Source organism: Pleuronectes platessa, chromosome 6 (assembly GCF_947347685.1).
Source record: "Pleuronectes platessa chromosome 6, fPlePla1.1, whole genome shotgun sequence".
Taxonomy (NCBI): domain Eukaryota; kingdom Metazoa; phylum Chordata; class Actinopteri; order Pleuronectiformes; family Pleuronectidae; genus Pleuronectes; species Pleuronectes platessa.
Window position 1 is genome coordinate 8,662,993 of NC_070631.1, and position 130,652 is coordinate 8,793,644.

Genomic DNA, 130,652 nt, shown 5'->3' on the forward strand with positions numbered 1-130,652 from the left:
CATAAAAACAGGAAGTCAATTATGGCACAATGTGTTGTAGCTGCTGGGTTCATGCAATCCACAAACCCTGAACAAGATATTCCCTCTCTGTAACTGCTACTATTCAGCTGAGACCAAATACAATTCACACTACTGTTCAAAGGTGGAAGGATCTGCCATCCGCTTCGCAGAAAACATGACGCACACAAACATGAAAAAGGCTTATTTCCTATGGGTGAAAACACATTTTGCTTTAGATGCGTGGCCTGAGACACACACTGTGTTCGCTTTGATCGGCCCCGCTTTTTATAGGTGACCTTCCACATCTTAACAAACATCCCCATTTCCTGTATTTCATGCCACCAAAGTGTGACTATTTACAGGCAAACCAGGACTTTGATGGAGTGAATATGTCCCATAGTCCCTTTTCCAATTAGCATACCTGCTTTTAGCTTAGACAGGTCTGTGTTTTTCTCCTCAAAATACAATCTCAACCTCTTCCCTGAAATGTACGTCGACAAAGCTGCCTGTTAAATGTTACGCTCTTTGAAATCCAGTTGGAGATGTTCATTTTTCCGGTCTATCAAATATTCATTTATCTGAATGTATTTATTAGATGTAGCGAGCAAATGTGGAAACTGATGCCATCAATTGAACCTTTACACCCAGACTTCAGAGATGTGACTATTCAGTGTTTAAGGTTGCTGTTGATGTCAAGATTACGATTTTATCCCTGTATTCTGCATGTTTAAGTCAAGAGAAATATAATTTTTTACTATTTTACACATTGTTGCAGTTGTCTGGCGCTGAACTGGTTAATGCTCGGTTCTTACTACTCTCGCTTAAGACCACTAAGAGCTTTCAGGAGATGAGCCATTGATTCCCTCGTGGCTCAATGCACAACTGCACTGCCACAATACAGGAGGAGGAGAGTCACGTAGCAAAGATAATCCACTTTCATGGTCCGGAAAAAGGATTCCAACATACAATTCGAAAAGAAGATTTTCGTAGCATTAGATGTCTGTTTGTGCTAGAACCCTGCATGAAAAGTGCATCAACACAACTAAAAACTAACAAAAAGCCACCCAGAAACATGCTTTCTTCCTCTTCCTCTATAAATATCATTCACTCTCAATGCCTGTTCAACATCCATGTCCTTCACACTTCGATTTCATGTCCACCTGTTCCTTTTAAAAACCCCGACTGAGAAGCAGCCCTCCTTCAGATGGACTTAAAATGTCCTAAAGGAGGTGATGTCAACAGATATCTTGTTTACCATGTTACTGTTCTTTATCACAGCTCCCTGGGAAGTGAGCAGTCAACAAAACAGAAAACGAGGCTGAAAGACAGGCACACCGCGAGCCATGCAGGCACATCCACATTCGAATGGACACAATACTTTGCAGGAGCACTCTGGGTGAAAATACAGCTAAGGATGAGATACAAGAGTGCGGTAAATTACATACAAAGCACTGAGGAAGGGGTTCACACTCGGCCATTCTGTCTCTTTATTGACCTCAGCTGCATTTAGTAGTTGTTTTTGTGAGGCTTTTTATGGGAAAAAGGGAAAGCTTTATGTGGAGATCTCACATTCAAGGAAGATAAAATCAAAATGAATAGCACAGGGATGACAGGCAAGGTTCTGGCTGGTTTTGTCTTTAAGAAGCTATCCCTGCTTCATGCCGTGCTGCTTTCCATCTTTCACAATTCAACTAAATCTGTCTGACTGCAAAAATCCTTTACCTAAACTCCTCGGAGCTCAGCCACACAGCATATGATCTCCCTTTGCATATTACACCACGACATTATACCGTATCAATGGTGTGGAGCCTTGAGTGCAAACCCCTGCGGATCTGCCACATCCACTTTGGCCGCAAGTAATTTGATAAGACACATAATGACAGCATGTTCAATAGATGAGATGGGAGCCACATGGGCAGCGTGTGCGGCCGCCCCACTAACCCCACCTGTTGCAATGTTTTTTCAGGATGCCACCATCACCAGACACACACATGGGGCTCAGAAATGTTTCCTCCACCTTACCTCCCTGCCCACAAGTTCACTCATCTTATAAAAGCAGAACTACAAAGACCCAACTTTGAACCATAAATGCAAAAATTACACCAACAAACAGCAAAATCACATGGGCACTGAGTATAAACGTCTAAGTGATGCTGTGAAAATCCTCAGTGCTGCAAAGTACAGTGAGAGGAGAATCATGTCTGGTGATCAGATTGCTGATTCAATCATACAGCCATTTGTTCCGCGAGGGCAGTAAATCACCTTTTATTGGGTCTGATATGCAGCATGTGTTCAGAGACTGCAGCTCCAAACCATCCAATGCCCCCATAGCACCATATTGAATTTAAGAAAACATCCCATATACATTTGAGCGCTCAATATATCCTGTGTTTTGTAATAATCTATTTTCAGCTCTGAAACAAATGAAGAATGCTGAGCTGATAAAAAACCATGAAACTAAATGTGGATATGTTTTATACACTGCACTGTATTAAAGGATGCGGCACATAAAGGTAAACAGATCAGGATAATGATCTCCATACGAGGAGTTATGAAACTCTTACCATTTGCATTTCTATTTCTGTCCACTCTCCGGCATGTCTCCCCGTCATGGATTAACAGCTCCAGGAGGATGCTACCTCATCACACAGGGGCTGGAGGGTTTTTTGATAGCGGAGCAAGGGTCAATGGGGAAAAGCTCAGTCCAATTCCCTGCCAAGAAGGCCGTCTCCATCACAACCATCTCTGAATGTCATTACAATTTCATATTTTGGGAAGGACACAGAGAGCTGCAGTTTAAACAGGCAGGGATCTCGCCTGAGATACTCACGACCTCTATGAAGATTTCGGATGAGACAGTCTCCTGTGATGAGCTTTGAAGCAAATTATTATAAATATGAAGTGAACCAAAACGTTCTACAACTAGGGCTCGCCACTTCCAGAAATGGAAATAAGGAACACTACACAAACACAGACACACACACACACACACACGCAAATAAATACACACACATTCTATTTAGTTTCAGGATATTTCAATGAACAATACCAATTTTGCTTGGATATGAAATAAATTCTCAGAGAACTAAAGCTGTAAACTGAGTAAGGATTCCTCTAATTTGGTGCATTAAGAAATATATTAAGAAAATATTAAGGTAGGCCTGTAATGATATGTTGTCCCAGAAATGATTGTGATAAATATTATTGCCATCATTTTGAAAACCATTTCATACCACTGATATTGACAATGACCATAGCATGATAATAATTACCCTTACAAAGAGCAATTGACTTTGAATTCTTAAAAAATATACAGTCTGACATTTGAATTAGAACAATACCAGGAGACGTTGGCTGGTTTGTCCTCTGTGTAGTGAAGTGCTTTTTCGACAGCTCCTGAAGGCAGCACCAAAAAAGGAAACTTATTTCCCACGGGGGAACAAATCCTCATAGTCCTCATGAGGGGAAGAGGAGAAGGAGGACAAGGAAGAGAAGGAAGAGAAGGAAGAGGAGAAGAAGGAGGTCCCAGCAGGCCAGCTAGCAGTAAGTTCAATGCTAAAGCGCTAATGTTAGCTAACAGTGACAGATGCTAACCTCTATGTTCGCTATTACCGCTGTTTCCAGACATCTCTAGAATATTCTCTGCATAAAACATTTATATTTTTCTATGAGTAGCACAGTAACCTTATTTTTTCTTATCTGAGGCCCATTGTTTGTTAAACGATAAAGATGATACTTGTTATTATTTTCAAATTAGTTTTTTTCTGGTAATATTATGACTTTTTCCAACTTATTTATGGTTTTACCCTGGCAATGTTATGATAATTCAAATTAGGACTTGATTTTGTTAATATTGTGAAGTTTTTCCATTAAATCCTGAGTTTATTCTTGTAATAATATAAGTTAATTCTTATTAAAGTACATCTTCACTCTTGTCATATCAGCTCTTATATTACTGAGTTTTTTCTCTCCTTAAGTTACTTAATATTATGATTTTCCATCTCATTAAATTTACAAATATCCCCCCCCTAAGAGTCTAACATGCGGACAATTAGTAAATGCTACATTTGACTGATGCTGGCTTCAGATGCTGGCTAAACACTAGCTATTCACAGAGACGCTCCTCTGACGGGTGTGTGGCAAGTAGTGATTGTTTATAAAGAGTGAAATAAGTTGTGTGGGAAACACTTTTGCTGCGTCAAAAGGATTGTACTACCACACATGCCCAGCTGGCTGCCACCACAGGGAATGGTTTAAGTGGAGATAATCCTTTCAGATACTTTTCTAAAAACAAAGACGCACCAGAAACAGTGTAAATTATTCAATGAAAAGGGATAAACATGTAATTCTGAAATATCCACTGAATGTAATTAAGTATGTCATATGGATCTGATAGGCAGCGAAGATAGCTAGTATGAGAAAACAGTTTTAGGAACACAGAGATTGTTATGCGGTTTTTATGATTTATTACATTATTGCTGTGTTACTCTGCCAAACACTTTGGAGCCGCATGAGCCAGTAAAAATCTGTTGTTTTGTCTTTGGTTCTTGTTCAGTTAAATGAAAAGACTTTCATTCTTTGGACATAGCTCATAAACCCACTGTTGGTTGTTGCAGGCACCATGAAAGCCGGGATAAGGCCGGAACAAGGCCAGTGCCCAAGGCCGTGTTTCTGGTAAGCGCTCATATGTTGGGTGTGTGGAATATTAAACTGGGAGTCTGGGGCTGTAAGATACTGAGCTCAGCAGACATGAGGGCACTGTTTGACCATGATCTGTTAGAAACTGAGGAGCAGACAGTGAGGAGCTCCTGGATGAGCACAGAGATTTGGCGAGGTGTTGTGCCAACAGCGTCCTCGACAAGAATCAAACACATACAAAAGTGCGAAGATTAAAGTGTGTCGCAGCAGAAAGAACAAGAATGGAGAGCAATGTTAAGGGACAGCAGTAATCACTGGGTATACGCAAGTAGCAGCACTTACGCAACTGGTAAAATCACGTTTCCAATTGGGTTATTCAGTTCTATTCTAAGCTTGCTGGGATTACTGATGGGCCTTATATATTTTTGGAAACATTCTTTTACAGGAATTATCTAATATGGGCTGTGCCATTGAGTGAGTGAGTTGAGACATAAGCGGCACACGCGTGTGTTTGTACGTGAGGGAGTGAGAGTGAATGTGTATACTGCGTTGTTTTATGTATTGTGTCCAAAATAGCCGGCTTAAACCTTTTCACGGTGGTAATCATGACAGACATCACAAGATGCAGCTTTCATTTCAGACTATAGAGACATACTCTCACTTCACACACATCCACAAACACACAAGCAGATGCAAACACATAAACAATAAATATTCATCTGATCCAGCTTTTATGAGCCACCACTCACAAACATGTGAAGTGTTCTGTAAGGCATATTGTTTTTTCTGCAGCAGACAGAAGTTAAAGAAGAAATATACATCCATCCTTGTTGGAAATAATAAGCATCTTCAAAGGCGGGAGGGGGATTCAAGCACCTCTACGTGTGTGCGTTTGTTTGTGCAGCAGCTATTCCCTTTCATTGTCTGATGAAAACAGTTGGATATGTTAATCTGTCATGTGGCTAATGCAGGATTAGCGCCTCCTTTTCTCCTTTTCTCCTGTTCAAACCAGTTAACTAAATGTAAACATCCCTTCTCTGTTTTTATTCTTCGTCCGTCATATTTGGTTCTCTTGTTTCGCTGTGTCCGCTGTCAACACAAGGTAAGAATAAATAATTCAGAGCCATTTGCATCAAAGAAGACTGTACCATTCATATAGCGACAAATGGCTTTATATTTGTATCTGATGGAAAGAAAGTACACTCCACAGGATTCAAGCAGCAGAAAATGCACACGGTAACCGAACAGAACTCAGCAGACATGTTTCCCCGAGAGATTTTATATACATAATGCACAAGGTATGAAATGTATGATTAATAAGAAACCAAAATATGGAACAGGAGGTTGGCCTGTACACACAGGAGCAGTAATGACCAGCCAAGCTTGAGCCGACCGTTAAGCGTAGACCATTAAATTGCCTTAATTTAAGTGGCGCTGCAACTACTTGTTATTTTCATTATTATTGTTATAATTTTACAAGGGTTCAAGCCCCGAAGAGTAAGTCTTTCACCACGGCTCAAACTGACATCAGCTAGAATGAGCTGGAAACATGAACCACAGCTCAATGATTGGAAACAATGTAGAAACGCTTCCCAATAAAAATGAGTCCAATCAGCCAGATGGTAGCGCTGTAATTAAGGCTCAAATACACCATTTTGGAAAGGCCACAGCTCTTACACACAGGTCCAATTGACTTGAAAGTTGACAAACATGTCCAACTCAATCTTCTCTCCAAAACTCTCCATGATGGATTTTGACATTTTGAAAATCACATTTTTGGTAACTCCTCCTAAATGGTCTGTAGATCATCATTATACCAAGATTATTGATATCATGTTTCGCATGTATCAAGATATTCACCAAAAAAAGTGGCACAGCTTGGGAAACTGGCCATAAATGATTTGTCCAATCATTATAGATCTTGGCACATATTTTCAGTCTGTGTTTAGGAATAGACCTTCCAAAGCAAGCCCACTACCTCAAAAAGGTGAACTTAATCAGGGGGCAAGTATTAACCGAAACCTGAAGTGCCACATTGGTTTGCGTATGTTGGCGTGGCCAGCATTGCCACCACCTTTGCTAAATTTCCTGTGATCGTGTGCAAATGCTTTCCATAATATAGGATTGCAATGGGCCCAATGTTGGCACTATAATTTATTGTTAAAAAAAATAAAGGAATTTGAATGGCTGGCCTCCCTACACTCCAAGTCATATGTTCTTCATATTCAGATTGCATCAACAGCTTAATATATTCTACGAAAACCTGTTGGGCCACAAATGTCAGTAATAATAGATTTTCTGCCATTTCGATTTTTGACCAAAATCATTGCCGTGAGTTGGCAAAACAAAAAATCCTCTTGATGGGAAATGTGGGTTTGATCCTCTTTCGTGTTGCCTCTGCTGTTGAGAACAGTGACACACTTGATTTTCACTTATGACAACAGGAAAATGCTTCCTACTTATTCATAAACCAAGGTGATGGATTGCATGTCTGCTTTAAAGGAGTCAAATCAGGTTACCATGCAGAGGGGGTATATAGCCTGTGTGTATTCTTATTCCCAGTCACACCTGTCAGAGGCCCAATCCATCATCTGCTGATCCGTCCCCTTGTCTGCTCTAGTCCCTCCCTCTCATTAAGGAAATGAAAGCTATAATTGGAGATTGTGTTAATTCTCTGACATGTTTGAAACCCTATCTCCCCTTCTCTTCCTCTAAATTGGAGATACACTTGACAAATTTGGGGAGGCAGCTCCACTGATGCATATCATGGTTAAATGTTTTCATCTTCACCCACTTTCCACTATTCACGCTGCATTAATGATTAATGCCTTCAAAATGTACAAGCATGCTGGCTTGACAAAGCTAATTTAGGGGTGGAAAATTGAAACGAGTAGTGGCGAGCTGTTCGAACAGTCATGCATGAACATGAATTTTGTCTTGAATTTAAGATTAACTTGTCAATGCCGGTACGAGTAGGAAAAATGCATACTTTTTACTCTGGCTCATGTCCCATCCACTAACATGGAGGGATTTATGACCTGTCTTGCAGCTAGAACCATCTGTTGACTGATAATTAGCAGAATGCAGATCGATATATTTATGTCAACAGATAGGTAAAAGGGAAGTGTTTCAACCTTTTTCCATCTTTTTTCCATCATCTGCTATTTGTTTTTGCTATTATTTGTCGATTAAACATAAAGAAGTAGAAATGATGCCCATTATATTTCTCAGAGTTCAAAGTGAATTTTCAAATGTCTTGTTTTGTTAACCAACAAAGACTTTCATTTAATGGCAAAACTAAATATTCTTTTTTAGCTGAAGAAGAAACTAAATTATAGAATCACTGAAGCAATACATTGATTATAAAAATTGGTTTTCCATAAATTTTCTGTTGATCAAGCTGCTAATCATTCCCTATGAAAATGTTAATGTTTAAATGACAATTGGCTAATAAATCACTATTAAACTACTCTGAGTTGTCCATACAATAATTCTAATAATGATAAAACTCCAGTAGCAGTTGGTCTGTACTTTCTGGTTAAGATGGGACTTCTCTTAGCATTGGTGCACTCAGCTTTGTTCGACAGTTTAGCACCAAATGAGCGTTGGATATGTCGCAGATTTGGATATTTATATTTTGAGGTTGGTAGCAGGTTTCAGGGGTTGTGGACTCTGAATGATTTGGACTTAGAATTCAGTCCATTTAGTAGCTTTGGACTAGTCTCAGCCCAGCTGGGATGATTTTGGCACATTGATCATGACTAGTCTGGCATTAGTGCGGTCGTCAGACAAACTCGATGTTGGTCCCTGTTTGGCTACGTGTGCTCACCACTTTGCAAAAAGATTCACAATGAGCAGTGGCCCTTTGACAGCGCACAAAAAGCTTAGGAGAAAAACATTTGTCCTCACAAGCCCGACAGAACAACAAAAAACCAGGCATCAAGCCTAACACAGGTGTTTAACCTTACTAACCGCCAAAGTCTAGTTTACAAGCTCAAAGTCTATGTGGCTGTTTAGCATGAGAATGATGAGATCTGATAGAGGGAGTTTAGAGAGGACTAATGAATGTGTGGCTTTGAAGCGGTTGTTGTGTGATCATGTGCAGATGAGAACGTAGGAGGTGTTGTGTGTGTGTGTGTGTGTGTGTGTGTGTGTGTGTGTGTGTGTGTGTGTGTGTGTGCGTGTGCGTGTGTGCGTGTGTGCGTGTGCGCGTGCGTCTGCGCTGATGAGGGTGACATTTGTGCACAGAGTTATAACATCAAGCAACTGGGGCTTCTTTCTCCAAATCCTAAAACATCAAGCTCAGCCCGGTGGTTTAGTCCTGCTTCCACTGCATGTGTGTGTGTGTGTGTGTGTGTGTGTGTGTGTGTGTGTGTGTGTGTGTGTGAAACAGAGGACATCGCTCTCCACACACTCTGCATGAATTCACCACTCAGCACATACACCATGGATTCATCACCTTAGCAACCATTCGATTGAAAGATGATGAATCATGCCAAAAACTGCTAATTTCTTTGCAGTTGTCAAACATGAACAATGGGCAGTAAGAAGGAGTCATATAAAAAGTCAACACGGACAAAATGTTGTGTGGTGTTGTGTGTGTGTGTGTGTGAACTCAGAAGACATAAAGAGAGAGGGAAGAAGAGGAGGGGGGGAAATCAAGGTTAAATTGTCGGACAGTGGCAGAAAAAAAGAGACTTCTCACTGAACAGAAGGAAAAAATAAATCACCCCGTCAGCTGGCAGTGGAGGCTTTTGTTTTTGACTCACAATAAAAATATGAATTTAAAAGAAATTATTTAGGTCCAAGCACATATCGATTTCAGACGTACGGCGTACCACAGTCTGAAGATTGCTCCGATACCTGATCTATTCAGTTGAGAGTGGATGGTGTTGTGGATGCAGTATTCTCTGATACTGTGCAGGTGAATGAAGCTGTAACAACATATCTGACCTCATGTTCACTGCACCTTAAGGTGACTGAATGTGCTCGGATGCTACTTATTAATAGAGGTCTTTTGTTGTCACAGGGTGTGTGTCTGGTGTGAGAGGTCCACCTGATCTACAGTCTGAAAACGTTTGAGAAATTCCACTCTCACTTATATGGCCCTCTGTACGTGAATGAAGTGATGATATTATATTACTAATTCAGCAACACTAGGCAAATGTTGCTCCAGTCGATTGCTGGAAAATCAGTGATAATGGAGACTGCAGAATGTGGACGCTTCTGTCAAGCAGAAGGTTAACAGCTCCCACTGCTGGTGTAAACAATATGTGCAGCGTAAGAGATTTGTAGTGAAATGGCTTTTATGTGAAGCTTTGACTTATTTATAAAATTATGTTGCTTTTTTTAACTTTAAAGTGCAAGCAGTGATTCCTCATGTTGTGGGTAAATATGGGTCTCATTTTCTATTTTAAGTAGTGGTATGTTGATTGAGTATACCTAAACATGGGCCTATAAATTAACTAAATAAAGATCTGTATTTACTATCTGTGTACCAGTTGACTAAGGGGTAAATTAGCACTGAAATAATAAATGTAATTTTGACAAATGATTATTCATTTACGCCATTCAGCTGTCTCCCTTCTGTTCGGTATCTGTCATGCGACCTCTACTCCCCTTTATCCTTCACATGGGGTCCTCACCCATTAGAACGTCTACTCATTCTGTTGACTTAACTTAAAGCAAATAGTAAACTGATGGATTCATAAGTTCATATGCAAATAATCAACAGCCATTTTTTCATATTGTTTCTTTCCTTTAAAACAATAGACTTAATGCGAAAATGTGAAAAGTATCTGATTCCAGCCTCCTACTTTTGAAGATGCTGTGTTCAGAGCTGGAAAGTTGTGGTAAACTATTTTATACCTTTTGTTTTTATATTTTGTAGAACAACCGATTCATCAAAATAAAAATATTTTCAAATTAATCATGAATTAATCATAGGTGCAGATCTATACACTAAACACAAGGGAAACTATCTCACTCGCATATCTACACACCCAATAAAACAAAATGGTTTGTGTTTGCATCTTTACAAATGTGAGAATTGTTATGTTCCAGCTTCTAAACTATTGGACTTCCTTAACATACATGATAGTAAAGTGAATGTCTTTTGGTGTTTGTTGGTCGGACAAAACAAGAGCTTCCTTCAGCTGTGGAAAATCACAACAGGCGATATTTTCGGACATTTTATCAGCCACAACAAATAATTGATGTGTCGAAAACATGTTTACATTCTTCAAAGTGTATGTGACACAGTTTTGACTGTTTGGACACTGAAACTCTTAAGATCCTCAACAACAGCTGGACTTATTTTTCGCTCTTGCAGGCCTGATGAAATATAACCGTCTGTGTGAAATGTATGTGGGAGCTGGTGGTGTGGAAGGTGCCATGTCCTGGTCACAGCGTTCCCTCCTCTCTACCGGTCACTCAGCAAGAGACTTCCTGTGGGCAGAGTGAGAGAGCATCACACTCAGCCCACACATTTGTCCTCTAAACAGAGACATCTTCACATGAAAATAAAAAACTGATCAGACAGTGATGCCACGGCTTTTTGGAAAATAAAGTCACATCTTTTCAAAACACATGTTATAACCGATTGTACCCAATTGAGACTCATTACTCCGTCTAAAATTATCCAGGATTGGCAACCACGTACTACCCCAGCGATTTGAAAGCATTCTTACCCTTCCGATACCAGGGCTGAAGCATTAATGCTCCAATGCTAGAAAACGTCGGCGACATTGACAGTAAAATATACAGTCCTTTTTTGCTCGGTAAAATGTAAAGTCAGTATTCTTGTGTGAGGTTGATAAAATTTAGAATAGTTCTCCCTCCAGATTCTAGGCAGGAACAACATATCTCCTGTGCGTCTTTACATTTCTCGTAGGAGAAAGTCATACATTATTCATCTTGGTGTATTATTCATAAGTGAGGCCCTTGTTGGAGGCATCTATGAACTCAAGGTTGATTCTTTTAAGACACCACAATACTGTCGGTTTTTAGTTTGGTATTTAATGGAGAAAGGAACACAAAAATAACATTGGCTTCCTGCTTAGTCTAAGAAATGCACACTAAAATACCAGAAACCAACAAAAAAAACATGATTCATTACTTTAAGATGGGGTGGACTCTATACCCTGTTCTGCAACTGCCTCTGTGCTCGAGTTAACTTCCTCAGATACAGGGGGGCTTAGTCCAGTCTGACTGACTTGATTGACTTCTTAGAATGTACTGATCAATGCAAGATCCCTGCTCTCTTTCGATCAAGCACGTCTTCTTCATGGTGTATTTTTAGGCCCTTTGCCGATGTTATTTTCCTCCAGCCACAGGGACACACCTGGAGCTTCTTGGCAGATTATTTTGCTGTGTTAGCTTCTTGCGTTGTGCCTGCCCTCCTCTTTGTCATTCCATTCCAGGGTCATTAGCCGTGTGTTCTGTTAGTGAGTCGTCTTCGGCCCCCACTCTTGCCAATTTTAGGGGATTTTAGCATTTTATTGCTTTCCTGACCATTAGTGGTTATCTCCAAATACCAACCGATTGGATACTGCCTGCATGGGTAGCTAAACCATGCCAGCCCCAGTGGGGTCTATCCCCTCCAGTCAACTCTTTTCCCTCGCAGTCATAAAGTCTTTCCCTTGTCGTCAGCTATCCTGTTCATAGCGGACAAAAAAAAGTGCCAAAAAGGAAGAAAAAGCTCTATTGAACCAAGCAAATACATTTTCAAACTTTTCATTACATTTTAGGTCATTGACGTTTATGTAAATTAATCCCTGTGAAACGTTTGGAGGGTAAAGTAAGTGAAAACTAGAGCTGCCACATAAATGTAAAAAATAGATTTACTTCTCTGGTAAAGGAGCAAATAGCAGTAGAAAAAGGAAATACGCAAGTATACAGCGCAATTACAGTACAATATTTAAATACATGTTGCTTTGCACCTCTGTTTATAATTGTATTAATAGAATGATTAAATGTAAACTTTATTTACCAAATTCGTGTTGGATGGAGAACAGTCTTCCCTCAATCACATTTAGTTCAGGTATTACCGATTGTTCACCTGAGCTTATATGGAGGGTTTGTATGTGAGAAGGCAAATGTCACTGTTTTTTCCCTGCCGCCCTTGGTAAAAACTATGAGATCTCAAGTGGGATCGAGTGAGAATACAGCATGATATTGTCTAGAAATTCACAGCAATTGGGGAGCGTGATGATGATGATTCTTACATAGGACAAACGAAAAACTGTTAAAAACAAGGAGAACACAGATTTCTTCAGATGAAAAATAATTGTTTTACACAAGGATACGCTGAAAAAGATGCAACTTGGAAAGACGAGATTCTAGAGCTTTTGGAGATAATGGCCAACACCGGCATCGATAGGCTGTAATGATAAACATTCGATCCCTGCAGCAGAATCTATAGATCATATGCTGCCTTCTGTACGCTCAGAACAATGGAGTCCATGTAGTTCATGTCTGAAAACGTCTGTAATAAAAGATAAATTTAATCTACACTGACCTCCAGATCTGTACAAAAGTGTACTAACTTTAACTTCCTGAAGAGGGCAGCAAAACTCATCAGGTCTTGACATTCAGTTCTTCCCCTTATATACATTTAATGACAATTAAAGTAAGAAACCATAATGCTTTATTTCATTAATTCTTGAAAATAGTAGAATTTTATGCTTATGATACATCTGCTATTATGGTTCACATGCATCTATAAAATGCATTTACATCTTAAAAGGCAGTGTGAATGATGAGCTACTGAAATGCTTTGCTGAATCAAGCTAAACCGTATGGAGTATTGCAGAAAATAAATTGAATACAGCTGAATATGAACTGAATTAGGTACATGTACACAACTGAAGACATGTCCCTAACATCCGCTTACATCCAATAACACAAACTGATGGTAGGCATTAAATAGTGCGTTAGAAATCACAGGGGACATTCAGTGTTTAGCTTAAAAGGGAACAGAGGTAATGATGTCAGATCCACTGAGCAGGCCACATGGCTTTCATAGTGCTACCATACAAACCAGTAGCCAGTCAGATCTACCCTTAGCCTCAGCATACCCTAGCCCTAACCCTTCAAACGTATGTGGGCTATTCACCATCTCGTTCTCTATTCTAAAAAGTAGAATAGTTTGAAAAGAACTGTAAAACTGAAAGTTCAAATTAGTGGAAGTAGAAGGTTGAACCGAATTTATTAATGAAAAAAAAAACTGATTTGAATTGAAAAAAAAAAAAGAAACAGAGAGAGGAACTGAGAGAGACAGTTCATGGACACACAGTTCATGTGGAGGCGATCTTCCCATGCACACGGGCGATCTTCCCATGCACACGGAAGCGGTAAAGACAGGTATATTCAGCTTGTCCCCAGTTACTGAGGACATGCATCTCCACACCACGATAGATGTCGTCAGTTGGGTTCTGGTACCAGGGCAGAGGAGAAAAGAGGAGAATGGAGAGAAACAAAGAAGACAGATATCAATTGGGATGAGTGAGTAGGATAGAGTGGGATTGAGAGATAGAATCAAACAGACATAAACGTTACTGCATTCTAACATTTAAGACTTAACAAGAACAAGCCATGTGCTATGTTCAGGCCTAGACTTGTTATATAGAACAGAAGAAGTTAGGTCAGGTTCTACTATTCTTTTTCATGGTGTCGTTGTCTGTATAGATTTGATCAATTGCACTTACAGGCAGCTTAAACGTCTGCATGGACTCGCCACTCTGATTGTACGTGAATGTTCCAAGAAGAATTCTCTTCTCTGAGATGTCTCTCATTCCCTGGGAGAGAAATAATACATTAGAGATGCGACTATTGTGTGAGACTCACCATTTTCTCCAAGGTTTAAACACAGAGTGATACCTCTGCAGTGCCTATTATAATGGATTTCAACTAATAGTATTGGGAGCACTCACATAGAGTTCAAAGGTTTTGGGTGCGGCCTTGATGCTGCCACTGGGTGAAATGTAGCGTGAGATGTGGTCCACTGTCACGTGCGTTATCATCACAGGATGAGAAAGAGTGATGGCAAGAGTTCCCTCGGCACCAGGGAATGACCAACACCTCCCTGGGAGCAGTGGTGCCAGACCCTGTGGAGAGAGGAGATGCAATTAGGAAATAATTTCTCCTTGTATGAAACTAATAGTCACCGACTTGCAGTGAACAATACCCAGCCCCACAGAAGATACAAAGAATACAGGGCGGGCGGTGATCATTCATTATACCTGAATAACGGTCCGTGGGCTCACAGTGACAGTCAAAGTCGTGAAACCAAACAGGGTCAAAAACTCCCTACTACCACGATATGTCTCTGAACACCTGGAAGAGATCACCCTGGCACCTGAAAACAGAAACACAAAAATGGGTCATTTGTATGAATGCTGAGTCATCATTCTGCCTGAATGGTACAAGAAGGGTCATACTGAGCTTATAAAAGTGATAATTCTAACTGATATGTGTTGCTGATGACTAAATCTGAAATGCAGTATCATTCACGTAAGAAAGTAACAGTGACATGGATATATTCCTGACCTTGAACCTCGAGGGCAAAGTTAGCCATTTTGTCAGCTATCGAATGTCCACTTCCTTTGTCATCAAGCATGAATACGTCCTGCTCCTGATAGACATTCAAATGGTACATAATTAATTTGTATTGACCTTTGTGACTTTAACGAGTCGAAAAGTAATCTTGTAGATGATCATCTAGAGGATCTCTCCATCTACCTTGATGTGGTAAAATAGCCACTTCTCCATGGCCTGTTGGATCTCTGGGGTTAGTTGGTTGTTGGTCACTGAAGGAGCTGGTGGTTTGACCCCCTGGTAAAGGAACAAAAAAGTTGTAGTCACATTTCAGTCACACCCTCTCAGAGAAACACAACAGCAGCTTTGAAGTAAACAAGAACTAAAGATTAATGCCTGTGTGTGTCTGTCGTTTGCAGAGGTCTCTAGCAGCACTGTTACTGTATCTTTAATCATCGCTTTGATCCTGACACCAAGGCTTGATATCAACCCGATCAAATCCTGCTTGACGAGATTCATCCGCTCCTTGATCTGAGGGAGAAAGATATGGTCAGAGTGAATAGATGTCTCTGCATTTGGGCTACATTTTTGCTTCCTAACTAGTTTCTAAGCAAGAACTTAGATCCTGTATAATTTAATTCCTGTTAAATCACATGGACGCAACTAACTTGGGCCGAAGAATTTTTTTTCAATTTTTCAAGGGAAATTGGTTTTTAGGTGTAGAGTTGCAGAATTCGTCAGTACTGGCAGTGGTGTGTAATTGTAAAAATATACAGAAGATACAGGGATTATGTTTCACTAAGGATATTAGGCACAACCCAGAATCAGAGTCTCAAATCTGGATTAGGGACTACTCTACCAGAGCACTTCTATATTGTTCAAGAATATAGGAAAATCTAAATGAAGAAATGCATGATTTACACAAGGGTATAGTTTGAGAATCTGAATTCCTCAGAAGGTAAATAGAAATTATAAACACAAATACACAGTGAGACACATGTAGGTGATCTGCAGTTGAGTCCTACCTCCTCAGCAGCATCAAGATGGGTGTTGGGTTGATGAGGTAGAAACTTTGGCAGTTTGAATGCCACCAAATGGGTCAACACGGGAAAGAGTAACCAAACACCTGGAGAAAACAAGGGGGCACAGTTCTTAGAGCTCCAGAGGTCTGAGAGAATAGCAAGTAGTCTCCCTGCCAGATGACCTGCAAACTTGAAACTTGTAAAATGTCAATGCCACTTACATAGAGATATGAGGATGAGAACGAAAAGCAGACAACAGGTCTTCTTCATGCGACTGCTGACTGAATTGTTCACTTTAGGACAAAGAAGACACATTTATTTTTAGGTTTTGTTCATCTGGAGCCAAGGCATGCGGTGATTGTGAAAACACAAACTTATGTCAAGTGATAATTGTTCATGTGAACATGCAGCAATATGCCGGATCATTTTGACACTCACTCATCGGAAATAATAAGGCACTGCTGATTGCTCTGATATATTCAGAACTTCGAGCTGAACCCTTTTTGCTGGTACCCTTGATAATTGTGTAGGTGCAGGTATTGCGGTAACTCCTTATTGTGCTGGCAGTCCTGGTACTCCTGGCAGTACTGGCATTATTTTTAATGGGCGGCCTGCTGGATGGGCCCTCAGACATCAAGTACCTTGAGTGCAATCGCGTGGTGTCATATGGTACCAATGCAGGATAACTGACTAGATAGACAGAGACAAAATTGTCTTCATTTTTTCAGCCTTTGACTTTCTTTTTTTGAATTACAACATACATTTACCTCTTCAATCTTCTTAACAATACCTTAATTACAAAAAAGTACCAAAGGATTACTGGTTGAGCTAGATGCAAGACTGAACTTTACACTACTTTGTTGCAGGAAATTGTCACTTTTTAAATCTAGAAAATAACAAAAAAAACACTGCGCACAAGTTCGCAATTTATCTAACCATAAGACTGGGCTGCAAGGATGGGTGGCTGGGCTGCAGGGATAGGTGGAGTGTAGCTGATTGCTTGAGTAGCACTCTTGGCCCCGTGGGGCAGATTGAAGTAGTTCCCGTCCCTCTTCTTGAAAACCCTTTAAAAATTGACAACACACACACACACGCACAGTTGAAGAAATTTGCATTAGAGAATAGACAAATGTTGAATTCAAGCTTGACACACACACATATTGTTACGTACTTGACAGGGTTCTCACGGTAGGATACATTTGACGGACAATAGTCGCCACTGGCTCTCAGGCGGGCACTTGTACGACGCATGACTGAAAGACAGAGAGAAACAAGATATGAATTATCACAGAGTTTTACACCCTGTTAAACTGCACAGTACTGTATATGCTAGCAGGAGGTCAGTCTGCTACATAAATATGTACCTGACAATATTATTTGCTGAATGAAGCTGAAAATGTGTCCTAGTACTTCAGAAAACTCTATGATGATTCCCAAGTAAAGGATCTTGCCTTTTAAATGTGTAGCTGATGATTTGCTTTACTTTTCCTTCAGTGAACTTGCCTAACATTTCCTTTGAATAGTACACTGTGGAACTGCTTTGCTGTAAAGCTAAAATGTTTATCAAAGGAATGTGATGTCACCAGGCCCTTGTGTGATGTCACAGAGAGAGAGAGAGAGAGAGAGAGAGAGAGAGAGAGAGAGAGAGAGAGAGAGAGAGAGAGAGAGAGAGAGAGAGAGAGAGAGAGAGAGAGAGAGAGAGAGAGAGAGAGAGAGAGAGAGAGAGAGAGAGAGAGAGAGAGAGAGAGAGAGAGAGAGAGAATTAACTGTTATTTAAATAGGTTAAAAAGAATTGCATAACAATAACAAACAAAGTGTGAGTGTAAGTGTTATAGTAAAGGAGTTAACATTTTAATTCTGTACGTAAGTAAATCAAGACTGTAATGAATTCACAAAAACTGTTAAACAGCAGAATCAAAACTTGGAAAGTTTAAGTTCAAATTTAGTGGAATTTGATAGTTGATTTTAAGAATTGAAAGAAAAACTGCAGGTAGTTCATTATATAATACAGTTCACTGCTACATGTGGTAATCCCGGTCACCTACATGCACATCTGCGAGACGGAGGTGTTCAGCATGGGGGTGTTCCTGCTGAGGCCCCGCGCCTCCATACCGCTGCACGACCATCCCGACATGAACAGGAATCTACGGAGCTGCTAATCCGCAAGCTGCCCTTCCAGCGCATCCGCGGACCAAGAGCTTAAACTGCATCTGCTCCACTGACTATAACAACGCCGCATTCATACACTTATAAAATGCAATTCAATATGGAAGTAATCCAAGTATTCAGAATACGTTACTCAGATTAGTTAATGTAACAGAATACATTACAGATTACATTTTTGGGCATGTATTCTGTATGGAATACGTTTTGAAAGTATCCTTCCCAACACTGGAAATGTTCCTGACTTGAGAGTAGTAAGGCACCTATAATTAAAAAAATGTTTTTCTCAAGATGTTACATTTTGCACACAGGTTTTAAAAAGTGCATGCCTTGTGTTTAAACTTACAATGACTTTGATTAAACTACTTAAATGCACACCGACTTTTTGTTCTTGTTTCTGTAATTAGCAGTTAAATAAAAATGTGGGAAAGAATATTGTACAGTATCTAATATTGTGTTGGTCATATTTAAATCATTCATCACGTTTTTTTTGGGGGGAAGAGAGGATAAAATAAAAAAATCTAATATTAAATCTTAATCGCAATATTTAGTCATAATGACTGGTTTTGTTATTTTCACTTTACATTTACACTTACAGTTTAGTGCAGTGTAATTATTTCCCGTGATAATTAAATGCCAGTGTGATAATAAATGACAATTTAAAACCATACAAACTGTCATGTTTTACTGTATTTAATAGAGGTTTTCTTTAAAAAAGAATGTTATCATGGCAAACAATTACACTGCACTAAACTGTAAGTGAAAATGTAAAGTGAAAATAACAAAACCAGTCAGTATGACTTGTGAACGAATATCATTCACGTCTTTCTAAAACAGTGGTCACGCGAAAGGGAATGAGGTAATTGTTTCCTCTTCTGAGCCTATGGAGGTCACGTGGAAAATGATCCAAAGACTCGTACCCGGCAGATGAACGAATCGTTCACCTCCTGACCGTGCCTTCAGATCAGTGTCTTCAAAACTCCCCCCCCCCCCCCCCCCCCCCCACATTCCAGGCCGTGTACTGAGGGACTGCGCAGAGGAGCTTAAAGACATCTTCACGTATATCTTCAACACTTCTCTGAGTCAGGCTGTTGTTCCATCACATCTCAAGACCTCCATCATCATACCTGTGCCAAAGAAACCGGCTCCATCCTGCTTCAATGACTATCGCCCTGTGGCACTGACCCCCATCGTTATGAAGTGCTTTGAACGGCTAGTCATGTCTCACATCAAGTCCATCCTCCCCCCCACCCTGGACCCCTTTCAGTTCGCATATCGGGCCAAACGTTCCACAGAGGACGCAATCTGCTCTGCTCTCCACCTAGCCCTCACCCAACTGGAAAAAGCAGACTACATGTGAGAATGCTTTTCATAGACTTTAGTTCAGCGTTTAACACCATAATCCCACAACAACTCATCTGCAAACTGGACCAGCTGGGGCTCAACACCTCCCTCTGCAATTGGATTCTGGACTTCCTCAGTGAGAGGCCACAAGCAGTACGGGTCGGCAACAACACCTCGAGCAGCATCACACTCAGCACAGGGGCCCCCACGAGGCTGTGTGCTCAGTCCCCTGCTCTTCACCCTGCTGACTCATGACTGCACATCAACCTACAGCACCAATCACATGGTGAAGTTTGCGGACGAAACAACTCTGGTGGGTCTCATCACCAAGAACGATGAGACCCACTACAGGAAGGAGGTCAACCTTTTGACCACCTAGTGCAGAAACAACAACCTCCTGCTGAATGTCAGCAAGACAAAGGAGATTGTGGTTGACTCCAGGAAAAGCCACACTGAACACCCACCACTGACCATCGATGGTGCTGCTGTGGAGCGAGTGAGCAGCACCAAATTCCTGGGGGTGCACATCAGTGAGGACCTCTCCTGGGCAACCAACTCTGCATCACTGGCGAAGAAAGCCCAGCGGCGCCTCTACTTCCTCCGCAAACTCAAGAGAGCGAGAGCTCCCATACCCATCCTGAAAACATTCTATCGGGGCACCATTGAAAGCATCCTGTCCAGCTGCATTACTGTTTGAGGCAGTAGCTGCACTGCACACAGCAGGAAAAAACTGCAACTCAACACAGCTGGTAAGATCATTGTTGCCCCACTCCCTTCCATGCAAGACACTTACACCACCCGCCTCACACGGAAAGCCACCTCGATTGTGAGTGACACCAGCCACCCCGCACACAGTCTGTTCAGATTCCTACCCTCTGGAAGAAGGTACAGGAGCCTCCGTTGCCGCACCACCAGACTCAGATATAGTTTCATACACCAAGCTGTTAGGAAGCTAAATTCTCTCCCCTCACTCCCCCCAGCCATATCCTCCAGTCTGACAGGAAGCTGAAATCCCCCCCGCTAAAAACACTCAGGACTCTGCAACAAACTGTCTCTTGTACTTTTGTACTTTTTGCACTTTTATCACTACGTTTACACTTTAGAGAACCTTATGCTGCTGTACTAAAAAATCTGTATGTTTGCTTCTGCAACAAACTGTCTCTTGTACTTTTTGCACTTTTATCACTTTAATCACTACGTTTACACTTAAGAGAACCTTATGCTGCTGTACTAAAAAATCTGTATGTTTACTTAGTATTAGGAAATGTCTTGTGTTATCTGTTGTGCCTGTGCACTTTATATGTTTTATTGTGGGAGAGTGGGAAACGTCGTATCGATTCCTTGTATGTCTTGAACATGTTAAGGAATTGACAATATAGCTACTTTATCTTTATCTTATTATTCCAAGACACACCCACAACTCCAGCTTGATCCTGTGGAACATAGTCTATGTCATTAGCATCAAAAAATGTATTTATGTTTATGAAGTAAGAATGGAAAAATGAAAATAATGACTTGTGTGGTAATCAAAAACAAGATATTTAATAAATATAATGTTAAATTGAATGAATATTAAATGATGAAATTTCAAAGCTATAGCAAAGACACAGCCATACATGAAACAGCATAGGAAAAGAATACGGGTAATTTTTACCCATGTTGTGCATTAGAAGGGGTAACTTGTGAATCAAAGAGTTAAAAGAATGGTTTGGTTCACATCTGCATAGGAATAATGATATCCCATTAAAATTGCTGATGCATTTCCTAACGGGAGCATTTACAGAGAAAATAGGATGGGACTTAGAATCCAACCTTGTGGCACCCCGCACATCAGCGGAGTTGAGAATAAAAAAAATTCAAATGGAAACATAATTTTCTTTATCTGAAAGATAAGACTTAGGGGACATGCTGAAGCACTGTTAGTATATTGTGTCTGTGACACAGGACTGTTGATGAGAATGTTATGATAAATGGTGTCAAATGCAGTAATATGAATCAATTGACAGACATCAATAAATCGTTTGTAATTTTAAGGAGACGGTTTTGGTACTGTGTTGTTTGCGAAATCTATACTGGACTTGATAAAAAATTATATAATTTTCACACAGCTAAAAGTTTGATTAGTTCCACCTTATTAAGAATTCCGGATAATAAGGGGGGGTTTGAAATTGGCATATAATTCTTTGGGAATGATAGGTCAAGATTTTGGCTTTTTCAGTATAGTAAAGGGTGAATGTTGGCTTTCTAAAAATGATCAGGAACACACCCAGAAGATAGGGAGCAATTAATAAGTCTAAGAAGGCTAGGCCCAATAGTACTGATTACTTCTTTTAGGAGTGAGTTGGGAATGATTGTGCAGGTGAGCTATGTGAGGAGCGAGCAAACTCATACTTGGAACAGGTCATTATGCCAAAAAGCGCTGTTTTTAAAGAGTGATACTGAGATGGGAGATCAAGTGCTGCAGACTGATCTGCTGGATGTACCAGAGAGTCATTAGAAAAAAAAAGAAAAAAAAAATCTTCACTTCATCCTCCATCACCTGGACTCCTCAGGAACCTACACCAGGATCCTGTTTGTGGACTTCAGCTCTGCCTTCAACACAATCATCCTGAATCTGCTACAGGAGAAGCTCTCCCAGCTGAGTGTGCCCGACTCCACCTGCAGGTGGATCACAGACTTCCTCTCTGACAGGAGGCAACGCGTGAGGCTGGGTAAGTATGTCTCTGAATTCAAATACATTAGCACCGGTTCCCCTCAAGGCTGTGTTCTTTCACCTCTTCTCTTCTCCCTGTATACCAACAGCTGCACCTCCAGTCACCAGTCCGTCAAACTCCTTAAGTTCGCGGATGACACCACCCTCATTGGGCTCATCTCTGGTGGGGATGAGTCCACCTACAGGTGGGAGATTGACCATCTGGTGACCTGGTGTGATCAGAACAACCTGGAGCTCAATGCTCTGAAGACAGTGGAGATGGTTGTGGACTTCAGAAAGAAACCAGCCCCACTCTCCAAAATCACCCTGAGAGACGCCCCAGTCATCACTGCGGAGTCCTTCCGCTTCCTGGGCACCATCATCTCCCAGGACCTCAAATGGGAACTGAACATCAGCTCAACCTGCCAAAGACAATGATGGTGCACTTCTACACCTGCATCATCGAGTCCATCCTCACCTCCTCCATCACCATCTGGTTCGCTGCTGCCACCGCTAACGACAAAAGGAGGCTGCAGCGTATCATCCGTTCTGCTGAGACCTGTTTGCCTCGAGGACCCTGAGGCGTGCAGGTAAGATTATGGCTGATCCTTCCCACCCGGGTCACAAACTCTTTGAGGTTCTTCCCTCGGGCAGGAGGCTGCGGTCCATCAGGACCAAAACCGCCCGCCACAAGAGCAGCTTCTTCCCGGCTGCAGTTGGCCTTATCAACAAGGCCCGGGACCCCCACCTGACTCTGACTTTTATTCCGCCCCCACACCTCAAGGATGTGTTAAATTAACACATTATATCATATTACATTATACTGCACTACATTGCATATTGCAATCTGACACTGTTCAATGTGTTGCATTTCACTTTTTACATTTCACTTTTTACTTCACTTTTTATATCTTTTATCTATTATATATATATAGTAAATAAATAAGAGTAAATAAGAAGTAAATAGTGAGTAAATATATATTGTTTCTTTTTATTGCTTTTCTTATGTGTGTTGTATTTATTGTGTTTGTATGTTTTTATGTTCTGTGTTCATTGTATGCACCAATAACCAGAGCAAATTCCTCGTAGGTATACAATACATTCTGATTCTGATTCTGATTCTGATAAGGCGGTGAAATGTTTGGGATGATGAAGTGGGGATGGTGAGATAGCCTCACCAGAGCCGCTATAGAGCCCGCGGTCTATGACCTCAGCCCAAGGGGACTGGTGGTTAGGAGTAGAGCAGAGAATAATCATTCGCTTAAATTTGATCTAATAAAGTTTGTTACAAAACAAGAAATCAGTATAACTGAAGTTAAGACTTAATCTGTATGCCATTAATATAAACTCCACTGTTGGCAATGGTTATTTGACATCATCTTCTTGTCCAGAGTGCTGTCGGAAGAGATTTGTTTTTAACTTGCAGCAGAAGATGTGTAGACCTTCTGTTGTCCTGATGTCAATGGGGATCTCGTTCCACAATTTGGGAGCCAGGACAGCAAACAGTCGTGATTTTGTTGAGTGGCCAGCTGTCCCTCGCAGTGAGGGAGCAGCAAGCCGATTGGCCAATGCAGAGCGGAGTGGATGGCTGGGGTTCAAGGTTTAACCATGTCCTGGATGCAGACTGGGCCTGATTAGTTCCCAGCACGGAACGCAAGTTCCAGTGTCCTGAGGTGGTGACAGGCAGCCACTGTTAACCAGCGAAGGGAGCGGAGGAGCAGTGTAGGTTGAAGACCAGTCGAGCTGCTGCATTCTGGATGAGCTGCAGAGGTTTCGATGGCATTAGCAGGCAGACCAGCCAGCAGGGTGTTGCAGCAGTCTAGGCGTGAGATGACAAGAGCCTGGACTAGAACCAAAATTATGTTCAACAGTAACTTCTGAACTTTACTTCAGAAGGGATTCGAGCAGAGCGTCTGAGTTAGCAGATCTTTTCTTTCGTCCAGTCTTGGGTGGACCACTCTTGCTACTTTTAGAGGTTCTGGGCCTCTCTAGTTTCATCAGTGACTGCTGCATGCTCTCCTCTGTGTAGGCCAAATACACATGAGACAGATCCACCTGAATCAGATCTTTTTCTTTTTTATCTGGAGCAGGAGTCAGTTTTCTCATATTGTTGCCAGTGAATGCCACACATTTCAGCTGCCACTCTCCAATGTCTTCATTCCAGTGCGTATGATTCTCTATCATCTCCTGGTATTCCTGGGGAATAACTCTGTCTATAATGAGCATCTCGAGCCAGAGTTCTCGGCTGAGCTGGTTGATGTTCTCCAGGAGGCCATCGACCTCTCTGTGATTTTCTTGATGTAGGTCTGCCATTTCGGATTGAGCAGCCACCACCATGGTCCATACTTTCTTCAGTTTCCTGGTCTTTCCTTGAGCCTCCTCCTGCAGACTTGAGTATTTCTCTTCTAAGTCCAGGCGTTCTTGTTCTTTCTCTTCCAGCTCCCTCCGCAGCTGCTTGGCCCTCCTGCGACGTTCTTCAAGTTCATTGTTGGACTCCTGCAAAAGTTTTTCTTGCTCTTCAGCCTTGGCCAAGAGGTCCACCCCACCCAGAATCACCTTCTTCTCTAAAGCTAACAGTTTCTCCAGCAGAAGTTGATGCTCGTGCTGGGCTTTAAGCAGGTCCTTCCCTCTCTTCTCCAGCTCTGCTCTTGCCTTGTTTCTCTCCTCCTCCTCCATGTCCAGCTTGGATTCCAGGGCTTTTCTCTCCTCTTCGATCTTTGCGAGCATCTCCACCATCTTCTCTGGAGAAAGCTTCTTCCTGCCTCTTTTCCTGCACACCCCTCCTGTCCTCCCTCCTTCATCATAACCTTCATCCATATCATTTGATCCACTCCCCTCAGAACCTGAGATCTCTTCACCCTCCTGCAGTTTCTTCTTCAGCTCCTCAATCTCCTTCTGAAACTTGCGTAGCAGGGCATCCTTAGGATCTTCATTGATCCTGGCTTTGTTCTTGATGTTTTTAGCCCTATTGGTGTAGCGCAGGGTACTGATGGTCTCATCGTAGTTATAGTCTGCAGGGCCTATATTTGCACACATTATGGTCTTCGAGTTTCCTCCGAGTGAATCCTGCAGTACACGGGTCAGTTTGGAGTTCCTGTAGGGAATGTGTTTGCTCTTGCCATCCACCAGGGCAGAGATGACGTTACCAAGTGTGGAGAGGGAGAGATTGATCTTTGTTGCTTCCTTTAAACGCTGACCCGTGGCTCCAGTCTTGCCCTGTCTTTCTGAACCTGCTAGGTCAACTAAATTAAGTTTTCCCATGTGCATATGCTGATTTCCATCAACACCCTTCTCACTGCACTCAATGGTGATGGTGAAGATAGCATGAGAACGTGAGCTTTGTTCATTCATGTTTGTGGCACCGACAGACCGGTTCTTGTGTCCCATTGTCATAATCCTGTCCATGTCGTCTGCAATGTTTACAACATAGGAAGATAGATCTTTGATATACACGCCAACATCTGGCCTTTCTTTCACCTCGAGCCTCTGCATCTGATCCTTGCCCAGCAAGTCCCTCACTTTCTCGTTGTAAATCTCTAGATATGAAACACGGACCAAAAACCTGGTATCCCCCTCTGCCTTGGCAATGTGACCAAAAATATGGGCAAAAGAGTTTGGGATAATCCCTCTTAGCTCTGGAACTGCTCTCACTCCCTCCATGGTGAAGGTTTTTCCTGTGCCAGTTTGCCCATACGCAAAAATTGTGCCGTTGTAACCCTCAAATACTGAGTCGATGATGGGGCGGGCTGTGAGATTGTAGACATCGAACTGTTTGCTGTCTGGTCCAAACACAGTGTCAAAGGTGAAGGTCTTGGGGGGCTTATTAGGATTCTCCAGCTTGTTGACTGTTATGGTTCCATGGATCTCATCCACCACGATGACCTGTTTGTGGGCCATCATTTTCTCTTTCTGGTTGAGGGGACGACATCTTACCACCACCTTGACATTATCACTGACCTCCTGCTTGTCATGTTTCTCAAGCTTATTACTCACCATGGTGAGACTGCTCAGAGGAGATTATAATAAGTGTTGTGATCTAAATTTGACACAAGGTTATCCAAAGAATGTACATGCCAGGGTAGTGTCCAGTTATCAAAGAAAGTTGTTATAGCACAGATTAAAGGTATGTTATGGTGACACAATACAAAGATCAAAGTCACGCCACTATCAATTGTCATGTGTTGTCATGAGGAGGCATGGGATGACTTCACTAGGTCCTTGTGTGATCTCAGTTCTCTAGAAAAAGCGGAATATTTTGAAACTATAAATATTTTTTAAATATATAAATATTAAAAAACTTGCCACACAACTCTATGGACTCTGGCCTTATCACAGATTTATGTGGCTGCATGTAATCCCAAACTCATACCATGGTGTTGATATAGGGGCTATGTTGACCCGTTAAGATTTGTTGTGGAACTCTCTTATTCTGGTCACTGGAGTTGGCTTTTTAAGACATGAATGAATGATGTTCCAATATCATCGATGATATCTAAACAGCTGAAGTACCTGAAACATTTGCACTGCAGTGTGTATAGTATATTATGTATAGCTCATAAACAAAAATATTCTCAATATTTTTATTTTAGCTGGATAGTACTTTGTTTAGGGTCATATTTGCACTAGGATGATGAGGATTCTCTGCTGGTCAATGGAGAACATCGTTGTATTTCTTATGAAAATGTTCTTATTTCCTTGTGTTGGTGTCTCAAACTACATTTTTCCAACAATCAATAAAGACTCATCTTATCTTATCAAGCGTTCACTTCTGCCATTGAGGTAATATTTTTGTCTGCAGTTTGTTAGCAGGATTACACAAAAAGTACAGACATTTTGTGAAACATATTCTGAATGACAGGTAAACAGACTAAAGACTGAAAAGATCTTATTTGAGAGAGAGAACTGCAATGCAGGTACTGCAGCTGAAACTATGAGGTCTGTAAGTTAATTCCCATTGATGAGCCAGTGTAAAAGCTAAAAGATACTGCTATTTATTGGTATATAGAATAATGTAGTAAAAAAATATTAGTTAAGACTATTGCATGAAAGATTATTCATATATATATTAATATATATATATACATTTTAAGTTAATACCTTTCATACAGCTTTCACTAATAACTTTAGGAACAATATTGGATAATCTTGTCTTTGGTATCCAGTGACCACTTAAATAATACCTGAAAATAAGGATAATTTATGCGACTGCACCAATTACCTGTCTTTACAATTTTCTATCTACACACCAAACCAGCTTTATAATCATTCACTTTTAAGTTAATAGATATTATCAAATTTTCCCTACTGCTCTATCTCATTCACTGAAAGTGAAACAAATCTTGTCATTCATGTATTAACAGTTTTTGTGAATAATGAACATCCTAGTTAAATAAATGAAAAACAATGATGTTTGCCCTTCATATATTTCTGTAAATTGTCATATTGGTCACATATTCAATACCATTTATTCTCCACTAGAGAGCACAGTTTACTCAGAGAGAAAATCAAATATATTAAATATCAAATATTAGTTGGTTCCAGCTTCCTTGTTTTCGTGCTGAACTTCATTTGCACCTGGCATTAAAATGCATTTACCATCCAGCCTAAGAATATTTTGTTGTCAATGAATTGTTCAATCTAAGAAATGTCAAACAATATTGAAAACATGTCAACCATAATAACTTTAACCTTTAATATTTGACCAAACATTTAATAACCTGATGATGATATGACGGAAAATCCTCACATTTTCTCACATTCTCCACATATGAGCAGCAGAAAACACAGAATGTTGCCTTTTTTTCTTCACAAATCCATCTTTAAAAATAATATAAACAACCTTAATCTACCCAGCAGATTATCACAAATGCAAATTGCTAAAAAAATGGCCCACATTATCCAAATTGACCTTAAATATCAGTAAAACCAGATTTGTAAACACATTCAAGTTGTGTCAAAGTTTATGCAGTTGGACTATTTTGATGCACTGTCCTTTCATTAACTTATTTCTAACTAAAAAACAAACAGATAATAAAAGCGCTTCTGAGGACAACAGTATCCTCCTGCGAGGTATTGACCCTCTGAGATATTAAATCCAGTACAGGCCGTTGAGAGTCCTTAAGCCACAAATCTCTTTAATACAACACCCATTAGGAAAGTGCTGAGCTTTTTACCAACAGCTAAGATGGTCCATTGGATCCACTCTATTGAAACCTATAATCTACATACTTGTACATTCTTTATAATGCACCTACCTGGGACTATACACACTACAGTGTCTAAAATACCCCAAGTCTTTGCATATGTATTTTGTATCCGAATTTTAGTAAAACCTGATTACTTTGGAATGAACTGATGACGTTGCGATCAATTAATTTTCAGCATGAAATATACACTTCATGATATGGTTAGATATACATTGTATGAGTGTGGGGTGACAAAGTGAAGTAATGAATTAAACTGATGCTTTTTTCTGGGTTGGGGGTTTGAGATGGTGCCAGCAGTAGAAACACAATGAACACTTTCCACCGGCCGGCTAAAGACATTTTTAGATACTACAATTACTAAAAGACAAACAATGAATCATTGCGTGTTTTTGGCCTTTAGGAGACTTGCACAAACATTCTGACACATCTGAGCTCTGCACAAAAGCAGTTGCCTTTAATGGTAGCTTTTAAATTCAGTGTTCAAGATAGATATTTTTAATTAAGCATGTTGTAGTCATGTTTTAATATAAGTTGTTGGAGAGCTACATGATAAAGCAGGTGATTAGGTGTAACCTTAATATCTTGATGAGTGATCAGTTATGTTTGCATAGGTGGCTGGATTAGATATTAACTGTGGCCTAAATCACTTTGTGCTGATGGATTTGGAAAGTGATAATCCAAGGTGTGCCTTTTTAAAAGCCAGGCTGGGGCCCCCTGTGTCCATTCGTAGCAAGGTCCACCTCCATTACTCTCCTCAACAGCCAAAAGAAACACCACTGAAGGGCTAATCGCAAACCGCAAGCTGCAACCATGAACGGCACAGAGGGACCATATTTTTATATCCCTATGCAAAATACTACCGGCATTGTCCGGAGTCCTTATGATTACCCTCAGTATTACCTTGTCAACCCAGCAGCTTATGCTGCCCTGGGTGCCTATATGTTCCTGCTCATCCTCGTTGGTTTTCCCGTCAACTTCCTCACTCTCTACGTTACCCTCGAACACAAGAAGCTGCGAACCCCTCTAAACTACATCCTGCTGAACCTTGCGGTGGCTGACCTCTTCATGGTGTTTGGAGGATTCACCACAACGATGTACACCTCTATGCATGGCTACTTCGTTCTAGGTCGTCTTGGCTGCAACCTAGAAGGATTCTTTGCAACCCTCGGAGGTGAAATTTCCCTGTGGTCACTTGTTGTTCTGGCTGTTGAAAGGTGGATGGTTGTCTGCAAGCCAATCAGCAACTTTCGCTTTGGAGAAAACCATGCCATCATGGGTTTGGCCTTCACCTGGTTTGCCGCCTCTGCTTGCGCTGTACCCCCTCTTGTTGGCTGGTCTCGTTACATCCCTGAGGGCATGCAGTGCTCATGTGGAGTGGACTACTACACACGTGCAGAAGGTTTCAACAATGAATCCTTTGTGATCTACATGTTCATCTGCCACTTCCTCATTCCAATGTTTATTGTGTTTTTTTGCTATGGCCGTCTGCTCTGTGCTGTCAAAGAGGCTGCTGCTGCCCAGCAGGAGTCAGAGTCCACCCAAAGGGCTGAGAGGGAAGTCACCCGCATGGTTGTGATCATGGTTATTGGTTTCCTGGTATGCTGGGTTCCCTATGCAAGTGTGGCCTGGTATATCTTCCTAAATCAGGGCTCTGAGTTCGGACCTCTTTTTATGACCATCCCCGCCTTCTTTGCCAAGAGTTCTGCCATCTACAACCCATTGATCTACATCTGCATGAACAAACAGTTCCGTCACTGCATGATCACCACCTTGTGCTGTGGGAAGAATCCCTTCGAGGAGGAGGAGGAGGGAGCATCCAGTACCAAGACCGAGGCCTCTTCTGCCTCCTCTAGCTCTGTCTCACCAGCATAAAAGGGCCATCTACAAAGGCTCCATGATCCAATATCCAAGAAGAAGACTTCTGCTCCCCCAGGGAAACGACTGAAGGCTAATGTCTACAGAAATAACTTCCTTTTTGTATTTTTCGGAACAAGTGGGTTCAACCTAAAGACAGTATCAGGAAAGGTCAGCCCATTACAGAGTTGTTCCTGTATGTACAGAATATCCAACTTATCAATCTATGATTTCCTTTTCCTGAGAGTAAAGGGGAAAAATGTTATCTTTTACAGTTGGATTCCCACCCTATGATATTGGCTTATTTTTGAATGTAGAGGCATGTAATCAAGGCAACGTAAAATAAATCGCACTTGGCAAATGAGTCATTTTGTTTATGTTTTACTTACAATTTGGGTGGGGAAATACATATGACTGTAGTTTATTTAATCAAATGAATGAATGTGAATGACCTATTCAGAAAGCATTTATGTCTTGAGTCAATTTCTATTTTTGAGATATTGTAGGGACGACCCCCTTTCTACTTTCAGGCAGATACACAGAGAATGGTACAAAAAACTTGAGCAGCGTGAGTTTCAGTCATAGTGGTACTGCATTGCTACTGTAATCTTATTTCAAACGCAGGTCACCTTGGATTTAGAGCTTGGCCTAGCAATGAGATTATGACATTGTTAGTCAGGGGTGAATAATACATGTGACTCAACATCCAGCTCTATCTTATGACAAATATTAATCACATTATTTAAAGGTTAAGGCAGACATAAGACATACTGGATAAAACCAATCTGTATCAGCAAGGTGATGCAAAAGGTTATGTAAAGGAAACATTCCTCGCCTGCATTAATTACCTTCATCATACCAGGTAAAATACAGACATAGACCTAAATAAAGGAAGAATTGGTAATATATAGCATACAAACATGTAGCACACGAACTAATAGATTTAAGCAGATTTGAGCATTTATTAATACATATGTCAAAGACTAACTCCCCCCATGTGGGCACCGATCATGGGAAGCCTATGATAGATGGCAATATTGTAAAACAGAGTTGTGATAGGAGTTCAAAGGAGTTGTAATGGCTCTATAGTAAGTGTGCGACAGAAATGACAAAATGATTCCTACTTTTCTGTTTTCAGTTGTTTAGTATTCCAGACTTGGAGAAAAACAAATACCTCAAGATCTCTCCCATAATGACCCTAATGTGTAGCTATAGCAACCTGAATACGGAAATTCTCTTAGAGCTGTCATTGGCTGATGTCAGACTCCAGCTGAGAGCTAAACAAATAAAAAAAGAATCGATCACTCTGTGCTTTAATTTAGCGAAGGTAGTTATACAATTTAGCTTTTTGTAAATAAATGATAGTAAAGATCATAAGAGTAGGAAACAAAATATCCCCATTTTATAGTGTGTAATGACTTAATTGTTTTTTTTATATATTAGACTGTATCTTGGAGGTGACAGAGTCTTATGGCAGTACTTGAGTAACTTTTAATGATGAAAACATGCTAATTTAGTGTTTTTAATTTCACGGAGGACACAATGGAAGCTGAGCTTGCACAACTATACCTCATCATTATGTGTTGTTCAAGTAAGATGAAATACGATTTCAAAGTAGGAGAGGAAGGCAGCACATCTGACAGCCCATATTCCAACTTACCGTCACTTCAAAATGTAGTAAGTTTTCCTTCAGTCTTCAATGAAGGGTAAAAACTGAGTTGTAAAATGTAGCGTGACCACAACTGACACACGAGTCATTTGATCTGAGTGAACAAAGGCTTCTGACGGAAAACTGAACAAAAAACATCTGGGGAGAAATATGAAATCGTTTTGAATTTGTATGGAAAACTTTATTTGATAATAAAAATAGCATTCACAGACTTCTTTTGATAGCTACATATACATTGTAATCCATCTCAAGGAAAGAAGCTGGATAAGTCCACATCTACTTGTACTTAGACTAATGTTATGTATAGCTTCATGGGTCAAATAAAGCTATGAACAATGTAGTATCTATACTGTATATGCATAGTTTTATAAAAAAAAAAAAGATTGGCCCATAAACATGTACTGCTTTTATCAACACAGAGACAGCATTATGTCTGGAGCTAATTGCAAGAAATAATGCTTGAAGAACACAGACTGCATACAAGTGCTTTATAATACAAAGGCAGGCTAACCATCGAGAGAGATTCAAACCATCAAACAGTTTTTGATTGACCAAAGACAGGTTTTCATTTTAAAATGTCTTTACATACCTGATCCAGAGTAAATCAACACATTTCCCATAAATCATCAGGTCCATTTCAGAGATATAAACACAATATCACATTCCTCACTGCTGAGGTTTTTCATAAATTTCTCTTTTGTACAAGAAAAAGGCAACATTTTATTTTATTTACGGGTTCCTAATAGTTACATTGGAAAATTCTTTACTGTTGATGGTTATGATGATGTATTTCCTTTTTTTTGTGACTTTTCTTGTTAAATACAGTACCATGGCAACAACAGTGATCAAACAATTCATTTGTTGTGGTTTATCCAATATATTTTCAGTTCTTTAATGAAACATAAAACAGAGAATACACACAAAACACATTATAAAGCAGCAGTTCGACTCCAGTGGCGTGACAGCATGGCTCAGCATGGCAGATTGGTCGCCTCCTGTACCAGGACTCTCCATTTGTTACCAACACAACATACAATACATCAGCTCTTTGTGTCAGGACCCAGGAGGTGGTCGGTGCACAAATCATCAACATGAGGACAGGGCTAACAATTACTGTGGGATTACAGTGCATGTTCCTTATCGATTATTCTCACTCAGACTTACCAAATAAAGTGGTTAAACTACACTTTAATTTACACATGCAGCTTGCACAGGGATAATTTACACATTGGTTTGTTTTAAAACCTCTGCACATCCACAGAGTTGTTTTCAACTACTCTGGCTGGTTGAAAATGGATTGAAAGACGGTGGAAATTTATGATGTCACAAAAAGTACCAACAACAATTATCATACCACGCCAACAAGTCATCCCGCCCAAACGGGTGCTACAAAATTAACAGGAGAGTGGAACTGTCAGTCAAACCCACGTGTTTCTGAGAAGAGGTCTAATCAGAAAATACCTGTGTGGCTGGATCAAAGTGTGCAGAGGTTTTAAACCTCTTTTTCTTTTTTTGGCATATTTGAATAATAATATTTTATGGCAGCTTCAGGCTGGTGTTGTGGCATAATGCAGACTCATCTAAAGTACTTCATTGAAAGTAAGATGAGCAACAAATTTAGATATATCTCATTTTCCCACAATGGAGAATCTACCAGAGCAATTTTGCCTGTAGCTGAAAGTGAGTCAGGTTCCTTCTTTAAACACCAAGGAACAAAGAACCAGAATATTTGAGTTGTTTTTATAATCCTACTCCATGCGAGTAATTCATTTTCACATCAGTTGTCTGATTTACTTATCTAATTTCAGAATTGTGTGTGGGTGTATTTAGGCAGAGCTGCCACACATTTCATGGGTGCAACACAAGTAAAGGTACAGCATGCTTTCCCAGGTACAGTGTATACTTCTACCTTGGCCCTTTAATGGTTTAATGAAGGTTGCTCAAGATAAATGCCAAATTAAAAATAAATAGTGAGCAAAAGGTCATATATTATTTCTATAATTATCACTCTAGTTTCAACACCAGATATTACAATTTCACAATTTGCCTCCAAGTCCAACCTGATTTTCATGGTTCTTGTGAACCATCAGTGTCTTGTGCTATAGTTTTTTCAGAAAAGTAATTCAGGAATGGAAAAAAATATCTACAAAACAAGTTAAAAACGAGTTTAGTAGTTAGAAGTTACCACAACTGGAAGCATGTTTCATAACTCTGAGGGAACAAATATTTAGATTCAGCAATGCCTACAAAAAGCAATATCACTGATTTCATATGCAGGCACATACAATACCTTTACCATAGTACAACAACCTCTGTTATGTTCAAAATAACTATAACAATGACAAAACAACCAGTAGGAACTGAGAGAAGGATTGTACTCCTGCTGTTTTAGGAATCTCTGGATGGGATCATAAGTAGTGAAGTCAATCAAATTAAATCAATACATCAGTGGACCGAAATAAAGCACAAGAGTTAGTATCCTCAGAAGTAAAATTCCAGTGTATGGTACATAGTTTGCCCAGACAGAGGAGAGAGTGGCGAGGGGGATCTCTGCTCTAGATGCTGAGGTCTTTGGAGCTTTCTGTGTACAGCCTTCTCTTGGGCTCAGGGAGCTGGTTTGGGCTGCGGCCTACTGCGTTATTGTTATGGCCTGTGTTGTTGTAGGCAGCATTTTTGTTTGGAGTGTTGTTCTTCATCATGCTGTAGTAGTCCTTCAGTCTTGGGGCTGCTGCAGAGTTCAGTTCATCCCTGCTGTAGGTGCTGTCAGGGGAAGAGTCCCGCTCCATCCGGTATCGTCTCTCTGGTGTCCCGTTCAACAGACATGTCTCCTCCGCCCTTTCAGAGGAAGAGTCCATCAAGAGGTTGCCGTTCTTCGTGGTTCTTTCATTTGTGCGACCCCTGGACAGAGACAAGGAATCCCCGTAGTTGTTGGTGCGCTCTGGTGTTGTGGCCTCCCTGACTCGCCCAGCCATTTGTGAGTCCTTGAGGAGCCTCCGTTCATATAACTTGCGTTCAGGAGTGACGGCGAGGAACCCTCCGTCATCGTTATCCCTCTCAGGTGTACGATCCCGATGTGCTCGCTCGGCCCTGCGGTCCATCGACTTGGCCCGCCGGCGATCGGGAGACGAGTTGCGCTTTTGGGTTGGTGAGCGGTCAAGGGAGCCGCGGCGCTGCATGCGAAGCCTCCCATCCAAAGTAGAACTGCTGCTTGAGAGCTCACGCCCCCTCAGTTTCTCGGCAGCTGCAGCCTTCTTCCCCGAGCTGTCTTTCCTCAGAGTCTTAAGGAGTTTAGAGATGCCGCTCTCCGACTCTGACTTTTTGACTTTGCGGCCTCTGCTCTTCTTGTTGCCACCTCTACTGCTGTTACTGTTGTCTGGAGACTGTTGTGTGGGGGTACCTTGACTGTGATTGTTATTCCAGGTGTGATGATGGTGGGGGTTTAATTGCCGGCCTTGGTAGTCCATCTGATCTGACCCAGCCCTGTCCCTGTTCCTGTCCCTGTCCCCGTCTCGGCCACGCGCAGCCTCCTCCTGGCGTGATGGTTTGTGAAGGTCTGGTGGAAAGCTGGACTCCAATGAGGTGTGATATCGGCTGTTGGGTGGAAGCGTTCTCACTTCCGGAGTGTTTTGTGCCCCGGGTGAGGGAGGGTGCCCGTCACTGCTGCCGTCTGCAGGAGAAGAAAAAGGAGGAGAATCTTGTTGACTAGAAAAACCTTACATGAGGACTGGGCTTGCGGAAAAACCAATAATAACATGAGGTTTATTGTATACCGCAGACATGACTTTCAATTTGGGTAAGATGAGTTTTTGCATTGACGTGACAGGTCAATGCAGAGATTTATGGAAATCATGCAGTCATGTGCTCTTTCATAATATCTCCAGAAACAAATAAAAATGTCTGTATAATATTCTACTATACACCAGTACACATAAATTGCATTGAAGTGATAATCACTTCAATATGGTGTCTCTACAGGGCTGCAGGTTGAAACAAAAGGTGATGTCAGCAACAACAACAGCAGGTGCAAAACATTGGCAAGTGTAGGGCAGGGGTTATCAGTGACACAGCAGGCACCTGGGAAATCATTCAAGACAACATAGTGAAAAACGCAATGGGCATCATTGGGAGGAACAAACCAAAAGTAAAACAAAAACAAGTGTGTTTGACACGTTGCTTTGACAGCAGCATGTGACAAGCGGAGGCGTTAAATTACTCCCTTTGAAGATATCTGGACTGACACTGGCGTAAGGGAGAAGATTTGCTTGTGTATTGATTCTCAAAAGTTACTTCAGTTCAATTAAGGCATAGCAAGACGTAAAGCAGGTACACAACGTAAAAAACACGCCCACGCGCAAACACACAAAGTGGGATGCAGGTAGGGATGAGCTGGAAGGACGGGTGGGTAAAACCGAAAGGAAAATAAAAAGACGGTAGTGAGAGGGAGGGGACTGGGACAGACTTTTGGCTACAAACCGTGGTCTGATTTTGGCCCATTAGGTAGAAACAGGGCTCTCCCATCTTGTCATTCCTCATTGTACCAACAGCGAGATGAGGAGCCATCATCGCTGGAGAGAGGAGGAAGAGCCCAGCAACAAGAAGAGATTCAGTGAGAAAGCAGGAGGAAGAGAGGAGAAGACAAATAAAACAGACAAGAGGCCGATTTATTGTGCAGCTTAATCCAGAGAAGAAGATGTTTGTTGTGAAAGACAAGAAAACAATCACTTGATAGATTATTAAAAACAAAAACCTGAGAGGGATTCAAGTGTCAAGTTAAGTTAAAATGCACATAAGCCAGAAAATATAATAGAGAAATACAACAATGTGACTCAAACTGTGAGCGTAACAATCTATCTTTTAAACATACAAATCCTAAAGAGTATAAATCAATGGAGAAGCTTTTGTGGCGACTACTTCTTCATTAAACTATGACAGTCTTGTGCTGAAACCAGGTCAGGGAATTTACATCAAATAATGTATGAAAGTATCTGTGTGTTAAATATTTATTATTTACAGTGATAACATTAATGAAAATCAGGTTTAAAAAAAAGAGGTTTCTCTGCAGTGCGCTAAGCAGATGAGAAACTTTATTCTAGTCCACGGAGTGAGCAGCAGCAACATTAATAGGATTCCAGTGCTGACAATAGCAGTTTATTTACAGGAAGCAGAGAAAATCATTTGCGGCGTGTTAACCTACCATATTCAGGTACAGATCCATCTCCACGCTTGAGGACGAGCCGCGCCCTCCGACCCCCGTTCTTGATCAGTTCAATGGCACGTGAATGCTTCATGTTCTTTGTGCTCTCACCGTTTATCTCCAGGATCTCATCTCCCACCTAAACCAAAGAGAGGCCCGGTTATTATCAAAAGCCGGCTGGTAATATTTCACTCACAGTGTGCAAAGAAATTAACCTATACTGCCCCACAAAGGCAGGGGGCAGTCACTGCAGAATTGCTGAGTTTTTGCATTTTATTCAATATTGATTTACAGTCTGCCAAGATTTATAGAGGAGATGAATTTCAGGGGGGAAAAGTCCCTGTGGTCACAAACTGTTTCATACCCTCATCTTGCCGTTTCTGACAGCAGCCCCATCCTCGGCTAGTCTCAACACGTACAGGTCCATGCTGTACTCCCGTCCGCCTCTCAGGCTGAAGCCGAACCCTTTGCTGTCCCGCTCCAGGTCGACAGAATAGAACTCGGCATCCTGTGAGGCAGAGAAGAAGAGATAAAGAGAAAGTCTCATAGAGTGACCAGAGGGCAGAATCGACCAATCCTGGGTGCAGCGGAGTCAAAAGGTGAGTCCAAAACGTCAGGACTAATCAAACCATGTCCCACAAAACATCACAAAATGTCAATGGCGGTACAATACTTTGGAATGCATGAATAATTCATGCCACAAGACGCTGTGAGCAGGGTACAGATCACTAAGCAAGGGCAACACAAGGGCTGGACCAAAACTCACCGCACTCATCAAATGTTCCCTCCCAAAAGAAACATGGTCTCCCCCAAAATCGTTTTCTCTGGGTCTTATAGGTGCAAAGCTTTACACTACCCAATTTGAAAGTCAGATTTTACTGATTTCGAAGAAACTTATAAGGTCAACAAAACAGGTAAAAACAAGTGAGGAATGAGAAAAACGGTGCTATTTCTGTGCACTTATAGGAGGGTTAGGCCTATTTTTGTGGAAGAGATCTATATGTACATATAGCACAGTTTAGGATGGATCTACGCTAATATCACACATTCATTAATATTGGTCCCCTAAACATGCCAGATTTTTTTCATCAAGGTCCATAAATTATTCTCTGAGGAATCAACAAATATGTAAAGAAAATGCCTCATTTCAAAATTTTAAGAAAATCCGTGAATGGGTTGTTTCTTGATTCATGCCCCACCCCTTTTTTTGAAAATCTGTTGAGCAGTTTTTGTGTTATCTTGCTGACAGAGAAACAAACGCACATGAAAACATGGAAATGACAACAATGAAGACTTAATCCATGACAGATTAGTATTTGTAGTTTTTTGCTATTTTTCTTCTGCTAGATACTCGATTATCTCAGTTGTAAATCTACTACGATGCTATCACAATGGACATTTTCCCGAAACTGGGTCAGGCTGCACAAGTGTACCTTTCCCAACATGTATGGTAAATGACACGATAAATGGACTGTATTTACACAGTGCTTTTCTATTGACTGCTCACGCTATATAATGGACGTTGTGTGTTCATTCAGAGCAGTTAGGCATCCGGTGCCTTGCTGGAGGATACTTGCTTTCGCCCTTCGACACGCTGGATGTACATCATTGCAAAGAATTGATTCTTGGTATGTCCAATAACTTACGGTCATAATTCAACCTTGCTCTGTTGCTCTATTTTTTCAGGTTCTTAACATAGTTATTTTACGCTACTATTTATGAACAACTCTTCTGGGAGGAAAATGCCTTCTGGGAGAGCCTGAACATGTGCACTATTTTCTGGCAACTCAAAAGAGGTTTTTGCTAAGGTCCGTTTTATTCACTGTGAGTGACGTATTGGTGACGAAAATCCAGACGCTTAATAGCTTTGGAGTGAAAACATTTTTTCTTACCTGTGTCTGATTTTGTGTGGGTGGAGGAGGAGGAGCTCCTTTCGACTTGGAGTTATTCCTATAAAAACAGAGATCAAAGATTATATCCTCGACAGCGAGATGGATTTGTGCGAATTTAAGAAAAAATTAAAGAAATGCCATCACCTACCGTAACTCTGTGGACTGTTGAGGTGTGTGTGTGGTGGTGATGGTAGCTATCTTCTCAGCATTAGTCAGCAGAGAAGCATTGGAAGATTCTGAAGAGAAAAACAAAATAATATATAAGTTGTTTGTTGAATTAATTTGCCCGTAGCAGTGTTTTCGAAAAACCTACTCAGAGGAGAAAAACGTTACTGTCCAGAAGAGTCGCATGAACCACCCACAGGCTACTGTTTTCAACCTGATGCTAACTGCCTGTGATGTTGTCATTTGCCATTTGCTCATGAACAACACGGGCTGCACAAACAAACAAACCAAAAGAACAGCAGTAACGGAAATAAGCTCACGACTTGCATCATTGTTTAATTTGCAATTCCAGGATACAACAAAAAAAAAACAAGGACAACTCTCTTGTCTTGCTGTTCTCTAATTCCATCTTCTTACCAGCAAGAACACCGTAGGACACATTCGTTTCCACTGACACTGGCACAGCTACAGCTCTGTCCCTGTTTAGCAGGAAACGTCAGCCTGACTCATTCGTCTATGACTTTTTTCTCACTTCCCCCTCATTGCTAGAAAATTAACAGTTTTCTAAAAACACACGTCTTTTGAAGCATCTGAAATGAGAATAACTTGGACTAATAAATGACACCCTTCCCATTTTATAAGGTCATGCCTTTGTTTTCTACTAGGGTGCCTTACATTGTGGATTTGTATGCACAAGCCAGTGGGTTAGTGAACATGTGTGTGTAGGAGTTTGTCCCCACCTCTCTCACCTCCAGTCTTAATTAAGCTATGTGTTCTGCCTCTGTGGAGGATGTTGCTGCATTACTCTGCTCAGTGTTGTCATTGGTTGACCAGTGGCTCAGCTCAGTCCCAACACTTAACCTTATTTTAAACAAGTTGAGGAGCTTTGGGTCACAAACTACAAAGGATTTAAAATCCCTGATTAAAAACAGTGATGACATTTTATTAATTTAATATATTCTGCCATCACTGACACTAAACCTTTGAGTCATGCCCTAAAACTTTAATTAGACTATTGTGATTCTTTATCATTTTGACACTGAAAATTACTGTCGGCAGGTCAAGGCTTCGTTCTGCTGGACAACACTGAAATACTGTTTTGATTTGATTTTGAAAGGGTAGGGATGTCATAACAACTGAAATTTGACTGGATTAGAATAATGATTCTCATTACCAAATTAAATACCATAGTAAAAAACAGATTGCTGCACATGCAGTCAATGCGGCATTCTGGGTCATCTGTAAGGGTTCCACTGTGCAGGTAGGGAGGCACTGGGCAGGGCAAGAGATGAGAACCATAAACCATGAGCTGGCCCAGAGATTAAGTGGAATATGGAGTCAGGTACAGCCTGATCTTTCCAACGAACGTTGCATGGTACAACTGAGGCCTTCTTATTTATTTCAAGTTTGACATCTAACTAGAAAACTTAATGGGTTTTAATGCTGCCATTGTCAGACACATAAGAATCACATCTTCAATACCTTCGAGAGCTGCAGTATCTTTGGCACTTATGGTGATGTGGAAATATAAATACCGTCAGAAATTTTAAACTTTAGAGCCTCGACTTATCACCAATGTATACATAATTATCCCCCAAAAAACATGACACACTGCCATTTAATAATTAATAATGACAGTAATTGCATACATTAAAGGGAAGTGCACTTTTTTTCATTTAGCCTTTTAAAAGCTTCTATAAGGCCCTGCTTGTGCTGAATTATTATGCAGCTCTATTTCCTTTCCTAAACTAAGCTGAGGAGATTAACACCAACAGGAAGCACATGATTAAATGTGTGCAGTGCTTTTAATCCTTTCAGACTGACAAAATATTGCAAATGGCAAAATATCCGGCAAAGAAAATAAACAAAAAGCACAGAGAAAGCGAGAGAGAGGAGAAAGAGTTCTCGTGGAAGCTCTGCATTAGGTTCTGGGGGCAACTTCATCTCACTCCTACTCAGTGACTCACTCTCAGGGTTCACACCCTGATGAAAAGTGCTCTTGCCTGTGAAGAGCAGCAGTGCCCTTTTCTTCCCACTGTATCCATGAATAAGTCACATCATGCTACATTATGAAAGAGCCATGTGAGGCTAGAAGCCAAAAGCCTTACCATCACCGGGGATGATCCTGAGCGAGACTGTGTTTCCGGCTTCCTTGATCAGGTTCACGATGTCCGAGTGCGACTTGTTGGTGATGGAGCAGCAGTTGACAGATAGTATTCGGTCCCCGACTTTCAGCTTCCCGCAGCGGTCCGCCGGGCTGCCCTCGATGATGCGTCCTATTTTGTGAGGCATGGCCACACAAGCATTTCCAGCTTTTGTTTGAACCCATATGTTTGTTTACATGTGTCAGAAATAAGGTGTGATGGTGGTTTGACAAATTGATTTGTGTGATTGTTTGATTTCAATTGATTAAAAGGAAAGGACGGAAAGAAAACATGGAGAGAGAAGGAGAAGGGAAGAAGGAAGGTTAATTGCCAAATCACCAAATCTCAATTCACCCATAGAAAACCACTAAATTGTATGCACATCGTATGCTAACATTCTGGGCACATGCAAAACACAACCTGACTCAGAGAGGAGGAAAAACGGTATAATATCAAAACCTTGGGAATGCACAGATGTCCTCTGCCCCCATCGTGTGACGTGTTAATCAATGGACTGTGAATCATATGCCACCACTCAAGGTCCACTGAGGTTAACACTTGACGGCCTATCAATACCCTGAATCCGGATTGTTCCAAAAAACACACCTCCTTGCCAGGGATCCGAGAACACACAGCCGCCGCAGCAGTTTAAGATGTTCAGGTAAAATGACCGGGCTGTGTAAAGATGTTTGTGGTCAATGCGAGCGCTACAAAACATACATCCTGCAACTGAATGACAGTTCAATACTACACGTCTTGTTTGCACAGCAGCCCTGAACAGACCCTAGGGATCCGAGCTCTCCACGCCATCCCTCCTTGTCAGGCTTCTCTCCCCCCCCCCCCCCCCCCCCCCCCCCGCTCCTGCTCTTTCTTCCCCCTCCATCTAGTACCGCAACAATTACATTATGTCTCTGCCTTGATTGAAATAAATGCACTTGTATCCAGTCACTATCTAAATGATGAGATATGAATCATTTACTGGGTGTGGCAAGTCCCCAAGATTTAATACCAAAGCTGCTAAACCAAACACCAACCCCAGGTCATTACAGGCAGGGATGAGAGGGGGATGGGCCCCGCTGGACTGGAGCAATGTGGTTTGTGTATCCACTGTGTGTGGGAGATCGAATCAGTAGAGAATGCTTTATTTTTCTCACAATTAAAAAAGTATCTTGTGCTCCTGGAAGAATCCTCTGAGCTGTGTATTTGTTTTTGTTTTCAACACACATTCCTGTGTCAGATTTCAGCTCATGTCCCACATGGTCGTTATCCATTAGGCGAGTGAGCGCAGGATGCTAGATCCCAGATCCGCTCGTAAAAGCTGAAAGTCCATTCATCTCCAAGTCCCGTGACGAACAGTGACGGAGCGGAGCAGGGAGCGCAGAGAGGCAGCAGCAGAAACAGAAACTGGAAGACCTTTAGACGTGGTTGTTGACTAACACCGCCACTGGCGTCACTATGAATAATACATACTTTCTTGCATTTTATTTTGCAGAGCAACACCATGAGCCCATGGGATCAATGAGATTTTCACTGGGCAGTTAGCATGGCTAACGTCTCATCCATTTTCGTGACACGCCACAGTGCATCATCATAATGGCATACTATACGAGGGACCTTGACATGACATTGATGTTTGGAATTCATCACTCGGAGGTTAATGCCAAATTTGCTCCAGAACAACATCTACAACTCCTCATCAGTGCCAGAGCAGCTTTAATACATGCAATTCTGCTGTTTTCCTTGATGCGTAAATGGTATAGACAGATATATTCTTTGCTGAGTAGACTCCAATTACGTGCTGAATGAATTGTTGTGGGCAGCTGCGAGGCATGAATCTGTGATGATGGTGTTTGTGATAAAGCTGCAGCCAGCCTGATCCCGAGGGGCTGAGCTCAGCACATGAAGAGATTTCTTTATCCCTGAGCTTGTGACGGTAGGTGTGTGACCTCGGTTTGTGGCGCACTCCTGTCAAACGTCACTCGCCTGCTATTCATAAAGTGGAGTGGAGTCAATGAGGAGTGACTGTAAAAATACTGACACTCTGCCAGGAGATGGCATCAGTCATTTCAGACAGAGGTGCATTCATGATCTCTGTGGCTTGAGTCTGAGGGTTTCTTTCATGTTTTAGAACGTAGGACAAGATGGTGAATATCTCTTGTATATTTGTTTGAGGGTGGTCAACCACCAGCAAATGTTAGACGCGACAGACAGATGTTGGGTACATCTCATCGGATGTGTACCTTGGTGTCATTTCCTGCTCCTCATAATAAGAGAGTAAATTAATCACAGAGAAAAATAATGATCATCAGAAAAATTATTTTCATGTAACATGCACCAACCCAGAATAGAACCCACCAGACAATCCAGCTGTTGAGTCCGATTAAAGTCTAACTCGAGCCATGCTATTCTTTGAAGCTTAACAAAGTCAGCACATAGTAAACAAAATAAATCTCCATGTCACACTGGATAGAAATCCCTGTCAATCTCCACTAGCTGCAGCTCGGTCCGCCTCACTTACCAAACGTTGTGCCGGCGTCAGGCCTGGAAACAGACGACACAATGACGAAACCGAAGCCCTCGTTCTCTCCACGCTGGATCTCCACGTCGTACGGCTGTAGGGAGGCGGGCACCACCGCACTCCCGCTGCCCCCTCCGCCGCCGCTGCCTATGCCGCTGGTAGACCCACTGCCTGAGCTGACGGTGTTGAGCGAGTTCTGGCTCCCCTGGGGGGTCCGCTTGCCCTCCGTCAGACTAGGTGCCTGGGTGCTGCTGTGGTGGGAGGAGGCTGGTGATGGAGGAACGTCTCCCTCTCCTTTTGACACTGGAGAGGAGGAGGAGGAGGAGAGTGATTAGACAAGTGTTACAGTGTATTTCTTGGCCTTCCTACACACAGAAAAGTTTTATGTAAAACTCTCATCACCTCCGTATCCAGGGGACTTGCGTCTGACTGTGAGGTTGACATGGCCCTGTTTGGCAGCCTGCTGCATCAGTTGCACCACCAGCTGGTGAGACTTGCCCACCACCGCCGTGCCGTCCACACAGATGAGCTCATCACCCGACCGCAGCCGCCCGTCTTCATCTGCAGCCCCGTACTTCACGATGTGCCCTATGTAGATCTGGAAAAACCAAAGCCCACACATTGCATGTTATTGGAGATTTTGTCAAATGATCTAGCGTCATGATTATGATACTGTGGTTAAGCTGCAGTAAATCAAATAAAGTAAATTAATCCATCAGCTAAAATAGTGCAATGAATCAGTGCATACATTAAAGGTATTCAAGAAGGCAAGTACAGCCTATTGCGTACAGTAGCTGGTGTGCTTTAGGAATCGTGTGGGAGTGCACACACAGCTCCGATAGAAACAAGCGCACAACTACTCTTTGGCACAAACAACAAGTACCAACTCCTGTGGGGTGGACCTGCAGCCTGCTTCCATTTTGTTTCCCTCTATTCCTCAATTGCTGTCTTCCTCTCCCCCTCTTGCTCCCTTCTTTTAAGACAAATATGGCATGCAACCAGAAGGATTGGTGTGCACGGCCTTTGACTTTTTTAACAAGCTGTCTATACGATCCTCCGGGGACTACAACTCCAGTTAGAGAGAGAGTGATGGTTGACAGGCTAATCCACACACAGAAGCACGAGGAGAAGGAAAGATGGACAAGACCAACAACACACTGTGAGAGCGGAGGAAAAGGATGGAGCGTTCAGGGAACAGCAATAGTATGAATGTGGAGGGATACTTACAGGCTCCCCGGGCTCATTTCCTCCCAGGATGCGAAAGCCAAAGCCTGTATCCTTCCGCCAAAGGAAAATGTCCTGCTCCTGGCAATCGGGCACTGAAATAGGAAAGAGAAACAGTGAGAGGACGACACCAAACCGCCCAAAGACATGATTGACCGATTAGCATCACCGAATGCTTGTTCTCCAATCAACGTGTTAAGTCAAGTTTTGTCTAATTGTAATAAATCCCTGTCTAGTCGTGTTATTGCTGATCAGTACGATGCTTTTCTATTAGCGTCAGTATAAGAGGAGGCAACGCCAGCAGCTGCTCCTTCCTCCTCCTCAGTCCTGCCTCGTTGAGCTGCTTGTTCTCTTGTATAGACGACAAATGAGGCTGTCGAGTCTCATGCTCTGAACATGTCATACTCAGAGACCTGCAGTCTGAAGAGTTAATCAATGTCAGTCTCCACTATTGCCCTTAATTTACCAACATTTCCACACAAGCATGAATTTTTGTAATCTTTCTCCACAAACACAAGACTACCCCCTTGTTTACATCTCACCATGGACAAAGCAGGCCGTGGACGACAGGCAATTTGGTGCCGGTCTGTTCAGCCCAGGGGGGCCAGTACCCACCGGAGGCACCCATTTTTCCCCCTGCACTGCCTGCTGTCTACACAGCTGCCACACAAGGCCAGCAGTCTAACCCATTAGCTTCAGTTCTGCGGTTCCCTCGATAACTCACTCAGTGTGATTTAAGCTGCGGCGGCTAGACTGGTAATTAACCGACCGCTGACCCGTGTCTATGGAGTTTGGATCAAAGTAAACTAACAGAAGGACGTTTGGCTCATCAAGCGACAGGTGACACGACGCGCTGAAGGAAGCTCACGTCTCAGTTACACTGTCCTGCCACTGACACACAGTTCCTGCTGCACTGACGCATGGATGCACCTACTCTTGAATTCAAGAGTGCGTCCTTGTATGTGGGAGCCTGCCTGATAGACATAAAATACAGACACAGAATCCGGGCTTCATTTCTTTGTCTCTCTCCCTATTCTGTTTCATTGTGTCTCGCCCTCCTCCCTTGATGACTCCAGAAAAGGGGCTGCAGCTCCTCCAGGGTTATCAACCAGATATACCAATCAGCCACAGCTTAAAGCAGCCCTCTCTGGGCCCTGTTAATATTTAATCATAAGCAGCCCTAGATTCCACAGGCAGCCATGATTATTAACCAGCACTGCAAATGTGCGGCATGTGCACGACTCGCATGTCGAGCTGGCAACAATCACAAGTGTGCGACAAGCTAACACAGCAGTCCTACCGTCGACATCGCCCCTTTACAATCACAATGCAATATTTCACAACATAGGGATGTATTTCACAGGATATGCAGACCTCATCTTTAATATCACCGGCAGTACGAGTACAGGAGAGGAGAACTGTATTTCAGTCTGAAGACGAGAGTGAACCTGTTATTTCAGAGGATCCATCCGCTTTCTCAGAGATTCTTCCATTAGAAACAGAAGTGGTTTGACATCTTAACAGTGGTTTACCATGCAGAGTAATGCAAAAATAGGCCACAACAGATAAATAATATTGAGAAGTTATCATTTTTTCCAGTGTGAGACAAGCGGTTTGGCTGCTGCAAATTAAACTTTCCAGCAAAGGTATTGGCCCAGAAGCTGTGTCTTAATTCAGGGGCCACATCCCGTGACATCGATCAAGGAAATCCTCTGTTGACAAGACCGCCTCTTTAGGGTTCGGCCTTCATGGTCTTCCCAGCCCACAAAGACCCCGTCCTCTAAAAGATGCAGCCCCTGATTTCAAACCCAGCTATAGATTGTACATAAAGATGAATGACAGCGCCCTGGGACATGGACCAGGCAAAACAAGTCAAGGTACAAATTAAATAAATTTCTCTCAAATATGGTTTCATATGGACAAGAGATTGGTTAAGCAACTGTATCAGGACCTCGATACACCACAATCGTTACTGCACAGACCCTGTCCCCAAATGACATCAAAAGCAGACACCCACCCACCCACACACACACACACACACACACAAACACACACACCACTCATCAGAGACATCGTGTATGTTTTCAAGGAGACTTTCCTCTTGGAGGCATCTTTTGTCACTGGATCAGCTGTGACTCAGTAAGCACACACAATTGTTTAACAAACACAAACAAACACAGAGAGATGTGGCCTCTGGTCATCACACTGAATAGTGAACACTGAACTCTGGACGAATGAAGAATTCAATTTGTTGATATTCTCCAAGCCAAGTCATCAGAGATGTTTAAATGTCTTCATTTCATCAAAAGAGTCTGATGATTTAGTCAGTGGATATAATACAGTAGTTTAGAAACAGTTGTCTGTTAAAATAACTTTTCTTTGACCTCTACGTCTAATCCCAAAATCCTGCAATGGAGATTTCATACAGTACAAAAAGTAAAGAAGAGGATGCTTTGGATCAGGTTTTTTTATATAACCCAAAGAAAATGAAGAAAAAGCATTTTTATAGAAATCCATACACAAAATGATGTGATACAGCTTCAGGTATTTGGGCGTCATTCCACATTCACACCTTCTTTCAAACTTTTTTGAACTCATCTCAGCAAAAAATGGTAAATATAAAATAATACTAGACTGAATTCTACTCACGTCGGCTCTCGTACATGCTCCTGGACTGCGCCCAGATCTTAAAGGGGTCTGGCTTCTTCTGCAGGGTGAGGGTGCCATCTGTTATGGGGTCCAGGGGGGGCAGGCCCGGCAGAGGCTGGGTGGGGGCAGCAGGAGTGGGACCCACGGACTCGCTCGGCATGGCAGAGGGTGGGTGGCTGGGGGAATCGGTGTGGGTGCTGCGATGGCTGCACACACTGTGCTGGGAGCTGCTCTGGCTGTCTTTCCTCTCTAACTGGTGCTGGGTGGTCAAAAAGCAGAGAGTCAGGTGTGTGAGTGATGGAGGCGGACATGAGCAGAGGATGGAGGCAGAGGGCAGTGAGAGAGAGAGTGAAAAGCGAGGTGGTGATAAGGACGAGATAGGGGAGAAAGAGGCGAGTGAGAAAAGTGTTGATGGAGGACAAAAAGAAAGAGAAAGCGACCAAGGTCATCTTTTTTAGACATTGCAGTAGAAAATCTCTCACTATCTTTCTCTTAAACATCTGCTGGAGTGTGAAGAGAAATGATTTGGTTTCCATGGTTTCCAGACAAAGACAGTTGGAAATGTGAGGGAATTTAATCGAATAGAGATTCAGCCTTCATGAATCCTGTGAATCTTTGGAAACAGAATCAGGGTTGGTCTCATAGTTGAGGTAGAAATGTGTCAAATCTGGCCTGAAATCGAAGAATCTCAATATTATTATTAGTAAAAATAATTGGCTGTATTAATTGTCAATTAAAAAAAAACTAAAAGAGTTTAGCACTGAAAATATTCAGTGTTCATGACTTTAGCTCAGAATGAAAAAAGCCCACTCATTAATTTCAATGATTCTGTCTCAAGCTGTGAAAAGCTTGATCTCTGTTAACGTATCGTGAATAGACAGTCTGTAGGTGAGTTTGTTTTCTATTTCTAGTTTGACCAATCACGCTTTGGTTTCCCACAGGTAAAACAGTTTGTGTGGAGAGCAAAAGAAGTGGAACACATGGACCAATAAGTCTCGGCTTTCTGCTTTTAAAGTTGGTTTAATTCATTTTCAGATAGCTGTTAACGGTGATTAGCCAAAATGTTGTTAAACACCTATAAAACCCTGATAACATATGGACGAGGGCCACCTCAGGCAATGATGCGCTCTTCTCTCCTTCTTGTGGTGAATCCTCAGATTTGTTATCCTTTGTTTTCCCTTCCCTTTGCGATCTACAGTTAAGAATCAAACAAACTTCCACACACTGTTTCTCGAATACTTTGGTTTTGTGATAATCGGATCACTGGTCTCCTCCCTGATTTTTTATTTTGTATAGCTTATAAATTATTTTTATTTACAGCGAATGCAACAAGTCAAACTGGACCAGAAAGAAACTTACTTCAAACACATTTTAAATTCAAAGATGTCATTATAGTTGAAACATGTGTAGACACAGTTTTGCTTCTAGCTTTTTAACTTGAGGTTGTTGCAACAAAAGATAAAATAATTGCCGATGTAACAACTTTCAAACTTCAAGGTTAGGTTGGTCAACTTCCTGAATCATATTTCGTTGTGACTGGTGACTTTACCAACACACCCCCACTACTAACGCCACTTGTCTTGTTTTAATAACAGGAGTTTTTCTTTTTTTAAATGGCCGGCTATTGTGCTGCTGGGAACGTGACGATTTTCTGTAACCTTTGTAATCGTATTGATTTGGATTACCACGTTGTTGTTTGCAGATGCACTTTATAAATCCTTTCATGAAAAATGAGCCTTACTGACAAAATGTAATTACTGACAGTGAGAAAGTGCAAACAGCAACTGAATCTATCTCTGTCTGATATGAATAATAACCTAGCGCATGAAACGGTGGAGAAGTCCTGGCACCCTCTTGCACTTTCTCACTGAACGAGATGAAGGGTCAAATATTCTAGCAGAGTTCTTAATGAAGATAAGAGCCACGTAAAATCTGATCACTGGAGCCGCACTTAATGGACGGTGACAGCACACTCTCTCTAGTATGTGGGAGTTTACTGTGAGCATCTATTCAGATTCTGAACTGGAGGCAAAATGGTTGTTCTGGGTTGACATGAAGTTGCATGCAGCGTGACATTTCACTGACATAACACAGAGGGGGGAAAAGTAGCTTTTCCTCAGTGGATAACTAATCCAAAGTGACAGTCAGGCAAGGCCTCTATTGGTTCCCTCCCGACCCCCTTACAGCGATCACCCCTCCTCCCTCCCCCGTGCCATGTGACCTGAATAGGTGACACCCACAGCTCTGACTGAAACCATTTCAAACTAATCCTAATCCTAATATCCAGCCATCTGAGGGGAGGGATTTTAATGCTGATTGAGAGACACTGGAGTTTTTGAAGGGAACGTCCTTCTGCTTTCTCACTATAACTCACCGGCTCTCTGGGGGTGAAACGGGGTGACAGTCAGTTAAAGCTGCACCTGATTCTCCTCTGAACCTGCATTGATTTTTTTATCTGGTTGAGATGAGCTGTAGAAATGTGGAGGCAGTTGCTCTTTAAACTCCTGACTGCGTGTCTTGCCCCCTGAGAGAGACCCCTGCACTGCTCACAGAGCTGTTTGTTCCTCCTCTGCTCCCCGTCCCCTCTTATCCGTCACTACTTCGAGTCACATTGCAATCTGTTGCGATATCTCCTCCAGCGTTCTCCTTCTTCTTCACTTGCAGCCCCCTCTGTCATCATCGCGCCCTTCTCCCCGTCTCTTAGCCTCTGTGTGTTCTCTGTATCTGTGGGCTACCGTAGTGATTCACAGCTGTAAGACAAGCAGCTCCACACTGGACCTCCCCTCTCTCATCCTCATCCCTTTCTCCAACAGCTGGCCACTGTTACACTGCTCTGCCTCGGCTATACTTAATCAGTCACAGGATGGCAGGAGTGGATGGATGGAGAGAGAAAGAGAGAGAATGGATACGACACAAAGAGATTTCAGAGGCAGGACAAGAAAAGGGGAATAATGAAAGAAAGAAGCATGAGGTGAAAGTTAAAGTGAAGGACAGTGAAAAGAAGGAAACGAGGAATCATGGCAGCAGAACAAAGTGGAAACAGTTTCTGAAGCTCATGGCTGCAGAGCAGTAGAGCAAGAGTTAGACATCATATCCCTTTTGTTCTTTAAATAGCGCTCGTTTAACATGCATGAACACACACACACACACACTGAAAGACACACATTGAAGAGATGAGGCACATAGTACTCACCACCAGCTTTGGACTCCTCTTGGCTGGCACCACTCCTGCAAAACATCGGCAGAGAGACAGAGAAAGCATTAATGACCTGCGGTGCTCCTGCCTGGTCCCCTCTGATCAAAAACTCTCCGGGACCAAAAGGATGGATCCTCAGTTTCCTGCTACAGAGCAGAAAGCAACTGGCCCTGCTGTCTCTCTCTCTCTCTCTCCTCCTCCTCCTCCTCCTCCTCCGCCTCTCCTACTCTCTGTTGCCTTCTTTCTCTGAGCAACACGCTGCACTCGGCTGCTCGCTAATCTAAGTGATCTCCTCCCCCTGTGCTCTATCCTGCTCCACTCGCCACTCTCACCCGCGCTATTAGAGAAGCGGCCACTGATCTATCTGCATTAGTCGGGCTGAACGATGCTGCAGCAGCCCCCCCGACTGCTGGTCCAAGCTACAGGTCCCCCCAGCCCCCCATTCCTCCCCTCAGTCCGCTCGCCAGATGTTTCCAACACGGCTGAATCTCAACTACTACTAACTGACAGGGAGCTCGGCTGCTTGAGCTTCATATCAAAAGAACGCCTGAGCTTCTGCCTGACTATGCACACACTCTGAGTAACTACAGAGCTGTTTCCTCTCCTCTGCTTTGCTCAAGGCTTACACCGAGTTCTTCTCTCTCTCTCTCTCTCTTTCTCTCTCTCTCTCTCTCTCTCTCTCTCTCTCCCTCTCTCCCTCTCCCTCCCTCCCCCTCATCTTCTTCTTCCACACACCATCCCTTGTTCTCCCTCTATCCGTCTCCATCTCCCTCTCTCTTTTTATACCAGTTAATACACTGAAGAGAGTCATCAGGAAGATCAATCTCATTTGTGCTAATGAAATATTAATACTTGGAGGCAGTCGTCAGGGGAGAGGATTCACACCAGTGTGGGGAATACTCCATGTTTCCCAACTCAACCGCCTGTTTCTCCACATCGGTCACAAATCCATTCATTGTGTTGGTTTCGCTGTCCTCAAACACCGAACTACTCAAACTCGAGCTGGTTATTTACCGCACACACCAAAAGGATGCATCGCTTCCCAAGAAAATTCCCTTTCCTTTCCTGAAGCTCCTTTTCCCGCCGCTTAGACAAAATATGTTGAGACAAAAAATAGACAAATGATTGCACGAAGGCAGGATCGGGACAAAGTCTTGCAGTTGCCAAGGCAATCAGGTAGTTCTGTATAGAGTGGCAGCAGTCGACTTTGTTAAATATGTGGAGTGAGGAGCAGCAACGGCAGTGGCACCGGTGGTACACTAGAGTTACATTAATTCCCAACCTTTGATCCATTGCAGCCTCATTCTTCTTCTTTTCTGCTTTGGGGACTGAAGGAAACATTATTTCCTACCCAGCATGCACAGGGGAAACCCTACTGGGAGTATTAATGGAAGGCTCCAGCGACATTAACACATACAACAACATGCACGCATCCATCTTAGGGCTCTTTCTGCTGCATTGGCAAAAAAATCATTAAATGTTAAAATTCTCTGTTGCAGCACAGCCCCCATCTCTATACAATTCATAATTTATCCTCTCTGCCCCCCCCCCCCCCCTCGCTCGCTCCCTCAGATTACGGGGTGTCAGCTACTGGAGCGTGTGGAATGTCTCAGCTGCACACGTGCTGATGAATGTTTTTATTTGAGTGTGTGTGTGTGTGTGTGTTTGTGTGAAGCCAAGAAGGACACACATCATAAGGTGAGATGTCAATAATAACTGTTTCCCATTACAACAGCAGGTCATGTGGCCCTGGAGCCCTAAATTACACAGTGAGGAACGCCAATAGCGACCTCTCACTTTGAAACAACCTCTGAAATATCTTCAAACTGGCAACGAGGTCAACGTAATTCCCATTAAACGGACAGAAATTGAATTAAACTATGGCCATATGGTAAATAAATTGGGAAGTGCAGAACTGAAGGGGAATTACGTTTCAGGAAATTGGTGTAGTTTGACCCCTCTTTTGTCAGCTAGTACAGCTGATTTACATGCTGCGTGGTGGGGACACAAATCTAAATTCATGATGCAGTCTTTAAATCTGCTAAACGTGATGTATAGGTACAACTCAGCGTTAATCGAATCTGGCAGGCTGTAACAATCATGAGTGGCAGAAGCTCGTCGGAAGAAATATGGGATCGCATGTTTCTGCACCCACGCAGCTCTGCAGGAGCATCTATAAATGATATACAGTACATATGCATGCTATACATGTGTAATATCAGCAAAGGCAGGTGTGCAAGGACGCGAGCTTTCATTTATACACTGGAGGGAAGTTTTACACACACGACATTTACATTTTACAGCGTAATACAACAGAACTACTCCATTTTAAGACTGAACTGATCACTGAGAATGCAATATGGGTTTAAAAGGCCTGATTTTGTTATTATAGAGGCAAACTTCCACCAAAACAAATAGAGCTGAAGCCATTTTCATTGAAATGAGATTGGAAGTAAACAAATAGGAGGTGAAGTAAAAGCTGCCGGTGTTCGAGCTGCATCAAATTTAAAACTCATATAGATATCAGTTTGCCAAATGTGAGAAGATCTATTAATTTTTTAACCTTTGAAGAAGGTGAAAATATCAAGAAAAGCTCACAATGCTAAACAAAACCAGAACACAATTCCTGCATCTGCCCCTGGATCCCGATGTGCACCAACATGTATGGGTTCTTGATTTTATGGAAATCCATCAGTTAGTTTTTCTGTAATCTTGCTTAGACACAAACAACCAAACACACCAAAAAACAAAGGGACAGAAACTCCTTGGTGGATGTAATGAAAAGTATGAGCACATGTCCATCACGTGGCTACAAAGCTACAGCAAGGAGCAAAGGCATTGTTTTTTTAGCCTTACTTGTTAACACAAACAAGCCTGTCTGTGTGTGTGTATGTGTGTGAGAGAGAAAGAGAGCAAGTCCAGGACAAGCGGAGGCCGAGTGAATCAATGGGCTTCAAGCAGCTCCTCAATGAAATAAGATTTTACCCATTTGAAATGTAAAAAAAAAAAAAAACAACGATTTAGTGGTTGTTGATTTATTTGTGTCGGTCGACCAGAAATAAATCTACGTCTTCAGAGGAAACACTAAGATTTGTAAAATGTCTTCATTGTTAAACTGCAGCGGGTCAGAGGACGTCAGCTGAGTAGGCGGTCCAGCAATCTGGCACATTTGCATTCACACAGCCGACAGAATGTGGACACATGCGGGAGAGACCACCTCCAACAAGCTCGGAGCGGTCGGCTCTTTAAATATGCTGTTGGCCTTCACACCTGTACTCGAAGATCGGATCACCTGAGACTGAAGTCAGTGCCGGGTCACAACAGAGCCTTATATCCGGAAGCAAAAGCACTGAAAAAAAACGGGAGCTTTTTAAACTGAGCGTTGCTGCTCAGTGAATAGCCCTGTGTTCCTGTACGCCATGAAACTGTGGCCTTGGTGGGTCTGTGAAGAGCCCACACACGGGGACTGAGTGGTCCTTCCTCCAGGTTTTCTATATATTGTCAGAGGGTGTGCAACATGAGTAATGCTCCACTCTGTCGAGCCTTACCTGCAAATATTTGCCCTTGCTCTACTTACAAGATCGTCCTATTATCTGGCTGCTCTCTCTCTCTCTCTCTCTCTCTCTCTCTCTCTCTCTCTCTCTCTCTTCTCTCTCTCTCTCTCTCTCTCTCTCTCTCTCTCTCTCTCTCTCTCTCTCTCTCTCTCTTCACCTCTTCATCAGTGATATTCTCTCTCTCTTCCATGGCGTGTCTGTTACCATCACATTCCATTCCTCCACCTTCATTTCCTCTATATTTTATTTCCCTCCCCTCTGTCTTTTCATTTTCTCTCCTCTTTCTCTCAAGGGACAGGAACACTGTGCACGATTGTCATGGCAACAACGATGGGGAGACAAGATGGAGGAGTCATTGCTGGCCTCCTTTACAGGAGCGGATACTGTGTTTGAGAACGGCAGATGTTATCTTTAACATTTTATTGGAAAGTAACATTTCTTAGACTAGAGATGAGGTAATACGCTATTTTTTAGCACATACATATTCACACATGCAAATACCTTAGAGTGCAGGTGCTCTGCAAACTGAAAACCTTTACTTTGTCACTTCACAGCCCTTTAGCAGCTACTTCTTTCATTACCACAACGACCTACTCTACATCTCCTTTATTTCTGTTGCACAAATTACACGTTGCTATTCCCCCCACTTGTAGCTTTTAAATGACAACAAATTGAAACTAGAGGGATCATTTGTTCGCCAATCAAAGAGCCACAAATGTGGTCACGTTGATTTGAGATTCTTCTGCTTTTGCAGGGAGCATTGAGGTAACTGCAAAATGCACCACAGACCTCTAAAAATCCATCCATCCATTATCTATACTGCTTATTCGGGTCGTGGGAGTCCTGCAACAGATGACAGCTGACATTGGGCCCTGTCCCCAGTGCATCACAGGGCCAACATATAGAAACAAACCCCAATAGGAATGTCTTTGCAATGTGGTAGGAAGCCAGAGTACCCGGGAGAACATTCAAATTCCACACAAAGAGAAATAGGAGCCTTCTTGTTGTGAGGCGACCACTGTGACACTATTCAGTAAAATCTTGCACAATCGTGCCTGTTTTTACATCAGGATTTGCAGGTATATGCAGGTTATTTAAACAAAAGTAAACAGGCGATTGACTCCTTTTCCAGAGGAGTTTGCCTTTCTGTTTTTCCCTCCTGGTTTTTCATGTTTGATGTCACAAATGCACCGAATGCCATGTTTCTATCGGTGCCAATCAGGGCTGGAGCCGATAAACCTGCATCTCCCGTGGAGTCATTTGACCCGGGACCGAGACGTATCCATTCCCATTGCAGACAATGGCCAGATGTTAGTGGGCGTTTTTGAGCTTTTTGACAAGTGGAAAAGGGGCTTAAGAGATAATCGAACGGGCGTACTTCTGCAAATGTTTTGCTCAGTTTGTCAAGATAACACAACAAACTGAATCACTTCATCACTAAAACAACAGGAATTACACACAGTACTAAAAGTGATCACTGGTTATAGGTTTGTGGCTGAGCGTTGTATCTGTAATCTTAACACAGATCATTTTGCATGAATGCAACTTTTGTGACACAAGTCAGTTAACTTCACACAGTCACACAGAAAAGTAAAAAATCACTGCAGTAAATGATAGTGATGCTGTTTGTTTGACCTTGTTCTTTGTGCCCTCTTACAATAAGTGACTGTGCTGACTTTGAGTCATTCGGTGCAGACTGATGAGTCACAGATGAGCAGATTAAAGCATCTTCTCATCCTGCAGAAGTCCACCTTGTTCCTCCTCCTCCTCCTCTCATCCTACGATACTCATCTAAACCAATCCTCTCATATGCTCCCCTCGCTGAACTTCCTGTGCTGTTGAGCAAATCTCACACTCTTTTTCTCTAATCCGCCACTTTCTCAAAACATGATCCCCGGTGCTCCTATTTCTCATCCTCCACACTCTCCTCGTATCTGCCTTACCTCGCTCCTCTTTGCTCCTATAATCGTTGTTTGTGAATCACTGTGCCCAATAGCTGCTAGCGATCACTGCAAAGGTCACTGCATCATTCTGAGACAGAAAGCAGCCGAGCAAAGCACAAATCCTAGTCTAAAGATTTGAAAACTTTTATTATCAGGTAGAGTTGCAGCCAATGATGATTATGTTTAGGATTTATCCATCTACAAAAAGGGGGGAGCTGGAATCTCCAATTAACCCAAACCCAATCATGTCTTGGTACTAGAGCCGTAGAACCCGGACAAGAGCAACGCAAACACAGGGAGAACATGCAAACTCCACACAAAGCGACCTCGGCGGGAGTGGGATTCGAACCAGGAACCTTCTTTCTGTGAGGTAACAGTGCTAATCACTGTTCATTCAAAGTCAAATGTCAAGTTGTCAACCTGCGTATTTTAAAAGAATGTTGTCACTGGCAGGTTATTCTACCTCCGACCCCTCTTGTGTCTTATTTGAAGAATATCAGCTTCAAATCAGCTTCCTGAGTCTCACAGACTCAACTGAACAGACTGAACAGGCTGAATAGAAGTCATTATTTCCTTAATCTGTCAAACTATTAACAAAAGTTAGATCTCTAAGTAGCCTCAGTTTCCCTGATTGGACCGAGAAGCAAATGTCCCAGAAAGAGACAATATCGATTGCACAGCAGCCCCTTATTCATACTGTATATGTATTTGTTGTTTGGTTATATTTGTAGTTTTTGTGGTCATTTATTTATCCAAGGCCAATTTCTTATAAAAGAAAATACTGTATTTTATGTAGCACTTTTCAAAAACAAGTTTACAGAGTGCTCCACAAACTGAGAAACTGAGAACTTACATAACATCTTAACCTACATCTCTGAGGTGGGTTGTCAAACCTCCGCTGCCAACGATAGCTCGAATGCTTATTCAGACTCAAGTCAGTCATTGGACCCTAATTCAAATGAATATTAACCCGGTGGCTGTCTGTGTGTGAGTGTGTGTGTTATCTTATGTCCCTCATCACCTGACCACTCATTTATGACTGTATCAAAGTAAACGCTGCAGTCCATCGCTCTGTCTGCCCCCGTGACTTCCTGTAATCTCCTCTCCTCTCATCCTCTCCTTTATTTCTTCTCTGCCCTGCTCTTGCTTTCCATACCACTCTGCATCTCATCTCACAGACACACAGACACACACACTCTTACACAGAGGCACCATAATGATGCTGACATTTAACACAATACAGCAGCGTTACTCCAGCAGCAGTGCACAAGGTCAACTCATTAGAGGGCATAATGTGGGGTTGCGTATTCCAACCTGCCACTAACAGAGCTTCGGGTCAGCCGGCGTGGACAGCAGTTTAACAACGAGAAGGGCCGAGCACAAATGACAAACGTAGAATGTCATTCAGCGTCTACACGGAAAATAAACAATTTGTCTGTTTTGACATTTCACTGAGAAAAACATTTATCTCTGGGTCACTCCAGGCCACCGATCTAGGAGCAGGAGCCGTGTAGAAGTGAGAGGGATGAGAATCCAGGCAATAAATAGCAGCGTTTAATAATGTGTGTCTACAATAGCACATATAGGAACAGCAGAGTATAAGCCAACTGAGCACTCAGTATTCTGAACAAAACCAGACCACTCTACTCTTCCTGTTTTCATACTCACAGGCCCTAATGTCCTCTCACTTATTTATTCCAAAGAAAAATAAAACACATCTTGCAGATATAATGAACAGCCACAACCTTCCCGATTCCTTAATTATCATATAGGCTACAAAGGACAATAGCAAACACAGATACTGACAGCATCTCTGGGATCTAATTGAGCAGCATCTGCATTCAGAACGTATACAAGTCCCTGACTTAATGTGCTCCTCCTCCCTTCCTCTCTCATTCATCCTTCTGGCCTCTTTACGCAGCCTCCCACTCCCTCCCACACACACCCTCTGGCAGCCTAACGAGCACAGATCATTCCTGTACCTCTCTTCATTTCATCCCATCCAGTCCGAGTGGTTTCAACCTGCGTCCCGGCCTCTGCCTCACTTTTCTCTGCTGCTCTCACATTTTGTCACTCTACCTTTGCCAGCTGTTACAGATGAGCTGTTTTTTGTGCCCTTAATCACTTTCATGTCAAAACTTCAGTTCTTCCTATTTATCCACATCTGTTGTTACATATCCGACATCAAGATGCGACACGTACCTCTTTGCACCAGCATGGTGACCTCGCTGCCTCTGGGACATTTGCTCAGCAGGTCCACCACCTGGTTGTGGCTCATATTTTGGACATTCCTCTTGTTGACCTCCATCAGAATGTCCCCCTCCTTAAGGCCACGGCAGCGCGGATAGTCCACTATCTGCTTGACCCTCTGCCCTCCGCCCGTCAGACTGTCGGCAATGGTGAAGCCAAATCCTTTGTCTCCCTTTTCCATATGGATGGTGATCAGCTCGGGCTGGGTGGCTATGGACGACGCCAGGTTGTGCACTTCGCTAGAGTAGCTGTGTGACCCGTTAGATCCCAGCTCAGCCGAGGGGCTGTGCGACCGCAGCTCCCTCATGCAGTTATCGGGTCCACCCAGGTTGGATTGTGAGTCAAACGCCTCCTGTCCGTTGACGATGATAGGCTCCTTGTCCACGATTGCCACTGAGGTCACCAGGCTGGTGTTGGGGTCATCGGGGTCAAAGGGCAGCGGGTAGCCACGGCATAAGGCCAGGTCCACCATGGAGCCGATAGGGATGGATTGGAAGATCTTCACCACCTGAGCGTGGGTGTAGCCCAGCACGATGGTGTCATTCACACTGACAATCACATCACCTGCACCAGGGAAAGTGATCCGTTAGTACTGCCGTGATTTATAGTCAATTTCTATTAAAAGTAGTTTTATCTTTGTCTATTTGGTAAAAGTTATGTTACATTGTTGGTGTTATTTGTCGTCACTGATGTGAACTGGTGAAGTTTCATAAAATTGGATCCATTGAAAATGGATGTAATGTGTCCTCAGAACACCACAGTGTCTGTTGTTGATATGAAAACAGTGCCCCCTGTGGACGGTGGTTATGTACCGCACCTGTCTCCATCTTGCCATCCACAGCAGCAGGCCCGTCCAGCACCAAACTTTTGATCTGTAGAAACTCGTCTGGCTCGTCACCTCCGACCACAGTGAAGCCGAAGCCGCGGCGGCTCTTCCTCAGCTTCGTGTTGATGAAGATTCCTTTCAGCTCAGCTGGGTTTCTTGTGAAGAAAGGTTTCCCTCCTGCAGAAATTTATATTGTGCTTGTTTTTGTCTATATTTACGACATTCAAACCATAATATGGTGGAAACTCATTCTTAAAACGTTGGTCACAGCATCACTAACACTGGCTGTCAAACCGTTGATTGAATAGAAATTAGAAGTGTTTATGGAGGCGAATGCAGCTTGAACAGTTTGACATGTGTCCAACGACACTTTTCATCTGCATGCATTTACTTTCATAGAGTTGTTCTTAAAAACACCAGTGTCCTATTCACACGTTAACATAACATTGTAAATATACAAGAAAATATACCGTGAGTATTTCTATCCAACATAGATGTAGTAAGCATAAACATTATTCATCTGACATATGTGGATCCACCGTTAGAAGACCATGATAGAAAAATCAGCCAGATGTGGTGAGGTGTGTGTGTGTGTGTGTATATATATATAATATATTTATACGAGTAAACATTTACGTTTGGCTCCTGAAGGGCCGGGAGGTAGAGATGGTGGGACCTGTGGGTCCCTGTAGGTCTCCAGGTGGTTTGGAGCGTAGTTTGCCAAAGGAACCGCTGCTGAGTGTTCCTCAATCCACTCTGTACACACACATACACAAACACACATTTACACATTAACCCACACGCACTCAACACAAACTTGTAGTTACATGCCACACAAATGCACACACAGAGACACTTAACAGCAACACATGTACATACACAGAGCTTGGAGCAAACATTGTTAATACTGCCTCAGTCATTGACATATTTTTCTAATCGTGTTTCTGTTCAATGTGCGATACTTGTATTGGACTAGTATTGTAAGTATTGTACTTATACTATTGTGCGTGTACTGCAGAAATTGCACTCAGGGTTTGTACTATTGATAATACAACATGCAAAAATTTCATATCAATCGATTTTGGCACTTTTAATATTGTTTGTCTGCTTGAATTGGGATTTTTTAAGCTTTGGAACTACACTTTCCATGTAGGCGATGAAGACTAGAGTGCAGCTCTAGTGAAGCATAACAAGTAGCCGAACCACCGTGACCGAACCCGACCCCAATCTTTTCGAAATATTTTTGATCATGTTGCCAGTTAGCTGTGGGCAACATCTGGAGCCAGGTTTCTCTAGACTGTACTGTATGTCTTTACATTTAGGGATTCAGGGGACATTAGTATACCGACTCAGAAATGAACAGTTCCTGTTTTGTAACCATTTATCTACTGACATTCATTATGGGATTTCTTTTATACCTAAAAATCCCTCATACATGATTATTGCCAGATGAGTTCTAGATGTATAAGAGCCAGGTCACGGCTATCTATTATCTGAGAAGATATATTAATTCATCCACAGTAAATATTAGAGACATCCTATGAGACTTTGGGTTATACTGGATGTAAACATATGTGCATCATGTCTGTGTTCGGGTTCCAATGCATGAGTCTAAGAATGAGTCAGATTGTTGATGTAAGTCACATCTGTCAAGCGTCAAATGTTTTAAAGTAACTTACTGTAGTTGCCTCCATCAGCTGTGTGTCACAGCCGATGCTGCAGCTCCAACTGCTGATCAATACGGTCAGCTGCCACAAAAAACGCCTTGCAAATCTACAATAACTCAGCTGTTCTCCAGAGGACCGGCATGCACCTGCTCCTTTCACCTTACGCACTCCTTATATTCCTTATATCTCTCACTCATTTCCTGCAACTATCCAAGCCTCAGAGGCGGAAAACTTCTGGATATCTCAGTAAAAATCTCTTATAGTTTCATGTAAAGGCAAATTAAATGATCACATACAGAATGATAAATAGCATTTATGGTTTTAAATCATGTAAAATCAAATCTAAACACCAAAGACGACACCAGGGCTTGGGCCAGCTTTATCTTGTTCAAAAAAATAGTTTGCATTAGAATAAAAAATTGGACTCCAACAGAGTTGAAGTCAACAGAGAGAAAAACTACAGCCGGGGCCCAATCCCTGGAGAGCACTGGACGAACTAGAAGGACATGACACTCACAGACATGAAGAAAGAAAGAAATGGTGCCGTGCCAGGGCAGGAAACGAACCTCGAATATACCGCTCACCTTCTGGAGGCTGCGGCTGCGGCTGCTGCGGCTGCTGCTGCTCGAGGATTTTCCGACGCCGCGTCTCCACTACTGGGTTCTCATACTGTGTCTTCCTGTTTATGTGGCTGAGACAGACAGAGGGAAGGAAAACAAGGTGACAGGGGAAAAATAAATGTACAGTATTTGCAGTAAAAACAAGCAAATGTCTAAAGACAGACAGAAGATTTGTGACACTGTCCTTGAGTTGGAGAAACTTACTCTACATAATACACTCCGTACACTGGGTCGTCTATTCTCTCCCATCCTGGAGGCAGCTCTGAAATAAAGAAGGTAGTTCATTGGTATTGTTCAGTGGGTTAGTGTGGTTAGCTTGACTCCATCAGTACAGCAAATATAGTTGTAGTTCTATACTTAGAGTACACACAGTATGATCAATTGTATAATGTCACATTTTCTCCCAACTAATGTCTTTTATTTTAGCGATAGAAGCTTCACATTAATGATTTTGACTGTTGTTTGCATATTGCTGATTTAAATTCTATTAATCAGCAGAATTTCCCCAAATTTCAGAGCATATTTCCAGCACATTTGGTGAATGGATGTGAAATGGGTGAAGCAACAACCAATCAAATCTTGGCATGGATTAGAATAAAAGAGCCTCTTCCCAGAATTTGTTATCACCTTCTTTAACATTCAACTTTCGATATTATCACTAATGTGCCAGGGAACAATTCATGGCTCTGGATTTTCTTTTTTAATCTGGTACCTTTAGAACGGATTTCTGTGATTCAATTTAAGGGGACTGTGGGGCATTGGTTGGCGTATGGGCTCTACTAAGAGCTGTTGTAGTCTTATCTGTTGTGGTTTTAGAAGTTGCCCGACTGGTAAAGGTTTCCTTAAAAACGTCTGTATATCACAACACTTAAAATATATTTCGAGCCCAAATCTGTTTTTACTTTTTCTGAATGCACACATTTACAAATCTAGTCAATAAGTCAGACATGTGTAGTCGTCAGTCCTGAAACAGGTTGACAACACACACGCCTGGTGTGGGAACTTAAAAAGTGAAGTGTTAACATCTGGTTTGACCACACATTGTAATTCTTTTCCTAAATACTACTATAATGGTATTCACACAACACACACACAAGCACACACACTATAACAACTGGGAATTGATGGACAAATCAGGCCTATTAAACTGACACATTCCCATTAAGACATTGGCCTCTCCGATCTCCACCCGACTGTATTTGATTTCGGACAAAGACATTACATGCTCGTGTTACTGTGGGCACCTCCCAAGTCCAGTAAACACTATCACGCAAGACTGGATTTCACAATCAATAATCACAGAGTGTCTGCATCTGAGCAGCCAGCCATAATAAAGGCTCCCAGCCAGACATCCAAGACCTTGTTCAAGTCTGAGCGCTCATTCCATTACGGGGGTTGTTTGCTCTACCTGCATATGGGACGAGAATCTACGGCAGAGCCATTTGCCAGTCTGTGAAGCCACATTCAAGTAGATCTATCAGCCTAAGTCCTCAGCATAAAATGTTCCAGATGTGTTTATGTGAATTGAAGATAGCAACTCCCGCTAGTCACGCTATATGACCATTGACTCGGATATTGTTTTTGTTACATCAAAAGGAAATGAAATTATCCACAAATCCCCAAAGGCTCAACCTTTGGTATGGATGTTAGAACTTAAGGCAGCGCTTTGATCAACAACATACAACCAGACCACATACAGTATATCCCACAGTAATAGATGTGAGCCATTCATGCTGTGAGGCTCCATCACCAGCTGAAATTCTAGAGGAAGACATTTGGTGAGCAGAGTAAAACGTGATGAAGCCAACTGCCAAAAGACATTAAAATCACTAATGAAACGACAAAGACATTTATGTCGGTCAGTTTTCCCTCAGATGGTTTTTGTTACCATCTCCAGACACAAACCATTAAATCCAATCTTTCATGTTTTGAAGAGAATTTGAAGAGTTTTCAGCGCGTTCTTCTTTGTTTTTTACGAAGCATCCATTGTTCTGCTGTGTTCTTCTTCAGAAGTGATTGCTATGGAAGCATACCACCAAATGTCAATATGCATCACAGCTTTGTGCAGATGTGATAAGCGTTTATCACGTCACCTTATGTCACATTAAAGTCTTTAAAATTAACATAACCTTGGCATGCATGTATTCGGTCTGTGGGAGAAGGGTGAAGAACATCCAAACTCCTAGCACAGAAGGTCCTGGCTGACCTGGGAACCCTGTGGTGTTGCAGTGAGGCAGAAGTGCGTTGCTCATCTCTCCTTCCCCCGAAAACCAAAATCAAACCACTTTCTACCGCAGCCCACTGATGGAGTCAAATAGTACGATCAGACGAACTCTTACTGAAGCTCTTAACTAACAAAATCCCTGCAGAATCCTCATTTTTTGAGGAACATTTAAAATAATCTTACCTAGATCACTCTCCAGGTCCTCCGTATGTATCCCTTCTTCTCCAAGGTGGAAGCAAAGATGAAACAGAAAACAGAATGAAGAGTGGAAAAGGGACGGATAGCAGAGGAGAGAGGTAGTTCGGGGGATGGAGGAATTTAGAGCAAATAGAGGATGAAGTGACAATGCAGAGAAAAGGGAGGGAAACAGAAATCCCTTAGTTTCAGAACTGATATCAAGACGAAACCTCTTAAAAACAACAATGCTTTGAGCTATGAAGAGAGGTGCAGTGTGCCACCTAAAAATTCACCACTTGATGGTGCAATTTTTCAATTTGTGCTCAGAAATCAGAAGTCGTCAACTGTCATTTCTAAATTCTCAAGCATGTCTTAATTATTTGAGAGTCAAATCGTTTTTCCGACGGCTATTTTAAGGGTTTTGAAGGCAAAAGTAGAACACGCAGCAAATCAACAAATCACACAATCAAAACCAAACCTAAACTGTGATCAAACCATTTTTAAATTCACTGTTGGTGAAATAGGAAATGTGTCACCACTTAATTCACATGTAGAGTGTGTCTGACACCTCAATCACCACCTGCTGATTCCTGAACCACTACACAGACGTGTGAATGTACACTTTTATTGTGTAAATGACGAGTAGCAGCTTACCATCCTCATCACACTCTTCCAGAGGCCTGGAGGCTTTGTCTCTACACCGAGGATCCAGCCACGACGTCGTCTTTGTGTTGTGGCTGAGGCGAAACAAACAACACAACAGAACAATTCAACAGGGAGTCCGCCAACCAGACACATAAAAGCAATGCAGTGAATGCATAAATAAGAATTAGAAAGTAAACTGCGTCAGCAAGTTTACAGAGGACAGAGGGCATCTGCTGCAGAGAGGAAAATTAGGATAACAGAGCGACACAGGCAGGATATCAGCAATAAACATCTAATGTTACACAAGAACATACTGTAATTCAGTGATAGCAGAAATGAACATACAAGCTCTGAAAATACACAGCCATGTCCGGTTGGTGTGTCTTTGCCGTGCTGCAGAGAGGACAGAGAGGTGGAGGTAGTCAGGTGATCAGGATGTGATCTCCTTTAGAGATCGGGACATGCAGGGATTAACAGGAAAGCAGTGCGACCCAGGGGGTTGGGCAGGTTGGCTTGGGGAGGCCTAAAAACCAAATCATGGGGGGGAAGACAAGCCACTGGACGAACAAAAGGGATAATAGTGCAGGTAAAATACAGAAAACACCAACTATGGTATGAGCTGTGGTGAGAAATGCTTACACGGGCAGTGCTAGGAGTTTGTGTGTTGAATATTGCAGGTTGTCGATACATACTCTATGAAGTACAGCTCTCCGTTCTCGGTGTAGGCCATCTCCCAGTTCTCAGGCAGCGGCCCCAGCGGTTCTTCTGGAGAGACCTGCGGCTCTGCGAGGGTCTGCTGCCCGCTGTCTGCAGTGGAGGTGGCCGCATTGTTCAGACCACAGGATGGAGCATTGTCACGTGCGGGGTACGGCCGGAGGATGCCGCCGCGGCTCTCGTCCTGATCGTTAGGGTTACCTGTGCACAACAAAGGAGAGGGGAAGAGACTACGCACTAAGGATCCTGGGTACCACAACAAGCACGACACGGAAAAAACAACAACAACAGAAAAACACAGTTTATGTCTTGTTCATGCAAGAAAACAATGAAAAGAGCAGACATGCAACTTTAACAACGGCAGACTCACAGCACTTCCCCTTCCCCCTATTCCTGCATATTACCCCCGCCCATATTTAGTGTACTGAAAGGGCCCCAGGAAAATGCTAATTCCATCAACCAGAGTCTTTCCCAAACTCTTTTTGACCCCCACCCTCTTTTACCTCTCCACCCATAAGCCCCTCTCTTGTAAAGCTTGCAGTCCCAACCCCCCATTCCCACTCGCTCCCCGACTCTGGCCCAGTGTCCTCCACCACTTCCGTGGGCCTTTCAGGCTTGATCAAATGCTAATTCAACACTCTGGCAGCCTGGCGGAGGGACACAGAGAGGGCATAGATTCACAGCAGAAAGAGGAAAAAACACGCCACCTATCACACACAAAACAGGAGAGAGCTCAAAGGAGAAAGGAAAAGACGTGACATACAGGTCGTCTATTTTTGTATCTTATATTTTTGAAATCATATTTGCAGATGGCAATTCTTTGAAGAGGCAGATATATCAAAACCTCAACCAACATGGCCATTTGCAAGGTGGGATTTGAAAAACGAAATAAGAGAAGAGAAAAAAAAACATGTAGGTGAAGAGACCGACAGGAGAGAGGAGTTGAATGGTTGTGGCAATGAAAAGAGAATGATGCATCTCGTGAGTGAAGCCTGTAACCCACTTCTTCCCCCACTACGCCCCTCCTCACAGGCAGATGGCGGTGTTTGGAGGCTCACAGAGAGAGGAATCAGCATCACAAAGACATGATGTAACCGGCAGACACCGTACGAAAGAGGAGAGGATCGTAAACATGCCCACATTCCCTCTCTCTCTCCTTCTGTATTCCTAACCTCGGACACACTGAAACTCCTAAGCAAGCATCCACTCGAGAACAAACAGGGCACAGATGGAGAATACTAGACATGCGGAGAGACAAAGAACGCTGCAGATGCAGAAACTTCAGCGAACAGAGAGAGAGAGAGAGAGAGAGAGAGAGAGAGAGAGAGAGAGAGAGAGAGAGAGAGAGAGAGAGAGAGAGAGAGAGAGAGAGAGCAGGAGCTGCGACGCCCTCACCTGTAAAACTGTTGTTCATTTCCGTGGCCTGGTCGTCATCGTCGTCGTCAGCAGGCACTACTCGGGCGTTTTGCATGTCATTGTAGGACTTGGTGCGCTTTGGGGTGGACTGCTGGGAGCCTGCATCACTGAGAATCACTGTCCCAATGATGGGCTGCCTTGGTGGCTTGGGGGTCCCATAATAGTTACCTAGGCAACAAGAAGGACATTAGCATGCTTGAGAGAGAGACACAGAAGGAGGGAGAAGGAGACAGCGAGAGGGGAAGCTGGGGATAGAGAGCAGGCAGAGTGAGGGACAGGGAGATAGCAGGCGAAGGATCTATGAAAACTCCTAATCTTCCTTCGCTGAGAGGAAAAGACATAAAGCTGGATCACAGTGTGACTACACATCACAGACATGAGCAGCTGGTGGGAAAAGCAAAATGGTTCTAGTTTGTGTTTGAGGCTGCAGAGCTGTATTGTCTGGACTCTGAAAAGCATCCTGAGCAAAACCAAGTGGGCTGGTCCCCACAGCACTTGGCTTGTTTTAGCAGCTTCTTCTCGCTGAAACTGTTGTTTATTTGTCAGTGGTGCAAACAGAGAATCTATCAAGTTTTGTTCTGGCATTGTAGAAATCCTGTTTCAATATAATCCTTGTCAATATGAGACGGGAAAGAGGCCCTGGTGGTCTAGCTTTCCATGAATGACAATATGAAAGGACTGGTGGAAAATTGGGCAACTACTTGTACCTATTCTGCTAGTTATATACACAGCTCTTTCCCTTTTATTTTGCAGCTTTATGAAGCTTTTCTTTGCTCCAGGAGCAGTAATGTTCTCCTCTAGTTGTGTGGAGAATATTACATGAGAACATCAATACCAATCTTTTGTCCATCCATCCATTCATACCGATTATCCTTTGAGGGTCATGGAGGTGGGGGCTGTGGCTGGAGCAAATCCCAGTTGATATTATGGCGAGACGTTGAGTAATCTTACGTCCGCACACTAAATATAAAGCTACAGTTAGCAACCAGTTAACCTAGCGTGAGCATCTTAAATGGTTCTGGTAGGCAGAGGATTATTTTCCAGACTTTATGAAAAGCTAAGCTAACCAGAAATAGCTTCATTTTTATGAAAGATTTTCCCCTAGAACGTCAAATGATTCATTAAACAGTTTGAATTAAATTAAATGTCATCTCGCCTCATTTCCCTGTCAACTCTCTTCTAGGGCGCCTGTGGCTCAGGTGGTAGTTCAGGTCGCCCACTAACTAGACAGTTTGATCCCACTCTTTGATATTCTGTGTGCCTACGTATCCTTTGGCAAGATACTGAACACCAAATGGCCCTCGATGACTGTGCGTGATCGAAGTGTGATAATGAATGTGGTGCACATAGATGCACTGTATGAATTTGTGTGTGATTTGGTGAACGGCAGAATTGTGCTATAAAACGCATCGAGTGATCGTTAAAAGCTTTAGAGAAAATACCGGACCATTTACCATTTCATAGCCAAACAAAATTGAGAAGAAAATGACTTATAATAAATTCCATATAATGAAAGATGTCTCCAACTTAATGACTTATCCATTAAATCCAGATATGTCTCTGAACCAATAACTCAGACTTCCTCCGGGTGTCTGGGCGGCAGCAGACTCCCGTGGACAGGTATTTGACATTGTCTGCGTGAACGAGAGAACCGTGCCAACACACAGCAGAACCGGTGCCAAGCAGATTAGTGTCGCAACATTCTCTGCCATGCACACACACAAATCAGACAGAGCCCCCGCATCACACACTGCCTCCAAAACGAACACACAGCGCAAGAGCACACACGTGCACAGGTTGACACACAGGTTTGTGTAGGTCTGAGACTTGAGCACTGCACAACACTGTCCTTATCAGAGTGAGAGGGGCAAATGTGGAGTGACCTGCTGTCTCCTGGATGCATCTCCCCCCATCATGTACAGTCTAATCGGAATCAACCGTGTGCACAGTCCTGCATGTAGGGAGAAATAAAGGCTGATTGCCGCTACGCTTATTGTGTCTGTGGTGAATCAGGACACCTGCGCTATCACGAGGCGCATGGAGCGTCAGTAATGATCCTCGTCATCCTCACCTTCATACGTTCCTACTTCCAGTAGTGTGCCACTCTCCTCCAGTTCTAGGAAGTCCTCCACAGACAGGAAGTTGTAATCCACCCCTGGGACCTCTCCTTCTCGAGGGGGACGGGTTGTACCTAAAGTAAGGAGAAAGAAAAATAAATTCAAGTGGCTGCGGAAAACTGTTAAAAATTCATGTTGTGTGCTTACAGTTGACTAAAGGTAAAAATCCGATTATTTTTTTCTCCCCCTCCTGGTTTGACAACACGCTCAATATTCCTCTTTCACAGCTTCCACGCTGAGATTCTGTCACCAGACCTTAAAAAGGCGGTCAACATCGCAGCGTTCATTCAGCTTTTTGAGATGATGAGCAGTCACAAGGAAGAGCTTCCAAAGCAGGAAATGAGAGAGTTATGAAATCAAGAGGCTGTGATTGTATTTCAGAGCGGTGATTGGAATTACAGTGGCTGGCGAGTGGCTGCAAATATCGTGTCAGGAAATTAAATTGGGGCTCACATCTTGAGCCGCCTCTCTCCGCCTCACGGGAAACCGCTGCCTATCAGAAGATAAAGGTCACCTTTACCGATGCACTGATACGCTCATCAATTCACCCGCTTCTTCACGGGGAGCGTGGAACTGTAAAAATGCAAACGTAACAAACGAAATACTATTACAGTCGTATTGCTTAAACTGGTATTGAATATTCAGGCTGCATTGTTCCTGTTATGATCGCAGTGCTTTACAGCTACACTCTCTGCATTCCTAGGTGTTGTGAGGTGTAACTGTAGCACAATAAAAGCTTTTCAGTCGGAGGCAATATAAACCGAGACCGACCCTCCGTGTTGTGAAACCAGAGAAGACACGAGACACTGAAACTCAATATAATTCACATACTTCTCGAAGAATTGCACATTAGAGGTTTGAATCAACTCTTTGGTCTCCTTAAAAATAAACCATCATCATTTCCCCCGCTGGTCTGAGTGCCCTGAGCCTGATCCCTCTTTGGAGTCGATGATTAGCGACCGTGCTGCATTTTACTCTGTAGTGAGAACACTTTGGAGGAGGAAGATGACCTCAGACAAAAGGAGACAGCAGCTATTGTGTCTCTGTCCTTACAAAGAGGAGATGAGATGACGGAGCAGATGGTGGATGGAAGTTGTAAACCATCTGTGAGCAGAACAGGAGCGTCCACATGCAGGACAGGAGCGTCCACATGCATGCACACACCTACAAACCACTGTATGCCAAACACTCTCTGCTGGGAAAGAAAAGGAAAATGACGACGACCTCGTAGAGAGACTTTAAGCTGCCAGTCCCCTCTGTCAAAACCAATGGCTGCACAGCATCAGAAACTTCCTCCCCCCACATCTTCCTGACACTGGATTCAGGGATTAAAGAAACAAATCTTCTAAAGGAGAGGGCGGGGGGCATCATGGAGAGTTGATGACATACATATTCTCACTACTGCATTAACCTAGAATGTTAAATTTACAATATGCAACTTCTGCCTCTCTCAATCAAAGCAAACCGAGAACAAAAGACCTGGTTTGTTGACGTCGTTAAGCAGCGTGTGATCATGGAAGAGCTTTGTGAGAAAACATGCAGCAAACAGCGACAAAGAATCGTGACCATTAGAAACAGTGGAAGGAAAAACACTGGCTAACTGGCTGGCAGTGTGTTTTTCCTCCGTCAGAAGATTTAGCAGAGACAGACAGAGTCACAGCTAAAGTGGATATGACGCAATTATAACAAAACCAAATAGAAAAGTCCCATCTCCCTGAATAAAAGTGTGGATTCCTCTTGGTTGGAACATTGTTGGAAACATTTGAGATAATATACATATTGTATCACACATCAAAATCGATGTACAGAGATAAGAATACTACTATAGCCAGCTGGGTGACAGACACAATATGACCTATTCAATCAACATGAATCAAATCACTCATACAACTTGGATTTAATAACATAAATCCTGTAGGCTGCTGATTTCCCTAAAAACAAAAATGTAAGTCTAGTTTCCTTGTCAGAACAAAGCTCTGCTGATCTCTGAACTTTATCTCCAACCTAACAACCCACTTTTTCCTCTCGTGGTGATTGTGATACACAACGTGATCAGAGTCAATAACACATACACTCAGGTCCATTTGTAACCATGGACACACAGACCATGTCTACAAATGCACGTGCAGTACAACGAGACCCCACCTGACCCGGTTTAACTGAGTTAGAGTCAGTCTGACTCTGGACCCATGGAGGCTTCTGCTGTGAACCCCTTTCCGAGAGAGAAAGTCAGATAATGTTGTTTAAAGTGATACTGAAAGAAAAATTTATGTTTGGTCGAATTTGAAAGACTCTGGGTCCAAATGACTATAAAAGCACAAGATGGCGGCACCCATACCAGGATATTAAGGCTTCATCCTTTTTCTATGTGGTGGCAATTCATTGTTGTCAATTGTTCAATAGGAAGATAATTCAGTGTGCACCAAGTGGTGGTAAAAGGCCGAACCACCAGACACTGTCTTCACTTGATCTGTGCCACCAGCATGGCTACAAAGCTAGGACGTTTTCTGTTGTTGTAAAGTTTCATCTTTTTGATGCAGGACTGCAATTTTTCACTCTTCCAACACTCAAACATCATCCCTATGTTCTACTCCAAACAAATGACATAGCTCATGTTGAATTCAAAATTCTTTCATGTTCAAGTGTTTACCTGAACGTCTCCAATATGCAAGCTCACACTCCATCCCTCAGGGTGCAATCCAGCCCGCAAACACCTGATAAGGGAGTCAGTGTTGCAGTCAGTGCACTGCAACACTCACTCCCTCTATCGCTGCTCTTCCTGCCCTTTTTTAAATGATACTCCAGATAAATTGATAAGCAAGAGGCAATTTACATGACAGCATGTAGTGCTCAGACCGAGAGACACAAACAAGCCGCTCACATGAAGCAAGAAACATTATAAATCATCTAACTGACTGTGTACAGCAGTGACGCAGAACAAGAGCGCTGCTTTGTATTCACCTCAGTGGACCGAGATGAGATGAAAGTGAAGTTTGAGTCAGAGGACTGGGTGGTCCCAGGATGGGAGATGTTACTGAGGCTCAGTGTGCTCTAATGACGATGTCTACTGAGCAGGGAATGGAGTTGTTATTCCAGGCTATTCCCCACAGTAAAGGGCAATGATAGGATGACTAATTCTAGTGTGGCTGTATTGCAGAGTAAAGACGACTGAACACGGCTTCATTAGCTCAAATCTTTCATCTTACATTACATCGTCATCAAATGTTCAGTATATATTTCTATAAATACTTTGATCTTTTAACCCCTATGATTAATAATACTGCATCGTTTTTTACTGGACAATCTGAATTTCTGATTCTTTTCTTCTGTTTGATTTTTTGCACAGTGTAAAGTCTATATTTTTGGTCAAAGGGTTAGATAAAAATGTTCGCACAATTGTTGAATTTAACATGACATCACGTCGTGTCGATAATGTTTACACACAGACAAACTTTCATCGTTATTAAAGTTTCAGAACAGATTTGCTGCATTTTTTGCACGTGTGAAAGGCGTTTCAGAGAGTTGTTTGAACACTCAGGGCCACTAACCATCTTCATCCAAAATGGCGGCGCAGTTTTTTGAAATAAATTGTGGCAGATGAATGCTGAACAGATTGGAATTGGGGATGGTAAGTACTGATCACAAAAGGATGTCCAATAAGTGAGCTGACCACAAAATCATCCTCATTTCTCGATAAAACTTCTATGAATTTTTTAAAAGAAAACTATTATGCAAAAAGCTTCAGACTCAGTGTGCAAGTTTTCTGTGTGTGATGATTTTTATATGATGACGGATGCATGCAAAGAATATGGACTTGTCCTGCAAAGACCTCAAAGGCTGATTTAATATTTTCAGAGCAGGAGGACATTACTCTTGTTCCAAGCGAACAGTTTGTCATCGCTCACCACATTATGACAAGTTGATGAGGTCACAGAAATGGATTCCCACTCATTCAGTGCTAGATGAATTATTATAACACCAGCGGAATCTTACTGGAAAATGACTATTGATCATAACGATGTCCACAATTACACCCAGAGATATTGAAGGAATAGCTGACAGTCAGAGACCTAATTTCTCCAAGGAAATTGGTTTGCTGCATAATTACCTTCAACACAACATCATAGAGACGCTATCACAGAGTCACCTATGGCATAAACCCTTATACCCATAGTTTCAACAGTGGAAATCCTCACACACATGCCCACACCCACACCCACAAGCCAGGCACCTTCCTCAGTTATTCTGTGCCTTAGTTACTGTCTTGTGGAACAAATTAAAATGTTAGTTTCTGCTATAGAAAGATGGAAGGGGAAGGGGGAATGGGTGACATGACAGCAGAAATTAATCCTGGTATACATACTATCATATGACCTGCCCCTAGTCCACAGAAAATCTTCTATGTTATGGACTATTGTTTTTTATCAGTATAGGTCCATTTGAGAATGAAATACTCTTCACTGTTGCTTAAGTGTCATTTTCCCGACCAGTGTCTTTTAAGAAAGTCAGTATAAATTAACCTAAGAACTCAGTAAAGTTTTAGGAGTTGATTCTTCTTGAATACGCAGCAGCCCGACTCACAGCGGAGACCGTCTGAATACTCTCAGTGTCCGACAGTAACTGTGAGGCCAGGCTTACTACAGCTGTGGCTCGTCTCTATTTTCCCAGTGCAGTGATACAACGACTGGGTGATACTCTGCACTGACCCCGGATCTGATGAACTAACTTCCACTGACAATCGTCAATGGGCCCATTCTTTCACTGTGAGAAACCAGCCTGTGCCTGTATGAATGGGAAAAATGTAACACAAGCAAATTCGGAGATGTCTTTGAATACCACCAAAACAAAGAGCACACAATACAGTATAAATATGTGTTAATCTCTCTATCAATGCAAACGCAGAAAGCCAAACAACATTGTGGTCCACGACATATGTCTGATTCTTTATTCTAGGATCAATGCATGACTCACTGGGAAATGAGGGGATAAAAGCCCTTTCTCACAATGTAAATGTTTCAAATCCAGATCCTCCCCAAAATTTGGTATGTTCCTTCTTGGCCCATGTCCTACCAAGTTTCGTGGAAATCTGTTCAGTAGATTTTGTGTAATCTTGCTAAAACCAAACAAACAAATAAACCAACAAACAGGGAGGGAAACATATCCTGAGTTAAAAAACGAACATCAAATGGTATATTGGAGCTGTTGAACAGGATTACATTCCTAACCTCTCCTTTAAGTAATACCATTCTCTCTTGTCCCCTTATTTCCATTTGTGGTTAGACACAGGAGACATATTTATTCACATCTACTAATGTAAAGTGTCCTGACCATAAAACAAACACAGCAAATAACAGACAGAGAGCATGATGGGTTTTTATCATGGCTCATTACAGATAAGGAAAGATGGAGCTTCTTCTCTTCCACACATTTAGTAAAGCATGATGAACAGAGTTTTACAGTCGCACATAACATTTACTCATCTGTTTATCATGCCATTTACTAACACTAAGATAAATGAATGATCCCTGTTCTTATGTTATTACATAACAGCAGTGAATAGCCAACTGATTGATTTGCTTCCCTGCAGAGTTACACAGGGAGAGCGATTCCACTATCAAGTGTGTCCACTAAATATGAAGCTATACAGGCAGGAGACGGTAAGCAGTCAGCTTAGCTTAGCACAGAGACTTGAAACGAGGGGAAACAGCTAGCCTGGCTGTGTCAGAAGCTAACAGAGGTCACCCAGCAGCACTGATAAAGCTCACTGATTAAAATGGTGAAGTTCATTTCGTTTGTTTAAGTAAAAACTCCTTATACTTATGCACAAACAGTTTTTTACCTGCTCGTGCAATCATCCTGTGCTCAATAACATTTCTATACAAACCACTTCTACAGAGTGTTTATAATGTAGAAACTTGCATTTTTATTTTAAAGTTTTTACTTGTATATTCTTTTGCTTTTTTAAACTTGTATTCTCTTGTCTACGTCATATTGACTTTGCTGCCACTGTAACAACCGACTTTTCCCAGTGTGTGGATTAATAAATGTTGATCTGATCTTGTCTCTGATTTTAATCTTATTCCCCCCCCACACACACATACATTCCTGTAAAACCACAACTGGTCTTTTTTACACTTCACAAGATATGATGGTTTGACTAGTGAGCTGCTGGTAGATGGATTTTGTTATCCATGCAAGCAGGTTCCCTTGTAAGAATAGCTTAGCTTAGCATAAATTAATTCTAAGCTAAGGTTAGCGTCATATTTAGTGCACAGACAATAAGAGTTTATATTCTCAATAAAGCTCACGGACATATTAAACAGAAGCTTTTTGTAAACGACTCTGTGCTGAGGATCCAAAGCTTACAGGCTGTAGTGATGTGCAGGTCCGAGTTTTTGTTTAATACCTTCACCCACCTGACCTGTTCTGAGAGTCTTGTCCTCACCTAAAGTGTAAACTGTCTTTTTTTTAGCCTGGCTTAACGCGTTATAAATGATAGGCTGGCTGCAGAGAGAAAGTGCGATAGATTACTTTATAATGAGGTAATGCAGATTATTGACAGAGAGAGGCCTCGCTCAGATCCGTCTCAGGTGATTCGATCAAGTGGACGTCTCTAAGTGAGAACACACAACCGCCTTCCTCAGCTGATGTGCTCTAACTATTTCATAAGCAACCAAAAATATTTTGACATTTCTCTGTGTTTCGCATGCTCTGATTTATTTATTTCATTACAGAGCAGCACAAAGCCGCTTTATTAGCTTAGTTCCTCGGGGCTCCGTTCTCTCTATCTCTCTCACGCACACACACATTAAAGGGATAGTTCACCATTATATGAAAATTCACTCATTATCGTCTCACCAGAATGCTGTGGGTGAAATGTTTGAATCCACAAAACACTTTTGATGTTCAGAAACTAGTAACTAGTAGTAGTAGTAACTAGTAACTAATACTTCAAACACAAGTAAGCATATTCCATCAAACAATCCATATGCATCTAAATTATGAATAAAAATAACAGTTTCTTGATCTGTGAGTTGCTGTTTACTGCATGAAAAGCTCAGTCCAATTCATTATATCCCTGTGGCCACATGAAAGGAGGAAAATGAGAGACGTCGTGTTCAGTACTTCTAAAGACTCACAGCCTTGATCATAGAAAATCATCACAATAAAAGAATTCAATTAAATCAACCAATACTTGTGCTGGAACGATTCTGAAACTGAAACCAAAATTGTAAAAAAACAAACATCCACAATATCCTAACAAGATAAAGGAAGACAGAACAACAGCAGTGTTGTCCAAAATCAAACATGGTCATTGTACAGCGGAAATGATTGTTTACCGCTAAAATATAAAAAATGTGTGTGCCCCTCTGACAGGAAACATCGAAATCAAGCCACCATTAGCGAAAACCACATGTTCTCCTTCCTCTGCCGCGATTTAGAGGAAAATAAACTTTAAATAAACAGATCCGCTGCGAGTAATTTGATGCTGTGTGTTTTGTAACCGGTGTCAGTTCTCGACACACTATCCTGCTCAAGCTCTTTTAAAAATGTCGTCAGTGATAAAGTCATCATGCTGTTGTAAAACATATATTCGGCTCGACTTTCACAGTAAACTGTAGGTTTGGTAAAATGCTGATACCATGACGAAGCAGATATTTTTCTACAGTCAGAAATTTTGCTCTTCTTTCCATCTTCCTGGTGGTATTGACTGTAATGTTGTAAGTCAGTCAACTGGAATGCATCAATAATTTGGCACAATATGGCTTAAGGCAAAGAGGAGAAGAGTAGTAGTAGAAGAAACCACTATTCGCCCACGGCTCTCTTTTTTTACCCTTTAACTTTTATTGTGCGATGAATAAATAAAATTCGAACTGTCCGCCCAGCATACGTTTGTAAGCAGCTTGTGTTCCTCCCACCATTTTTTTGTGTCTCAGTTTTCCTGCTTTGCTCGATCTTTGTCTCAGCATTAATTCCTCCTCTGCTTTCATCTTCATTTCGCAGCACTCTCTCTTGTTGCTGATGGAAAAAGCAGTATTGATGAATGGTACTAAAGTGACCACCACAGCACGAATGTTTCCCTGCAACTTTGGCGAGTTCAGAAACCAAACCCAGAGCATCGAATCATGTTCAGTTATTCTCTTTAACAACAAAGTCCATCGGCAGCGCCAGTCTGCAGGCACAGGGAGGAGAGGGGAGGATGTACAGAGCTGCTGTGACAGCGGGCATATCTACCAAATGGTGGAAAACAGCACAAAGGAGAAAGATGGAAGGAGTGAAAGAGGACAAGGGCATTAAAAAAACACATGACACACAGACAATGGCAAAAACAATCACTTAATGGGCATGTGAAATCCCTGGCACAACAAACTGCTCGCACTTATGCCATCTGAAAATCAACGGTTACACTACGGAAACACACACACACACCTCTACCTTTTTGGTGAAGCACACTCTGTGCTGGTTCTCACATCTCCACTTTCATCATGTCTAGGCATCGTGTTATCGAGTGAGCAGCATCTCACTCTCTTTCTCACAGAGATGAAGTTAGATGTGTGCTTGGATGCATGTGTGTGTGAGGCAGGTATTGATCGAAGCCCCGCTAAAGGGATAAAGGAGTCTGGGCAGGTCTGTCCTCGTCCCCGCCACATCATCAACATTGTCTCTGTGGTCCCGTTCAGACCTGGCATGAACATCTTTGGTGATCCAATCAGAGAACAGGTGTGAACGCACACAGAAGGCTTTGGACCACACTCCGACCCCGTTGGGAGGAGGCCTGGGACACATCACCTCCTTCGTTTAGCCGTGTGAACACAGAAATGTCCCAAGCCAAATTGAAGGACGACCCTCTCAGCTGACGTCCTCCGACCCTCTACAGTTACACTTTTCGTTGTATTTTTTCACTATTTTAAAATCGAATGTGGTCGGTTTGGTCAGACACTTCTTTCCCCCGTCGTCAGTCTTTCATTCTCTCCTTCTTTCAATTACCTCACACACAAACACATCGACAATGGACTGGTCTGTCTAAGTTGCACTGGCTATTATAGGCCGGCTAAAAACAATAACGCATTCGGCCTTTTGCTGAATTACCAGAGAAAAATATTTGATTTTATAGAATTCACAATGATCAATGAAGACATCAGAGTAATAATCCAGATATTGATTGATAGTATAATAAATAAAGGTTGCAGCATTAAACATGCAAAGGCAAATTCAATGTCCCTTCCGTGAAGCGATAAGGGCCAAAATAAGAGTTGATTTACATTGCATTTCCCTGTTCTGTGTGTGTTTTTTGTTCATAAATGAAGTGGTAAACAGAGCTTCAGTATTTTGTGAGACAAACGTAAGAGTAGAGTTGTTCTTCTCACTGAACTCTGCTCTTTATTTAGCTACAATCTGTATATGGCTTGAAATTTACAGTAAACACACACACGGTTGCTTCTACGAGCATCAACAGTGACGACACACACTCATTATCCAAGTGGCAGATCAAGGAGAGAGCGAGAGTGTAAACACACACACATATATAGCATGTGGACTATAAATAGCAGGTTGTGGAAGCCAGTTTCTGTCCTCGCTGGCTGTTCATAAAAAGCTCCAGAGCAGGGGACATGTGTCCCTGAAGTGGCCTGTTTGAGAGCATGCTATGACCCACATCCTTCCTCCTCATACTGGGCCACTCACTCACTGCTACTGAACACGCATCATAAACTGCAGGAGCATCCCACCTCTCCTAAGTCATTAATTACAGACCTTGGTGTTTCCGAGGAGGAGCGTTATCACCTTGCTGTTAGCGGCTGCGTACAGTGCATGAATCATGGTTGTCTTGATATGAACTGTGACAATCTTTCTGATATTCATCTTCTGTGACAATCTTTCCCATATTTATTCTAGCATCTCTGCACTCTGCATGATTGCACTATTTGTCATCTGTACGTTGAGAGCAACGGAAAAACAGCAGTCAAATTCCTTGTATTTGTACACATACATGGCTATTAAAGCTGATTCTGAATCTGCGATCTGCACTGTGGAAAAGCTTTCTCAGTGATGTTCCACAGAAAACAGCAAAACATACAAATAAAACTGAGATGACCATTGTCTCTGAACACAGTTATGACCGGCTAGCTTCATCTTCCTCCAATTAAAGCTTTTTCTGCAGACATGAACTCCACACGTCTGCACAATTGGGTCCAGATATTCTCTGCATTTTGCTTTCACCCGAGAGGCGGGAGATTCTCTTGTCAGACATGTTCAAAACAACACCAAATGTCCAGAGCGTTCAGGTGGGGGGGGGGGGGTGCAGCATGTAAGAGGCTGCAGGACGTAACGGAAAAATGTATGTTTTCGTTTACAGCACAACAACACCGGCGTCGGCTTGTATCACCAAAAACTCTCACATATCGTTGTCTTTTTTCGTCCTCATCTTCTACGTGTATGGAACCTCTTTTTAATACGGAGATATTTTAATTTTTTCACTTTTACCTCCTTCTCGTGTTCAAGCTCCATCCACACATCCACTCAATCGCTGTGAATTCTACGGAAAATCTCCCGCTGTATCCTCTCATTCGAAAAACTCTGGAAAATGTCCACAGTAACTGACTCGGACATGTTCTTCCATGTGACCCCTCCAGATAATCTCATGAGAGTTCAGTGTGTAGAGCAGGGAGCAGGTACTTATATACCAAGGTAATTACTAGATTGATTTGTATTTCTGTATAATCCAGTTTTGCCATGACATTATTTCGGCTTTCATAAAACATGCAAATTAAATAGTAAATATGAAACCATTTTTTAGTTCCTTGACCTAATTGAAACCAGCACAGAAGAGTTTGCACCTTTCGAATGTTTCCGAAGGCTCATGCTGCTGCATACTGGGAATGAGAGTGTATACTAGTGGAAAAACATTCAGAGGCCATTGTATGTAGCTACAGAGAAAAGCAGATTCTAAGGCCATCTGGCTACTGAATCTTTTACAACGCACAAGGCTCAACTTCCACTGTTTTCTCAGCCAAAAATCCCTATATCGCTCCACATCGTTTGGCATTTTATCATCACTAATACTGAGCTAACATACATTCACTTAAACGAGTATAGGCACAAAGGTCAAGGAAAATCCATAAAATGGTCTTTTACTTGGCTGTTGCTTTACTGTGCACTGTAAAAAATAGGATTAAATAGATGTCATTTTTTACATGAAATGAAGTTGCACTGCAGCCATTTCTGGTTGGCTGATGCGAGCCGGTTGAGAGGGAAGCTGTTATCTGTGGAGGCTGACTAAATATTTCATTCATGTGGCAGAGTGAAGGTTTGTATTGTCTAAAAGGGGCTCAAGCCTGACAGAGAGAGAGCCACATGTAGCGTGATGTGCTGCGGAATCTGAAATTACATTGAATAGGTCTTACCTTTAAGTGACGCTATATTTACATTGTTGTTTTTAGCTGTTCTCCATAGCTGGTTGGTTCTTCACTTTGGTCCTGACTCAGATAGACTGGATGGGCTGCCTTGAAATTGTTACTGAATGTATCATCATAACTTTTAAGATTTGCCAACATGTCAAGCACCAACAGACTGTGTCTTCATTTTGTCGCTCTTCTAAAAGACACAGTATTTTTGACCCATCTGCATTTTTTTGTCAGAGCCCCTCAGGAACACATGGGAAACCGACAAACTACCATTCATTCTCAGAGGCCTGGTCGTGTAAAACTTGTGAACACAAGAAGAAAGATGTGTTTTCATGTTGCTTGTTTGTCTTGATTTGTGGATTTGTTGACTGCTGTCATGCTATTTGTTGAATGTGCTGTCATGTTGATTTTGTGTTAGGAGTGATCACGCTTGTCCCAATAGTGCAGGGCTTTGTTTCTATTAGCATATTTCCACTGCTTGTGGTTGTTGTTTGTGTTTTCTGTGCCTTCATTCTTAAAAGTGATGCTTTGTATCTGTTTCCTGCCAAGGGATGACAAAATTAACATTAGCATTACTTGCAAACTCAAGCATATTTCAGCAAGGTTATCAATATGCACTGTCCCTGTATATACCCGTATGATGCTGACAATTGTGGTTTGATAAAATAGTAATGGCTGTTCAAAATATGTTGTTAGAAGCTAAAGCGTTGATTGTACGTGCAGTTTTATTTATCATCAAATCTATATGACATATTTTGGATGTATCAATATGGTTTCAAAAACAAACAGCATACAATCTACCTTAAAATGCACAATTGACTTGGTTTGCAAATGAAAAACAGACTAAAACTACATTGCATAAAGAAATTAAACCCTACATGTTCAGGCTGTAAATGTTCTGGGTGCTGCAGTGCCCTTGTAGAGTGTAGTAATAGTCATATCAAGTAACAACCTAAAAACTTCAAAGTCGACACTGCACTTCCTTTAGTTACACACAAAGTTCGAAGTTAATTGGATGAGTGGTTATTGAGAAAATTGAAGGACAAAAGCAATAGATGAAGTCTGAGTAACGTACGTCTGTAATAGTGACCCCCTGACTCGCCAAAGTGACCCCATCATCATTTTTTTACTAATAAATTCCCATCAGCCTTGGCTGTACTTTGTTTCAAATGCTAGCAGGCTAACACCCTACGAGGAAAAAGGCAAACACTAATCAACATATTAGAATAATCAATGCATGAGTTGTTATTTTTTTCACATTTGATCCTTTGAGCAGCTTTAGAAGTGTGAACAGCACACTCCTAACAGATTTACCAATTCTCCTGTAACGAACAATAACACTAACCCGGACTTCATGGCTCTTAAACCTGACTCTCAGTATGTTTTCTGCGGAACACACGTGAAAAGTCATATATTTATATATATATATATGTCCTGACCCTCCGCAGCCTCTCTCCGATGTCCCGCTCTGACCGCTGGTTCACTTTGGTTCACTGGCACCTGAGGCCAAGACAACCTGAACACCATCCATTCCATCCACACCCGCATGACATCACGCTCCATTTGACTGTTCACATCTTTGTCATCGGAGACACAAGATGATTTTGATCAGGTCACTATATAATGACTGTAAAAGACGTTGTTCTGCATTTCTATGTACTCAGAAATACCGTCCTACATATGCACACACCCACACACACCCTTACAGCCCCCCACCTGAAAAAACATCCTCCTCTGTGTATTAACAATAGACAGTGGGCCTGACAGCACTCTGGTGACATTTGATACCCTCAATCGCCTTCCTGCTGTTGATGGTCTGGGGAGCTTCCACTCATTGTCTAACACAGACATACACACACATACACACACTCGTAGACACACACACACACACACCGCTTCAGCCAAACATCTGCTGTTTTTAACCCCTGCTGGTGATGCGTGACTGGGGTTGGGGGGGGAGGGCGGGGGGTCACACGAGAACAAGCAACTTCCAACTGACCAGAGAGCAAGATTAGCCCGATGGCGGGAATGTAAACTGAGCAGAGAAAAGGCCTCTTTAAAGAGACACACTCCAAACAAGGCTCTAACGGTTTCTAAATAATGAAAATAATTTAGGTTTCCTTGTCACATTGAACATCACCTTTATTAAAAAAAAACTAATCTTACCCTTAGGCTAGTGCTTTGCTAACTCTGTTTCCTTCACAGAATCCAAAGCAGGAGCTGCAGCACGAATCGCGCCGTGTTTCCAGGACAAACACAAGCTCGGTGTGGATGGAGAAGTGTGTGTGTTATGAAAACAGAGGCTGAGGGGTGACGTGAGCAGAAATTACGTACACGTCTCAGAGCGGACGGTGGAGAGGAGGGGCAGAGAAAGCAAACAGTCACACAGGGAGCTAGCAGGGAACTCTCATGGGCCTCTAAGCCAATTACCGCAGCAGCATTGATTGAGGCAGCACTTTAAGGCCTCGTCTACACAAGTAGTCCCTTAATACACTGGTCAGATGATGGGAGTGTCTCAACCACAACCTATGGTTAGATGACCATTTGCTTCCATTACAGTGTCAGCAAAAGATTCTAATAGGACAAATACAGAATATCACATTTTGTATGTATTTCTTAGGAACAGATGTTGATCTCTTTGTAACTGAGGCGTGTTTCACATCATCTTCACAGTCATGGCTGGACTTCTAATACTGCCCAGATGCTCGACCTGCTTCCTTCGGTGCCGATCATCTGACCTGGAGGACCAAGGTGAATATTACATCCTGAGTGCCGTGGCTGTGTTCAATCAGCACTTCCAGCAACCCCCCATTAAAGGGATTGCTGCCCTATAATGATTTATGAAGGGGAACGGGGAGAGAATCAATGTAGCGGAGGCCCTCAGATTAATGATTAAGCAAATAGCAGCTCCACTCCAGATCCTATCAGAGCAGAGGTGCTGCTAGTAGCACGCCATGCTGTTTTAGGTTCAATTAACTGCCCCGGGGTTGGGGGAAGCGTCAGCGAAGACCTTTAATGCCTCCTCTCGCTCCCAAGATGACGCACACATGCAAAACCATGCCCACATGCAAACAGTAGTCAAAACCTGTGATTTAACAGAGCAAGCTCCAAGATGACCAGAGTAGTATAACTGCAGCATAACACAAAAATCACACAGTTATATACAAGAAATTACTAATGATTAATTCTGTCAAAAAAACAGAATAACTGATCAATTACCTGCCAGGTTTTTATCTGTGTTTGTTTGTTATTTAGCCTCATTTCACAAAAACACAAAGTAGTTTTTACAAAAAAGTTCGTGGATGGATGTGACATAGGTCAGAGAAGAAGCCATTACTTTTTGTGCAGAACCTGATCAGGGAGCAGATCCACATATGATTGCATCGCTTTCTTAAACATTAAGAGATATTTGACAAATTCACATCTGTTTGGTGCAGTTTGATGGATTTTAAGGGGACTTTTGGCAGTGGTACGTTCTCTAAGTCCAATAGTGTGTTTTTTTATCTACATTTGTTACATGAAAAAATTGTGTTAGATAATTTCGTTGGAACTTTAGCAACAAAAAAATGCATTTAGGAGAGCTTTCTGTATCAAAGAGCCTATTTTATTTTATCTTTTTAAATGAGCAAAGCGGGTTCCTCGCTGTGATTGTTTGAATGAAGGGATGATGGAGTTACCCATTAAAGAGGAGAGGGACACTGAGGGAGAGAGAGGCCAGACACACAATACTGCTGCTGCCCAACACAACAGGCCATTCTTTCAGCTCGCGCCACAACACTCCTCACAGCTGAGTCCCAGCCACTATTCTCCTGCTGTTCCCCTTTCAATATGGGGGGGGGAGAAGAATGAGGGAGTAAGGGCGGGGGGGCTTAAAATGAATTGTGGGAAAGCACATACACACTCTGAAGCATGAAAAGCTGGGAATCTTGTGAAAATCACACAAAAGACGGCAGGGGTTTTGTTTGTCTTTCACCTACAAGAAAGCACAGAGGAGGACAGGTGATGGAAGGAGAGGGGAGCGTTATTTTAAGGATTGAAGCTAGGGAGCTGGTGCATGAGATAAAAATGAAGGGAAGATTGAAAAAAGATGAAGCTGAAGATGAGGTAGCACGAGCCAATGGCAGACACTGGTAATAATGTCCTCTAACAGCAGACAGACAAACATGCATATGTGTGCACACACGGATCCGCCATCGTCACAGACACAAGGTACAACACATCCCAGCTTATCAATATCAGCACATCAGCACATCAGCACACGCACTGATTCCCACAGTCTCCAATCAAATCCAATAATAAATACACCTGCCTCTGTATTTCTGCCTCTGCATGTATCCATCTATTTCCCCAACCCACATCTCTTCCAATCTAATCTCGGAAGCCGGGGCATCATTCCCAGGACATGAAGCAAATGTCACAGAATTACCTCTACACCGCCACCGCCGCTGCTGCTTTCCCCGCCGCACGTTATTCCACAGAAATATTCAAAAAGATAAATCCCAGCAGGCTGTATTCTGCCCTCCCTCTTCCATCCAAACCGTCCATGGATCATCCAGTTCACTGTGAGTGAGTGAGTGACTGCTACCTCCCGGCTTGTGAGCTCATTCAGGCAGGCAGCTAGTAGGCAGCTGCCGTTTCTCTTCAAAGCTCCACGAGCAGAGCAAATTAGAGGTCCAGCCCAGCTTAGTGGCTAAGCCAATGTGAGCTATTCACACTCCAGTTCCTGTCTGAGGCCAATGGCTGCAGCCCCACAGCCCCCGCATACTCCCGCCCACTGCCTCCCTCCCTCTCTCACTCATTCTCTCCTTTCCCTCCGTCTTTCTCCTCGTCCCTTTTCCTTCTCCTGCTATCTGAGCCATAAATATAGACTGTTGTCATTACCTAACACATGGTCTCTCCTGATAAACACTAAGCTTCATGCAGCTCTCGTGACTGAGAAAACGTCTTCAGGGGTTAAGGGCGAAGAGGCCAGCCGGAAGAGGACGAGGGTAACAAGTCAAGATAGGACGGAGATACACCATCATGCTCTGTAAAAAGCTATAAATAGACAGGTGCAGAGGTTTAAGTGTGACAGTTGATGGTTAGCGTTCTCGGTGTGGGATTAGTTTGTGCGGAGTTGGCCACAGGTTGAATTTGTTTACTATGGTTTGATTGGATCGGAGGGCCTGGACTTCATTAGGAGTCCACTGGCGGAGCAAAGGAAAGCTTGTACCTGGCAGCGCAGGCCTGTACCTGCATGGTCATTGAGCGTTACCCAGGCAACCTGACCACAAAAGCCCAGGAGCTGCCCCGAGGGAAGAGGACTGCAGCTTTCTGTGTGGATAGACGTGGTCCGGACTCAGCCACCCTCTCAATGAACTCACACTAACTCTGTTTTTAAGGTGAAAGTTTGGGAGCTGGAGAAATATGCTTTGTTGCAAGCATGTCCAAAAATAGATGAGATATAACATGATTCTTAAAGAAAATCTGTTTTTATGCTAAAATAGATCAATCTGCTGCCTGGTCAAATGCTTCAAATGTGTTGCACATACATTAAACTCTCATCGAACTCACAGCAAGTAAGCAATAAGAGAATTAACCCAAATCTTAAAAGGTTTCTTAAGGGATCACCTACATTGACATAATGGTTCAAACAATCATGTCATTCATCATTTACAGTCTTACAGTGTCATCCTGACAATCAAGTATATTCAAACAAACATCAAAAACCTTAAATCTCCTTCACTAATTCCTGAAGAACCTGCAGGAATTGCTTTAATGTGAACTATCGAGCACTCAGAAGTCTCCTTAAATTCAATCAAGCTGCACCAAGTTGTACACTCTCATAGATATTAGTCCCCTAAATATGTCAGAGTTTTTCCCTCTAGATCCATGAATTATTCCCTGATAAATTGTTGAAAACGTAGACGATAAAATTCCTGTATCCACCCCAAAATGTTCTGGGTTCTTTCCTGTTCCATACAGCATTCTTTTGTCAAGGTTCGTGGAAAGTAGTCCTGCTGACTAAGAAAAAAAAAAACCCAGATGAAAACACAACTTCCTTGGTGACAAATGATGACCAGTGTAAGAGGAGCTTATCGGCAGGAGTAGAGATGGTGGAAACATATACGCAGCCACATGAACACAAAGGTTTTAATCTTTTTCTCTTTCTGTGTGGAGCATCTCCGCCTTTATATCAATCTGCCATCATCACGCTCACTGCTCGGAGGCATCAAGGCTAACACACACACACACACACACACACACACACACACACACACACATACACACACACACACACACACACACTCTGGAGCTACAGTATATATGCTCGCTGGCCCGCCACAGTAGAGCCACATCCAAATCATCACAAGACTCTCACACACAGATTAGTCTTCAAAAGACTTCATGATCATAACAGAGAATCTTTGTTCTGTCAGTGAATTAGCACAGTTCAGTTCCCTGACCTCAAAAACAGGGTTATCATTGCCACACTCCGCCGACAACAGCAGAGACGAGACACACTGAGCTAGCTGCCTTAAATGTGATCGTCAAACTGCAAACGGTGAAAAGAGCTCACACCTGCTTCCATCGACAATCCAGAGCTCTGTTTTTGTTCCATCAGGCTGTAAACAGAGCTGCTGTCTGGACGAAGGAACGCTCGGGACTGATTTCACCAGCATTCGTACAGACACGACTTGATGAAACGTTTCTGCTGTTGTCGGACAAGATAGAGGTTCATTAATCAGACAATGATCACTTTAAGTTGAGCCGAGTGACTGGTGATGCTGTCATCGCATCGTTCATTACCAGAATATTCACCCGATCAAAGGCCCATTGTCTGACACGGGCGAGGAACCGTGTATACGAGTAGTTTGAATGGCAAGAGCTGTGAATACTGTGAGCTACACTGGATGCTCACGATCACAGTGGTTGCCGATCAGCATTGATTAAGTGAATGTCAGAACAGGCTGAGGGTGCAGTCTGTTCTGCAGGTGCAGATACAGAACCAGAGGTTGTGTTAATGCTACGGTGTCTTCTGGATAATGTACCGTAAGAAGCCTTTGAAATGGGCCTGGAGGAGATTGTCAATAACGAAAGCGACGTCAGAGACCACAGCCTCCGGTGCCAGATTCCTCCCACTTGCTAATCACACTGATGATAAAAGAGGAAGGAAGATGAGCAGTTATTCTGGCCTGTGTGTGCAATGTGATTTGTTTCAATGGGAACAGATGATGCCTGTTAGTGTATCTGTAAAATGTGCTAAATATGGCCATTAATACGACAACACAAACGTTCACAGCACACACATAGCCCATGTAAACACACATACACACACACACACACACATGCACACACACAAACAAACACCCAGGCTGCACCTGTCTTCACACATCATTACGATGCATAAACACATGTTTGACCAGCTTCCTCAATGAGCTGGGAGGCCGTCCTTTTTTCCCACCCCTTCGGCGTTTTCACAGCGAATCGTGCGTTGGCGCAGCAGATATTTGTTCACATTAACAAAATATGAACCTTGCATATGTGCAAAGCAGGCAAACAGAAGCTGGGGCCCACTCAACCGTTGCAAGAATGAATGGCCGTCATTAGCATAAGGCTCCCCGGCAGCACCCTGCAATGCAGCGACACACACAATGGCGAGTGCCACGCTTCCCCCTGCCGTTCCCCCCAGAGAAACCCTTTTGTTTGAGCAGCATCTGGACCTGACCTCCATGCATTTGAGGTTCGTGACCCCCCCCCCCCCCCCCCCCCCCTCATCTCATCTCTTGTCCTCTTCTCTCCTATCCTAACCTCCCCTTAAAAACCGGCTCTGCCTCTACAGCAACCCCCTCCTCTTCCTCCTCCTTCCTCTCCTCCTCCTTCCCTATACATTGTCCATTTTTCTCACTCACACACACACACACACACAAACACTAACACACACACACATACACACACAACCACACACACACAGATACATACACACACAGATATACACACATACACCCCCCCCTTCTAGCTCAGGAGAGCAGCCATCACTTGCTGCTTGAAAAGAAGGTCTGTGTACTAGTGGGCCTTACACAAAGCCTGCAGGGTGAATTAGAAAACCAAAGAGGAAAAAAGCACCACGGCTACTGGCCATCTGTCCCTCTGGGTTGGCCGTGCCTGCTCCGGGTGAGCCTGCCCCTCTATTTCCCTCACACAATTCCCACCCCTACCCCCACCTTCCCTGATTCCCTTAGCCTATATACACAGCATCATCCATACACACACACACACATACACACACACACATACACACACACACTCTGCCATGCATACATCACAGGCTTTGGATGGCGGATGGCGATGAGAGTGGGAAAAAAAAAAAAGGAGAAGGAGGGCACAAGGAGAAAATAAGGAGCTGCCACTTGCCTGGATGCAGAGCGTGCCCGGAGCCAGCAAATCAAGCCGTAATCCCTTTCTTTGTGTGAGCGGCAAACAGAGAAATTTGTCTCCAACAATGATTTTCCCCGAGATCGGCAGTGGAGTGGAAAACAAGGAAGCAAGGGAGTGAAGGACAGCGAGGAGGGGAGGGAGCAAGATAAAGAGAGAGAGAGAGAGAGAGAGAGAGAGAGAGAGAGAGAGAGAGAGAGAGAGAGAGAGAGAGAGAGGAGGAGATGGAGGGTGAGAGCAGCAGAGGCAGAGAGACGGTGGGAGCAGCTAGAGTGTGACAGCGAGAGACAGGACGGCAGCCGCCACCGCTGAGCCACAGGGACGCTGACACTCACTGGAGGATTTAAAGTGAAGAGAGAACGATGGTGAGAGAAGGAGCGAGAGAGCAAGAGGGAGCAGGGAGAGAAAGAGAGGGAGTGAGGTGGAGTGAGGGGGGGGGGGCAGATCAGGTGGGGTGGGCTGGTTCGCGCTGTGGCTCAAACGCTGGGATGACGCCGAGATAACCCTCATCCCAGAGCAGCAGCTGTAGACGTGAGAGGGAAATGAATCCCATGAGAGAGCGACTGCTCTATCAATTGTGACATTTGCTGCCCATGATAACAATGGCCATCTGTGGCAGCGGTCCGATGGAGTAGAGGGGAGAAGGGTGGGTTTGACAGGAGGAGAGGGGGGTGGTGCTATTCAAATAAACACACACACACACACACACACACACACACACACACACACACACACACACACACACACACACACACACACACACACACACACACACACACACACACACACACACACACACACACACACCACACATGTCCAAAACCAGAGAGCCAGAGAGAAACCCCACCTCGGCCTGTAGTGGAGGGAGAGACACCTGTTCGAGTCACACACAGGGTTAAGAGAGAGCAACACATGTGCTCAGGAGAGGGGGAGGAGGCACGGACAAAGGAAACAGAGGGCCCAGAAGTGTGGCTTTTATTTGACTGCTTTTGTCATTATGCCTTGTCATGCCAAGAAAATATTTGCATGTGTGTGAGAGGCCAAGAGACAATAAACAGGAGGTTGCAACGAGAGTAGGTCAGAGAGAAAGAAAGGGTGAGAGGCATGGGCAGGAAGAAAGAGGGGGAGAGAGGAGGGAGGGGGCGGGGGGGTGATATCAATATTTCAGTACTGTGTCACGCACCATGTGGACGTTTTAAAAAGTCCTTATCGGGTAAAAATCGCAGTCAACAAATTTGCAACGTCACTAAAAAATTGCTATTAAACCTCAAACACAGATATTTCGCTTTTAAAAGACCAAAACTAAACAAAAACTTTTCATAATGTATTATCTGTGTACAGCCTGTGATACACTCGTCATGACATTGGTAATTTATTTTATTACCTCCGCTGTGGAAGTGATGTCTTCATCAGTATATTTGCTGTTTTTCTGTGAGCTAGCAGCATTACACAAAAAAACTAGACGGATTACCGCACACTTGGTTTGTCGGAATATTTAGTTTGATTGTTCGCAGGATTACGCAAAAAATATATGAACAGATTTTCACGACTTGCTGGAAAGATTAGATATGAGAAGAAACCATTATATTTTGGTATAGATCTGCACAAAGGGGCGGATCCAGAGTCCTCCCCCCTACACACACTTTTTTAGGGAGACATGACGCTTTTTGATAGTTTCACCAATTTCAGTAAGTAATTATATATTATATAATTGTGACCCAAATAATTTTGTATATTTTGAGAATGCAATTCCGAACAAGAGGAAAATTTTTCAAATTAATGAATCATCTGGGGCAGCTCTCCTTGCATGGACGTGTTCACGTGACTGCAACTCAACAACAGCTCTTCCATCATGCCTCACACAACGTGCAACATGGAACATTGACGGAGTATATTTCATTGTTACGTGTCTGCAGCTGATGCCTCATTTCAGCAGTGACCTGCTCAGGTGTTTCAAGTGGTCTACACATTGGTGCTGTGAGTCACTTTTCAACCACGCACCAGGAATAGCACTGAGGAAACACTCAGCTCGGTGTTCACCTGTGTGTGCATTGGTTAGCTGAGAAACAGAAGCGGAGGAGAGGTATCAATATCAAACTGTAAAAATACTGCATTACAAGTAAATTTGTAATGCAGAAACTAAATTAATTTAAAATAATAAAATTGATAGTATTAATTTAGCTGAATGGTCCACGTCAATGTTCCATTATTCCATTATTATATCATTATTCTGCACTGACGTCAAAACAGCACTGAATCGTGTAGCCGGTCCAGATGGAGGAAACTTAATTCATTGTCGAGTAGCGTCATGAACAACTCTAAAAACCATCTAGTTGTACTTATTATTTTTGCACTCGCACAACTGGAGTCTCTAAATCACATCCGTCGATGACACAGCTACTGTTTAATATGTGATTGTTGAATTTGGCTAATCCCAAATAGCTAACTTTCAATCAGCTAAAATTGCCAAATGTTTTCCTGCAAATCAGAATGTGGATGTTGGTCATTACTCTCTCATTACTGGTCATTACTGCAGGTGCACACATGGACAGCTGCACACACCAAGGGCGCTTCTTACCTTGGAATGCACGTGGATGTGTGCATGTGCAGTTATTGCCGCTCTGTAGTGGCGTGCACTTCTCCAGGTGGAGTCCAAAAGTTGTACATCAAATTAAACAATTTATCTTGAGAGACCCCCTCATGCTTGCAGATGAGAAAAAGCATTACACAAGAGTCTAAATCATTATCGCATGAGGAACTTCTTTGTAGTTGCAGCAAAGCCAAATGAAAGAGCACAGATCACAAAATAATGAGACTTTGTTTTGTTGAGATCAACGGAAAGAAACGAGTCCTGAAGCTGCACATCGTTCCTCTTCTCTGTGATCTCACAAGTCATCGACTGAAAGGCTAACCTAACTTCGGCAATTCACTGAACATCGATATTGTCTTTGTTCTTTTGAGGCAAAAGTAAGCCTTCACCATTCCAATCTAACAGCTCACACCAGTCCATTTATGGTAAACTTTGGATCAGAAACAGATTGGATCATAGATTATTCTGTTATTGTTAAAGACGGCTCAAAGGGTCACACTAAATAATGTCAACTCAGCATTCCTTATGTGGCATTTGGCCTTCTGACCCCTTAAGAAAAAGCAATGGCTGCTTGTGACCCTTCATCACTGGTTATATTGTTATGGGTCTTTGATGTGAAGGACTTTTAGAGGCGTGCTTCACTTAATTCAGTATTTTCTTAGTCCTGAATAGGTGATAAGACTCTGTACATTTTATTATCTACATTTCAGGGCATTTTAGAGGCTTCAGGGGCTGAATGTCTCCAGTTTTTCATCGTAAAAATTTGTGAGAAGTACGAAAAAAGAAATTGCAACCCATTTAATCATCTGGTGAATCCGCTGACGGCCTTATAATACCATCAGTGGCAAAACATATTTAGCGTTTATATTTAGCCTATATTCAACTTTAATGTCATTACTGTCAATCCTCTGCACACGGAGGCCTCCCCATCGTCCTGTGATCTCTGTGAGAGCCCGACATGTTCATCACATAATCAGGCAGGAATCTATTTTCAATATATCAGAACATCATAATCCCGGGCAGGGCACCAGGGGAGGCTAAGAGAGGCGGATTTACGGGTCACATGGCCCAGCGCAGGATGACAGACCGCCAGAGACCGAGAGGCAGAAAGTGGAAAAGGCAAGAGCGAGGAAAAACAACAGACATCAATCTTTTCCAGAAGCCACAATTTATCAGGCAGCATTGCGATGCAAACACATGGAAACAAACACACAGTCACACAGGAGGATGTGGCTTTTTAAATGAATAATGATGTGATCCCAACCTTGGCTGATTCAATCATGTCTATGCATATGTGTGGTAATAAAAACAATACCTCGGGGAAGGGGGAAGCGAGCAAAAACCACTCTCTAGTTTTGTTGAAACACTTTCTGCCTCGAGCTTTGTGGTCATCACAACTCAAACAAACATGAATTAAAAAAAGAAAAAGAAACAACAGACATGATATGAGAACAGTACACAAATGAACAGAGCAGCGCTGGACTCTGTCACCCTACCGCAGACCCAACGGTTTGTGACGTAACTGAGCCCAGCTGTGGAGTCTGGCACGGTGCAGGATGTTTGGCCTGAGCCACACTTTTTGTATATTTCATTGACAGCTGCAAAAACGAAGCTCTGACACGAGTGGCTTTAATGGGCAGTAAACACAAAATGCCCTATGAGAGACGGCGCTGGTGTGAACTGCTCGTTGTGTTTGTTTCTCTTCTCGTTTGTCAGATTCAGAAACAGAATTATTGTGCGTGAGTGAAATAGAAGGATGAGATTAAATGGAGACGAAACAAATGAGACAGGAGCCAAATGAAAGTGGGTCACTGCATCTAAGATAAGGAAATGATGCTCAAGAGCAGTTAAGGACATCACTCTTGAGCCAGATGTCCCAATTCAAGCATCCAGCTTCTGATTATCGTGACATCTCTACTCACAAGGCACAGCATGGCGATACAGATTAGCTCGGATGGTCTTCTGCAGCTCATGGTCGGGCGAGGACTTTTGAAACCTCAAGCTCAGGTAGTGCTTCAGGTCCTTGTTGAGCTTGTTACCTGGAAAACAAGAGACAGACATAAACAGCTCAGGTGAATAAAACTCCATGTAAAGAAAACAGAGTCGTCTCTTTGCTGTTTACGTACATGGTGACCTTAAGCAAGGTCATGAAAGGTCATAACATTTCTATTGATACTAAAGGAGAAAGGCCATGCTAATCTTTCTAAGACAATTTAAAAAGGACATTAGATCTGTAGTTAATTGATTAATTGATAAAAAAAAAATCAATTGTTGTTTTCAGGCACGTCGTGTGGAGGATCTCTGGAGAAGCGGGTCTGGACTTTCTCCACAGTTTGCCTTTCACACATGCACAACGCAGCGGGAGATTCTCTGCTCAGACACATTCACGACAGCAATACATCCTCCTCCAGGATTCAGGTGAAGGCTGGTGCAGCAGACAGAAGCAGGAAGTAATGTATTCCTCTTTTTTTTTCATTGATTAATTTGTCACGCGTTAGAAGCGTCATCGACACCAATTAGAAAACACGCCTCTGCCTAGCCACAACAGTCCTACACACTATTTTCTAGTTACATGGTAGAAATATAAAATAAAGAAGTAAGTAACCTACATCATCTATTTGTCATAAAACATACTTTAACCTACAATATGGCACTTTGGGAGGGGTCTCAATAAAAAGCTTGAGTTTGATGACGTCTTAAAGCAGCATGGAATCATGGTAGGAGGAACTAACAAGCAGACTGACCGCTGCAGCCACGCCGCTCACATCACGATTAATATTGCACCATCTGAATCAAACGTTGTGACTCTCAACCTACTGGATTTAATTTCCAGCTGCTTTTATTTCATTAGATCATTAGAAGAAATAAACCGTATCAACGCTGTGAGGAGAGGAGAGGGGAGTTAACAGGAAGGTTCATTTAGAGAGAAATTTAGAGGTCGAGGGAGGTTTGGCTAATTGATTAAACGAGTATCTGATTGGCCAGAATTCTCAGGCTTACTCAGCCTCCGGCCAATCAGAGGTGCTGATGCTGCTGACTGGGTTTGAACTGAGCTCAGGCGTTCACAATGGGGCCAGATGGCCGGAGCCCGCTCTCACGCCAGGGTCTCATTTAGGACCATTTAATGATCTCCAAATATATCATGCATGTCTGGGGGCGCTGGCAGGCACTTCTGAGGGGAGGTGCCACGGCCTCCTGTCGGCCTCTGGAGGAGCAGAGGAGTTTCTCCTGGCTCCGGGCTTCAGGATGACAGGGTCAGTCAGCTGATATGAAGTACTAGACGGTTCGTTATTAAAAGGGAAACAAGCAGATTGAGCATGTCTAGCTTTTGCAATATGACTAAAACTGAGTGAAGGTATCAGTGTAGCAGCCGATAAAGTGAAAATGGTCTCAAAGCAGGGGAATAGTCATGTGCCCTGAGTTGTGGCTCGATGGTCACTAAATCATCTGGCATAATAATAATAATAATAATAATAATATAAATTTAAGATGTGATTCCAATTCAGAGACACAGCTGAGCTAATATTATCACCACTATGAACCTGACTCTGATGATGTGGGGTATTTTCTGCCCAGAAGTGGAGACACTTGGTCGTGATCTACTTTGCTGTATTTTTCCGTTTCCCTCTCTCTCCACATACACATACACACACACACACACACACACACACACACACACACAAACACACACACACACACACACACGACCAACTGTGTTATTCGTTGCAAGCAAAGCACAGTCAGGTAATTGTTACCTAGCAACCAGCCAGTGCTGACGACCATCATTACGGTCCCTGCTAGGCGAGCAGCAGTCAGACTGTAAAAGAGATACAACATCTCTCTCTCGCTCTCTCTCTCTCTCTCTCTCTCTCTCTCTCTCCTCGCTGTCTTTCAACACAACCGGTCGAGACAGACGACCACACACGATGAGCCGGATGCTGTTTGAGGTTTCAACAAGGGAGTTGTTCCTCGTTATCGTCGCCAAGTGCTCAAGGGAGATTGTAGTTTCTCTGTCAATAATATTCTAAAGAGTGTGAAATGTGCCCTGAGACAACTCGGTGCTATACAAATAAAACTGACTTGACTTGACATTTGAACACACCCACCCACACAGACTTTACATACATGCATTCTGATTGATATAAATAGCTCATTCTAAATGCCTTATCAGAAATAAATTATGATTGGATCGTGCGATCGCACATTAGCGTTGGCGTTCACTGTCGTGTCAGCTTTGATGGCTCAGATGCTTTCCCTGAGATAAGGAGCACTGTCAGGAACAACAGCCTCCTGTGGGTACGTGCAGCGAGCGGAGGTAGGCTGCCCGGGCTTCCTGCTCCATCAATGGGAAAGTCATCAAATATTCAACATTTATGAGGATTTAAGCTGCATGGATCAGAGATTACAATCACACCACTGTGGAATGTGTGTGTGTGTGAAGGCTTCATAGGACGTTCACCAGGATTACACTGGATATTTAATCATGGATGCTGTTTCACTAAACAAATAAGCAGAAGTTGTGGGGCTGTATGTGGTTTTCTGCACGTCAAACAGAAGAAAATAGTGATATCTATTTCTATTTATTCTGTTCCTCGTACAGACAGGCAGCAAATTCACAGTTTGATGTGATACATTTTGAAGACAGCCTCAGAAAATGTCCCTGTTAATTTTAAATGTACTTAAACCCATATTCTCCATGGAGTTTGAGACAATGGCGTTTTTTTTTCCATGGTCCATTTGGAGTGGTTTCTCGGCATCATGTGACAAAATGCAAGGTTTAAAAATCGGGAAAAAACCCACCAGATGTGGTGAGAAAACAGACGATATTATCTGGGCTCTGCAACCACAGCGCTGCAGATTTTCGAACAATAAACACGATGAATTGTTCCATGACAAGCTGAATTGTTCAGTTCAACGAGTGTGCTGTATGCCGATCCTTGTCTTGTATCCCAGTCACAATCTTATTGTGTACAATCAGGTTCTCCCTGGTAATGTACTGGACATTATTATACACACATTGTGTGCTTATCCACAGCTGTCTCTTCTAAATATAATCTGGAAGGGCTTGATATTTTTTACAAAAATATATATATATCATAATGGATTATTTTTTTAAAGGCATGAATTTGATTTGTATACTAAAGACACCACATGTGAAGACATGAAACTCAGACTAAAAAGCTATTTTATAGCACAGGGAAATCAGTCCATCGATATCAATGTATTAATGTTGATATGATTGCTACAAGGTCATTTAAATAATCCCCCAAAATTAAAAACTATTAACTGCATGGCCGGTTTAATTGGTGAACCCTTTATTGCCTGTGGTTGTGAATGTGAGTGTGAATGTTTGTTTATCATAATGTGACCTGTCCAGTGTGAACGCACCTCTCGCCCCAATGTCGACTGGCCCTAGCTCACCCACAGCCATCAAAGGATAAGCGGTAGAGATAATGGATGAATTGAAACCTTTGATTTGAGAAAAATAACACAATTGTGCACCAGTAGAAACCATCCGGGTATTCAATGTGTCCACAGCCATTCTAGAAGCTCATTATTTTTATTATGGTTATTACTTGCAAAGGTTGACGTGCTCTAATGTTCAGAAAACACACGGCTTCCCTCATACTGTCAAGTGCTGCAGCTGCTCTTGTCAGCCTCTGCCTAGAAAGCTGTGTTTCTTTCTATAACACACTAGAGAAAACTGAAAATGCATAACATGTCTCCTTTAAGGTAACTGTTAAGATCCTCAGGCTCAATGAATCTGTAGCAATTATTTTAACTCATCATTTAAGCAAAAATGTCACAAACCCACAGTGTCTTAAATGTGAGAACTTGAGATATCTTAGTGTCCTATAATACTCTTGGTTTGGACCATTGGTCAAACAAATAAAACATGTCATCTAGTGCATGACATATAATTGACCGAGCCAATAATTGTTATCTTAAATAAAGACGTTTTGCTAATTGACGATGTTTCTGGGTTATACGATGGATCATTTGAGCACTTGGAGAAAGGATTTTCTTGAGTCTCCAAACAATGCAATCACTCTGTGGGGGGAGAACCCGAGACACCAGAGACCTGACGGCGCTGAGAGACGTTTCCTGGGAGCTGAGATGTTTGGGGAGTCGACTTGTAAAAGACTGAGTGACAAGTGATCTGTGATTTTCAGCCTTGGATGAGGTGGAGAGGAAAGGCCCCTGTCCTCTTACAGATAGAGAGTGAGTGAGAGAGATGGGTTTAACCCAAATAAGAGTGGATTATACACATCCTCCATGCCTCCAGTCACCATTACATAACCTTAAATCTAGTTATGCATCCCTGTCTCATTTTGGGAGTGGGGGTGGGGGCGTGCTCTCAAACATCTAAGGAGACTGATTCACACATTCTCATATATATATCTGTCAGCATGACAGCATAGCATGATGTCTCCCTGATGTCATTTAAAAAAAGTTTTGGAGGGTTTTATTTCATGCAGCGTGATAAAAGGTACGGGTTTAAGTGGTATCTACAAAAACTGTGCATTAAAATATCACGGCCTATTCACAAGAGACATGCGGCTGTGACTGAAACATCAGCACGACACTGTGCAGAGCAGCTGCAGCCTATAGTGCCACATAGCAGCTGCCATCACCACGAGTCAATCATGCCTGTGAAAACACACATGCCAGGTGGTTATCATTGCAAAACAGCAGTGCTACAACTGCAAACAGCGGTTGTGATTTGTTTTTTAAAATTATTATTATTATTGTGTGCAAGCCCGACAAATAAATCCAACAGCTTGCAGAGAATGAACGTTAAGTCAAGGAAAATGTCAGCGTCTGTGCTTGTGTGTGTGTGTGTTAGTGTGTGTGAGTGTGTTCAGCTGCTGATTGGGATTCAGCTCCCGCCCTCTGGCTCCACACTGCCCTCTGTATCTCGGAGCTTCACCACCAATAAGTCTGCTCCATGCAGGGCAGTTACCTTGGCAACCCTGAGCTCCAGCCATTAGTGAATGAGATGAGCCACGTGCAGTCACTGTGCGCTGCTGCCCCCCAGTGGCGGAGCTGCAGCATAAGTATTGGAGAAAAAAAAAGGACAAGACACGAATGTGACTTCAAAGATGTAATTCCTGATCCCAAGTGGAGCATTTTGAATTAGATAAAAAATACCCTGTAATATCAGACACTGACTGTGGTGTAAAGTAACTAAGATGGTTGACTTGTGAATTGTCCTTAAATTCCATCCACTCATCTCTTATCCACACTGCTTATCTTTTGAGGGTCACAGGGTGAGCTGGATCCAGTCCCAGCCGACACTGGTAAGAGGCAGGTTAAAGCCTGGACAGGTCGCCAGAGCAGCACAGGGCCAACACACAGAGACAAACAACCATTCACACTCTATGGACGTTTAGGAGCGTCCCATCAACCAAACCCCAATCTGCATGTCTCTAGACTGTGAGAGGAAGCCGGAGTAACCTGAGAAAACCAACTTAAACACTGGGAGATTAAGCAAAGTCCACACAGAAAGATGTAATTCGAACCGGGAACATTCTGTGCTTTCATGTAGCTTCATACTTTTTACTCCACTTTGTTTAGTTGACAGCTGGAATGACTGGTTCCTTGTTAGATTAAGATTTAACAAACATCCTCATATCTACCAGCTGTAGTATTAAAATGCTGCCTCCTGTGCACTAATAATAATAACATTTAAAAAATAGATTTTTTATTCCTTTTGATGCTTTGACTGTGGGTAATTATGTCTTCTAGCACTGAAATGCACCTCAAACCATCTGGGAGTCATCATCTTTGATAACAAACACAAACACGGTGACTATGCTATTACAAATAAATCTGTTATCATGTGTTCAGTGAAAATATCAACACAACTATTTTCCTTCCAGATACAGACCACAGGTGCCGGTTTATAAATCCTTAAATTATAGCCACTACCTGAGAGAATGCGACACAGTAAACACTCTGCTGCTTTTAAACAACTAATTACCGAAACCAAAATACACATTAAGATAAGATGTATTGTACGATTGAGAATGGAAACTGGAATTTAAATTCTTGTTTTTCAACTTATTCTTGTTTTTCAACTAAAGATGCCAAAACGTTGCATGCAGGCATCAGGTCAGCATAACAGTGGTTCGAAGAACTTCACTCTTAGGTGTCCGACCTGTCTGTGCCTGCTGTCTATCTGTCTATCTCCCCTGTAGGTTGCTGCTGGCACACATTAAGGGTTAGATGACAGACAGGTTACTGTTACTTAAGGTCCAGGAAATCAGACTCCTGCAGCAATTGGAAGACACATGCATGGTTGCACACGCACGTATAGACACACATACACACGTCTTATTAAACAGCACCTGCAGTGATGACAGAGAGGATTACGGTGCAAGACAAGACACCCTCCCAAGCCGAGGCTGCTGGGCTGAGGTGACTCTCTTCAGTGTCAAGGCAAATTATATGACTGGCTTTAAAGGAACAGGCTCACATTTCACTTTCGTGCTGAACATTTGGTGAGGAGACAGATACCACTCTCATATCTGTCTGTTAAACATGAAGCCAGCAACTGGATAGCTATTGGAAGAATTGCTAAGCTATTCCATACACAGCGTGGCACATACAGGCTGACAACTCTAGGAGGAGGCGAGCGTGACTCACAGAATCCATGCTCACTATGCTGCTTTCAGACATATGACTGAACTGCCCACATTCGACTGAAGTTATCTAAAGGGGCTGTATTTAAGAGCGTAAATGTCAGAGTCAGCTGCTGAGTTTTTCGTCCCAGCCCCCTCTCAAAATGTCTGGAGAAAGTCCAAGTGAGCAGATGTGAGGTTAGAGCAGGACAATTTAAAAGGACGTTCACTGTGAGAGACCATGATGATTCTTATACGCAACGGAAACAGAGTGTGGTCAGGAGCAGTTTCTGTTCCAGGCCCGAAAAAACAATCTGTCATTTTTATCATGAGTACTTTTCTCCTGTTAGTGTAAGTGAAGCTTTACTCTTGTTTTTGTATAGACTGAATCAGTAACCTGTTAATGAAAGAGCTTTTGAGGTGTTTTAATTTTGATACCTCCACACAGGAGTGGCATCAATCTTCTCACCTAACTCTCATCAAGAAAGTAAATAAGAACATTTCCCAACATGTTTAGTTATTCCTTTACCATTATAACTTAAGTATTCTCAGTAGTATAAAAGGAATTCCTCTTTAAAATCAGTGAGAAAGGTCATTTGGGTCACTGGCCAGTCTGTTATCACATTCAGATTAAGGAGGCACCACTCTTGTCTGCATCCTTGTGAGCTCTGGCACAACAGGAGCGTCACAACACAATTACAGACAGAAAGTCGCACACTGATTAGAGCAATTACGGTTTCATCTCTGCTCAGAAATCTTCTTAATCCGCAAATCACCCGAATGTAGCTAATACCTATCAGTCTTCAGCCTCCACAACCATCCGAGGCCGACAACACTGCAGAGCTCAACACAAACACAAAGAGAAGGCATTTCCTCCACAGGACAAATAATATTGTATTTCCTCTGACCAATTCCAAATAATGACCACCGAGTAGGAACTGGATATGCTGCTTCTTAAACAGTAAATTCCATTGTTTCAGCGGCTTCCTGTGGGTCTCAGGACATCCCGTCAGTCAACACAGGACTCTCCAGTTACACTTGAGAGCATTTAACTCTACATTATCCAGCAGAGGTAAGGAGGAGCCGTCTGAGACAACACTGATCAAGCTCCCCGGCTCTCTGTGATGGGCTCCTCTCTGCTCGCTCGGTGTGAAAACGTATCCGCACTCTCCAGCTATTACGAAGCCATTATCCTGGCTGAGAGAGTTCACGACAGCCGATACAGAAGAAGTGATGATAATGACGTTATAAGGGAACCACTTGCTTTCTTTTAATGACTATTAACACACTCAGAAGCAGGGGCCACATATATAAACGTAACTGTATTTAGCTCCTTCAATCTGCACATGTTTGTCGTCTTATAGCTGCCTGCCATGGGCCCTGCAATCAGAGGGGCAGGGGTGGAGAGGAAAAAACAACAATCACTGAGAGGTCAGCCATGGAGCTTTGGACCGCTCCTCTGCCTCTGTCTTCTATAATTACTACCTTCATAACCAGCCCCACCCACAGCAGCTTTCATGGTGTTCCAACTTCATTGGGTCCAGGGAGCGTGGAGAAACCAGACAGATGCTCCGAATGACACCATCCTGCTCCGCAAAACTGGATTCCTTCCATCCTTTTTCACTTTATTCACATTAATATATCGGACTTACTGTGAGTGCGTCATTCAATCAAACATATGTTTTTTTAAGCCAAATAATACATCTCACATCTTGTTCACATTACTGCTGAGCATATCCAGGAAGCATATCACGTTGCACATCTTTTTAATTTTGCGAATGCATTTATTGGCCTGGCGGGGTAACCAGAAATTGAATTTAACTATGGCTGGAAAATCAGCCGACAGAGATTTGATCATTTCAGAACAAGTAACACAAATTGGAAAGAAATCTTGATTTCACAGCATCGGCATTACAAATTTTAAACTGTTTTCTCTCTTGAACATAAGATATGTAACTTTGACTGCTAATGTCCGAAATAGTATCTTTTGAAAAACCGGGGCTTGAAACAGTATTCAAATTCAATTAATTATCAACATAATTATTGATTGATTCCCTGTTAATTGAAAAATCAATTACCAGTATGATTTTATTATTGCCATACAAAGGAGGTTATAGAGAACTTTCAACAGGTCTTGTATGAACACAAACATTGTTTTTGGACAGAGCGTCAGGTTTTGACAACTGAACGTGCTGAGACATACGGATGGTTTATGTTCTGTCCCAGTTCTCCGGTCCTGTGCTGCTGAGTCAGAATCAGCAGTGCATGATGGGAGAACTGGTCGGAAGGAAGAGTCACAGACAAAGACACACACATACACACACACACAATCACGCAGTAGCTGCAGCAGCAGAGGCGGTGTGTTCCGCTCCAGTGCACTGCATCTGTTCATTGCTAAATATAACCACAGGAACTTAGGCCTTCCGCTCCCTCTGCTCTGTGTTACGAGCTGAGCAGGCCAAAGGATGGAGGAAGAAAAAACGAGGCAGGGCCGAGAAACAACAGAACGAAAGGCTGGTGCAATGGAAGAATAAAAGAGTGAAAACTTGACGGAGAGAGTTGAGAGGAGGGATATGTGGGCACCATCCCCCCACTCTGCCTGTGCCCAAACATACTTCCACATAGACTAAACATGAGTCCTGTCAAATACTGAAACAAGGCAAAACTCCAGATGGCAGGATCTCTATTTTTATCCCCTGGGCTCATTTTTAAAGTGGAGGAAAAACACCTCTTTGTGCCAGGTTTCTAGAAAAAAGTGCTCACTAAGCTATTTTCACATCTCCAATGTAGCATTTCCCTCCCGTGAGGAAAACATGTAAAAACAGGGGAGCATCGAGCGGCTGAATGCTCCCTGTCGCTCACGGAGAGCATCAAGCTGCTGCGATGTGAACATGCCATCAGTTCTAACTGGTTGCCTCTGTTAAATGTCATTGCCTGCCTGACACAAAGGGCCCCTCTGTCATTAAAGTCCCCTCTTTCACAGGAGCCGATGACCATGGGCAATGAGACGGAGATGAGATACACATCCTCCATCTTCCCTTCCTCACTCCGTCCTTCCTTCCCTCCCTCCATCAACTGCTGCAGCAGACTGGAGCACTTAATGGCACAGGGACGAGTGTGTCATCACCAGGCGGCTAATATGATGAAACTCACAAACACAAGACAAGAAATTATCACATTAGGCTTAAATTATAGTTTACATGCATCTGGATGAAGGAGTGGAAAGAGAGACGCCTTCCCAGCGAGTGCAATAACCACTAATTTGTACCTTGAGGGCTGTAATTGAAGGAGCTTCTTGATGTGGCACACAAACAAACCAGTGCAGTTGGTGGAAAGCAGGAGACAGGACATCCAGTGACCTAAATATATATCTGAGCTCTCTGCTAACATTAATTAAGATATGGAACAGTCACTTTTACAAAAATAGCTGTTTAAACCAGGGGGCTCTCTATCCGATCTACAGAGCTGTGTGTGGGGAGATATTTGACAGACAAGACGCCGCACAAGGAGATTAATTAGATGAAATATGTCATGTGACTTTCTCGAGTTAGTTACCAAGCAGAAGCGGCTACCAGTGTCCTGAGAGGAAGCACGCTTTTTAAAAACCTGAGGCAACATCACAAAGAATTACAATTTGTAAACGGAGGATAAAGAAAACGGTTAATACAACAAACACACAAATTGTTGTACTTCTGTCTTAGTGAGGACACTGATAAGTATAATTCACTTGCCAGCATCTTACCCTAACCTTAACCATCACAACTAAATACCTAACCGTTTTCACCCAAACCTTAACCTAACTCTTACCCTGACCTTAAAAACAAGTCTTGAGCCTCAAACAAGCCTTTGAAAAAAGGTCTATGCTCAAAATGGTCCTCACAAATAAACAAGAACAGGTAAACACACACACACACACGCAAACACACACAGCAGGCTGACAGCTGTGGAGATAAGATTAAAGAGAGGCCTTGGATCTCGACTGCCATCCTTGTTGTTATGATGCAGCAAACTCAGGTAGATATCTGTCCATCCACCCATTTTACCGCTAAACTGTTTTTCTTTTAAGGGTCACAGGGGGCTGGGGGGGAGCCAATCTGAGCTGACTTCAGGCGGGGGGGGGGGGGGGGGGTACATCGTATATAGGCTCGTGGTAGAAAAGGTTACTGCGGATTAAGGTCCATGTTAAAAGGTCGAGATCTAAAAGGCTCATCCTAAGTTTAAAGTTATATTGGGGCATTTTGTGTTTATTAATAGGACAGTACTAGCATGACATTTTGAGAGAGAATGTATCAAAGAGCCGTGTCAGAAATGAACCAGCAGGTGAACCAGGGGGTTTTCAGGCTTGTTCTAAGTCAACAAAAAAATGTATTCCAAGCTTTAGTTAAAAATACCTTTAAACAGAAATAAAAAGCGACCAGTCATCAAATAGTAAATCCAAGAGCAGAAACTGACACCATGATATTAGCCTCTGTTTCCTAAACTAAAGTGTCCGGGTCTGGGTGATGCAACGTGATTCGTCAGCTATCGTCAACTATCTTCATGGGTGATAATAAAACAGATGGTCGAGACAACAGAAGAATCGGTCCATTATTTTCAGCGCTGTAAAAAAGACAGACTCCAACGTAAGAAAAAAGATTTACAAAAATAAAATCTATCCAGAGCCAACCAGAGGTGCAGTGATGAAGATGAGATACCAAAAAGATGATGACTTTTCATGCATATGTTCACTGTGACGTCAAGAGCAGATTTTATTTGACATGAACCATGTCGTGTCTTAAAGCGCCTCGTTGTGCTCAGTGAAGAAACAAAACGAATGCATTCATTAACGTACTGACATGACTCATCTCTGCCTACAGCGGTTGATTAAAGGTGAGTATGTGTGTGTGCGTGTGTGTGTGTGTGTGTGTGTGTGTGCGCAACATTAGTCTCAAGTCGCACATTGTGCTTCCTTCAGAAACCACTCACTCACCATCAAACCATTCCGATATCTGACACTCAGACTGTGAGAAGTCACAGATTCTCCTTCACAGCTGGAAAGCTCCGAACACAGAGATGAAGGCCAGACATTTGAGATGGAAGAACGGATCGAGATAACCAACAGATGATGGCGACAGAGCGAGAGACAGGAGGGAGGAACAGGAAATAACTGGATGATGAGATTGAGCAGTGAGTGGCGATGAAGATGAAAAGACCTTGGAAAAATGCTGTGCTTCCACCAATATGACAAATAGTATACTTTCACCATTATATTGTTTTCGTAATCAGTAATTAAGTAATCAAAGAGTGAAAACAGAAGTGTGTGTCCTACTTAATGTATTTTAATTTTGAAGAACATTTTATAGAAGATGATTTACAGTAGTTTCAATTCTTCAAAAAGATCAAACTTAACATTGCTAGATTACTTGATAAGAAACTAACACCTAATACTAAAATGATACTGAGTAGAGCCCCTTCACCAAGGTCAAACAGTCCCCTAATTGAAACTGCACACACTCATAAATATCAGTCCCTTAATTTCTATCATCAGGATCCATTTATTGTTTTCTGAGAAATCAATGAAAATGTTGGGAAACTCACAACAATCTCAAATGTTAAAGGAAGTGAATTGCTTTGTCCACGTACCTTTAACAATTCCCTGTTCTGCACTGACTGTACAGTAAAGTATATAGATAGATATAATAAAATTCTGTGGCACAAGCTGTACATCTAAAACACAAAGAGTCACTGCTGTCGACTCTTTAACAGGTGCCACGATGGAGAGAAAGTTTAAGAATAGATTGAATAAAATAAAAAGTTGTCTGAATCAGAAACGATTACATAATCACATTTAACGTTAATGTGTTGAGATCAGCTGCTGTTTCCCACTAGTTGCAGCTCTACCTCTGTAGAAACTGTGAGTTCTTTAACGAGCCGCTGATTCGTTGTGTTTGATGGAATATTACATGTCGAGTCCTCGTCCTCTCGAGATCCATCATTGTGAGATTTATGATCATAGCAGGAAACAAGATATTGCTCTGAATTAGGATGATTTATAAATGGATCTGATGTCACAACATCAACAGTCACCTGGTCCAATATGGTTTTAAAAAAGAGTCTGTTCCTCAATCTCCTTTTCCTCCAGCCTGTGTGGCTACTATTGCTCCATTGAAGTCCTATAAACGGTAAATAGAAGTAAATCCTTCCTTCCCACGTCCTTCATACTAATGAATAGAAAGCCACCGGAGCTAGAGAGGCGATGACAATAGAACTGGACAATTTCCAATGCTTACCCAGGCATATTGAAGCCAGAGCTGAGTTCAAGGTTGATGAGAAGGAAGGATGTGAATCAGTTAAAGCCAAACATAGTAAAGACCTTGTGCCTTTTTTAAAGCGTTTCCTGGTAAAAAATTGTGCAGGAAGAGTCAGTGAGAAAGGTTTATGGTTATGTTTCACCACGATAATCCATCTTCCACAGTCAAGGCCCCTGAATAAATACCAGCATAAGTAAACCAGTCAAAAAAACCCATCATAGGCTCGTCTCCAGCAAGACCCCCTTTAAATACCAGCGCAAACCAACAGCACACACAAGCACAAATTTCAGTTTAAACAACCTAACATAGGCCTGTCACCAGTTGACCCAAAAAAAACAATAACCTGGTCACCAGGAGATCATATGTGAGCAGGTCAATACTGGTGTCCCACAGCTCACCAGAAACGCCGTTTGTGTTTCCTCTGCAGTCTCTTTGGATCGTCTCTTTTCAATAACTGTAAGCAAGTTAATTTATTGACATAATGGCCCTCAGTAGAACACATACCTCCACCAAGGACCAACAAACCTACACCTGATTATCTAGTTCCGATATCGATCCATCTATTCCATTCCTTATCTATGTATAACTCTTGTTTGGAGCCAGTCCCAGCTTATCACAACATGCATTCAACAATTGCAAAACACATACATCAACTTTTCTCACAGTGCTAAATTTACATCCAGTGTTCCTTTATGTTACATCCAACCCAAAACGCAGTCCTCTACCAATCCCGAACTGACCTGCCTTTAGCACCAAATATGTCTCCACTCTGTGCACCCGACTCCCCCCCCACCACCTAACCTCACCTCACCCCTCAGCACAGCACAGATGCTGCCAACTACTGACGAACAGCTGCAGCCCAAGGTCACTCCCTCCCTTTGACAGAGGGAAGCTTGCAAACAGTCCCGGACGCTAACAGAACAAATCTTCACTGTGTTTGAGTTGGACAATACGATATCTGTTTTAGCTCTCAGCCCCAGCAGAGAAACATGCTTACCTTTTACAGTCACTGCTTGATGAGTGTTTTAAAAATACACCTCTGCCTCTGCTTTTCATTTTGATTCAGATTAAGGCAGCGACGGTTTACTGATTAAACACACTCAGCCATATATAACCTCACGATGAAGCTCTATAGTGAGAACAGAGATAAACATAAAATGATACAAATTTTGTTTTCCTTCTGAGAGCCCGTTTCAGGTCAAGTTTATACAAAGCAGCGCAGCACGAGATAAGAAGGAGAGCGAGGAACTTGAGCGTTCAAAGTAAATGTAGCTGACACCAACTGCTCAGGCAAAACGTTTCCATCATTATCTGACTTTGTGAATTATAAATTTACCCTGGAAACGCAGTGATTCATAGCTGCAGCTGGAGGAAAACCAGCAAGTGATTTAATATTTGGAGGCAAGTGTCGGATCATGGTAGATGTGTGTGTGTGAAAGCAGGCCAGCAGAGGGAAAATATAGGTTTTAAAGAAGGCTTGTTTGATTTGTTCAATCACTATATCAGGAAAGTCAGACATGACTTCTGTAGCGGACGACAGCAGATGTATTTATTATCTTTCAAACCTGCAATAACAGACTTTTTTTGTCCACTAGCAGAAGTTGACAATGACGGAATAATTCATGAAACATTGTTTTCTTTAATAGAAAAATATGTTTTCAAGCTACTCTGCCAGAATTTGCACAAAGCAGGATTATCAAATTATTTGGTTCATGATTATTTGTTCACAAGAAATCAATCATTCAAAACTGAAACATCAACTGTTGTAAGATGAGCTGTCGTGAGTTTTACAGCTCACTCGTTTTCAACACAGAGAAAAAAAAAACGTAACTCTTTTCTTACTGGTTCATATCTATTAAATAAGCAATTTGACTGTTTACTGAATAGAAAAATGTGGCACATAACCAGTAAAGACCAAACAATTCCACATACTTTCAGAAAAGAAAAACTTGTTCCGTCTTAAAACTTTCCTGTCATGGCTTCCTTTACAACACTAACCACCTACATTGTTTTAGCTTTCTTCTTTGCTACTGTGACCAACTCAAACCACCTCAGCCGGAACAGTCATCAGACTTCCTGACAGTGATGAGAATATCAGATACTGAGGAGGCCAGTTCCTGCAAAGCTCCTTTGATTTAGACGTCCATCTGCCACAGGTTGCAGATATACGATTGGGAATGCATGACATAATGTGGATTCCGCGACACACCCACGGACACACAGGAGCTCATGAAGCTGTTTGAACCTACGGAGGCTCCTCTCCACCTGTTTGAAGTTGTCTGTCCTCTGGTGTGACTGAACCTTTTCACCTTTTCCAGGGTAAAAGACTCTGGGAAGAACAAGATCGTGGGAAAAGCAGTCGGGTTGCTCTGAAGCTCAGAGATCAAAGTTGTGTCTGTTTTGTGACTCTAGCTTCAGTGTATGTGTTTGGGATTAGGTGTAACTTTGAGAACAGGGACTTTTTTGGTAGAGTCTGTGTCAACAAAACCAGCTGTAGGCGGATAGTTCTAAAACAATACGACTATAAACATATTTATGTTTTATGCTCATAAAAGTTCCAATCTGTTTCAAGTTAACTGATGATTACGGTAATGAAGGCCCTGGGTGTGGCTTCAAATAATGATCAGTGTTGCTCAAACAGTTTTTTACACCTGAAATATGATATTCACATCATGATTGAGCTAACGTGTCACTTCCTTTCAACTTCTGAATAAAAACATCTCTAAATGTAACTCATGAAACAATAAATCGATCCCAATAACCACAACAGTCAATCGGAACAATGTGTCATTTGATTATTGTCCACTATAATTCAGAAATATTATAATTTGCATATTTATCATAAATTCATGCAAATCGATTTTTTTTATATTCATATTAGAATGCTACTACCAAAAACCAGACCTTTCTCAGTCCCTTGGATGCATCATCATATTGATACACCATTCTACCACTAGAGGGCTCTGTTAATGGGATTTTATCTTTATGACAACAGCCTCACCTGAAACATCTCTGCACTCCAGTCACCACGGGTACCAGATGTTTTGCCTGAATAAATGTTTGTTGTGCTGCTCCCCTGCCAACTCATATCAATGTAACTATGATCCAACATGCTCTACTTCATCAGAGGGCGGCCGACCCTCCAGCGACCAGCCCATGGAACACAGGAAGTGAAGAAAAACTCAGGAAGCAATGGTCGTTGTTTTGGAGAGATATAATGAAATCCACTCGTAAAAGATATAAAAAGACAGTTTGCACTTGGTGTTCATATATGTAGGTGACCACAAGCTATAGTTCCACATTTTAATGAAACTGACTGAAAATCTGACTAAATATAAAACATATAAATTACATTTATTGATCTAAATCATCACTGCCTATAGAAGAGACATTAGAGGAACATTCCAGGTCTAATGTGGTACAAGTTAATCTTGCACCCCATCAGATCACTAACCTTGAAACTCATCAAATATTAACAAGCGGTGTTGTGCCGACAGAAAGTCTTCAGTGCTTCATATCTGGTGCAGCAATCACAGCAGTACATCCAGGGTAAAGTGAAGGTTTAAATTACTAATGAACACTAACTTTTTAAATATATATTATTTGTCTTTTGTGGTGCTTTTAAAAATCATTACTGGTCTTGTGATCGTCCAGATTAAAGAGCAGTGTGAACATTAGTGTCAGGATATCCGATGATAGTGCATAAAGCGTTTTATGCACTGGTAAACCGAACAGTGTCGGGTCAGCCTCAAGAGCTTATGAACAACCTGAATCTCTGGAGATTGACAGACGAGGAGGAGGGGAGGGATAGAGAGATCAGCTGCAGGAGAAATCCTCTAAGGATCATCTGCAAACCTTTCCCCTCCCTCTGCTAAACAAAACAACAAGGTTTATATGATGAGAGTAATGCTATAAGAGAAGCAACATTTTATTTAACAAACTACGAACTGAGCACAGATGATTCATTTATAGAAATATTTCTGAAGTCTCTTGACCAGTTTTCTGAAAACTCCCTTGATGACAGAGGAGCTTTGGGAAAATTAGAGCGTTTCTCACACTGTATGTTATTTGCTTCCGAGGGAAGGTGCAATTACTGAGGCTAAAAACCACAACAAAACTAAAGAACCCGACTAAAAGCAGAACTATGATTCATGTGTATGAATCAGGGCCTGTAATGGTGCCTAATCCCTTCCAGATGTGTGAATCTAGAGGGAGCACAGCTTAAAGGTCAATTTATCTCCACTATACGAGAATCTCTTGCATAGATCGTGTGTGTGTGCGTGTGTGTGTGTGTGTGTGTGTGTGTGTGTGTGTGTGTGTGTGTGTGTGTGTGTGTGTGTGTGAGACTGACTGACTTAGTAGTAGCATGTGTGAGAGCGTAGGTCACTGCCCGTGCGTTTAAGTACATCATTGAGAGACTGAGTGAGCGATAGAATCCTATGAGCTCTTAAAGCTGTATCTCTCTGTTTTTGTTTTCCTGGATCACCTGATTCAAACCATCATAATCTTGCAGAAAAGGGAAATCACTTAGAAAACACACACCAGAGGACCATTCACGTACACTGGACATGAAAATGTGGCAGATTCTCACCCCCTGTGCTTTGGAGCATACAATATAGAAATGAACCGCACAACAGCTGACAATTTTTAAAGACAGATGACAAGACAGACCTAAAAGCAACCGTCACCTGGCTGCAGAAATAGTATATTCAAACTGTAATAAAATCTAATAGCAGTCTAAATTCAAAATATACAGTCTACAAGATAACGAAACCATCTGTAGTAGTTTGCTTCGTGATCCAGTAGAGGGCGCTTACTGGCAGCTCGACCTATGGCATGCTATCTTGACCTCTCAGCAAAGTAAGCCATTTAGTTACGATGTTTTGCTAAATGGACGGATATACATATATAATCAAAAGAATTATTTTCATACATCAAAGAGGCTCATTTGTTGTATGTGTTACGTGTGGCCAGGAGGTGGGGCTCTGTGTGAGAATGTGTGTGTGTGTTTGTGCCTCTCTCCACCTTTCTCTCTCTCTCCACCTTTCTCTCTCTCTCCACGCAGCCAGTCCTCAGGTGAGACTCATCACCTCGTCAGCTGGAGCTGACTTAAGGAGGCTGTGAATTTCTTTCTCGCTCTCTATTCTTCCATGCAGGTGAACGGGTGAGGAGACTGAGGCTCCGGTTTCCCCCATGCCAGAAGTCCTTTTGAGTTTTTGTTATGTTGGTAGTTGGTTCGGGGGTTCCCGGTAGTCCTGTTTTCGGATAACCTTTTTCTTTCATTTAGGTAGTGGGTTATTTAGGCAGACTTAGTTCGGGGGGTGAACACTGACTTCGACGGCCGATGGCTGGCTCAGTGTTCCCCTCTCTTTTGTTTGTTTTGGCCGGGAACCTCCAACCCTTTTGGTTTGTTGCCTTTCTAAATATTTGTTTGTTTCAACCAATAAACATTTGTTATTATTTAGTGGCAACAGTTGTTTCTGATTCGTTTATTTGATGTGTTCCGGGCCTCACGAGCCATTTCTTATAGGTCCGTAACATATGTGATGTTTTTTTATTTCTGTCCCGCTATCTTTTTGTTGTTTTGGTTGTATCACTGAGCTAAGAAGCCTGAGAGCTGTGTGTTCGATAGAATAAAATATTCAGTAATGTGCAGATCAGACATCTTCCTGGGACAATCAAATATTCTACTTCTATCAGCAACAATCAATCAAAGATAAAACAAAGCAACAAAGGGCAAAAACAGACAGGATCATCTGAGCAGGTCTCAAAACGTCCATTCTTCAGTCATTCATTATGCAAACCGAACATCTTTAGAGTATATTCACTTTCAGAGGTCAGAGAGTTTAACTTTAACTTTTAACTTTAATTGCTAAATTATTATCAGGAAATGCAAATTGTTACTGAGAACAGTGAGTTTTCAATCATTTAAACTACAACACCGTAGTTCAGAAACCCTGAGGGCTCTCTGTGTTACTGACAATGTCACTCACATGATGTGGAGGAGTTTCTCTTAATGAAACTACTGTACAAACATGGATTTACCCTCTTTTATCAGCTGCAGCATTCATTTCAAGCTGAGGTCATTACTGGGACAAATATACAATCTGACTGCACTCGGATGCTTCAGCTGAAACTCAGCTGAATACAATATTTGCGTGTTTTTATGGACACAAAGGGTCAGATGAGACTTCCTGCCTCACTGTGGGGTAACACCTGTTTTCTGCCCCAATTAAATAATGCACAAATACATCAAGCCTCCAGTCACAAACCCACACACGCACACGGTTTGAAGCAAAATATGAAAATAATTGTGGGGAAAGAGTTGCAGGACGATTGCCGACTAGTGCCGAACTTTCCGCAACATATTTGTTTTATTCAAGCCATCCATCCATCCGTTATCTGTACCACTTATGCTATGAGGGTCGGGGGGAGGGGAGCTGGAGCCAATCCCAGCTGACACACAATAAACTCCTGTCTATCCTTTCATTTCAACTTCGTTGTTCCACCACCTGGGAGAAAGTCTCAGAACAATATGTATCCTCAGAAAGTTGCACACCTAAATGTCTATATAATGTCTTATTGTGTGTGGCAGCAGAGCCTCTTCCCAGGTTTGCTGCCATTGATAGCATTAATTGGAAGTAACTTTATGAAGGTCAAACTAATACTGTCTGAACATCCATATTCACAAGCAGCTATTTGGACCAATTTTTATAACCTCCAAGTATCTGTCTGTGATACAGTTTGGGCACAAAAACTACTAAAAATATGACATATAAACCACTGGAAGGCCTTACTGCTTCCCCAAATATACCCAGTGCTCATAAAGTGATGGTGGGAACCGGAGGAAAAGGAGAAAGCGGACGCTACACAGAAAAGCAAGAGAAATAGCTGCAGGATTCATGTCACAATCCTTTGACAAACCTTTCAGGGAAATTACTAATTTAATCACACTTAAAGAAATCTGACAAACTCCTTACACTTGAGCAATTGTTGGAGACTTTCTGAGACAAGCACATCACAGAGGAGATGATATCTGCAAAGTCCTCACATCCAACTAAAATATGGAGGGGGCTCCTTCTATCTGTCTGTCCACCTGTCCTTCCGATTGTCTTAACAACTTCGAACTTTTTGTGTGTTTTGTTGAAGATCCACGGAAGTAATGTCGACACACACATTAAACAACAGTTGGTTAGAACTGGGATGATGCATCCACATAACCGACATCATTGATCATGACAACAGCCATCACTCATGGTGTTGACAGGGTCATCAGGGTCACCAAAGGAGGTAAACACACTAATGCACCGTCCCAATTCACTCCTTAAGGCCGGCGCATGCTTCTGCAACTGCGTCGGCGGCTTTTCACGCAGCTGTGTCGCAGGACTCTTTGTCATTCATGCTTCCCCATGCTTCCCCAAGCGCTGCGCGTCTCATAAAGCAATTCCCCGCCAGAACACTAGGCGGAGTAATGTTTTTTGTCAAAGACGACCTTAGAGACGCCTTCTTTCTTCTTCGTCGACTGTTTATTTACATAGCCACTGCGGCTCCTCGTAGCCTTTTTCTGGCGTACAAATCCTCCAGTCAGTGACGGGTTATCCAAGTGATCATACTTTCGGATCTCTTCTGCCAACCACTCTTCTATTTGGTCCATATTCGTTGTTTCTGCCGGTATTATGTGGCATGAAACCGGAAATGCGACTCCGGAAAGGATGTAGTTAGCAGACCAATCACATCCCTTGCGGGCTGCGGGAGGCTTGCGGAGCTTTGCCATCTAGTTAGAAAAATTGGGCGACGCACGTAAGCACGTAAGAAGAGATACATAAGCACGTAAGGGGCCCGGAAGGGCTCTTGCGCTTGCGGGCCCGTGAAAACGCAGAAGCATGCACCGGCCTTTAGCCCTACCACTTGGCCTAACCCTTCATTTTCCAGATCCCCTTAAAAACAAATGCTTTCCTTACGGACAAAGTTAATAAACATGGTGAATTTTGCAGGTGTATCACTCGAAAATGTATGTTTAAAATCTTGCAAAATAACCATGAAATGTTTTTTTTAATCCAGCGGAATATCTTATTTTAATCGAGTAGCAAATTAAAGCGTCATTGAATCGCCATTACAAGCCTTTCATGGAGACATTATTCACACGGTGAAAAGAAGCATGTGAACAGTCACAGAGATTTAACGAATAGCATCCATTACTCCTCCAGTCACGTTTAAGTGTCCCCAATAGCAGCATCATCACTACAGCATCTTCACTACATGGTGTTTGTTTTTCTTGCACAAATTTGTGTCCGCCTTAAATGAACAGATTAATGTATCACTCCATTTCCTCTATCTTGTCTACAGGATAAAAGCTCTGTGATTTGCTTTTTGCCTAGCTGCCTCCGCAGCAGTTCGGGGTCGATTATTAGTGACCCTGAAGTTGGTCCACACTGAGTTGGGCTCAGGGAGACTTAACCACAGGACAGATGCTTACTATCCTGAAGGTTTGAATGATTAAACAGATGGTCTCCCAAATCACTATTCCACGCTCTCTCTGAGGAGTGAGCAGGGAGAAAGTAAGAAAAAAGCCAGAGAAATTGGGGTATAAAGGTTTTGCTGTTTCATCGGAGTGATCAGGGTGTACCAGTGAACTCCTGGCCCCTACGTCTCAGGAATGCCAGGCATCCAACAGCCAGAGCATTTGCTCTGGCTGAGTTCAACTGAATGCAAAGATCTAAGACGACCACAGGCCATTTGTCCTGGAGATCAGACAGACCCCCGGCTGAACCCACCCGTGATCAGGGCACCATAAACCTCCAGAGCCTTTGGGTGCTGGCGGGGGTAGTGGTTCACTTCAAAGATTAAAAAACAGGAGAGGCATGAAGAATTTGTAAAACTAATTCACAGCTGTTTCTTGACTCATCAGTGCACACTCACGCCAACCGTTTGCAGGGACATCACTGTTCTCAGGTGCTCAACAAATGTAGCCATGAAAAGAGAATGATGACAAAACCGTTCATCCAGGGATAAATTCAACTGCTCATAAAAGATAAGCACTAAACAGATGCGTCAAAGTCCTTCCTCTCTGTACTTTAACCTCAAATGATGCCAAACATAATTCCCTTCATGATTCACCTGGGCCTCTGCAAACAACGAATCATTGATGTGATGAAATATGAAGTAAACACAGTCTATTGGAAGGTAGAAAATGAGAGTATATTACACAATCACTCTGTATATTTGTCTGTAATGTGCACTTTGTAAGCATGTACTTTGGTTTCAATCAGCCCTAGGTTTTCAAACTGTGAAGACTGTCTATTGGGTAAAACTTTAAAAAACCCGTAGATAAAGCGAACCACCCAGTAATGTGTATTCTCCACCAGACCAATGGGATTTAAACAGAAAAACATACACAGTCATTATATATTTGCTGTATAAATAAAAAGCTCTTGAATCCCTTTCATTCCATCCCAGTTTGAAGTGTTATTTGAAGAGCTTAATAAAAAGCCAAAACCACAGGAGGGTAATGTTTCACCTTCTCTGAGGAATGCTCCGATTTCATTCAGGTGTTCTTTTCTTTCTGCATTCCTCAGTTGGAGAAACACACCTGTGGGCGCTGTAGTACAACGCAGCAGTGACCTCGCTACCTCCGCACACTGATAGGGTTTCCACAACGCTACAGAGGCGATGTGGTCTCCTGTAATAAGACCCACAGCTCTTTCTAGAGGAAAGGAGAGAGGTCCGATCAATCCCGCCAACCTGTCGTCTGGTCCGGGACTGCCTGGATCACTGTCCCGGGCCAGTTGTGCATCGGAGCCCAACAGACTGTGGGGCACAATGAAGGTTTTGTGAGCGACTCAGATTGTCAGAGAATACCCCTCTCCTTTAATTAGAGACAAGGAAAATGTGCTGCCTCAAGCAAGACGCTATATAATGACGGAGCAATGAAGTCAACTCATGTTGCCCTTAATGTCTACGCGAGAGTTGCAGAAGGATTTAAAAGTACAAACCATTCTGCATTAGAGCTCAGATTAATTAGAAAACCGTTTGTGGATATTAAAGAATCTCCCTGTGGTGCCAGCCCGGTCTGATTATGTCAAACAAACGCCTGCTCTGCAAACAAAGCAGCGAGCAGTGTCCCAGGGGTCGAGACTTCGGCTTCACAGGTCAAGCCTTGACAGCCATTAACGGACATACAGTAGACCAGAAACGCCATGATGCTACCCTTGAACTAAACCATGGTTATATAAGGCTGTTAATGATTTCCCCAGAGAAGAGGCAAGGGAAGCTTTGTCTGACATTGTGTCAGTGTATGAGCGAGGGAATGAAAGAAGAGTGAGACAAGTGTCTCTCAAAGAACGTTCAGATTTGGCCAGAGAAGCAAACAACAAAGCCATGCATGATACTCAGAGATCAAAAGAGAATAGGTTTGAATGTGTGGCCCTGTCCCGCTCCCTCTGGCCTGTCTCATGGACAGATGCAGATGCAGCAGACTGTGGACAGTGGGTCAAGCTCATCCGACACGAAGGGAGCATGTCCACAAACAACCCCATCTGCCCATGAGTGGTGTCCCGCTCTCTCACACAATGTCGTCCTCGGTTTACAATAAACAATACATTCATTTTCAGACGCGAGTGGAGCTGAAACAATCGGGTGATCAAGCAATAAATCTTTTCAGTTGATAAGTAAAGATTGTGAAAAATTACACAAAATGCTCAGGTTATAGCTCCTTGAATATTAAGTGGGATTTATTCTTTAAGAGTAAATTGAACAACTTTAGGTTTGGGGCTGTTAGAAGGATAAAAAAAAAGACGTCTGAGGAAATCCCCTTGGATTACAGAGACCAAAATTATCAACAGATTCTTGATAATGACAATAAATGTTACTTGCAGCCCTTGAAAGAATCACTGTCGACATTTAAACAACAGATGGGAGACTATCAGCTGGGCAGCTGATAACCCAAATACAATATTAGTGAACAATTTTTCCAAAAAATCATATGATGATCTTTTTAAAGGGACAATCACCATCCTCAATCCGAATTGGGATCTTTCTTCCAAGTTTATATCCAGGCTGGAACCAGCCTATGGCCTTAATTTGCTCCATTATATAATATTTTATTAAACACACTGGCAGATCAGATCATGCATTTATAGTGTCTATTAAAACCCACATTGTCCATAGCTTCCCAATCCCAATATCCTTACTGACATAGAACGTGACCACGTCATGTCACCTTGTTCCATTGTTTGCTGCTTTATTGTACTTTGTTGATTGTATTTCAACTTTTTTATGTTGTTACTTTTTAAGGTGGTTGAGCAGATTTGCCGTGTTTTCCCTGGAGTTGCCTGACAGTCTTCAGAGTTTACAGATGCTCTGACAAATAACTGACTGTGAAGAGTCCATCTACTACAACACGACAGACGCTGAGTCCTGTGACTCAAGCATTTCACTGCCAGCGACTGCTTAATGTTATTGTTGTGCATTTGATAATAAAAATCTTGAATCTTGAATCTTGAATCTTGGATCTATTTCAGCACCGGCTCCTCATCCACCATCAAATATGTCAAGCATGACAGACACCCTATGAATGAGGCATGTGATGAAATTGAGCCAATCAGCCCAGCCAATCATACTGTTGGCTAGTGACTGTAGGGTGGATCCATGTTGTTATGGTAGACTGGTAGACTGTAAATGTCATAAAATGTCACGGTCTCTATAAACTTGCTTAGTGACAGTGGATGTCTTCAAGATTAACCAGGACATAAAATTAACAATTGCCCGCCCCTAATGTAAGGTGATAGATGACTTTCAATCTTATGCTGAGACAGTAAAGTATTAAACCTAGAGACACAACTAACGATTATTTGAATTTTTTCTTTATAAATATTTAGTCCAAAAAGAGAAAAATACCAATCCCAATTTCCCAGAATACAAGATGCTTCCCATCTCCTGTTTGGACTCCACAACAGCATAAATCCAAGTTTATCAGTTAACAATATTTGGCCCTTATGCTTGAAAAATGTATAAAATAATTAATTCATTATCAATCTAAATAACAATTAAACAAGTAATTGTTGCAGCAGGTATGAGATGTAGTTCTGTACATGTCACAGCAGACTTTCTGTGCTATGGATGAAGCCTCAGAGCTGTATAAGTGGCCTAATCTGTGATCCTGCAGGTCTGACCCACAGTGTCTTTAGCAACGAGGGCAGGAGGACTGTCAGAGCAGCTTCACGTCAAAGCTGCGAAAACTCCAGGCTTCTGTGGAGACAATCTGAGCAGCAGCAGCAGCAGCAGCAGTAGCACTGCTCCGCTGCCCTACTTCACATAAATCACCATTTTGTTGTGTTCTTATAACAGTAGGCCACATGGTGATTATGAAACAACTTCCAGTGGGATTTCTAAACTCTTAATGTGTGCTTGTGTGTATATACTCGTATTTGTCACCTCATTAGGACCATAATCAGGTCCAGTAGTCCTCAAAGGGACCAATAATACCTAAAGTCCCAATGAGGACAAACTTAGTATCAAAGGTCCTGGTTAGGGTTAGGGGTAAGATTTGAGGTGATGTCAGGTTAAGGTTGGGTTAGACGTGAACTGGTCATGGTTAAGGTTCCGTTTCGGCTGTCCAGAATGAACGGAAGCCAATAGTCTTTGGGGTCTAAGGATAGCTGCAAAAACTTTGCACATTTGTGTGTGAGTGTGTGTGTGTGTGTGTGTGTGTGTGTGTGTGTGTGTGTGTGTGTGTGTGTGTGTGTGTGTGTGTATGTGTGTATGTGTGTGTGTGTGTGTGTGTGTGTGTGTGTGTGTGTGGTCCAAGTATTACTCCTCATATTACCAACGTTGACTCGGACATGAATCTGTTCACACAGTCACATTGTGGGGACTTGTCTTCCTTATGGGGACAAAAAGCTACTCCCTGTAAGGCAAATCAATAAATAAAAAAGGTAAAGACAAGTTCGAAGTTTAGGCCAAAATTAGGGTTACGTTTAGGGTTAGGAAAGTAGTAACCATGAGTAAGGTGGAAACAAGTCTTCTGGAAATCTATGGAAGTCATCGTAATGTCCTCTAAAGTCATGGAAGGGAGACAGGACTGTGTATGTGCAGTCCAGGTATTACTAGATGTGGGGACCTAAATATGTTTACAGAGTCACACTAGGGGGACATGTTATTATTGCGACAAAAATCAAGTCTGCACAACATAAATTATTCCATTTTGATGTGATAATACATTTTAAATTGTAGGTTAAGTTTAGGTGCAGGGTTAGGCAAGTACTAACTATGGTTCAGGTTAGATGAAGTATCGAAGAAATCCGTGTAAGTCAATGTAATGTTTACTGAAGTCATTTTTAGGGTGTGTGTGTGTGTGTCTCTCTCTCTCTGTAACACACACATGCTGGTGACTCTCTCTCTCTCCCTGTGTCTCTTACCTTGACGCACAGTCCTGAACCGGACGGGACCTTGGCAGCACTTCATCACAGCTAAAATGTCATACAGGGGTAATCCAGACACCGGCAACCCCTCCACCTCCAGAAGCAGCTCACCCTCGCACAGTTTACCCTCTTGATAATCCAGCGCATCCTCCCGGAGCGGCCCGATGTGAGGGAACTCTCCATTCTCCGCGCCGCCGCGCAGCTCCACGCTCAGCGCCCCGCACGCGTCCCGCACAACCGCGCACTCGCGCACTTTGGTAATCCAGTGGTTCTTCTTCTGAATGACTTTTGACATGGCGACTCAGGTCCAGCCAAACCCGTCAGTTCCGCGGAATGGTGTGGCAGAAGTCGGCCGAGGCATAGCACAGCAGTCCAGGAAACTTCAGGGTGTTTGGGCGCAAGTGTCTCCAACGAACTGGCTCGTCTTCATCCTGCTCCTGAGCCGAGGCATGCTGGCTGCGCCCGGTGAGTCTGGGTGTCCCGAAGCTTCAAATTCCAGATTGTTGTCGCTTCTCCTCTTGTTTCCGCATCTTCAACAACAACACACGCTCTGATTCCTCCCTGTAATCCGCTCAGATTACCCGCTTCTTCTCCCCAATGATCTTCTACTTGTGCGTCATCCTCCCTCCGCATGAAATACCCTCTTTTTGCAACTTTCCGGGAGAAAGAGAAAAGTGTCAGCGTCCACGTATCCGGGAAGCAGGTTGGGCTGAGCGCTCCCGGCCGGCGGCGCCTTTAAGCAGGTAACGCGACAAATTCATCCTCCGCTCCTGCGCTGTGGGTGGATGGAGACACGGCGGTGGAGAGGAGCGCATGCGTTCTACTGCTGCTCCATGAGGGGAAACCCTACTGACCCCCCCAACATGTCCCGGGTCTCAAGGCTCCTCCCCACCCGCCGGCCTGCACGCGTTTCCAACCGGATTACACAGCGATCTCCGTGCGTTTAATCCCCCCCCCCCCCCCCCCCCCCAAGAGCCTCCAGCATGTATCTATTTCCATAAATAATGGACACGAATTCAGAGGGAACTGTGCAGAGTCTCCGGTTTATTGGTCCAAACAGCTGGTGACTCCCCATACGCCTTTACCTTTACAGGAATATTGATCGATGAGAGAAAACACACCTCTTGTAAATTGAAATTTTAATTCTACATTTTATTACATTTTCTACATTTGCTTGGATGCAACAGAAGTTAAAAACACACTGGTCCTCCACTCAGACAAAACGAAACAAAACGAAAACACTTGACTCAAGAAGGCTTTGTTATTATTACCACATACTGTTATTATCATTAGAATCATTTGATGTAGCTTTAATAGTATAGAGACAGGGATGAATTTAATGATTTGTGGCCTGGTAAACTCAGCTATTCCCTTCCTCCCTGTTTTCTACCGTTCTCTGATGATGGGTTTTTGTAGTTGTTAAAGTATACATAACTTAACTCTAGTAAAAGTACCACACTGTAAAAAAAATATGAAGACAGATATAATGTTATTTGTATCATATCTTAGGGTACATTGTACTTTTTATTTTCTGTTTCGGTTTAACCAGGAGTACCATATTGTAAATATTGTTAAGTCAACTTCCATGACTGGTTTTCAAGTGTGTGAGTAGATAAGGCTGCTGAAAATGTAAAACATTGTAGATCATAAAGAAGACAAACCACTTTGACTCAAAGACAAAAGATTATCTGTCAATGTTTAACCGTAACATTATCTACAATATGCAAACATATGGGCCGTCCTCTTCAGTTTGGACAAAGTGGGGACGGACCAGACGAGAACCACGAGGCACTGCAGGGTTTCTGCCTTTTCAGATAAACTACAGTATCTGGCACTTTACCACAGGCTGCAAGGCCAGTGCCCTGGATAGCAGAGCATGAAAGGCAGCTTTCCATCCCATTTCATCTCAGCCCTGAGTGCTTGAAGTGTTCAGTTTGTCTCTTTTTTACCTCTCCTGCTCATCATATGGAAATGATTTGCCTCAAACAGCTGAATAATGGTTGTGTTTTTCTGTTTTTGTTATGCGTTCTGTGTGAATATGGTGAACATGACAAACATGACAGTCTATCATTTACTCTGCTGGTCACATGGTCCATGGCGGTCTCAATGGAGAGGGAACAGCTGCGGGCCAGGGAACTTGACACACATCCAGGGCGCTGATGTGCTCTGACCAGTGAGGTGAACATTGTTTTTAACAGACAGCCCTGAGATCAAAGAGCCATCATAAAACTCCACATAAATCTGAAATGGTCCAGTGGACATGGATGAAAAATAAAGTAAGTGTCTGACTACTCTCATAAACTTCTTTTGTAAAGTTGGACTTGAAAATATCGGCCCACCACTGAACTGACTAATAGTTCTATCTGATTTATCTTTGACCCGTGAAATCTCAGAGCTCTCCAGTGTCCGGCTGGTTAGAGGGAGGGGGTGCGATTGATCTCCCGATCAGCAAATATTGATTGTTTACATATGTTCTTGTTTTATAACAGCATGGCAACATGATGCAAGCAGAAGGTAGTGTAAGGACACTGACAGAGGATAACGATGAAGTGTTCGATAACAAGCTTTTTATTTACAACTTTTCGGACAGCTGTGGTACAGAGGTCAGCAAGAAGGCTCACTGTTCGAATACAGCCCGGGTCTTTTTGTGTGGAGTTTGCATGCCCCGTGTGCACTGGCTTCTCCCACAGTAAAAAAATATGCAGATTGGGATAACGTTCATTGGAGACTCTAAATTGACCATCGATGTAAATGTGAGAGTGAAGGTTGTTTGTCTCTGTTTGTTGGCCCTGTGATACGCTGGCGACCTTTCAGGATGCACCCCTGCCTCACGCCAAATGTTGTTATCTCACTAGCCATTCTAGCTGCTGCAGTTTATACTTAAAACCCTGCTTTTCTAGTCTCGATGACCAGACTGACGGCAATTTCGGTTACGCCAAAGTCATAGAAACTTTACCCTTTGTCGGTGTATTCCATTTCTTGTCTCTTAAACCCATGCACCCAATAATAAAGCTTACTGTCAGAACCTTAAGAAAAATAATCTGCCCGTTTATCCTTAAAATCAGAAAAAAAGATTATAATCATCAAGAATTATAATCATCCGCAGATTGTTTGTCCTTTTGAACGTGTAGACAGACATCATCACTGACTAAACACCATTAAACAACTTGTTTGAGTTTCTTTTACAATAATAGAGAATAAACAGTGACACGTTGTTTTCAGAGTCATTCTATTGAGACTAATGAGAAAAGCCTGACATTGAGTGGTACATAAAGGTGAGCCTGTGGCAACAACTGAATAATGACTGCAAAGGCCTCAACGTTATGTAACCGAGACCGTGTTTGCTTTTATGAGCGACAGTAATTGGTCGCTCAAACCCTGGGAATGCCGTGAGTCCACAATCAATGCACAGTAATTAAATATTAACCAGCAGGTCAAACATTGTATTGATCTGTTGTGGCGGTCAGGCGGTGAAAGATACTGCATCAAAGCTCTTGCTTGTGACATCGAAGACACAATGCTCGGATAACTCAAGGTGTTCCATTGAAACCCATCACACACACACACACACACACACACACACACACACACACATCCACAAAATATTAAAGATTGTTTACATTTTCCTGGTTCTTCTTTATTTCTCCAGTGGCAGTGGCAGTCCTATGGCTTTTGCTCCATAGGAGTATGGCATCCCAAGACAGACTGACTTACCCACTGATGAATTAATAAAATATTTATCCAATCTTAAACTGCCTCTTATCACTGAGCTGCACTGACAAAAAGTTTACACTAGGGACAGTAGAGAGGAGGGTCCCAGCTTTCTAAATCAATTCATCATCATAATTTGGAATAATGTGAAAATGTTCTGAAGAAAAATGCAGGTCATCAATTGGTGCATTCCAGAGGATTTGCTATGCTTTTAATTTTATACAAAATTGAATCTGCAGCTGTGAAAAGTGATCAACATTGGTAGAGTTAATAGTTATATTTAATAACAGTATTCCTGTACAGTACCTGTAACTGTTCAGCTCCTATGTAATTATTATTTTCGTAATTAATGTAGGCTATGACAAAGAAAAAAACAGCTTGTCATGTTTTTTCTCCTCCAGCTCCTAACAGACCTATGTTAATGTTTCTTTTATTGTGTGACCTCTAGTGTATATGAAATGTATACATGGACCAAAAGAGGAAGTCAGGTGATGTAGTATATAATGTGATAAAGTCCATGTTACAATGATGGATGAGTTGATTTTCATTCAGGAGCTCACAGTTATTTCCTGTTCGAAACTGATGGTCAGCGAATTTTCCTTCATCCACGACCGAACCACAAGAACAAGCACATGTTTACCATTGTTGCTACGGCAATAAAGGTCCTCTAAGTAGTTATTTCAACCCAAACCACTGTCTTTTCTGAATTAACTAGTGTTTGTGCCAAAACTAACCAATCTGTGACCTGTCTGTGCATGCCAATGAAGGTCCGGCACACCAGCCGGTTGTGTGTTCCTTCAGGGTCATACCCAACCGAAGGCATACAAGCAATTGTAGAAACGCAGCTATCTCGATACTTGCAAGAGCTGCAGCAGTAACTAGGAGGATATCTGAGGACATTTAGGCTAAAAACACAGTGTAAATGACGCCGCTTCGAGTTAGATTGAAATGTCTGTGCTTACGGACACTTGTATGGCACCACAGGACCAGTATGGAGTCATTTTCTGAATTTTTCCTGTATTATTACGTTTAAAGAAGTGGTCGCCATTTTCTTCAATTGGATTGGATTTGGCTGCAACGCTTGTTTACCGATGAAAGTCCAAAAGTGTTTTGTGGTTTCAAACACTTCATCCCTCCATTGGCATAGTGTTGACTAGATAATGAGTGATCTTTCAGTTTTGGGTGAACCATCCCTAAGTAATTGATAATGTGAAGTCAGGTCAGTCTGCAGTGTGTAGACTAGGGGGGCCTCTCCTGGAACCGTCACCTTATCGTGGTGGAGAGGTTTGCGTGTCCCTATGAACCTGAGGGCTGTGTTGTCTGGAGCCTTGTGCTCCTGGTAGGGTCTCTCATGGCAGAGTGGTCTCAGGTGAGGGGCCAGACTAAGAATGGTTAAAAAAAAAAAACCTCAATGAATAACAGAAAAATAGGAGATGTGACCCGGCCCGGAGGAAGCCCGGGAACCCCGTCTGGAGCTAGGCCCAGACGGAGGGCTCGATGGCGAGCGCCTGGTGGCCGGGTTTGCCACGGAGCCCGGTCGGGCATAGCCCGAACAAACTACGTGGCACCCCCCCTCTCTTCATCCCATGGGCCCACCACCTGTGGGAAGACCCGTTGGGGTCGGGTGCGCAGCCACATGGGTGGCAGCGAAGGTCAGGGGTCTCGACGGACCAGACCCGGGCGGCAGAAGCTGGCTCTGGGGACGTGGAACGTCACCTCGCTGTGGGGAAAGGAACCGGAGCTTGTGAGGGAGGTGGAGCGCTATCAGTTAGATCTGGTGGGGCTTACCTCCACGCACAGTCTCAGCTCTGGTACCGTACTCCTGGATAAGGGTTGGACTCTATTCTTCTCCGGAGTTGCCGAGGGCGTGAGGCGCCGGGCGGGTGTGGGGATACTCATAAATCCCCGGCTGAGCGCCGCGGTGTTGGAGTTTACCCCGGTAGACGAGAGGGTCGCCTCCCTGCGCCTAAGGGTTGTAGGGGGGAAAACTCTGACTGTTGTTTGTGCGTATGCACCAAACAGCAGCTCAGAGTACTCGGCCTTCTTGGAGACCCTGAATGGAGTCCTGTATGGGGCTCCAGTAGGGGACTCCGTAGTTCTGCTGGGTGACTTCAACGCCCACGTGGGCAACGATGGAGACACCTGGAGAGGCGTGGTGGGGAGGAACGGCCTGCCTGATCTAAACCCGAGCGGTCGTTTGTTATTGGACTTCTGTGCTAGTCATGGATTATCCATAACAAACACCATGTTCGAACATAAGGGTGCTCATAAGTGTACCTGGTACCAGAGTACCCTAGGCCGAAGATCAATGATCGATTTTGTGATTGTGTCATCTGATCTGAGGCCGCATGTTTTGGACACTCGGGTAAAGAGAGGGGCGGAACTGTCAACCGACCACCATCTGGTTGTGAGTTGGATCAGGGAATGGGGGAAATTTCCGGATAGACCTGGTAAGCCCAAACGAGTAGTGCGGGTGAACTGGGAACGTCTGGAGGAGGCCCCCGTCCTAGGTATCTTCAACTCACACCTCCGGCGGAGTTTTTCTGGCATTCCTGTGGAGGTTGGGGGCATTGAGCCAGAGTGGGCGGTGTTCAAAGCCTCCATTGCTGAAGCTGCGGTGGCTAGCTGTGGCCTCAGGGTCTTAGGCTCCTCAAGGGGCGGTAACCCTCGGACACCGTGGTGGACACCGGTGGTCAGGGAAGCCGTCCGATTGAAGAAGGAGGCCTTCCGGGATATGATATCCTGGAGGACTCCGGACTCGGTTGCAGGGTACCGACAGGCCCGAAGGGCTGCAGCTGCTGCCGTGTCGGAGGCTAAGCAGCGGGTGTGGGAGAAGTTCGGAGAGGCCATGGAGAAGGACTTTCGGTCGGCACCAAAGTGTTTCTGGAAGACTATCCGGCACCTCAGGAGGGGGAAACGGGGAACCATCCAAGCTGTGTATAGTAAGGATGGGACTCTGTTGACCTCAACTGAGGAGGTCGTCGGACGTTGGAAGGAACACTTTGAGGAACTCCTGAATCCGAATAACACGCCCTCTATGTTGGAGGCAGAGCTCGAGGTTGATGGTGTTTCGTCGCCAATTTCCCTGGTGGAGGTCACTGAGGTAGTCAAACATCTCCGCAGTGGCAAAGCCCCAGGGATTGATGAGATCCAGCCAGAAATGCTAAAGGCTCTGGGTGTTGAGGGGCTGTCATGGTTGACACGCCTATTCAACATCGCGTGGGAGTCGGGTACAGTGCCAAAGGAGTGGCAAACCGGGGTGGTGGTTCCCCTGTTCAAAAAGGGGGACCAGAGAGTGTGTACCAATTATCGGGGTATCACACTTCTCAGCCTCCCTGGTAAAGTCTACTCCAAGGTACTGGAAAGGAGGGTTCGGCCGATCGTCGAACCTCAGATTGAAGAGGAACAATGCGGTTTTCGCCCCGGACGTGGAACTACGGACCAGCTCTTCACTCTCGCAAGGATCCTGGAGGGGGCCTGGGAGTATGCCCATCCGGTCCACTTGTGTTTTGTGGATCTGGAGAAGGCGTATGACCGGGTCCCCCGGAAGAAACTGTGGGAGGTGCTGCGGGAGTATGGGGTAAGGGGGTCTCTCCTCAGGGCCATCCAATCGCTGTACTCCCAAAGCGAGAGCTGTGTTCGGGTCCTCGGCAGCCAGTCAGTTTCGTTCTCAGTGGGTGCTGGTCTCTGCCAGGGCTGCGCCTTGTCACCAATCCTGTTTGTGATATACATGGACAGGATATCGAGGCGTAGTCGTGGTGGGGAGGGGTTGCAGTTCGGTGGTCTGAGGATCTCGTCACTGCTTTTTGCAGATGACGTGGTCCTCATTGGATCATCGGCTTGTGACCTTCAGCACTCACTGGATCGGCTGGCGGCCGAGTGTGAAGCAGCTGGGATGAGGATCAGCACCGCTAAATCTGAGGCCATGACTCTTAGCAGGAAACCGATGGATTGCTTACTCCGGGTAGGAAATGAGTCCTTAGCCCAAGTGAAGGAGTTCAAGTACCTCGGGGTCTTGTTCGCGAGTGAGGGTACTATGGTGCGTGAGATTGGCCGGAGAATCGGAGCAGCGGGGGCGGTATTGCGTTCGCTTTACCGCACCGTTGTAACGAAAAGAGAGCTGAGCCGCAAGGCAAAGATCTCGATCTACCGGTCGATCTTCGTTCCTATCCTCACCTATGGTCATGAGGGCTGGGTGATGACCGAAAGGACGAGATCGCGGGTACAAGCGGCCGAGATGAGTTTTCTCAGAAGGGTGGCTGGCGTCTCCCTTAGGGATAGGGTGAGAAGCTCAGTCATCCGTGAGGAACTCGGATTAGAGCCGCTGCTTCTTTACTTAGAAAGGAGTCAGCTGAGGTGGTTCGGGCATCTGGTAAGGATGCCCACTGGGCGCCTCTCTTGGGAGGTGTTTCAGGCACGTCCAGTGGGGAGGAGACCTCGGGGAAGACCCAGGACTAGGTGGAGAGATTATATCTCAACACTGGCCTGGGAACGCCTCGGGATCCCCCCGTCAGAGCTGGTCAATGTGGCCCGGGAAAGGGAAGTCTGGGGCCCCCTGCTTGAGCTGCTCCCCCCACGACCCGACCCCGGATAAGCGGATGACGATGAGTGATGATGATGAGTGACATGTGAGGGAGATTTGTGCCACACAATAAAACAGCAGAGTTTGGTTCTTTATAAGTAGTTTATGCTGTTATAGATGAAATGTCTTGCATCAAGTGTATTGAGCAACAACTGTGAGAAAGTTCAGAAATAATTTCAAGCTGGGGTAATATTGACACAAAAATGGATTCTGTGCAATCCAGAGAAATACCTGAGGGGCATCGTGTTTGTGTGGAGTGGAATCATGAGAGAAGCTCGTGTACACGGGCGGTTTGTCCAATAATGCAGACGTTACCATCTGAATCCCGACATGTCTCAGAGGATACAAGGTTCAAATCCGCAGTGAGCTGCAGCTACATTACAACGAGTGCATGTATTTATATTGTGCTTACACAAACAACATTTGCTCATGTGAAATTTTAATGTAGTAGGAACACTCGATGGAAAAAACAGAAATGCAATAAAAAAAAAAGAAAAGAAAGTGCTCCTCCAGAAGTCTAAATTGGTAATCATGATGTTCTGTCAAATTGTCTGCCTGTTAAAGAAGACCAAGGAGAGTGTGGGGGTGGGGACCAAAGAGATGAAGATACAGAGCTGAAGGCAGATATGGGAACGCAGGCTGACTCAAACAGAGCCTCAGAACAACTAGAGAATGACAGAAAATGTCACGTCACAACAGAGGACTGCTCATTAAAAATTAGGGCGTGAGTGAGGCTGTAGCATACAGGGAGTGAGAGTGGAGATGGGACAGACACATCATGACAAAGCGACGGGAGTTTTCATGGATGTGGATGCTGTTATATCCTGCCCCCCCCCCCCCCCCCCCCTTACATAAGACACACGCTTGGCTGCGGGCACAGAAAACACGGCCTGTCCCCATGCATTGAGCCTTCCCCTTCACTGGTTTTTAACCATGCAGCACACAACGGGAGCAGACACTGAGCAATATTGAATTATTCAGGCACAGAGAACATTGCAGCAATAGAGCGAACATGGGCTGTGTGGACTTTTAGTCGGGAAAAGCACATCAGTGAGAATTCAAAAAGGCAAAGTTACTTATTCCTGCAAATTCCCAGCGTGTATTTCTGTGCGTCATTAAAATGTTCATAACACATGCATGTGCAGCAGTGAATGGTTGCTCAAGTAGGAAATTGTGCTTTACTAAGTCAAAGTCTTATACTAACTATGGATTACATGACGTCTTAAAAAATTCACTGTCGATTTTGCATGTGGAGAAAATAGGTGGGACCCTGGAGAAACAGGGAGAAACAGGTCTCGGGTCTCTTGCAGGAACTGCGGACGCTTTCACTTGATAAAATGGGCGGCAAAATGAATTGCAAGACCTTCTGAAACATTCATGTGCTGCTTATGCATCCACGGCGCCCGAGGTGTCGGCCTACCATCACTTCCCACTGAGTGTGTCAGGTGGGAAACAACCACTAGAACTTTAATTAAAGCTGCTAATAGTGATGATCGAACCCGCACACCACCATATGCATTGTGGCATGCAACAGCATAGGAGGAGCACATGAACATCTTTTGAGTCCAGTAGGTGGCGCTATGACTAAATATTTTATGTAAATGTCTTCAGGGTGGGACAATAACCAAATGTGAAGTTTTGGGTCAGATCTGACCTCAAACAAATACAACTTCCCCTTTCCAAGCATGGTTAGCCCATAAATCGATTGAGTGGGGAGAAAAAAAAAATGTTTTTTAAATTTTACAAGAAAAATGACTTGGTTTATCATGCTGAGGACAAGCCTGTATCTGAAACAATTAATACACCAGTGGTGTGTTTCTTTTGCATCATGGATAATATGATAAATTGATTATATTGCTCAACCGTGTACAACTTGACCTAAGTGCATCATTATAACTACTTTTTTGTGTCGTTATAGACAAAATGTAATTTTATCCAATTTAACTTTTTAACTTAAGTGAGATTTTGAAAACAGACCATGTCAGGCCCTTGAAAAATAAAAAAGGACCTTTTGTAATTTGTGTCAAAACATTTTTTAGCATGTGGTGTTGCGTACTTCTACTTTTATGTGTGAGCACTTTTTTCCACCACTGGTGTCCACACAAACACATTCCCTGCTGCCACGCCAACACACAAGAGCAGATCTTGCCCCTGATGTATTTTATTAGCAGCCACGAGATTCACATCACTACCAGACCTCATGCTTGGCTTAAATATAGTTCCCCCAATGAGATAACAAAACTGTCTCCCACCTCTACTTGTTATCACTGCAGAGTTTCAAACAGGGGAAAGACAATCCAGCAAAGCCAAGGAAATGGACATAGATTTTGATCTTAAATGATCAGCTACGTCTTTTGGACT

At 42.9% G+C, this 130,652-nt stretch overlaps 3 protein-coding genes across 12 annotated transcripts; 1 reads left to right on the forward strand and 2 right to left on the reverse strand.

Moving 5' to 3' along the window:
• Positions 1 to 24,279: 24,279 nt before the first annotated feature.
• LOC128442703 (kinesin-like protein KIF3A) lies at positions 24,280 to 26,391 on the reverse strand. The gene has a single exon (XM_053425269.1). The coding sequence runs from the start codon at positions 26,389 to 26,391 to the stop codon at positions 24,280 to 24,282; it is 2,112 nt and encodes a 703-aa protein (XP_053281244.1).
• Positions 26,392 to 29,411: 3,020 nt separating this feature from the next.
• Positions 29,412 to 30,473, forward strand: LOC128442576 (rhodopsin). Its single transcript, XM_053425092.1, has one exon. It carries the CDS (start codon positions 29,412 to 29,414, stop codon positions 30,471 to 30,473), a length of 1,062 nt encoding a protein of 353 aa, XP_053281067.1.
• Positions 30,474 to 32,280: 1,807 nt separating this feature from the next.
• Positions 32,281 to 120,835, reverse strand: LOC128443066 (membrane-associated guanylate kinase, WW and PDZ domain-containing protein 1). Of its 10 annotated transcripts, none has more exons than XM_053425773.1 (24): positions 119,996 to 120,835; positions 93,589 to 93,705; positions 69,214 to 69,333; positions 67,122 to 67,310; positions 65,705 to 65,927; positions 65,358 to 65,405; positions 65,022 to 65,104; positions 64,374 to 64,409; positions 62,171 to 62,228; positions 61,913 to 62,037; positions 60,316 to 60,435; positions 59,671 to 59,856; positions 58,806 to 59,417; positions 51,104 to 51,138; positions 47,911 to 48,169; positions 45,265 to 45,356; positions 44,440 to 44,635; positions 44,038 to 44,340; positions 41,484 to 41,687; positions 39,359 to 39,446; positions 39,211 to 39,268; positions 37,683 to 37,826; positions 37,319 to 37,457; positions 32,281 to 35,791 (listed from the first exon to the last, which is right to left on the reverse strand). In XM_053425773.1, exons 1-24 carry the CDS (start codon positions 120,291 to 120,293, stop codon positions 34,680 to 34,682), a joined length of 4,845 nt encoding a protein of 1,614 aa, XP_053281748.1. In that variant the 5' UTR covers positions 120,294 to 120,835; the 3' UTR covers positions 32,281 to 34,679. The 10 variants fall into 10 exon arrangements, with proteins under 10 accessions (XP_053281748.1, XP_053281749.1, XP_053281750.1 ...); XM_053425774.1 differs by having other exon boundaries at positions 61,931 to 62,037; positions 64,374 to 64,412; XM_053425775.1 differs by having other exon boundaries at positions 41,484 to 41,651; positions 64,374 to 64,412.
• Positions 120,836 to 130,652: the final 9,817 nt, after the last annotated feature.

What these genes read in the sequence shown, in the direction of transcription:
- LOC128442576 (XM_053425092.1), top strand. Translation starts at nt 29,412, where the DNA reads ATGAACGGCACAGAGGGACCATATTTTTATATCCCTATGCAAAATACT.
- LOC128442703 (XM_053425269.1), bottom strand. Translation starts at nt 26,391, where the DNA reads ATGGTGAGTAATAAGCTTGAGAAACATGACAAGCAGGAGGTCAGTGAT.
- LOC128443066 (XM_053425772.1), bottom strand. Translation starts at nt 120,293, where the DNA reads ATGTCAAAAGTCATTCAGAAGAAGAACCACTGGATTACCAAAGTGCGC. An exon ending in TACGGAGTGTATTATGTAGA is followed by an intron (nt 62,038 to 62,170) that starts GTAAGTTTCTCC and finishes TGTCTGTCTCAG; the next exon opens with CCACATAAACAGGAAGACAC. An exon ending in GAAATGAGCCCGGGGAGCCT is followed by an intron (nt 44,636 to 45,264) that starts GTAAGTATCCCT and finishes TGGTTTTTCCAG; the next exon opens with ATCTACATAGGGCACATCGT.